Genomic DNA, 117,594 nt, shown 5'->3' on the forward strand with positions numbered 1-117,594 from the left:
CCAGGATCAGTGAGTCCCCCATTACCCCCTCACCCAACGGGAGAGCAGCTATCAGAGACCCAAGCCCTACAAAGAAGCTAGATCTCCCTCCCTCCCCCTCCCCACCCCAAGGGAACAAAGAACCCCCAAATCAGGCGGGAAGCTCCCATCAGGCGCTGGGAAGTCAGTTTAGCAGGGGAGCTAAAGGGAGCAGGGCGGAGCAGCCCCAAGGCCGCACAGGATCCTGAACTGGCCAAATCGGCCCTGCCCCCTTCCCAACAGGGGCCGGGGAACGGCCGGCAGTGCAAGCCCCACCCGAGGCACCTGGACCTCGCAGACTCTTACAACTAAAACCACAGGCGCTGGTGGGCAATACCAGCACAGCAGGGACACCTGGGCCTGATCACGCACCGCCCCCCTCGCAGCAGAGGCGCAGTCTGAGGGCGCTAACCCGCACCCGGACAGTTGATCCCACTGGGCCCCACACATACCGCCCCCCCAACAGACTCGTGGGAGGGCGCAAACACAACCAACAACCCGGGGCTCGCTCTGGTAGACATACCCCGCACAGGTGGATGGGGCCACAGCACCAGCGCCTGTTGTAGCAGGCGCACAGCACACAGGTGGGCGGGGCCCCAGCAACAGCGCCCCTATGGTAGGCGTACCCCGCACTGGTGGGCAGGGCCACAGTGGCAGCACCTGCACAGGAGGGAGGGCAGAGCTATAAACCAAACCTGAGAAGCCATCCACAGATCTCCAGATGCACAAATCACAAAGAAACAAAACACAGTTCATCAAAGAGCAAGCAAACTCACCAGCTCCAAAAAGCAGCACGACTTAAGAGGAGATGGAGAATAAAAAAGCAAATGAGGCCATGTTAACAGGAATGATGGAAAGCGTCAGAAATGAAATCAGAAAACAATTCCAGGAGAAGAAAGATGGCGCCGATAGAATAGAGAGGCACCCCGACTCGCTCCAACGGCATAGTGAGCTGGGAACCCCAACACCCAACACCCCATCAAGAACCCAGCAAAACCAGCAGCCAGAGGCAGTGGAGAAACGCAGGAAAACAAAAAGGACCAAAAAAGAAGAACCGAAAACCTACACGGAGCCGGAGATTCACCGGGGCACCCTCCCCCCACCAGCCGACCCTGGCCCAAACAGGGTCAGGCTGGGAAAGGGGAACCCGGCGATCGGCAGACAGGCTGCCAGGAGCGCAGAATTCATATAGGGGGAGACCCCACGGACACAAGGCAGGGTGCGGACCAAGACACACCGGCAGCGACGAGAAGTTCGGGTCCACACCGGGTTTGGACAAGGGAACCCAGCGCGGCAGAAATCGGGAACCAGGGAAGCCACCACGACACTTAGCCAACCCCTGGAGGGCCAACGGCTGTGCGGGACACACACACACAAAGCAGCAAAAGTGAGTGCCCTCCCTCCCCCTCCCCCACCCCTGAGGAAACAAAGAACCCACAAATCAGGCGGGGAAGCTCCCATCAGGCGCTGGGAAGTCAGTTTAGCAGGGGAAGGGCTCAGCAGCACCAACACCCCACAGGTTCCTGAACTGGCAGAACCGGCCCCGCCCCCTTCCCAACAGGGGCCGGGAGACAGCCGGTTGTGCAAACCCCACCTGAGGCGCCTGGAACTCGCAGACTCTTACAACTAAAACCACAGGCGCTGGTGGGCAATACCAGCCCAGCAGGGTCACTTGAGCCTGATCACGTCCCCCTCCTTGCAGCGGAGGCGAGGTCTGAAGGTGCCAAGCCACACCCGGACAGTCGATCCCACTGGGCCCCACACGTACCCCCCCCCAACAGACTCGTGGGAGGGCGCAAGCACAACCCAACAACCCAGGACTTGCTCTGGGAGGCATATCCCGCCGAAGTGCCTGTTGCACTGGACGCACAGCGCACAGGAGGGCGGGGCCCCCGGCGACAGCGCCCGCTCTGGTAGGCGTACCCTGCACTGGTGGGCGGGGACACAGCGACAGCACCTGCTGCCGTAGACACGCCTACACAGGAGGGAGGGAGGAGCTACAAACCAAACCTGAGAAGCCATCCAGATCTCCAGATGCGCAAATCACAAAGAAACATAACTCAGTTCATCAAAGGGCAAGCCAACTTGCCAGCTCCAAAAAGCAGCACGACTGAAGAGGAGATGGAGAATAAAAAAGCAAATGAGGCCATGTTAACAGGAATGATCGAAAGCGTCAGAAATGAAATCAGAAAACAATTCCAGGAATTTAGAGCGGAAATCTGGAAGGACACCCAGGAAGCCAAGAAAGAAATGGAAGCAAAACTGGATACAATGCAAACCTGCTTTAAAGAAATGGAAGCAAAAATGGATACAATGCAAGCTGCCTTTAAAGAAAATCTCCACATCCTAAGAATTGAAATGCATGAAAAAATAGATTTAAAATACAACTCTTTAAAGGAAGAAATCTCCACGATCAGAGCTGATATGACAACCATAAATAGCTCTCTGACATCCATAAACTCCGCAATTGAAACCATGACACAAAGAGTAGACCATATAGAATCCAGAATCTCTCGCCTGGACGATGAAGCAGCTGACAACAACCAGAAAATGACCACACTCCAAGAAAAGGTGAAGCTTCAGGGAAGACTAATCCAGGAACTAATGGACAAAGACAAGAGATATAATCTGCGCATAATTGGAATAGAAGAAGGAGCCGAATACCAGAGCAGAGGGCTTAATCATGTTCTCAATAAAGTTAAAGCAGAAAACTTCCCCAATCTCACAGGGGACCCCATCCAGGTAACCGAAGCCTATAGGACACCTGGCAGGACAGACCCCAGGAAAGCCACCCCAAGGCACATAATATTCAAGGCTACAGACCTCAAGATTAAAGAACAAATTCTGAAGTCAGCCAAAGCGAAGAAGGAAACTTTTTTCAATGGGAAGAGGATTCGAATAACATCCGACTTATCCACACAAACTTACCAAGCTCGAAGCGAGTGGAAGAACACCATCCAAGTACTCCAGAATAACAATTTACAACCTCGGATCAAATATCCAGCGAAATTGGAGTTCACATTCAAAGGGAGAACCAGATCTTTCCACACCAAAGAGGAGCTAAAGGAGTATGTGAATAAAAAACCAGCCCTACAGCGAATATTAAGAGGGGAACCCCAGCCAACAGAGATCGTAAAAGACACACAGACAGAATCAGAAAGAAACTTCAATAGCCAAAGTCCAGCAGAAACACAAGCTCACTAAAGACAAGAAGAAAAAAAAAAAGAAGAAGAAGAAAAAACAGCCCACCAAGAAAATGGAAGGAGAAAAAACACCCTTATCCTTGATCTCTTTAAATATAAATGGTTTAAACTCCCCGATAAAGAGGAGCAGACTGGCAGAATGGATTCGCAAACAAAAAGTTGACATCTGCTGTCTACAGGAGACCCACCTTACAGCAAGGGACAAAAACAGGCTTCGAGTGAAAGGATGGAGCAAGATCTACCAAGCAAATGCATCCACCAAAACGGCAGGTGTAGCCATCCTGATTTCAGACAAGCTTGACTTCTCTTTAAAGTCCACTCAAAAAGACAAAGAAGGACACTACATATTAATACAAGGAAAAATACAGAATCAAGAAATCACGGTGATAAATGTGTACTCACCAAACAAAAGAGGCCCGACATATGTCAAGCAAATTCTCAAAGAATTACAGAACAAGATAGACGCAAACACAATCATAGTGGGTGACTTTAATACTCCTCTCTCTCCAAGAGACAGATCCAACACCCAGAGGATTAGTAAGGGAGCTGAGGACCTAAATAACACCATTTCCCAAATGGATCTAACAGACCTATATAGAACCTTTCACCCCACAGAGACCCAATACACCTTCTTTTCAGCAGCCCATGGATCATATTCCAAAATAGACCACGTCATAGCCCACACAAAGAACCTCAGCAAATACAAAAGTATTGACGTCATCCCATGTATTATATCTGATCACAGTGGATTAAAGGTAACCCTCAACAACAAAGGATACCACAGAGCCTATACACACTCTTGGAGGCTAAACCCCACGCTGCTATCCAACACTTGGGCCACAGATCAAATTAAAGATGAAATCAACGAATTCATAAGCCACAATGACAAAGAAAACACATCACAAAGAAACCTATGGGACACAGCTAAGGCAGTACTGAGGGGCAAGATCATTGCACTCACCACCCACATTAAAAGAATGGAAGCAGAGCAGGTGAATACCCTCACGATGAAACTAAAACAACTGGAGAAACAAGAAATGACAGAATCTAAAACGACTAGGAGGGGAGAGATCACAAAGATTAAAGAAGAGATAAATCTGATTGAAAATAGAAAGACCATTCAACAAATAAATAAGACTAAAAGCTGGTTCTTTGAGAAAATAAACAAAATTGACAGACCCCTTGCAAGACTTACAAAAAAAAGAAGAGAAGAGACTCATATTCGTAAAATCAGGGACTCCACAGGAAAAATTACAACAAGTACACACGATATTCAAACAATCATAAGGAGCTATTTCCAAAACCTCTACTCAGCAAAAAACAATAATTCTACAGAAATGGATCGATTCTTAGAGAAGTACAAACTGCCCAAACTGAACCAAGAAGAAATAAATCAGCTAAATAAACCAATAACTTACGGTGAGATACAGGAGGTAATCAAGAACCTCCCTACTAAGAAAAGCCCAGGCCCAGATGGATTCACCAACGAATTCTACAAAACCTTTAGTGAGGAGCTAATTCCAATACTCCTCAAACTCTTCCGCGAAATAGAAATGGAGGGAGAAATCCCAAACTCATTCTACGATGCTAATATCATACTAATTCCCAAACCAGGCAAAGACCCAACAAAAAAAGAGAACTACAGACCAATATCACTAATGAACACAGATGCAAAGCTCCTCAATAAAATATTAGCTAATAGGATCCAGAAAGTGATCAAGAATATCATACATCATGACCAAGTAGGCTTCATCCCTCAGTCACAGGATGGTTCAACATCCGTAAATCAATCAACGTAATTCACCACATAAACAGAACTAAAATCAAGAATCACATTGTTATCTCAGTCGATGCCCAAAAAGCCTTTGACAAAATACAACATCCATACCTATTAAAAGCTTTGGAGAGAACAGGAATAGATGGAACATTCCTCAAAACAATAAAAGCCATATACAACAGACCAACTGCTAATATCATATTAAATGGAGAGAAACTTAAGTCATTCCCCCTAAAATCAGGAACAAGACAAGGATGCCCACTCTCCCCACTTCTGTTCAACATAGTGCTGGAATCCCTAGCCATAGCAATAAGGCAAGAGGAGGACATCAAAGGGATCCACATCGGCAAGGAAGAAATCAAGTTATCCCTATTCGCAGACGACATGATCTTGTATCTGAAGGACCCAAAAACCTCAGTACCCAAACTCCTACACCTAATAAACCAATTTGGCAAAGTAGCAGGATACAAAATCAACCTACAAATTCAGCAGCTTTTCTGTACACCAGCAATAGACAAACAGAAAAGGAAATTATGGAAACAATTCCATTTACACTAGCCAAAAAAAGAATAAAGTACCTAGGGATCAACTTAACCAAGGACGTGACGGACCTATTTAATGAAAACTACAAAAATCTAATAAGGGAAATCAAAGAAGACACAAGGAGATGGAAAGACCTCCCATGCTCATGGGTAGGCAGAATCAATATAGTGAAAATGGCCATATTGCCCAAATTGTTATACAAATTCAATGCAATACCTATCAAAATCCCAGCCACATTCTTCACTGAAATAGAGAAAACAATCTATAAATTCATATGGAACAGCAAAAAACCTAGAATAGCCAAAGCAATTCTAGGCAAAAAAAGCAATGCAGGAGGTATCACAATACCTGACTTCAAGATTTACTACAAGGCCATCATAACAAAAACAGCATGGTATTGGTATAAAAACAGATCGGAAGACCAATGGATTAGAACTGAAGACCCAGAAATAAAACCACACTCTTACAGCCAACTGATATTCGACAAAGGAGCTAAAGATATACAATGGAATACACATAGCCTCTTCAACTACTGGTGCTGGGAGAACTGGGCAGCCATATGAAGAAAACTCAAAGTAGACCCAAGCCTATCACCATGCACCAAGATCAACTCAAAATGGATCAAGGACCTCAACATCAGACCTGAATCCTTGAAACTACTGAAGGACAGAGTAGGAAAGACACTAGAACTTATAGGCACAGGAAGGAACTTCCTGAATAGAGTCCCAGGGGCACAACAAATAGGAGAAAGACTCGACAAATGGGACTACTACAAATTAAAAAGTTTCTGCACAGCTAAGGACATAGCCACCAAAATAGAAAGACAGCCAACCATATGGGAAAGGATATTTACCAGCACAGCAACAGACAAAGGCCTGATATCGGTCATCTACAGAGAACTCAAAAAACTAAGCCCCTCCAAGCCCAATAAACCTATTAGGAAATGGGCAAAAGAGCTAAAGAGAGACTTCACAAGAGAAGATATAAAAATGGCAAAGAAACATATGAGGAAATGCTCAACATCCCTGGTAGTAAAGGAAATGCAAATAAAAACAACCCTGAGATACCACCTCACCCCAGTTAGAATGGCCTATACTCTGAACTCAGGAAACAACAAATGCTGGAGGGGCTGTGGGGAAAGAGGAACCCTTCTCCATTGTTGGTGGGAGTGCAAATTAGTACAACCACTTTGGAGAACAGTATGGAGGTTTCTCAAAAAGCTCAATATAGACCTACCCTATGACCCAGCCATACCACTCCTAGGCATCTATCCTAAACAGCAAAATCCAAGATATCAAAAAGGCATTTGTACTACCATGTTTATCGCGGCACAATTCACAATAGCTAAAATATGGAAACAACCCAGATGCCCCTCCACAGACGAATGGATCCAAAAAATATGGTACCTATACACAATGGAATACTACATAGCGATTAGGAATGGTGAAATATTGTTATTTGCAGGGAAATGGTCGGAACTCGAACAAATAATGTTGAGTGAGACAAGCCTAGAACACAGAAAACAAAGGGGCATGATCTCCCTGATATATGACTGTTAACAAAGGGAGACGGAGAGACAGTAGAGACCAAGTCTGTGAATACTGTATATGTTCTTGATACATTGTATATTGCATATATGTCAACCTGACCTAGACAAGGGATAGAAAAACAGGTTGTAAGATATCATAAGAAATGTACACACTGCCCTACTATGTAACTGCACCCTCACCCTCTTTGCACATCACCTTGTAAAAAAATTTATGTCCAATTAATAAAAAATAAATAAATAAATAAATAAATAAATAAATAAATAAATAAAACAATTCCAGGAGTTTAGAGTGGAAATCTTGAAGGACACCCAGGAAGCCAAGAAAGAAATGGAAGCAAAAATGGATACAATGGGGGCTGGGGATATGGCCTAGTGGCAAGAGTGCTTGCCTCGGATACACGAGGCCCTAGGTTCGATTCCCCAGCACCACATATACAGAAAACGGCCAGAAGCGGTGCTGTGGCTCAAGCGGCAGAGTGCTAGCCTTGAGCGGGAAGAAGCCAGGGACAGTGCTCAGGCCCTGAGTCCAAGGCCCAGGAATGGCAAAAAAAAAAAAAAAAAAAAAAAAAGGATACAATGCAAGCCTCCTTTAAAGAAGACCTTAACATCCTGAGAATTGAAATGCATGAAAAAATAGATTTAAAATACAACTCTTTAAAGGAAGAAATTTCCACGATCAGAGCTGATCTGACAACCATAAATAGCTCCCTGACATCCATAAACTCCACAATTGAATCCACAGCACAAAGAATTGACCATATGGAATCCAGAATCTCTCGCCTGGATGATGAAGCAGCCGACAACAACCAGAAAATTACCACACTCCAAGAAACGGTGAAGCTTCAGGGCAGACTAATCCAGGAACTAATGGACAAAGACAAGAGATATAATCTGCACATAATTGGAATAGAAGAAGGAGCCGAATACCAGAGTAGAGGGCTTAAACATGTTCTTAATAAAGTTATTGCAGAAAACTTCCCCAATCTCACAAGGGACCCCATCCAGGTAACTGAAGCCTATAGGACACCTGGCAGGCCAGACCCCAGAAAAGCCACCTCAAGGCACATAATATTCAAGACTTCAGATCTCAAGATTAAAGAGCAAATTCTGAATTCAGCCAAAGCGAAGAAAGAAATTTTCTACAATGGGAAGAGGATTCAAATAACAGCAGACCTCTCCACCCAAACTTACCAAGCACGAAGTGAGTGGAAGAACAACATCCAAGTACTTCAGGCTAACAATATGCAACCTCGGATCAAATATCAAGCGAAATTGGAGTTCACATTCGAAGGGAAAACCAGATCTTTCCACACCAAAGAGGAGCTAAAGGAGTATGTGAATAAAAAACCAGCCCTACAGCGAATTCTAAGAGAGGAGCCCCACCCAACAGAGATCGTACAAGACACACAGACAGAAACAGAAAGAAACTACAATAGCCAAAGCTCAAAAGAAAGAGCAGCTCACTAAAGACAACAAAAAAAAAAAAAGAGGAAAAAACAGCCCAACAAGAAAATGGAAGGAGAAAAAACACCCTTATCCTTGATCTCTTTAAATATAAATGGTTTAAACTCCCCGATAAAGAGGAGCAGACTGGCAGAATGGATCCACAAACAAAAAGTTGACATCTGCTGTCTACAAGAGACCCACCTTACAGCAAGAGACAAAAACAGGCTCCGAATGAAAGGATGGAGCAAGATCTACCAAGCAAATGCACCTACCAAAATGGCAGGTGTAGCCATCCTGATCTCAGACAAGCTGGACTTTTCATTAAAATCAATTCAAAAAGACAAAGACGGACACTACATATTAATACAAGGAAAAATCCAGAATCAAGACATCACGGTGATAAATGTATACTCATCGAACAAAAGAGGCCCTACATATGTCAAGCAAATTCTCACAGAATCTTACAGAACAAGATAGACGCAAACACAATCATAGTGGGTGACTTTAATACCCCACTCTCTCCAAGAGACAGATCCAACACCCAGAGGATTAGCAAGGGAGCTGAGGCCCTAAGTAATACCATATCCCAAATGGATCTGACAGACCTATACAGAATCTTCCACCCTACAGAGACCCAATACACCTTCTTCTCAGCAGCCCATGGATCATATTCCAAAATAGACCATGTCATAGCCCACACAAAGAACCTCAGCAAATACAAAAGTATTGATGTCATCCCATGTATTATATCTGATCACAGTAGATTAAAGGTAACCCTCAATAACAACAGTTACCACAGAGGCTGTACACATTCTTGGAGGCTAAACCCCACACTACTATCCAACACTTGGGCCACAGACCAAATTAAAGATGAAATTAACGAATTCATAAGCCACAATGACAATGAAAACACATCACAAAGAAACCTATGGGACACAGCTAAGGCAGTACTGAGGGGCAAGATCATTGCCCTCAGCACTCCCATTAAAAGAATGGAAGTAGAGCAGGTGAATAACCTCATGATAAAACTAAAACAACTGGAGAAACAAGAATTGACAGAATCTAAAATGACTAGGAGGAGAGAGATCACAAAGATTGAAGAAGAGATAAATCTGATTGAAAATAGAAAGACCACTCAACAAATAAATAAGACTAAAAGCTGGTTCCTTGAGAAAATAAATAAAATTGACAGACCCCTCGCAAGACTTACAACAAAAAGAAGAGAAGAGACTCATATACGTAAAATCAAGGACTCCACTGGAAAAATTACAACAAGTACACACGATATTCAAACAATCATAAGGAGCTATTTCCAAAACCTCTACTCACTAAAAAACAATAATTTTACAGAAATGGATCAATTCTTAGAGAAGTACAAACTGCCCAAACTGAACCAAGAAGAAATAAATCGACTCAATAAACCAATAACTTACAGTGAGATACAGGAGGTAATCAAGAACCTCCCAACAAAGAAAAGCCCAGGCCCAGAGGGATTCACATTCTACAAAACCTTTAGTGAGGAGCTAATACCAATACTCCTCAAACTCTTCCGCGAAATAGAAACAGAGGGAGAAATCCCAAACTCATTCTGTGAAGCTAATATCATACTCATTCCCAAACCAGGCAAAGACCCAACAAAAAAAGAGAACTACAGACCAATATCACTAATGAACACAGACGCAAAGCTCCTTAATAAAATATTAGCTAACAGGATCCAGAAACTTTTCAAGAAATCATACATAATGACCAAGTAGGCTTCATCCCACAGTCACAAGGATGGTTCAACATCCGTAAATCAATCAACGTAATTCACCACATAAACAGATCTAAAATTAAGAATTACATTGTTATCTCAGTCGATGCCCAAAAAGCCTTTGACAAAATACAACATCCATACCTATTAAAAGCTTTGGAGAGAACAGGAATAGATGGAACATTCCTCAAAACAATAAAAGCCATATACAACAGACCAACTGCTGACATCATATTAAATGGAGAGAAACTTAAATCATTCCCCCTGAACTCAGGAACAAGACAAGGATGCCCACTCTCCCCACTTCTTTTCAACATAGTGCTGGAATCCCTAGCCATAGCAATAAGGCAAGAGGATTACATCAAAGGGATCCACATCAGCAAGGAAGAAATCAAGTTATCCCTATTCGCAGACGACATGATCTTATATATGAAGGACCCAAAAAACTCAGTACCCAAACTCCTACACCTAATAAACCAATTTGGCAAAGTAGCAGGATACAAAATCAATCCAAAAAAGTCAGAAGCTTTTCTGTACACCAGCAATATACAAACAGAAAAGGAAATTATGGAAACAATTCCATTTACAGTAGCCAAAAAAAGAATAAAGTACCTAGGGCTCAACTTAACCAAGGACGTGACGGACCTATTTAATGAAAACTATAAAAATCTAATAAGGGACATCAAAGAAGACACAAGGAGATGGAAAGACCTCCCATGCTCATGGGTAGGCAGAATCAATATAGTGAAAATGGCTATAGTGCCCAAATTGTTATACAAATTCAATGCAATCCCTATCAAAATCCCAGCCACATTCTTCACTGAAATAGAGAAACCAATCCATAAATTCATATGGAACAGCAAAAGACTTAGAATAGCCAAAGCAATTCTAGGCAAAAAAAGCAGTGCAAGCTCTACTACAAGCTCTACTACAGGACCATCATAACAAAAACAGCCTGGTATTGGTATAAAAACAGATCAGAAGACCAATGGATTAGAATTGAAGACCCAGAAATAAAACCGCACTCTTACAGCCAGCTGATATTTGACAAAGGAGCTAAAGACATACAATGGAATAAACATAGCCTCTTCAACTACTGGTTCTGGGAGAACTGGGCAGCCATATGAAGAAAACTCAAAGTAGACCCAAGCCTATCACCATGCACCAAGATCAATTCAAAATAGATCAAGGACCTCAATATCAGACCTGAATCCTTGAAACTACTGAAGGACAGAGTAGGAAAGACGCTAGAACTTATAGGCACGGGAAAGAACTTCCTGAATAGAGTCCCAGGGGCACAACAAATAGGGGAAAGACTCGACAAATGGGACTACTACAAATTAAAAAGTTTCTGCACAGCTAAGGACATAGCCACCAAAATAGAAAGACAGCCAACCATATGGGAAAGGATATTTACCAGCACAGCAACAGACAAAGGCCTGATATCTGTCATCTACAGAGAACTCAAAAAACTAAGCCCCTCCAAGCCCAATAAACCAATTAGGAAATGGGCAAAGGCGCTAAAGAGAGACTTCACAAGAGAAGATATAAAAATGGCAAAGAAACACATGAGGAAATGCTCAACATCCCTGGTAGTAAAGGAAATGCAAATAAAAACAACCCTGAGATACCACCTCACCCCAGTTAAAATGGCCTATACTCTGAACTCAGGAAACAACAAATGCTGGAGGGGTGCTGGGAAAGAGGAACCCTTCTCCATTGTTGGTGGGAGTGCAAATTAGTACAACCACTTTGGAGAACAGTATGGAGATTTCTCAAAAAGCTCAATATAGACCTACCCTATGACCCAGCCATACCACTCCTAGGCATCTATCCTAAACAGCAAACCCCAAGATATCAAAAAGACATTTGTACTTCCATGTTTATTGTGGCACAATTCACAATAGCCAAAATATGGAAACAACCCAGATGCCCCTCCACAGACGAATGGATCCAAAAAATATGGTACTTATACACAATGGAATACTACATATCGATTAGGAATGGTGAAATATTGTTATTCGCAGGGAAATGGTCAGAACTCGAAAAAATAATGTTGAGCGAGACAAGCCTAGAACACAGAAAACAAAGGGGCATGATCTCCCTGATATATGACTGTTAAGAAAGGGAGACAGAGAGACAGTAGAGACCAAGTCTGTGAAACCAAAAACTACTTGTCAAATAGTATTCCCCACAGGATTGGGGCAGTGACCCAACAGTATGTAACTAAAACCAAACAACTACTCAACATATAAAGGTCAAAAATTGATCTCTCAGGGGAATACAATAGCTCAAAAGCTATGTGTGTACGTTCATATAAGACTACTGCTGACATATTGTCTAATATCGACATTACATTTAAAGCCCTAGGCGAACTTTCTTGGGTGTGGCCACGTGGCTCCTGTATATGTTCTTGATACATTGTATATTGTATATATGTCTACCTGACCTAGAGAAGGGAAAGAAAAACAGGGCGTAAGATATCACAAGAAATGTACACACTGCCCTACTATGTAACTGTACCCTTTTTGCACAACACCTTGTCAAAACATTTGTGTTCAATTAATAAATTAATTAAATTTTTACAAAAAGAGACATTGGCACGAAAGGTATGGCAGTCGTGGGGGGGTGGAGGGGGGAGGGTTGTGAGGGGCAGGGCGGGGGGGGGCTGTAACAAAGCCTGCTGAAGTCTATTGAAGGGAGAAACAAGGGAGGAAGGGGGATAAACGGGTTTCCTCTGGTGCCCCTTAGCTGCCTCATTTCGGTGTTAGGCTAGGAGTGAGTAGTCGGGATCCAGGACCTACGGTAACTGGCCAGACCCAGAAAGGAAAGGTGACCAGATTTAGTAGAGAGAACAGGGTAACTAGCAATGGCATGCTTTCTAGGGGGTGGTAATGGCCTTGTGGGTGGCAGTGAGTTTAAGATAAGTCACAGATAAGTCACAGGCTCTTGGATAGCCTGCACCTTATTAGGCAAGACCCGATACCCCTGAGAGGCCAGAAAATTAAGAAGTGTCACCGCATGGGTGTGACCCAGTGGCTTGGTGGGACTGCCAAGGAAAATGTCATCCACATACTGGGTCCTACAAGTCCCATGCCAAAGCTTGGCCAAACGGACTATCCCTGAAGCTCCGAGGCAGGAGAGTCCACGTGAGCTGTGTTGAGGTTTGGGTATGGGGTCAGTCCACATAAAGGTGAAGAGATACTGAGAGAAAGGAGGCAAAGGGATAGTTTAAAATAAAAATTTTTTTTAAAGTATCTTTTAAATCCAGCACACAGAAGGTAACTGAGGTAGGAATTGTGGAGAGGAGAGCATATGGATTGGGTATAATGGGAAATAAAGGTAAAACAGCATTTATAAGACAAAGGTCCTGACCAAATGAAAGGAGCCATTGGGCTTAGTCACTACTAGAATGGGAGTGTTTTAAGGGGAATTAACAAGGCATAACAGCCCCTTTCTCAACAGATCCTTAACAACTGGATATGATCCCAGAAGGCTGAGGGAGGGAGGGGTACTGAGGTTGCGATGGAAAGCACCAGGGATCTCTTATGGAAATATGAATGGGAGCATGACATTTGGCAATAGCAGGGTTGTGGCTGATGCAAACCGCGGGATTAACTGCAGAGGGAGGGAAAGGAACACCTGTGGAGACACCAGGCTGACCCACCAAAGCTGTCAACAGAGAGACATGGGGGAGGCTGAACTATTGTCTTGTTACAACAGCTGGGAAAGGCACAGTTATGGAGGCTTCAAATCTCACCAGAGGATTGCTGCCCAATAGCAGGACAGGGCAATGGAGGCTGACCAAAAATGGAGTGCCAAAAGTTCACCATGGAAAAAACCAACAACGGAAGGGGTTTTTGTTGAGGCCAACTCTGGAGGCCTCGGCTAGGTAGGTCGGGCGCACCGTATATGTGGCACCTGTCTCCAGCAAGAATGAAGTAGGCCTGGCTGCACCCATGATTGTTATTACCCTGGGCTCCTGTGTGGTAGTGTGAGTGGCTGGGGTCGGAAGCCCAGGGCCGCCTCAGTCTTCAGCAGCCAGTTCCAGAAGGCACTGGGGCTCCTCCAGTGGATGGCTGCCGTCTTTGAGAGGACGATCAACAGTCCATGGCCCACTGCCTCCATGCATGGCCCCTGGGTCACAGCCCAGTTGGTTCTTGCAGCTGCGGGCAAGCTGCAGCTGTGTGGTCATGCTGGCCATACCCGTAGCAGGGCTTGGAGACCTGGGAGACCTTTCCTTGTGCTTTTAGAGGGCAAGACCCCCCTTCCGAGCCCTTCCTGACCTCACGCGTCACCCTCATGAATTTTGTCAACCCATTATTATTTAAACATGCAGTACTATTCTTTAAATAATTCAGTTGTTACTGACATAAGCATTCAGATAAGGGAAATAGCCTAGCATTCACAAGGTCCTGGGTTCAATCCCCAGCACTACAAAAAGGGGGGAGGGATCAAAAAGATGACTATAGAGTGAATTTGATCAAAGTACATTAAATGTGTGCATGTACGTACCACAATAAAACCCTTCCATGTGCTTTGTTTGTGCAAATGGAGAGAGAGAAAGAGAGAGAAAGAGAGAGAGAGAAAGAGAGAGAGAGGGAGGAAGGAGGGAGGCGAGGAGGGAGCAAGCAAATAAAGACTACATTACTACAATATATGAAAAACACAGTATCCTAGCCTAGATATGGTGATACATACCTGTAATCCCAGCTACTAGGGAGGCAGAGACAAGAGGAGTTCAAAGCTAGCCAGGGCAAAGGTAGAGAAAACCTATTTCATAAACAAAATGCAAACAAAAGACCTGGAGTCATGGCTCAAGTCACTAGTGACTAGCACACATGAAACCCTGGGTTCAATCCCAATTCAATGAAAGAAACTGATATTTGTACTTTATATTACAAACATGCAGTAATTATAAAGACAAATGTGACAAAGAAAAACCACAATCTCTAATAGATTCCCATTTCAGTGTTGACTTTGGCTGGCTGTCAAGGCGCTAACCTTCAGCAAGGTGTGGAAGGCTTAGTAATGTCGAAGTCTGACATATATATATATATATATATATATATATATATATATATATATATATATGACCGGGGCGGGGAATAGAAAAGGGACTCCATTTCTTACTTTGTGCTATTCAGTAGTATTTAGTAAGATCATCCCATCCCCTGGGAACACTGTTAGAAGAAGGCCCAGTCCCTGGGGGCTTCTCAGGAGCCAGCACCCTGAGAACCGACAATGCCACTGGGTCCTGAGTCCGAGGTTCTGAGTGTTGGAGGGATGTATGTATAAGATTCCCGGGCTAACACTGGGGAAATACCCGGTATGACCCTTGCATCGGTGGCAGAGGGGTTCAGTAAGCAGATCAGAGAGGCCCGACCAGTGCTGGTGGCTCACGCCTATAATCCTAACTACTCAGGAGGCTGAGATCTGAGGATCATGGTTCAAAGCCAGCCCAGGTAGGAAAGTCTGTGAGATTCTTATTTCCAATAAACTACTCAAAAAAATAAATAAATAAAAGCTGGAAGTAGTGCCGTGGCTCAAGTGGTAGAACTCTGGCCTTGAGTCTTGAGCAAAAGAAGCTCAGGGACAGCCCCCAGACCCAGAGTTCCCACTCCAGTACCAGAAAGAGAAATAGTGGCCCCACTGTGGTCAGGCTGTCCACAAGTTCCCTGTGGGAACAGCATCCTCTCTCCGCAGGCTTCGTCACTGGGCTTTGTGCAATGACTTGTTGACCCACTTTCACCACAGGGCTTTCTAAGAGGAGAAGATTTAGATAAGGATCAGGTGGAATTGTGCATGAACTTAGGTACTCAAAGAAAGATGAGAGCTACTGAACTTTTGACATATAATCACATTAAATCTACAAATCAGCACTCAGCCTCAAGTCTCCTGAGAACTGGGATTATAGGCATGCATGACCTTGCCCATCTGAAATATGTTTTCTAAAACAATGAGTTTAGGGCTGGGAATGTGGCTTAGTGGTAGAGTACTTGTCTCGTATACATGAAGCCCTGAGTTCAATTTCTCAGCACCACATATATAGAAGAAAAAAAAAGCCATTGAGTTTAAAACATTTCATAAAAGAGAATATCAAAATGGCCAATAAACTTCAAATGAATGCAAAATTTAATCAAAATAAATAATCACCACATATTTAGCAGAAGAGCTACAAATAAGAAGACTAGCATGATGCTATGTGTTGGTAAAAATGTAAAGTAGCTGGATCTCTCTTAAGAGTGAGGGCACATGAATTGGCAAAACTACTTTGTAGTAATGATGAACACTATATAATTAAGTTAAATGTATACATTTCTTATGATACAGCAGTTCCAATAGAAATGGCAGTCGTGGGGCTGGGGATATGGCCTAGTGGCAAGAGTGCTTGTCTCGTACACATGAGGCCCTGGGTTCGATTCCCCAGCACCACATATACAGAAAACGGCCAGAAGTGGCGCTGTGGCTCAAGTGGCAGAGTACTAGCCTTGAGCAAAAAGAAGCCAGGGACAGTGCTCAGGCCCTGAGTTCAAGCCTCAGGACTGGCCAAAAAAAAAAAAAAAAAGAAATGGCAGTCGTGTCCAGCCCAAAGCATACACAAGAATGTTGACCCCAGCTTCCACCTTAAGAAAACAGTGGTAATGTGTGTGTGTACATGCGTGTCCAGAACCATAAAAAGGCAAATTAACAATTCACACAATAACAAGGATGTATTCTCTGAGTGAATTCATAAGTTAAATGTGCATGTTTAATTATTAGAACATTGGAATGAGAAGCCAGGTGCTAGTGGCTCACACCTGTAATCCTAACTACTCAGGAGGCTGAGATCTGAGGATCCAGGAAGGAAAGTCCATGAAACTCTTATCTCCAATTAGCCATCACAAAAACAAAACAAAAAACACAGAAGTAGAGCTGTAGCTCAAGTGGTAGAGTGCTGGCCTTGAGGAAAAAAAAAAAAAAAAAAAGCACAGGGACAGTCCCTGAGTTCAAGCCCCAGAACCATACATACATGTATACAGTCCGTTCCAGAGAAGATTAGAAGGATGGAGCTGGGCTCTGATGGCTCACAACTGCAATCCTAGCTCTCAGGTGGCTGAGATCTGAGGATTGCAGTTCAAAGCCAGCCCAAGCAGAGAAGTTCCTGTGAGACCCTTATCTCTATTGAACCACCAGAAACCAAAGAGGCACTGTGGCTCAAAGTGGTAGAGCTCAAGGACAGCACCCAAGGCCCTGAGTGCAAGCCCCACAACTGACCAAAAAAAAAAAAAAAAAAAAGAATGACAAGAAAAAAAAACAAAACCTTAAAGCAAAGGTGACAAATGGAAAGTCCAAAATAAAATGTCAGAACAAACCCAAATATATCTGTAACTACAATAAGTGTAATGTTCTAAACCCTCAAAAGACAAAGCTGTCAGTGAGAAGTTTTTAAGTGCTCAACCATTCACGGATTACAACCAATATGTTTTTCTCTTTTTTTATGCTTTATTTCCATTTGTTTTGTTGTGTGTTTTAGGCAGGAGCTGTACCGCTGAACTGCTTCTCCAGCCTCACTTCCACTCATTATTTCTGAGATAGGGTTCCACTTCCTGCTCCGGTGTGTATTCCGGCCTCAGTCGGCCTGCTGGAGGCTTCTGGTCTTCCCATTACAACACCCAGCTTCTCTCTGTGGAAATGGAGTCTCATGGACTTTTCTACCCCTACTGGCCTGGACTCCCATCGTCCCCATGTCCCTGTGGAGCTTAGGGTGGCAAGCATGCACTACTCTACCTGGATACCAGTTGAGAAAGGGTCTCAAAAACTTTTTTCTGCCCTTGACCTGCCATCTTCCCATTCTTAGCCTCCCAAGTAGCTAGATTATAGGTGAGCTGCTAGTTCTTGCTCTTCGGGAACTGTTTCTTCATGTACATTTATAGAAAGATTAAAGTAATGGGGAAAAAGCTGGGTGTCAGTGGCTCATGCCTTTGTGGCTGCTTTCGGAAGCTGAACTGCAGTTCAAAGCCAGTTCAAACACACCCCCACCCCCACTCCCCCCAAAAGCCTGTGACACTCTGAGTAAGCAGCACAAAACAGAATTGCAGTATGGCTGGGAATATGGCCTAGTGGTAAGAGTGCTTGCCTCATATACATAAAGCCCTGAGTTCAATTCCTCAGCACCACATATATAGAAAAGGCCAGAAGAGGTGCTGTGGCTCAAGTGGCAGAGTGCTAGCCTTGAGCAAAAAGAAGCCAGGGACAGTGCTCAGGCCCTGAGTACAAGCACCAGGACTGGCAAAAAAAAAAAAAATAATAATAATTGCAGTATGGCAATGCTCAAATGGTAGCACATTAGCCTAGCAAGCACAGATCCTGAGTTCAAAACCCAGTGCCACCACCACTCTGCAAAATAAATAAATAACAGTATGAAAAATATCAAGCACAGTGACATGCACCTATAATCCCAGCTACCTGGGAGGATAAAGCAGGAGGATTGTGAATTCAAGATCATCTTGAGCTACATCTATGAGTTTGAGGACACAGAAATGAGTATATACGTGTGTGTGTGTGTGTGTGTGTGTGTGTGTGTGCTTATACACATGTATTTCCTTATTCTATTAACTGAAAAAGTCTAGATTCAAGATAAGTCAGTAACAAGCACATCTAGTACAAAGATCTTTCTTTCCTCCCTCCCTTCCTTCCTCCCTCCTTCTCTTCCTTCCTTTCTGTACTAGAGGTTGAACTTAGGGGCTTGTGCTTTCTATGTAGACATTTATCACTTAAGCCATGTTCCTAGCCCTTTTCCCTTCATTATTATTATTATTTGTGTCCCTGAACTTTTTGGCTCAAGGCTAGTGCTCTATCTACCACTTGAGCCACAGATCCACTTGCAGTTTTCTGGCAATTGATTGGATATAAAGAGGCTCACAGACTTTTCTATTCAGGCTAGCTTTGAACCATGATCCTCAGATCTCAGCCTCTTGAGTAGCTAGGATTATAGGCATGACCCACTGTTGCCCAGCTCATTTTTTAAATTAGGGTCTGTGTGCATGTCTGGACTACAACCTGAAGGAAAATTGAGACCTTAATATTGAATTATGTAGTTCATGAACTTGAAACCTGACTTAAGTGCAACTTATTAAAATACTCTTTAATTTCTCTCAGCATTTTGGGGTTTTTGAGGTTTGTTTTTTTTTCAAATTTATTCTCATACATCTTACTTTTTTTTTAAAACACTGTTACAAAATAAAATTATCTTCCAAGTGTTTCTTGCTAATAACTAGAATCCATCTGACTTGAATTTTGACCTTGCATCCTGTGGATTTGCTCGATTCATATATAATCCTTATTTCTTTTTGAATTGAGATTCTCAGTGCAAACAATCCTGTTATCTGTAAGTATCTATTTGTGCTTAATACTCATTCTTTCCTTGGCTTTCTCTTCCAGATTATACCATAGTTTAGCCACTAGTTCCCTGTTTTTAATCTGTAAACAACATTGTAATTTATTGTATTATTTTATACATCTTGATACAATATGTCTGCGCTATCAAATTATATACTAGGGCAAGAAATGTGCTTGTTACTATTTGGAATAGAACAAAGTTTTTGTTTGTTCAACTTCAAACAGTGAGTCCTGAAAACAATGGTGAAAAGCCGGAGTGGGGCTGTTCCTGACATACTGTCACTAGAAGTACCTGAGGACACCTTCTGGCTTGGCTGATTTTACACATGCAAGGTATTTGCAACAGTGTAGGTGTAAAAGTGAGGCGAGGGTGACTTAAGTAGCCACTGCTCTTTTTTTGCCATCCTAGGTCTTGGGTGCTGTTCCTGAGCCTCTTTGTGCTCAAGGCCAGTGCTCTACCACTTGAGCCACAGTGCTACTTCCAGCTTGCTTTTGTTTGGAGTAGTTTATTGGAAATAAGAGTCTCATAGGGACTTTTCTGCCCAGGCTGGCTTTGAACCGTGATCCTCAGATCTTAGCCTCCTGAGTAGGAATACAGGCATGAGCCACCAGCACTATCCATTGCTTGAGAAAAGCAATAAGTATAATTGACCAGGACCAAGGGTAGTTATTCCATAGCAATCCCATGGAGTCAGGGGAACTTTTGCCTAGTTCTTGAAGGTGAGACTTGGGAAGGAATGACAGGGAGACAGTCAGGACAACTCTCCTAACCTTGGACTCTCTAATCAAGATTGGTTTGGCCCCAATGTATCACACCCAGGCTTTCTACACTATACAGGATCCAGCAGGGCATAAACAAAGACAGCCCTCAAAGTACCTTTACCCAAAAGGGGCAAAGGCCTCTTAAACAGCCATCACTGATTACCAGTCATGAGTTCAAGGGGGATCCTCCTAGGCTGGGTGGTTAAAGTTAGGTGGCGGTTTCCTCTGTTCTAAACTGTGCTAAACATTCTGTCCAGAGCTTTTGCCCCTCAAGGTTCCTATTTCTTCTTCTGTGGAATGCAATGGAGACAGCACTCTCTGTTTTCCCTCAGATTCTTCTCCCTGGGGTCAAAATTAGAAGCAGAGAGCCATATTGGCTTTGGGTGCAGAAGTTTTAGAGCAGGTCAGTTTCCCGATACTATTTAACACAGTAGTGTGATATTTCAAAATTAATGAAAAAAAAACTTCATGACGAACAAAACGAGGTGAAATCTAAACTTACTGAATTATGATCTTGCACTTGGACAACCCCCGACTTCCAAGTACCAACCTGGATCCCAATGAAAAACAACAACAACAACAACAACAACAACAACAACAACGTGTTCATCTCCCCACACCCCTGGCCCATTTATTACCATGGTTTGCCAATACGACGTTTGTAAACAAGTCTTCATCCTGTGTGTTTTAAATGGTGCTAATATATGAATAATACAAATTTACCACTTGGGCCATTTTTCAGTGTACAACTCAGTGCCATTCATCACGTTCACATGGTGCAAACTTTATTTTTCCCCCATTCCTTGAAGTAGTTTAACATTACATTCACAATTATACTTTGTGACTGCTGAGGGTTTTTTTTGGGGGGTGACCCCTTAAATCTTATGCCTGAGGCAGTACCTGACGTCTTTCTCCCGGCTTCGGACGGTCCGGGACACACCTGGCAGACACGCCCTCCTCTTACCTGCCCCGGGGCCACCTGGCCGGCGGCTCAGTGCCTGGCACGCCCCCCTCGGGGGTCGACCTCCCTGCCGGCCAATGGGGAGGGGACTCTTCCGGCGTCGCGCGGAGCGGCCAATAGGAGCGCGGCATGCAAATGAGCAGGTGCGGTGGCGGCGGGCCCGCGGCGGCGGCCGGGGCTCCGGGGATGTTTAGAGGCGCGCTGGGCACGGCCGCCGCACTCACTCCGGGCTGCCCGCCGCGCGCTCCGGTGCCCCGCCATGGCCCCCGCTCCGGACCCCGCTCCGGCCCCCGCCGCCGCCTTCTCCCCCGACGAGGTCCAGCGGCGCCTGGCGGCCGGCGCCTGCTGGGTCCGCCGCGGCGCCCGCCTCTACGACCTCACCGACTTCGTGCGGCACCATCCCGGGGGCGAGCAGCTGCTGAGGGCGCGGGCTGGCCAGGACATCACCGCCGACCTGGAGGGACCGCCGCACCGGCACTCGGACAACGCGCGCCGCTGGCTCGAGCAGTACTACGTGGGCGAGATGCTCGCGGACCCGCAGGTACCGGCCCGGGGCCGGGGCCGGGGCCAGGGGGCCGGGGCGGACCCGCCACCCTCCCCGCCCTCCACCTCCCCTCGCCTCCCCAGGCTGCCGGCCGCCCGGCCCCCCTCCTCCAGCCCGGGACGGGACGGGCCTGCCCCGCGCCCGCTTCCCCGTCGCAGTTCCCTCACCTCCCGGCTACCCCGTCCTTCCACCTTGCCCCTCGGCGAGAACTTGGATTCCCCTTTGCGGCCGCAGCCACCGGCTTTCCTTCCCCTTCCCTCTCCCTCTCCGCAGCGGGTCACCAGGCCGCGCCTGGTCCTCCCCATCTCCCGCCCTCCCTCTCCTACCCCGCACCTGCCTCAAGGAGGCACCGATGGCGGGGCTCCGCTCAGCTATGTGGACTTCCTGGGGCCCGGGCTCTGGTTGCCAGGGTGAGTGACGGGATTGTGCGGCCTGGACGGTATTCTCCAGTCCTCTTTTTTTTTTTTTTTTTTTTTTTTTATGTCTTGTCCTGCGAGTGAACTGAAATGCGTTAAATTAAAAAGGAGAGAGGAGCCCTTTGAGCTCAGGTTGCAGAGCAAGCCACGCACTGGTGTGGGGTGCATCTAAACCTACACAGTGGGTCCTGCGACAGGTTTTGTTGTGCCCGCTTTAGGATGAACACACCGAGACTCAGAGAGGCTGTGTAAAATGCTTAAGGCCAAATAACTAGTGAAAAGCTTCGTGTATCTGCCTCTGGAATCATGGGTCCCAAGGATCTACAGGTAGGGGACAGGCTGTCTTCACAGGGTTCTAAGCAGGTTCAGACCAGAGGCAAGCTAGCTCCTTCCCCGGCATAACCACAGGCTGGTAAGCCAACCACTCTTCCCGGTACTTGCTCTTGCTTTCAAAGTGTTTTGAAATCTTTGGATGAAAGATCTTGCAGCTCGCCTAATTCTCCATTCCTTATTCAGAGGCTTATCTAGTTTTTTGATGAGCCAACTACACTGGGCTAGGCACCGGAAGACATATATCAATGCCCAAAACAAATATGGCTTCTGTCTTCTTGGAATGAATAGACTAATGGGAGGGGGAATTAATTATTACTAATTAATTATATAGTGCTAACCGTATAGATCTAGGGAGGCAGGAGGAGTTTGGGAAGAGTTTTCTTAAGAAAATAATACATTGAGAAATAATTCATGGCTTAGCTAAAGTGTTGGGAAGAACATTCCAGAAAAGAAGGAACAGCCTGGGTGAAGGATCTGAAGAGAAAGAGCTTGGCCCCGCAAGGACAGAAATAAAATCCAAATGACCAGAGGCTAGTGGGCAAGGAGAGGGGTGTGGGAGGAGGTCAGAGGTCAGCTGGGGCCACAACACATAAGGCCTCTTAGCCTGTGGTCAGGATCTGGGGCTCCACTCAAGGAATGATAGGCAGCCTGGAGACTAACGCTGGGGGGGTGGGAGGGGCATGATCAGATTTGCATCCTTGTAAGAATATTATGGCTAGAGTGCCAAGAAGGAATAGAGGGAGCTTACATGGATGTGAGGAGACCAGGTAGAGGCGACTGTATCACTTGACAGCATTACTGTGGTGCTTAGAAAAGAGATTTCATAGGTAAAAGGTCTATGCTCAGAGTCCAACTTCAACTTGGAAGTTGATATTTGGTGTCCAGGCAGGAAGTTTAGCTGTAGACACAAAAGGGCAACTGAGTGCAGAAAATACCAGAGTTTGGGATCAGAGGCCTAGAGACGACGGGCAGGTCTGCGGTGCTGTCACTGTGTTCCGTAGCCAGGAGCCATAGGGAGTGGCCTCTCCTTTCAGTACCATTCGGAGTATCATTCCTGGCTAGCTGCCCAGGGCCACCCCACCTCCCAGCTCTGCCAGTCACCCGGCACTAGGGTTTACCCTGGCAGGACTCAGGGGAGACACGGTCAACATTGGCTTCCTACCTCTGCATTTACCAGGAGTCCTGGTTTCTGGTCCAGGACTTGAGAACGGGGAGAAAAATGACAAACTAAAAAGTGCACCTACAAAGCCAGGGCTCAAACTTGACTAAGGGCCACAGCCATTCCACAGTCCAGTTACCTGCCGGTCAGCGTCTTTCAAGGCTGATCTAGAAACTAGATAGGTTCTCTTTAAGCTGGGGGAGAGAGGTAGTCAGAAGAAAAATCTAGAGCATGGAATAATTTCCACAAAAAGCCTGGGTGCGGGGAGACGCTTATGCTCTTCTCTCTAGATAAACTCTTTTAGAACCCCTATATTACCTTCTCTGCCTCCTTTCTCTCCCATAAGACTAGGAGTACCCACACCTGTGGGAATGAGGACCCTCCCCACCTCCCATAGAATGAGGACTTACAGGGGACATGCCATGAACTAGCTCTGTTGTTAGGGGGTCACTTCTGAGTGGTGCCCCCAGAGAGGTCCTTAGTCTTTACATGGGAGCATCCTGGATCTTCCTGAGAGAAGACCCACCATTTTTATTTCCCCTGTCCCCCACTTTGCCACACCCCCTCTGTGTACACACACACACACACACACACATTCACACTCACACGAAGGCACACACACAAAACGAGTCAAACTTGTTTGAGCTAGCATACTATGGGGCAGGTGGTATGGGACACTGTCTGCTGTGGCCATGGCTTTGAACTTGAAGAAAGTGGCTGAGCATTCTGAGCAAAGGAAAGCGCCATGGCTGAGCAGGGAAGCCTGGTCTCGTTCCATCATCCTATTTGGCCACAGGACTCCACTCCTTGCCAAAGCAGCTCTAGGCACGTTCTTCTACCTGTGGACACAAGGCTAGTCCTTGAATTGTAACAAGCATTCAAGAGAGAAAGAAAGAAAGAGAGAAGGGGGGGGAGGGAAGGAAGGAAGGAAGGAAGGAAGGAAGGAAGGAAGGAAGGAAGGAAGGAAGGAAGGAAGGAAGGAAGGAAGGGAGGGAGGGAGGGAGGGAGGAAAGAAGGAAGCAAAGGGAGGGAAGGAAGGGGAAGGAAGGAAGGGAAGAAGGGAGGGAAGGAAGGGAGGGGAGGGAAGGAAGGAAGGAAGGGAGGGAGGGAGGGAGGGAGGGAGGGAGGGAGGGAGGGAGGAAGGAAGGAAAGAGAGATAGAGGACTTTGGGCCTAGATTTCCTTCCAAGCCCATCAATACTGTTTCTCAGACTTTGGTCATCCATGAGTCATTGTCATAGTTCTTTCCAAATTGGCCCAGCACTTGAACAATTTTATATTTTAGTATTTATCTATATATTGACTCACTTTTTTATTTTACCATTTACTCACTGTAGAAGATAAGATGAGTAGAATCAAGGCTTTAGATGCACTTTAAAATAAATATAAAACTATTAAAATAAGACTTTGCCTCATAGTCTCTACCATCATCCTGGGCACCACCAATTAAGGATCTATCTCACACTGGTAGGTTACTGCTTCTGTGTGGGTTTTTGTTTAGGTTTTGGTATAGGGGGTTGAACCCAGTGCCTTGTGCTTGTTAGGCAAGCACTCTACCACTTGAGCTATACCCCCAGTTCATTTTGTTTTTAAGAGCTACCTGACTTGTGATCCTCCTACCTCTAACTCCTGACTAGCTGGGATGACAGGTGGTTATTACCAAGCTTAGAACAGGGCTTCCTAATTTCTGGTGTTCCGTGGGTAATTTTATTTATTTATTTTTATTTCTGTCTTTCTTCCTCTTTTTAAAAATAATTCTTCCTCTTTTAATTTATTTTTTAAATTTTATTTCTTGTATTTATTTTTTGTTGATGCAGTACTGAGGAACTGAACCCAGGGCCTCAATGCATGCTAGGCAAGCACTCTACAACTAAGCCACATTCCCAGTCCCTATTTTTTGTTTTGAAACTGCTTTTATTTTATTTTTTTATCAGTCATGGGGCTTGAACTCTGGGCCTGGGAGTTGTCCCTGAGCTGTTTTTTTTTTTTTTTTTTTTTTTTTTTTTGGCCAGTCCTGGGCCTTGGACTCAGGGCCTGAGCACTGTCCCTGGCTTCTTCCCGCTCAAGGCTAGCACTCGGCCACTTGAGCTACAGCGCCGCTTCTGGCCCTTTTCTTTATATGTGGTGCTGGGGAATCGAACCTAGGGCCTCGTGTATCCGAGGCAGGCACTCTTGCCACTAGGCTATATCCCCAGCCCCCCTGAGCTGTTTTGCTCTAGGCTAGCACTCTACCACTTTGAGCCACGGTACCACTTCTAGTTTTCTGGTGGTTCATTGGAGACAACAGTCTCACAGACTGGGCTGGCTTTGAACCCCAATCCTTGGATCTCAGCCTCCTGAGTAGGTAGGATTATAGGCATGAGACACTGGTGCCCACCTGTGGATAATTTAGGGGGGGAAGGACAAAAGAGATAAAATTGTATGTGAAGAATGTGTGAATGTACTCTTTTTTCTTCTGATAAGAGAATTACAGTTTTTATCATAGTCCTACCAAAGTTCTTCTTCCACCACAAGCCTGCCACCAAGAGGATAGTAACTGTTTCAGAGCGGCTCTTATTCTTACCTCATTGCATCCATAGACCTGGAGAAATCCTATGCTGGTCTCAGCTTGAGGTTCTTTGGAGAAAAGCAATCCTTACCTCCTCAGTCCCTGCCGTCGGGTAACCTAATGTCTGAATGGCCTACAGGGTGCACCTCCACTTCTGCCAGGCTTTGGGATTGTGGCCCCTCAGAGTATGGGGGCTTGAGGCATTGAATGGGAATGGTCCCTAGGGAGAAGATCTAAGTGCTGAAGATCTAGCCCAGGCAGTGGGAAATCTCCAGCACAATATCATTTGGAAGCCTGAACTGAGACCTCAGATAAAAGTGTAGGGAACTTGCCAAACTGCACCCTTCCCCCTACCCCACCCCCCACTGAACGGTGGTGAGAAATGGCTACGTGGAGGGCGTTCACTGAGATCTGTAAGAAGGGGGCTTTTTGGTAGAGCCTGTGGGTCAATCAGCAGTCGCCCTCCTTGGCTCCCTGCCAGGAACTGCCAAGCTCTTGGGCTGCCCCGGTGCCAGGTAAATGATACCTGGAGGATGACCCCAGGGCCAAGTGGCATCACATTCAGGAAGCAGGCCTCTGTGGTTCCCACCCTTGCTTGGGTACAGTTCTTCACCCATTGACACAACAGGTACCTCATTCCATCTGAAACACAGCACACCACTGAAACAGCCCTGGCCAGGGTCACCAGTACCTTCCTCACTTTCCTAGGTCTGGCGGTCAGTTCTCACCTTCGCCGTATCTTACCCAGAACAGGAGCAATGTGGAGGCTGGCCACCACCCCTTCCTCACTTAGGCTGGCACTGAAGTTTGAACTCATGGCCTCATGCTTGTTGTGCTGACGCTCTACCTCTTGGGCCATATCTCCCAGACTTGATTTTTTCTGGCTTTTAAAATAAGGTGTCCTGAACCCCATGGCTGGGTGTCGATGGCTGTAATCCTAGCTATTTAGAAGGTTGAGGTGGGCTGGGGATATGGCCTAGTGGCAAGAGTGCTTGCCTCATATACATGAGGCCCTGGGTTCAATTCCCCAGCACCACATATATAGAAAACGGCCAGAAGTGGCGCTGTGGCTCAAGTGGCAGAGTGCTAGCCTTGAGCAAAAAGAAGCCAGGGACAGTGCTCAGGCCCTGAGTCCAAGGCCCAGGACTGGCAAAAAAAAAAAAAAAAAAGAATTGCCCTAGAAGGTTGAGGCTCAGGGGTTCAAAGCCAACCTAGGCAGATAAATCAATAAGACAGTTATTTCCAGTAGACCAACAAAGAGCCAGAAGTGGAAGTATGGTTCAAGTAGTAGAGCACTAGCCTTGAGTGAAAAAACTAATTGACAGTGTCCAGGTCCTGAGTTCAAGCCCCAGTACTGGCACAAAACAAACAGAAAACAAAACATGCTAATAGAGCCCAGGGTGGCATACACCTATAGTCCCTGCCCTTGGGAGATAAGGCAGAAGTATCACAAGTTCAAGAACAGCCTGGCTTATATATACCAAGATCTTGGCTTTAAAAACCACTGCTACCAGGCTGGGGATATGGCCTAGTGGCAAGAGTGCTTGCCTCGTCTACATGAAGCCCTGGGTTCAATTCCCCAGCATCACGTATATAGGAAACAGCCAGAAGGGGTGCTGTGGCTCAAGTGGTAGAGTGCTAGCCTTGAGCAAAAAGAAGCCAGGGACAGTGCTCAGTCCCTGAGTCCAAGGCCTGGCCAAAAAAAACCAAAAAAAAAACAAAAAAAACGAAATCCAAAAACCACTCCTACCAACAGCAACAAACAACAAAAAAGTTGACAGACCACATTGTTTTTATGGCTGTGACCAATCCCCTTGTGCCTCAATGTCATGCATTTGCAGGACACCGATTGCCTGGGTTTTCAGACCTATTTAATTTTTCTGCTGTCTTTTTTTTTCTTTCTTTTCTTTTTTTTTCTGGTATTGGGGCTTGAACTCAGGGACTGGGTACTGTCACTTAGCTTTTCTCTCTCTCTCTCTCTCTTTTTCTCTCAAAGCTGGATACTCTGTCTGACACTTGAGCCGCAGCTCTACTTCTGGCTTTTTGGTAGTTAACTACAGATAAGAGTCTCACAGACTTTCCTGCATAGGCAGGTGTTGAACCATGATCCTCAAATCTCAGCCTCCCGATTCTTGTATTTTTTTCAGGCAAAATGTTTTCTAAAGCTTATGGTCTCAGAGCAGTAATTTTTCAGTGTCCCCTAAGATGGGTAGATGACCTCAACCACCACTCTCCTACCTGCTCCAGAAAAAGAGCTTAGTCATAATTTAAGAGAATAATCAGGAAACAACAAACTTGATGAACTATACCTGATAAATATGGATCATCTCAGAATTGGGATATTAAATTGTGAAGCATTTCCTCAGTGCTTAATTATTGAAATCCTTTAGTTTCCTGCCTTGATAATCTATTGTGAAATATTAAAATAGCAGTACCAGATAAGCAAATATGAGGGGATGTGGCTTAACAATTTTGAACTTCAGGGCATACAAGTTTGTCTGAAGGGAAATTCCATTGCATAGCATGAGCCATACAGTCTGCAAAAACTTGGTTGATGATTACCTTTGCGAATTAGCTCTACTTTCTCTTCTGGAAGGAGGAACGGAAAGAACTCTGTCTTTCTCTCTCTTTTCTTGTATGCAGTAGGACCTTAGCGCTGCAGGCCACTGAGGATTCCCAAGGGAAACAAAGTACGAGCTATTCCTAGGAGATTCGTGGCAATGACTTGTTTTAGTTTGTCAATTCCAAATGAAAAAAACATCATTTATTCATGAACATCAAACTTTTTTTCTTTTGTTAAGACAGTGCCTAGGGCTGGGAATATGGCCTAGTGGTAGAGTGCTCATCTCCTATACATGAAGCCCTGGGTTCGATTCCTCAGCACCATATATATAGAAAAAAGCCAGAAGTGGCGCTGTGGTTCAAGTGGTAGAGAGCTAGCCTTGAGCAAAAGGAAGCCAGGGACAGTGATCAGGCCCTGAGTTCAAGCCCAGGACTGGCAAAAAAACAAAAACAAAGAATGGTGAACAAGACAGTGCCTAGTGCAGGGGGAGCTTAGACTCATGACCCTCCTGCCTCATCTCACAGTGGTGCTGGGATTACAGTGTGTATCACCACACTGGGTTTAACACTTCAGTTCAGGATATACACTTTGAGACTCTGCCTGGAGGGAGTAGGAGCCTCTACCAGAGAGTGAACAAATGCAGTTTTTCTAATTCCGTATCACACCAGATTAGAGATAATGTCAGACCAGCCTGGCTTCTTGGATGTTCTCTCTGGTCCCTTGTAGTCTTTTGGAGCTCCAAGAATAGGACTTAAATTGGTTTGCACACAGACTCTTTTTTTTTTTTTTTTTAACCAGTCCTGGGCCTTGGACTCAGGGCCTGAGCACTGTCCCTGGCTTCTTTTTGCTCAAGGCTAGCACTCTACCACTTGAGCCACAGCGCCACTTCTGGCCATTTTCTATATATGTGGTGCTGAGGAATCAAACCCAGGGCTTCATGTATATGAGGCAAGCACTCTTGCCACTAGGCCATGTTCCCAGCCCTGGATTGATTCACTTTTATCAATTCACTTTTATCCTAGAAGTTGAGGTGTCTCTTTTGCTTAAGTTCAAGTAACAGCTGATTTGTTGGTTTTTTAAAAAATAAGAATGTGAGGGCTGGGAATATGGCCTAGTGGCAAGAGTGCCTGCCTCGTATACATGAAGCCCTGGGTTCAATTCCCCAGGACCACATATATAGAAAAGGCCAGAAGCAGCACTGTGGCTCAAGTGGCAGAATGCTAGCCTGGAACAAAAGGAAGCCAGGGACAGTGCTCAGGCCCCTAGTTCAAGGCCCAGGGCTGGCAAAAAAAAAAAAGTGAATCAATCTTAAGTAAACATCTCATAGACAATCTGACTATGATTGGGGGAAAGGAATTTTTTTAATTCACTCATTTATTCATTCATTTTGGCAGTACTGAGATTTAGACTCAGGACTTCACATTTGCTAAATAAGCTCTTACCACTTGAGCCATACCTCCTGCACAACTTTTTACTAGTTGTTTGTTTTTTTTTGCTAGTCCTGGACCTTGAACTCAGGGCCTGAGCACTGTTCCTGGCTTCTTTGTGCTCAAGGCTAGCACTCTGCCACTTGAGCCACAGCGCCACTTTGGCCATTTTCTATATGTGGTGTTGAGGAATCAAACCCAGGGCTTCATGTATACGAGGCAAGCACTCTTGCCACTAGGCCATATTCCCAGCCCCTTTACTAGTTATTTTTATGAGGAAAGTCTCAAGGACTTCTCCAAGTATTATAGAAGGAACACTATGGCCTATGACCTGGGCAAAGCTGGATAAGAAAGAATGTGAACAGGGACTGACATTTTACGTAATCAATGTACTGATGGACATTTGTATATTAAGAAAGTTTGTGCTGCCATTTGTAACTTGCATCTTTAGGGCCTTAGATAAAGAGACACAAGGATGACTATGATCTTTGAGGATATATGTATACACGTGTGTATGTGTGTGTGCACGCACACGTGCATGTGTGTATGTGTGTGTATGTGTGTATTTCCAGCTGGGCACCAGTGGCTCACACCTGTAATTCTTGCTACTCAGGAGGCTGAGATATGAGGACCATGGTTCAAAGCTAGCCCAGGCAGAAAAGTTTCCTCAAGACTCTTAACTCTAATTAACCACTCAAAAACTATATAAGTGGTGCTGTGACTCAAAGTGGTAGAGTACTATCCTTGAGCAAAAGAGCTCAGGTACAGTGCCTATGCCCTGAGTTCAAGCCCCCCCTCATTTCCCTTAGATTGCCATTTGAATTCTGAAAGTACCAGATCTAGGGGGGTGTTGTAGCTCCACAGAGAAATCCTGGAATGTGCATCTCCAGGTACTCAGAATTTCCTTACATCACCATTAGGGAAACATCTGAAGCCAGTGGGAGAATTTAATTGTTTTTTGGAGCTGGGAGGGTGAGGTGCAACTTAGGGTGTTCCTTCTCCTTCTATCTGGGCTGAAGCCAGACTTCTGACGACAGGGAAGGAGCCTCCAGATTTCAGGAACTATCTATCTCTGCCTCCTGAGATGATGTGTGAGACCTGTGGGCCATGGGAGGTGGGGGACATTCCAGGGAGGGTCACACTCCCCTTTTTCCTGCCACGTGACTCACTCTCCGGGCATGCTCAGTCACTGATTAACCAGCAGGTCCAACATCTGACCTCCTGGAGGTCAAAGTGTGAGGTGTGGCTCCTGGAGTCACACGTACGGAAAGGCTTCTTGTTGGGGACCTCCATGCCCTGGAGTCTGTAATTTTGACAATCTTAGATGAACCAGGCTGGTGAAAAAAAAAATCTATTTTTTTAATGGGCCTGAAATAACATTAACTTCTGTTGTTCCCCTTCCCAAATGTCCCCGAGTGTTCTGATGTTCTGCCAGTGAGTCTAATCTGCCTGGAGTTTAGTGGTGTCTTGTGAAGCTGAGGTAGGAGTCTTGATATGGGGGTGAGGGTAGGCGACTCTTCTATTAAATGTGCAAGGGGGGTCTGTTTAGGTGAGAGACGCAGCTTCTGAGCTAAGGTTCCTCTCTGAGTTGAGTTTGTCTCTGAAGTTTGTCCTTGCTGTGGTGTTGCAATGAATGTCTTCCCCAAGGGAGGGAACAGGGATACCTGGGAGTCGGCTCTTCCTCTCCTCACCCTTCATTCAAGGCTGCTCTGTGGTCACTGCCCGTGGTCCTGCCAGGCGTCAGGCCGGCAGATGGCGGCTCGGGGCAGCGCGGAGGCTGTGGTGACTTCTGGAATGCCAGGCTGGCAGAGGTGACCCTCCCAAGGGGAACGGAGGGAGCGCTCCATGTCCCCTCTGGGTTGCCCTTGTTTGTGTGCTTCGGGACAGATCACCGGAATACGCGCTGGAGCCACACGGGTGCACCCCGGGGGTGACATGCACAGCCTGTAGAGGAGGGAAGGCAGGCATGGCCCGTCCTGCCTCCTCCACTCCGTCTAAACCCACACCCAAAAGAGAACTCACCCTGCACCGCGGGTGGAGTCAGAGCTGACTCCAACCACTCCACCCAGAAGTTCATGTCCACGGTCAGACTAGAGGCCTCGGTATCAGACATTCCCCAAGGTGGCGGCTGCTGGGGGCTGGGCAGAGGTCATTTGTTAGGAATATCGCTCACGCCATACACACATAGGCATTTAGAGTGGACAGATTTAGTTCCCTCCTGAAAATCAGGGGTGTCTGACCACTGCTCCAACCTTTTAAAAATTGTTTCTTTGTACTAGGATTAAAGGATGGCCCAGGGTAGATGTCCGGGGCATGGATCTGGGTCACAGGTCACCCTTCCCGGCCAGGGGACAGGAGGAGATAGGGACAGGGCCTGTTGGGCAAAGGAGCGCAGAACCAGGCGACCCGTGCAGACAGCAGTTTTCAGCGAGCTGCCTAGCTTTGAGCCTAGCGTGAAGACAGAATGTTCCAGAAGTAATCTGTTGAAAGGATAGGGAAGGAAACTTGATCCTGGGCTGCCTTAAGGTGGTCATGTGCCAGATATTCTGGTGTTCATTGATATGAATTAATATCCCTCTCACCCTAAGCTCTCTATAAATACTCACCACCATTTCTTGTGCAGCTCACAGAAATTGTCTGTACCTCTACACACACACGCACTGTCTTCTCTCTTTAGTTCCCACATAAGGGACTATCTGATACACACTGATCAGCAACCAGATGCTTTAATGACACTTTTGTAATTTTATTTTTGTGCCAAGTTACACACACACACACACACAAACACACTTTTCCTATGAAATAGTTGAATCACACACACATTTTTTTTCTTATGAAATAGTTTATGTTTTACTGTTTCTGGATTTTTTATGATGTAAGGAACAAAATAAGGATTATTTTCAGTTTATTGTTTTCTTAAACCACTAAGTGGTTTTCCCAGTGGATTTATAGAAAAATATGTTCTAACTTTTTTTTTTAAAGAAGAGGTCTCTTTTATCACATAGCAATGATTTATATTTGGACTCCATTCTGTACCAGTGTAATCACAGAACTGGGTGGGAAAGAGCTTGCTTAGCTCATACAAGACCCCACAGAACAAAACATCCTACACTGATAGGCAGGCATGGTGGTACATGCCTATAATCACAGTATTCAGGAGGCTGAGATAGGAGGATTACGAGTTTGGGCCCAGCCTGGGCTACATAGCAAGACTTATCATACACACACATACACACTCACACACAGATAATGTTTCCCTACCTTACTGGAGACTAAACCCAGGACCTCTACCACTGGAGACCTGTGCCCATCTCCATTCCCTTTTTATTAGCTTTTTGTCATTCCATTCCCCTCCCCCGCTTCCTTTCTTCATTCTAACCAAGCAGGATAGGAGCTCAGAGTCATCTTGTACTTTGTCATTGACCTTGGGGACAAAGTTGAATCTGCCTTTCAGAGGCCTGCCCAGTTTGCCCTAGGCCCTGATGTCAGGGAGCTATGGCAAGGAGCAACCCACTTTGGGGAGACTCATGCGGATGGAGAACGCTAGTCACCAAGTCCATGGGGGTGGGGGGTGTCCCAGTTTATGGTCATGGGATGGCAGTACTTCCAGTTGGGGATGCAGCACTGAGGAGGGGTGTGGGAGGAGCAGATGGAAGCAGCCTGGCCCTTGAGCTCAGCATCTGGGTGTGTCCTTTCCTTCTTGGTGTTTACAGTCTATAGTGGGCGGAGGAACTTCAGGTCAAGTTCTAGTCTATGTGGACATCCTGAGGGTAGGAGAGCAGGAAGCAGCCATGGTCACTAGCAGGGAGCTTGGCATCTCTCTTGGGAAGCCTGTAGATCTCAAGCTTCCCGTCCTCTGTACAGGAGAACTGGAAACATCTTCAGGGTTTACCCTTTTCCCGTTTCCTCTGTTAGAATTGTGGGAGGGAGCTTATGAAGAGTAGATGTCTGGCTGAGCATCTGTGGCTCACACCTGTAATCCCAGCTACTCAGGAGGCTACGATCTGAGGATCACAGTTTGAAGCCAGCCCAGGCAGGGAAATCCATGAGGCTCTTATCTCCAATAAACACCCCACCCCACCCCACCCTCGCCTAAAAAAAAACCAAAAAGCTGGAAGCAGATCTGTGGCTCGAGTTGTAGCCTTGAACAAAAGAAGCTCAGGAACAGTGCCTGGGCCCTGAGTTCAAACCACAGGACCAGCACACACACACACACCCAGCAAAAAAAAAAAAAAAAAAGAAAGAAAGAAAAGTAGATTTGGGGGTAACTTGAGGGAATATGGTTGGGATTGATGGGAGAGGCTTGGTCCCAGTAAGTCACTTAGTGGATATTATGTAAGCAGATTACCCCCATTGCCCTCTGGGTCCCAAAGACAGCGAGATGGTCCCAGCCCTGCATCCCTCTGGCTCTGACCATCTGACTCTGTGAGGTCATCTCGCTCATTCCCTGCCTCCCCCACAGGACAGTATGAGCTGCTCTGAGGTCTGTGAGGGCTATCAACCAGGACATGTGTGCTGAGCTGAAACAATGCATTCTGAATCTGAATCCCAGCAGCTCCAGCTTCTGCTAGGTCGTGAGGGATGGATGGTTTCAAAGGCTGAGTTGTTATGTGCTTGGACCCTCCCAATCAAGATCACCCCCTGGAGGAATAGAGAATAGGGTCTTCTGGTTTCTCAGTTGCCCCATTTCTGTGGACAGGGCCTGTGGGGTCCACTGTGACCTGCTGGTCTCACCCTTTCTGTACCTGGACAGGTACAGCGCTGGACCTGAGACATCCCTCCTGGTCAGGGAGGAACAGACTCCAGAGAGCAGGCTGGCTAGGGCCCCCAGAAGTTCTCAGGCTGACTAGGGCCCCTGGAAGATCGTAGGGCTGTCTTTCCCCTCCATACTATTCCCTCTAGGCAATCACGAAGAGCATGGGTATCTCCTTTATGCCAGAAACTGTGCTTGCTGACAGGAACAGAAGGAAAATTGGGCTCTTCCCTTATGGGGAGGAGACAGACATAATGACAGGCTGTGGCAAGTGCTACAATAGACTATAAATATTCTGTCTGTGCATTATACCACAGAATAATACAACTGATCACTTACATCAGGAGACTGGAAAAGTGACGACCACTGCTTCAGGTAGAGGAGGTGGTTAGTGCACTAATGCACTGATATTTGATCAATAAAAGGGGGCTATCGGGCTGGGAATGTGGTTTAGTGGTAGAGGGTTTGCCTAGCATGCATGAAGCCCTGGGTTCAATTCCTCAGTACCACATAAACAGAAAGAGCTGGAAGTCGCGTTGTGGTTCAAGTGGTAGAGTGCTAGCCTTGAGCAGAAAAGCTCAAGGACAGTCCTCAGACCCTGAATTCAGACCCTAGGATCCCCAGGAAGTGGGGGGGGGGGGTTCCTCATAGATAAATAATTCCAGCCAGCAGAAACAAGTACAAAGACCCTGAGGTATGATCAAAAGGGAGTGCTGGTGTTGCTGCAATGAGAGGAATTGGGGGATGGGGTGAAGTGAGAGGCAACCATCCTCTCTTGGGGTTTGTGGGATTTAGTTTTTATTCTGAGAATAGTAGGCAGCCACTGGGAGGCTTTAAGCAGATGACTCAAGAAGCTAATCTATCTATACTTTTTCAGATAGTTCTAGCTGCTGTGGGGAGGTAAATGGTGGAATCAGGAAGAAAGAATGAATCCATTCCTTTTGTTTAAGTAACCCTGGAGTGGTGTCTTGGCCTGGGTAGCCATGAGGATACAGAGAACCAGGGACCGTCCAGTTGCATTTGCTGACTTATTCAATGTTGGCACTGAGGAAAAAGAGGAGCTGAGGATGATGCCAACATTTTGACTTGAGCAGCTGGATGGCTTGACTTACAGAAACCATTAATACTGGGTAAAGACCCAAACTTGGGATAGACCAATCAAGTGACATCAGAGTCACATTGGCTTGAAATACCAAGGGAACATCCCAGGTGAGAATGGAGATCGTAGTTGGATAGAAACCCTGTCCATTGTGGTGGTCACTTAGGCCAATTTCATTGAAATCAAATCTGGAAGCTCCCTTCTCAGTCATGCTGGCCACATTTCCAGAGTTCAGTGGACATGTGTGGCTTAGTGGCTGCTTCATTTGTCATCTCGGTAGCTTTCCTGAGTGCAGTTCTATTGAGAAGCTCTGGCCTTGAGCTCGGGTCCTCGCTGGAAGACTGGTATTCATGCATCTTTCACAAATGGTTCCTTCTAGCCCTCTCTGCTTGATACACTGGATTGTGTGTATGGTGGTATCCTAGACACCTGACCCACTCAGGACAGCTTGCCTTGGGGGTGTCATTCAAGGAAGCCATCCCCCTGAACCAAAGCGACCAGGATAAAATTCAGAGTAATGGCCGTGACCTCTTACCAGTTCCAACTGAGCTGCCTGTGCAGACTGGGCTCACTGCAGAACTCTGCAGTGGACCAAGAAGTTGTGGGATTAAATGAGAGAAAGAACATACACTTCAGTGCCACAGACCTGTATCTACAATTTACTGTGCCACCTGAGAAAGGTGAGCTAAGCTTTCCAAGCATATATGCTCTCCACCCAGAAGGGAAAATATTTCAGGGCTAGCCAGGGGGAGAATTGAATCAGGCAGAAGTAGTTAAGTGGGGGCAGGTGGTTTTGTGGTTGTTCCTGTTTGGAGAAAGAATTGATGGTTTGTGTGTTTTTCTTTTTAGCAAAACAGTTCAGTGACTACTATTGTTTCTTATGATCATTTGTCATTGTGTAGGCAATGATAAGAATAACATTTTTTTCTTAAATAGACTGTTAAAGACAAATTTGGAAAGATTGTTTCCAAGGATGATGTTATAGAAGGCTTTTTGCTGAACACTGAAAATCAGTGGTTTGCTTCTCCTTTTAAAAATAGCAATGTTCAGGGCTGGGAATATGGCCTAGTGGCAAAAGTGCTTGAAGTCCTGGGTTCCATTCCCCAGTACCACATATATAGAAAATGGCCAGAAGTGGCACTGAAGCTCAAGTGGCAGAGTGCTAGCCTTGGGCAAAAAGAAGCCAAGGACAGTGCTCAGGCCCTGAGTCCAAGCCCCAGGATTGGCAAAAAAAAAAAAGCAATGTTCAGCAAAAAGCCAGAAGTGGATGCAAGATTAAGTGGTAGAGAAAGCCTTGGCTAAAAAAGCCAAGCAAGGACACAGGCTCTTGAGTTCAAGCCCTGGTACCAGCACACAACCCCCCCACCACCACCACACACACACATACAAATATTTACAAACATTATCCTAGTTACTCAAGAGGTGAAGATCCAGAGATCATGGTTCAAGGCCATCTCCGGCATAAAAAGCATGTGAGATTCCATCTCATTCAATGGCTAGGGGAAGTAGTGCACACCTGTTGTCCCTAGCAACACGAGAAGCACAAGTGGGAGGGTTATAGTCCAGCCTGGTCCCTGCATAAAGCCAAATTTTACCTTGAAAATAACTAAAGCAAAAAGGGTCTTGGAGGCATGGCTCAAGTGGTAGAGTGCCCACCTAGCAAGTGCAAGGCACAGATCTCCAGGACCACGATAGATAGGTAGATAGATAGATAGATAGATAGATAGATAGATAGATAGATAGATAGATAGATAGAAAATCCTTGCAGCTTGGGTACTGAAGCTAGATCTGAAATCTGTTTTACTTTGGGTTGGCCAGAAAGGAGATGGTAGGGTTCAGATGGCTTTGGTGTTCTTTGCTTGCGGTGGGAGTGGCTAACATGCTCATAGTGTACCTGCAGTGCTTAGAAGTCAGATTCATAAGAGATTACAGTTTGGGTGTGGTTTCACCAAGTCTGCCAGGAATATGTTTTGAGGAATTCAAGCCTTGCATGGCACTGATACTGCTCATTGGAGTTGAAGCTCAGTTCTTTCTCATACTGCCACTGCCTGGAGGGGTAGAATTTTGCAAATAAGTATCCAGAAGGTGAGCTTCAAGCCTGGTTCACACTCATCAAGCCCAGGTTCCTCTCTACCCCACCATGTTCCAAGCAAGGGGAGTTCCCCCCACCAAGTCACTCCAAATGCCCAAATTAGGCATTTATTGGAAGTATCTACGTGTCCCCTTCAATCTGTGCATTCCTGGTAGTGCGGCCCTGATCCACAGCTGGAGGGTAGAGAAGAGGATCGGAGCAGGTGCAGGTGGTCCAGGACGGGATGTGTGTGGTACAAAGTTCACTCAATGGTGTGAAAACTTGGGGTTGGGATGTGGCTTCATGGCAGAGGACTTGCCTAGCATGCAGGAGGAGGCCCTGGGTTCGATGCCTCAGTACCACACAAAAAATAATAGTGAAGAAAAAAATTTAAATCTAAAAAGAAAAGTGTGAGAACTTGCCTGGGTACCCTGGAAAGTTTTAGTGATCGTCAACTATTTTCAAGCCACTGTCCTGTTCCAATGATCTGGTTCCTACTGGGGTTCCGGGTTCTGATGACCAGTTTGTGACTAATGGCACCAGAATGGAGGCTCATTTCCTCAGGAGCCGTGCCAGGTCTATGGTGAGCCTGGGGCTTGGGTGGCTGGGACTGTCTTCCGGTCCTTATGTCCCCATCTCCTGACCATGAGCCTTTGGGCAGACCTCAGGCTTTTCTCTCTGTAGGGGGCGGTGGTCTGCCGAGCTGTGATTGTGGTGAGGGTCATGGCTGAGCTTCCGTAGGGGATTCTGTGGCTTGTCACTTGCCCTGGGCCACAAAAGAGTGGCTAGAGCTCAGCCTTCACATCCTGGCTTCCGATTTGGACCCAGCAAGCCAGAGAAGAGCTTATTCAAAGCAAAAGCAAGAAGATCTGCAGCCTTCATGGCAGCTTCATTCTCTTTTCCCCCAATGACTAGCTCCAAGGAGACTGTTCTCAGAAAGCCAGGAGGTGTGAGGTTGGAGGTATCAGCATAGAAGGCATCCAGGCAAAGAGAGCTCTTGGCACAGTTATGGATCCAGGCTGCCCCGGCGCCATTCTCTTCCCCTCAGGCCCGTCCCTCCTCCCATCCACCTGGGCTGAGGACCCTCAGGTGTGGGGACACCTGGAGCCCCACCCCCTCTGTGTCTGCAGTGCGTAGGGGCAGCTGGACACAAGGCCCTGGGGCAACATCTCATTTCAGAGAAAGGGTTTTCAGGCACAACTCGAACTGCAGGATAAAAGGCCATCTGTCCATCCCTCGGTGCCCAGCCCCAGCCTCCTCGAACAACATTCCTTTATGTGGCTCCCCCGCCCCCTGCAGCCCCCGCCCGCTGCACACTGCCTCCTTTCAGGCCGCCTCTATGCCGGACTTGTTTGTTTGTGGGGCAGAGTGCAGGCTCTCCGTTGTTCTTCGCTGAGCTCTCCTCCCGGGCACCCTCCAAGCACGCCCTCTCTGGAGAGGACAGGGCCAGGGGACTGGAGGAGGGCTGGGGGCCGAGGCAGAGACCCTGGCCTGGGGCTTGGGGGATGTCCTAAGCCATCTTTGGAGAAGGGAGGCAGGGATGCATGAAGAATCTTCTTGGAAAGCACTAGAAGTAGGTTCCTGTTGCTCTCCCAAAGATTGATTGTTCTCGAGATTTATTTATGTTTTGTCAGTCATGGGGCTTGAACTCAGGGCCTGGACACTGTCTCTGAGCTCTTTTGCTCCAGGCGAGCGCTCTATCGCTTTGAACCACAGCTCCATTTCCTGTTTTTGAGTGGTTAATTGGAGATAAGAATCTCGAGGGGACGTTTCTGCCCAGGCTGGCTTTGAACCCCAATCCTCAGATCTCAGCCTCCTGAGTAGCTAGGATTACAGGTGTGAGCCACCAGCGCCTGGCTTGAGATTCTTTTTGTTGATTTTATGGTGAAAAACATATCTACTTAGGATTAGCCAGCTGGACTCAATTTAGATGATTCCAAATGTGTGGTCAGTGTCTGAAGTGTAGTCAGGAACCAGTGGCACAAATACTTCCTCCTCTTCCTCAAGTCTGACCAGGGGCTTGACCTTGGCCACAGCTGTCTCCTAGAGCTGCTTTGCAGCCTGTTGGATCTGGGACTTGTTGACCTTGACAGTGAACGCACCTGTGTTGTCTTCTGTCTTCTTCAGAGCCAACTCGGTGGTCAGGGGGAACTTGGTGGTGGCAGAGTGGCCCAGCTTGTTTCTGTTCAAGGCACTCTTCCAAGAATATTTGGGCTGACTCTTGGGGCCTCTGAGTCAGTGTGCGTGTCTACTTTTTATGGCTATGGATGCCTTTCATCACTGCCTTCTCGGCCTTCAAAGCCTCAGCTTCCACTTTAGGTGGGGCACCAGTGCCATCTCGGTTGTAAAGGCATTCTAGAGATCTTACACAAGTGACCTGATTCCCTCTGTGCTTAGGTTTCCTTATCCCAGATCAACAGTGGAAAGTACAGCATAAGCAAGGTTTCACACACACACACACACACACACACACACACACACACACACACCCTTCCTTACTCAGCACTGTCTGCCTCCCACATTCAGCAGTTGTGTGGGGGAAGCTACCTTGACTTCTCAGACCCTAAGGAAGGAGAACAGACCACCTCTGGGTTAGGAAGGGGTGTCCTTGAATGCTTTCCCCGAGGGCTGCCTGTGGAAGCAACCACTGTGGGCCAGGTGGGAAGGCTGTGCTATCCGGGAGACCCCGTCTTGGTCAGTTCCCATGAAAATGGGATGCAGACTCCCTAGTCCCTAAATGCCTGTCTGTCTCCAGATCCAATGCCCTCCCCTTCTGGATCTCAAGGGACACTGAGTCAAGGCTTGTATTCTTTTGTGTTTGTTTTGTGCCAGTCCTGGGGCTTGAACTCAGGACCTAGGCTCTCTCCCTGAGCTTCCCACCCCGCTCAGTGCTAGCATTCTACCACTTGAATCACACCTCATCTTCCAGCTTTTTGGTGAGTTACTGGAGATAAGAACTCATGGACTTTGCTGCGTGGGCTGGCTTTGATCCTCAGATCTCAGCCTCGGAGCAGTTCAGATTTACAGGTGTGAGCCATCAGCACCCCGCTGGCCTCAGAGTCTTCCCTAAGGCTCTTGTAATGAACTACAAGTGTTTTAAAGCATGGACTATGTCATCTCGGCCTTCTGGTGGCTCAGGTGTGGACACAGTGGGTTCCCTGAAAGGAGGGTTAGGAGGAGTCTGCTTCAGGTCTCTCCCCCTGGTTTCTGGTGTTTGCTGGCAGACTTTGGTTCTGGGCTTGCAGAGGCCGCAGCCCTGGCTGTGCCTAGGTCTTCATCGGTGCCCACCCCAGGTGTGTGACTGTCCACTTCCCCCTTTCTAAGGACGCCAGATAGGTTGGATTGGGGTGCGCCCCAATAGCCTCATCTTAAGTACATCTGCAATGTCGTATTTACAAATAAGGTGAAGTTCTGAGGTGCTTCGTTCGTGTTAGCGTTTGCGCACGTGAACTGGGGTGGGGTGTGCTACACAGGGAAGCCAGACCCTGGAGCTGCCCTGCTTGGCACTTGGCCTCCTTGTCCTCACAGACATGTCTGCCTCCCAGACACAAGGGAAAGGTGGCCGCCAAGCATCTGCTCTTCCACTTCTTCCTGAAGCTCCTCTTTGCCATCTAGACGTGAGTGGGGGAGGAGGCCCAGGTTTGCCCTGTGTTGGGCTTTGCTGGAGCTCTTAGGTTGCAGCCTCTCACTCAGCCCACCCAGGGCTTTACATTCCATTCCCTGTAAGCCTTCCCCCCACTTTAGGTGCAGCTCAGACTCATTGTTTCTGGCCCCGTGTTCTACATCCAGGGCACCCACGCAGAGCGGGAAGCCACAGATCCTCCCAAGGTTTACAATTGGTACATCAAGGACTTGTGATAGTCAGACACGCTGGCTCAGCCCACTGCATTTGCTTGTTTGAAATGCAAGGTCAAGAGCAGGAGGTTGTAGCTCAATACGGAGCATTTGTCTAGCATGAACAAGGCCCTGGGTTCCATCCCCAGCACAGCAAGAACAATCTCAAACAAAAACAAAAAAGCACCAAATGTGAAAAGCTAAAGATTTCAGGTAAAAATCTAGTTTTCTGCTGGGCAGTGGTGGCCCATACCTATAATCCTAGCTACTTAGAAGGCTGAGATCTGAGGATCATGGTTCAAAGCCAGACCAGGGAGGAGAAAAAGTCCTTGAGACTCTTATCTCCAAAAAAACTACCCCAGAAAGATCCAGAAGCAGCCGTATGGCACAAATGGTAGAGTGCTAGCCTTGAGAAAAAAAAATCTTAGAGGGCTGGGGATATGGTCTAGTGGCAAGAGTGCTTGCCTCGTATACATGAGGCCCTGGGTTCGATTCCCCAGCACCACATATACAGAAAATGGCCAGAAGTGGCGCTGTGGCTCAAGTGGCAGAGTGCTAGCCTTGAGCAAGAAGAAGCCAGGGGCAGTGCTCAGGCCCTGAGTCCAAGCCCCAGGACTGGCAAAAAAAAAAAAAAAGGAAAAAAAATCTTAGGGACAATACCCAGTTCAAGCCCCAAGACTAGCACAAACAAAAATAACATCTACTCTTCCATTTTCCATGACCTGGTGAGCCAGGGCTGTCCCCTCTCCACAGAGCATGGCCCTGCTCTTCCACTGTGGTCTGCTCCATTCCCTGCTTTTCCCCTGAGCTCAGGATCCGGGGGTAGTGGCCACTGATGTCGCATTCCTTTCTTCTTGATGCCAAAGCCTCTAGCAAAGCAGGCCCCACGGTTTGTCTTGAGCTTTACTTCCTAGTATCTCTCATGTTTCCAGTAGAATCTGAGTGACCATCTGTCTTATCTGGTGGACATGATTATTTTTACACATCTAATGAGGGAACAAAGCAAGTCTGTGTTATGAGCCACACCCTGACCACCCGCTCAGCTCCAAACAGGAAGCCACGATACCCTTGCCTGAGAGAAGTGACTTCTTATTACAGGACACAGACCTGGAGAGACTGGAGCTGCTGGCTCACGCCTGTAACCCTAGCTACTACTCCAGAGGCTGAGATCTGAGGATCGTGATTCAAAGCCAGCCTGGGCAGGAAAGTCTGTGGGACTCTTATCCCCAGAAACCCAGAAGTGGTAGAGCATTAGCCTTGAGCAGAAAAGCTAAAAGACCTAGAGAAGAGATACTGTGCCCCTTTACTGAGGACTAGATGACAACCTTGGCTTCGTCCCTGGCTGGGGAGTGTCAGGGAACCTTCATGGAATACTAGCTGGGTGATAAAGTCTTTGTGGAACACCTGGCACAGAACAGAACCCCAGGAAAAGTGCCAGCGGTCTGAGCAGATCAGTTGCCTAGGACAAGACTAAATAATACCGCAAAACCAGCCAGAAATCGGCATATGCTGCCCAGAGTAGTGATTGCTACTGCTTTGGGTAGTGTAGGCTTCTCTCCCAGGTGGCCTCAGACTAGTCTGGAAGGATCTAAAAAAGCCAGCATACCCTGCTCATGGCCCCTTCCCCATTACCCAGCAGGCCCAGCTGCTCTCAACTGGAAATAGGTGGTGCCTGTCTCCTGGCCAGGTCACAATGGTGGCTCCTCACATTGGGACATCTCTTCTCCTCCCATCCTGTCTCCCAAAGCCCACTTGAACGAGCCATGTCAACTGACTGCATTCATGAACCAGCCAATCAGTCTGAGTGGCAGCTCTATGCCAAGACTTCACAGCTAGCAAAACAAACCGGTTCTCTTCCTCATGACGCTGACCTTCCAGGGTGGGAGACAGAGGACAGATAAAGATGGAAGGAAAGCCAGCGGCCTTCAGGCCTGAGTACTGGACCATAAACACGCTTCTCACAGGGCAGAGGCTGGTGGAGGGGTGGGGGAAGACCAGGGTTGGGAGTGGGGTTTTGGAACCATTCTGGTTATCCCAGGGTAGAACCTGTGACTCTCACAGGACACATGTGGATTGCACACCCTCTGTAACCCCTACTCATCAGAACTGTGTTAATCATTCTTGTGAAAATAGAAATCTATCTAATCATAATAGTACTTACCTCCCACACAAACAATGAAGTTCATCTAACTCAATGCCATCTCCCGGAACACCACCATAACTAGACATATGCATGTGTTTTCTTAACTTTGTGATTCTTTTTGATCTATGAAGGTTGCTTTGTGATTAGGAGAGACTTACACAATAGATTGTAGAAATTTATTTTTTAAAAAGAAAAGAAAAAAAAAGGCCAGGCGCCAGTGACTCACACCTGTAATCCTAGCTACTCAGGAGGCTGAGATCTGAGGATTGCAGTTCAAAGCTAGCCTGGGAAGGAAAGTCTGTGAGACTCTTATCTCCAGTTAACCACCAGAAAACCCAAAGTGGTGCTGTGGCTCAAGTGGTAGAGTGCTAGCCTTGAGTTGAAGAGCTCAGGAGCAGCACTCAGATCCAGTGTTTAAGCCCCACACCGACAAAAGAAAAATGGAAAGGAAAGGGAGAGAGGGAGGGGAGGGGAGAGGAAGAGAGGAAGGAGGGAGGGAGGGAAGGAAGGAGGGAGGGAGGGAGGGAGGGAAGGAGGGAGGGAGGGAGGGAGGGAGGGAGGGAGGGAGGGAGGGAGGGAGGGAGGGAGGAAGGAAGGAAGGAAGGAAGGAAGGAAGGAAGGAAGGAAGGAAGGAAGGAAGGAAGGAAGGAAGGAAGGAAGGAAATGCCAGATAAAGTTGCCAAGGGATTCTGTGGTCTAGATTACTGAGTGTTGGTCCTTGGGTGTGGGCACTGTTCCAGCCAGCTCAGAGATGGATGCATGTTACAGGTGCACGTTCAATGTTGTATTCCACTCTCTCAGGAAGAATGCCATGGTTCCCCCTCCATGGTTTAAACCATGATCATAATCCTTGCTTATTCAAGGTTGGAAGGCAGGAGCCTGCAGGCTTTGTCTGCTTTGCAAGAACCCAGCATTGAAACGGGTGGATAAAGCATCTAGTATTTTCCAGCCCACTGGGCACTGGAAAACTAGGAAACTGCAATGTACTGGAATCTAGAACAGTATTGGACAATGGTGATAATTTCCCAAACATTGGAAAACACTAGAGGCAAGGAATTATAAATACCAAACCTGCCCATGAGTGTTTACATTCATATATGGAAGATCTGATTTTTTTTTTTTCTGAGTCAGAAAGTGAAGAGATTCTCTCTAGCTTGGCTAGTTTAGGGAAGGAAGCATGATGGGAAAGAGAATATTCTGGAGTCCCATTGTTTGCTCTGGCCCTCACTGTGAGACTGCTCCATGCTTAGGATTCCTCATATGTCATGCAAATAGGAGCCGTACTGCTCCTCCTTTATGCAATATGGTTAGGAAGATCAAAAAATCCAAGATATAGTAAGCAGTCATGCAACAATAACCTCTGTCCTCATCCTGGACAGAGTAAGATTTGTGAAGGATTATGTAAGATATGTTTGGAACGTGGAAGCCATCCTTTGGGCTAGAGGAGAGAAATTGGCTCATGCAAAGACATACCCAGAGTGCCATTAGGAAGTACAAGAGAGAGATGTTTTAATATTAGCTGACTGCAGGGGTTGGTATGTTCACTTTTAGTATTGTTGTGGTTGGAGTTTACAGCAGGCCTTCCAGGTCAGACTGGAAGGACAGCAAGGCCAGGGTCAGATAAAAAAGGGACTTTAAGTGTCTTCTAAAGATCTGAGGACACAATTTGAAGCCAGCCTGGGTAGAAAAGTTTGTGAAAGTCCTTCTCCAATGAACTGGCAAAAAAGCTGGACTGGAGGTGTGGCTCAAGTAGTAGAGTGCCAGCTGTGAGCAGAAAAAGCCCAAGTGAGAGCATGAGGCTCTGAATTCAAGCACTAGGACCTGCATATATATAACAAAGTCTTCTGGCGTGTCAGAGATGCTCAGGTGTGTGTCAGGAATGAGTGCACGAGAGCAGTGTTGTGGATGAGATCTTGGTATGGGGGAAGAAGTGGGGAAGGAGGAAGGTACCATTGCAATCCTTCACTGAGACTACCAGCCTCCAAGAGGGAATCGAGAGCCAGCCAAGACTCCCCACCCCAGCAAACTCTCCCACAACCTCATTCCTCCGCTCCCACTTATTACTACGTCCGTGCCATGTGTCTTTTGTGTTGCTCCAATAAACAGGTCTGTGGGTCCAAATGCACCCCCATAGACCTCATGTGACACACCGGCCCCATATCAGTAATCCAATTAAAAAAGGCTTCGGGGCCTAAAAGCTGGGGTGGAGCAAGCTGATAAGGGGGTGACCAAAAGTCCTGCGAGTTTTACCCTGGGCTAGTGACACATGGATCAAATGGTGTGCTTAAGAGAGTTGTTGCCTCAGTGGAGAAGATGGCAGGGGTGGGAGTCCTGGCTGTTCTGGAATGCTTATAGGTCCTTCGGGTGAAGATCAAGGGAGCTGTCCAGCCCTAACAGAGAAGAACCGAGTCAGTCCCAGAAACTGGAGGTGGCCAGCTGAGCATAAGGGAGACTGCAAGGGCTGGAGTCAGGAGGAGAGGACAGAGGTGTGCAGCGTGCTAAGAGGCATGGGATGGATAGATGCCCTCCCTCTGCTTCGAGGCTACCGGGTGGGTAGGTGGGGCCAAATCAGATCAGTGTCTACTACCGTGGGGTGTCTAAAGAGCACAACCAGACACTGGTGGCTCACACCTTTCGTCCTAGCTGCTCAGGAGGCTGAGCTCTGAAGATCATAGTTCAAAGCTAGCCCAGGCAGAAAAGTTCATGAGACTCGAATCTCCAATTAGCCACCAAAAAGTGGTACAGCATCAACCTTGTATTAAAAAGCTCAGGGACCATGCCCAGGCCCCACCCCCAGCCACACACATACATTTATGTCCTAGCACCTTCCTGCCTAAGACCATCCTTTCATCTTGTTGTGATAGGAAGATAGAGTTGCAGTGAATGGAGTTGGGGTGCAGAGAAGGAGCAGATCACCCCAAGAAAAGGATTTGGGATAGCCAGGAGAAAAGAACTGTGTAGGAGGGAGGATCAATAGCTTAGTGGCTAGAGGCTAAAACAGAATTAGAAAAGAGAAGATCATTGAGCTACTGATGGGGGGGCGGGATATTTACAGAGTTTCTGTGTAATGTAAAATCTTCTTCCTGCCCCTCAGGAGAGCATAAGATGATTTGTTTTTATTTTTTTAAAGCTTTTTGGCAGTAGTACAGTTTGAAATCAGAGCCTCGCCCTTGCTAGGCAGGTGCTCTAGCTATGCCTCCAGTCTATTTTTGTACTAGTTATTTTTAGAAAAGGGGTTTATCTGGACTGTGACCCGCCTAGTTCAAGTTTTCTGATATAAATGATAAGCAGGTATCATCAGGCCTCGTTTCTTCCACCAAGATGGAATCTTAAAGACTTTGCTACCTGTGTTGGTAGAAGTGTGATTCAAGTGGTAAAGTGCCATCCTTGAGCGAACAAAGCTAAGAGACAGAGCCCAGGCCCTGAGTTCAAGTCCCAGTACCAGCATGGTCACATACAGACACACAAAAGCATTTCGACAGTAGAAATCCCATCTGGCTGCTCAGACCTCCTCAGCCTCTTGCTAAGGGCCAGCAGCTCTGTGGCTTCCTGTGGTCACCTCACAGAGAAGCCTAGGGAAGGGCCTGGTGGCCCCTGCACTCCCAGCCCTTCCTCCATGAGCTTACGTGCCAGTCAGTTTCCTCTGTCCTCCCCTGCATGACTGCAGAGCTAGCTTGGGTTGTGTGATTTTCCCAGTGCATTCCATTTCCTTCTGGCTTTACCTCTTTGCTCATTCCATTTAACCTTGAATCCTTTGAGTACACCTTGGCTAATTCCACCCACATGTGGGTGCCAACCTGCCCTGAGCAGCCGGAGGGCCAGTCTTCCCCTTGCCCTCCTGCCTTACTGTCTTGTGGGCACCTGGACCTAGAAATCCCCACCTGCGACCCACAGGATCCACTGAATAACCAGGGACTGGGGAACAGAGAGTCATCGGGTGTGGCATAATGAACCTCACCCTTTGGGCCTGTGACTCACCTGCCTGCCACCTGCCAGGATTAGCAGGAACCCCTTTCCTGGAACCCTTTTCCTACTAAACTCCCTTCCTCAGAATCTCTCAGCTTGCTTTCTCTCCCAGGTCCTTCTGACTTATTTATTTATTTATTATTGCCAGTCCTGGGGCTTGAACTCAGGGCCTGGGCACTGTCTCTGAGCTACTTTTGCTCAAGGCCAGCACTCTACCTCTTGAGCCACAGCGCCACTTCTGGCCTTTTCTGTTTATGTGGTACTGAGCAATCAAACCCAGGGCTTCATGCATGCTAGGCAAGCACTCTACCACTAAGCCACATCCCCAGCCCCTTTTGATTTTGATTTACTTATGGGGGTTGAACTCAGGGCCTTGAGAACTGTCCCTGAGTTCTTTTTCTCAAGGCTAGCACTCTATCACTTTGAGTCACAGCTCTACTTCCAATTTTTAGGTGATTAGTTGAAGATAAGAGTCTCATAGCCTTTCCTGCCCAGGATATCTTTGAACAGCAATCCTCAGATCTCAACCTCCTGAGAAGCTAGGATAACAGGTGTGAGCCACCAGTGCCCAATGAATTTTTCATTTTTTTACAAATTAAAAACCAAACAAAATTTTTAAGGAAGAAGAAAAGTACAAAGAACAATCACAGGCACATGAGTATGTCTCTGTTTTTAGAAGTCCTCACTCTCTTTGATTTTTGCCTACCCAGAGCCCTTTCCCCACTCCTGGCTCCCTTGCGATGGGGCATCCCTGGGCTCTGTTCTCATTCTGCATCTGCTGAAAGTAACCCCACCCCCCCCCCCATCACCACTTCGTGTCTTCTCTTCTCAGGCTTCCACGGAGAATGGAGCTGTGGCTGCTGCGGGAACTCAGAAGACAGACCCTGGCATTGAGCCTAGGTTCACAGTGGTGGATTGGGACAAGGTAGCCGGCACCAGATGGATCGGGGTGATGATCAGGGTTTGGGTGAGGGAGGCAAAGAGGAGGAACCTGATGGCTGTGGTATTCATGATGTGTGCGCCTAGGAGTGAAGTGGAAGTAGCACAGGTACCCACAACTCAAGTGTGTGACTTAGGGTGGTAAACTGAGGTGTAGGTGTGAGGGTGCCTCATTAGTGGGATGCTGGGATGAACAGCACGTGACGTCACTGCCTGGAGCCAGCCCCAAACAGCCCCTAGAGAAGGCACTCTCCTATTGGGACCTCCAGAGCTGGGAAGGAGACTATGACAGAGGGAGCAGACCCAAGTTTGTCCAGGGACCCGGGACCTCTTAGAGGAGTCCCTGGTAGTTTGAGGCCTGGGAGCCTACAGAGGCAAAGCAGGAAACAGCTGGAGAGACAGCTTTGATGTGTGCATGAAGCCAAAGATGTCTGTGGAGCCTATAACAAACATCTCTTGGAATGTTAAAAAAAAAAAAAAGCAGACTCCCATTTATGAGGAGGTGAGCTCTAGAGTTGCTGTAGAGCACTCCTATGCAAAAATGGGGGTGCTCGATGGAAAATGGAAAGCAGTCTTGACTGGGGGGTGGGAGGTTGTTCTGCAGAAAAGCAAGTTTAGGGCACATTCCCCTTAAGGTGAAAGGGAGGGACGCTTCCTTTGCAATAGACACCAGTGTCCACGTTCCAAAGTGTACAGCCTGGGGAGCTTCTGCCTGCCCAGAGACAGCAGCCACTGAGAGGAGATCCTGAACGCAGAGAACACGGGCAGCCAGAGGAGATGGGTTGCGAGCTGGAAAGGAGGTCCGCCCAGCTGACTGTGAGTGCCCGTGAGGAGGCAGACTTGCCCAAGCCCCAGAGTGGCAGCCCGCTGGTTCGCCTGAACTTTCTTTCCAGTCCTCCAGCCCTGAGCATGGCTGGCAGCAGGGCCACAACTTTGCATGGCCTTGATGGTGCCCAGGTCAGACAACAAGGCAGGCAGAGCCTTGATTTAAATTCAGCAGGCTTTGCAGTCAATTGCGGGAGATTTGGGCTTGCTCTGTATGGTCAGAATAAGAGAACCAGCTAGCTTGAGTGGATCAAGTCCCACCACTCCCACCCACCCACAACAACAACAACAGCAAAAAAGAAAACCCACAAAAACGGGTGGACTTAGGGCCTTGCCTTGGAAAAGGAGGAGATGAGGAGCTGGGGAGTGAGCACAAAACCAGGAGATGAGACGCAGTGTGTCCCAGCTCCGGGCTGGAAGGTACTAGAAGGAGCTGCTGCAGAGGCTACCCCGGAGCTAGCACCTATGGACATGGCTCAGGACTTGAATATTAGAAAAGCAATATTAAGAGAGCTGAACAGGACTGATCCGTGGGGCAGCCATGGGAATGGGGTGGCCGGAAATAAACAACATTGGAGGGGAAGGTGGGCCATGGGTCAAACCTGGCCAGGGACAGCAACCCTCCCCCCCACCCCAATCACTAGCCTGTTCTAGTGAGATTCTTTCCCTGTCCCCTCAAGCTATGGTTTAACACTGATTTCCCCCCCGCCCCCATCCCTGGATCAGACAAGGGGAACACCCAGTCCGGGGGGGGGGGGGGGGGAGGGAGGGCGGCTCTCCCATGGCCCTTGTGCACTGAGAAGAGATCACCAGAGCCATGCCCCTCCCCCAGGCCCCAGACAATGACTCCTGACTCACCTTCCAGCCTCTCTCACTCTATTTGACACACACACTCCCCCAGCCCTATCCCCCTCGCCCTCCTCCTTGCTCCTGGGCAGAGAAGGAGGGGACAGGAGACAGGGTACAGACCTGGCAGGGGTTCCCTACCCCCAGCCCCCTGAGGAAGGTCAGCACACAGCCAAGCTTCCAAGATAGGGTGAATGATACTTTCACTGATTCTTTTTAACTCAGTCTCTGTTTCTGTCTATCCACAGCCCCTTGGGTGGGAACAGAGGTGGGGCGGGGGGATTGGGAAGTCCTGCCTGTTTCCCACCGGGGAGTGTGGGCTGATCTGTGAGGTTCAGACCTTGAAGAGCTGTGGAAATAGGGCAAGAAAGCAGCAGCTTTCTTGTCAATGGTCCCAGCTCTGAGTGGGATTGCACACAGTTCCTGAGGCAGAGGGGGCTGCCCGTTAACCCCTTGTGTTCTGCATTCATGGTGGACCTCTGGGTGCTGTTACAGGAACTTCCCAAGTCCTATAAGATAAGGGGACAGAGGAGACCATGCTGGAGAGAATGGGGGAAATTTTGGGGTGAGGTGCTGGGCTGAGTTAAGGGCAGAGGGTGCAGAAAGGAGCAGAAGCAATTCTGGTGCCCCACCCTGCTTCGAGGCCACTACCAGATCCATCTGACTATCTGGCTGTGCATGAAATTTTACCTAAAGGATTCCTACAGCATCCTTTCCATCAGCCCAGTCAGCGGGACCCTTGCTTCCCAAAGAGGCAAGAACCCAGGTGGCCACTCCTTGCCTTGCACCAATCTCCTGGAGAACCTAGTTAGCCTGGTGCTGGCTCTGGTCCAGTGGAAACTGGTTTGTGTTCCAACCTTGGGTCTTGAACTCAAGGCCTTGATACTGTCCCTGAGCTTTTTAGCTCAAGGCTAGCGCTCTACCACTTTGAGCCACAGTGCCACTTCCCCTGCTGCATCTTTAGGTCACTTTTTTTTTAGGGTTCTTTTCAGAGCATCCCTTAGGAGCCTCCACCCTTCCCACTTTGGGCTCCAGTCTCCCTGTTCAGATGGCCCTGGCTAGCACAGGTAACACCAAATTAACCTTGCTATCATTGAGTCCTTTGCCTGAGACAGGCATTGCAAGTATGTTCTCTGTTAACTGATTTTGTGCTTGTTAACAATGCCAAGAGACAAAGATTATGATTACCCTGACCTAACTGGTGAGGTGGAACGGAAGTCTCCTGGGACTTCAGCAGCCTGCTGGGTCCTCCCCTCCTGTCCCCTTCTCCCCTCCATTTCTCCAGCAGTCCTTCCAACCTACAACTGCAGTGTCCCTTAGACAGAAGGAAGAGAAGGGGCCCAGCAGTTCCAGGCTAAGCCAGATTCCAGCATAACCTGCTTCCTTTCACCTCGGAGTCTATCAGTGAGAGTAGGTCACCTGTTTCCTTTTTTTTTTTTTTTTTAAACTCAGGGCATGTGCACTGTTCCTGGATCTTTCTCAAGGATAGCATTCTACCACTTGAGCCACAGTACTACTTCTAGCTTTTTCTGTGTATGTGGTGCTGAGGAATCGAACCCAGGGCTTCATGCATGCTAGGCATGCACTCTACGACTAAGCCACATTCCCAGCCCAGTCTGTTTCCTTCAAGAGACAGGTAGAAGCTGGGTCCTGCTTGTAATCCTAGCTACTCAAGAAGCTGAAATCAGCCAGGCACCAATCAATGGCTCACACCTGTAATCCTAGTGACTCAGGAAGCTGAGATCTGATGATCACGGTTCAAAGCCAGTGTGGACAGAAAAGTTTATGAAACTCTTGTTTTTGTTTTGTTTTGTTTGCCAGTCCTGGGGCTTCAACTCTGGGCCTGAGCACTGTCTCTGGCTTCTTTTTGCTCAAGGCTAGCACTCTACCACTTGAGCTACAGTGCCACTTCTGGCCATTTTCTATATATGTGGTACTGGGGAATTGAACCCAGGACTTCATGTATATGAGGCAAGCACTCTACCACTAGACCATATTCCCAGCCCCTATAAAACTCTTATCTACAATTAACTACCAGAAAACCTGAAGTGGCACTGTGGCTCAAAGTGGTAAAGCAAAAGAGTTCAGGGACTGGGCGCTGTCCCTGAATTCAAACCCCATGACCAACCAAAAAAAAGAAGAAGAAGAAGCTGAAATCTGGAGGATGACACCTGATTTGAGGCCAGTCCAAGTAGAAAAGTTCTCTAGATTCCATCTCCAAATTAACCATCAGAAAGTAAGGCTAGGGGCTGGGAATGTGGCTTCGTGGTAGAGTGCTTGCTTAGCATGCATGAAGTCCTGGGTTCAATTCCTCAGTACCACATAAACAGAAAAAGCCAGAAGTGGTGCTGTGGCTCAAGTGGTAGAGTGCTAGCCTTGAGCAAAAGAAGCTCAGGGACAGTGCCCAGGCCCTGAGTTCAAGCCCCAGGACTGGCAAAAAAAAAAAGCAAGTCTGGAGTCATGGCTCAAGTGGTAGAGTACTAGCCTACCAAGCTCTCAGTTTAAACCTTAAAAGAAGAGACAGAGATAAACAGAGACAGAGAGAATCATCCAATTGGTTGTATCATCAAACAAAAATGCAGTGGTCTGCTCCCAACCCCGCACACACAACCCTTGATATCAAGGAGAGCTCCATGGGCCCCCAGAGCCTGGCTAGGGTGCTGATGTTTGCTAGCTAAATCACTGAGAGTCTGGAAAGTAATGCTTGGTTCACGACAGGGACCTTGTGGCAAACTTGGTTTTGGGGAAGGACAAAGGGCAAGGCTGAGGGGTGCTGGCTTGTTCATCTCCTGGCTCTCTGTCACCTCCCAAGCACAGTGTCCCCTCAGTAAGTCCCCTTACCTGGCTACATTTTCTAGGACACTGGAGGAAAAGTTAGGTGGCCCAGAGCTGCCTCTGTAGACTTGAACTTGTCCTAGTTAGACTGTACAACACAGGCACACAGTAACCCCTGCCCCTCACTGGCTCCTGTAACCCAGGGTTTCCCACAGCCGCCATGAGGAGGAGTTTACAACCTGACTATACCAGCTGGATCTAAGCTGGATGCTCAGGTTCAGATCCCGCTAGAACATCTGACCCTTGGTGTCTTCCTTTGTAAAATGAGTTTGTCAAAGTCCCCATTTCTCAAAATCAAGGTACACAGGAACAGTGGACAGGAGGCCCCAACTAGAAAATGTAGCCAGGATTCCGGGCAGCTTCTTGTCCTGGCTCCTGTCCCCATCCTCCTCCTCCTCCACCTCCTCCTCCTCCTCTTCCAACCTCCGACTCTCTAGTTCAGAAAGATGCCCTGTAGCCATGCTCTGGCTTGAGTCACACATTTCTTTTAAACAATTGCCTTAGCTCACAGCCAATGTGGTGGGAGGAGCTGCTGGCACCAGCAGTCGCTCCCTCTCCCTGTCCTCAGTCCCCCCCCCCCCCCACAGGAGAGCCACATTGTGAACGTTCGCTCCTGGGCTGGGGATGCCTCACAGAACATGTCCTCCCTCACTGGTTCCTGTGCTACTCAGGAGGAAGGGGACCTGGGGGGTGGGAGAACAGAGGTGGCCCCCTCACCCTGGGAGCAGGCCCTCCACCCACCTTGTAGGGAGCAGGCTGCCCTTTCTCTCTGCAGGACACTGCTGCCAGCCACATTCCTGGCATAGCTCAGAGATGCCACCCCCTTCCCTATGGGCTGGAGCAGAGCTGAGCAGGGGAGAGACACGGGGTGTGCAAGGGCCTTGGACCAAATATACCCTAACTCAATATGCTGCCTGGGGCCTGTTGTTCAGGTGTATGAATTGCCAAAGGAATCCCCTAACCCCCAAAAGCTACCCCTTCCAGAGCAGCTTCTGGGTATAGCATTACAGCCTTATCATTATGCACCAAGAAGGATGAAAATTACCCTTAGAGCTACACTTAAAGGGAATTCCAAGAGATACAGCTAAAAAAAAAAAGAGAGTAGATAATGTAGAATATTTCTAAATGCAAACAAGGCAAGAAAGGAAGAACAAGAGACAGAAAACAAGGAAGTGAATTGATTCCAACATTACATGTAAATAGAATAAATATTCCAATTAAAAGGCAGGGATTGATAGATAGAAAAGCAAGACCAAGCCAGGCACAATTGTGGTTTGAAGCGAGCCTGGGCAGAAAAGTCTGTGAGACTCTTATCTCCAATCACTGCCAGAAAACCAGAAGTGGTGCTATGGCAGAAAAGTGGTAGAGGGCTAGCCTTGAGCAAAAGAGCTGAGGGACAGCACCCAGACCCCAAGTTCAAGCCTCATGACCAACAAAAGTAGAAAAAGCAAGAACAATTCTACACTGTCTGCAAGAGATTTATTTAAATGCAAAGAGATACACAGGTAAAAGTAAGAGTGAAGAAGACCATGCAAACCCCACACTTGAAGGAAATCACATGGTTCAACTAATATCAAAGCTGAGGGCTGGGAATGTGACTTAGTGGTAGAGTGCTTGCCTAGCATTCATGAAGCCCTGAGTTCGATTCCTCAGTACCACATAAACAGAAAACGCCAAAAGTGGCTCTGTGGCTCAATTGGTAGGGTGCTAGCTTTGAGCAAAGGAAGCTCAGGGTCAGTAGTGTCCAGGCCCTGAGTTCAAGCCCCACAATGGAGGTGGGGGAGCTAACTTTAGGACAAGGCATGTTACAGGGACCCAGATGGCTATTTCTCCTTTACTACCTCATTTAAAAAAAAAAAACGGATAGCTTTGGAAAGTTCCTCACCTCACTTTATGCATTCACAACTCGTCATAATAACTGTCCCTGTCCAGTTGGGGAAGGACAGGAAGTGAGTTCTTTCTTGTGCTGGAGTTGAGCACCTGCCATGTGCTGCACTTCACCCTCCTTCCAACTGTAGTTGGGGCTACCAGCTTCACAGGCAAGAGACTGTGGGAGCTCTGGAGCTATGTCTCAGGATTGCACAGTTGGTAAATGGTAGAGCCAGGCTTTGGAGGTTTTACCTCACTCCAAGTTCATTGTTCTTTTATGTTCAGGGCTCAGATTAATCTCCTTCAATTCCTTAAAGTCATCAGAAACCTTCAAAAGCCCCACCCCCATTGCCTATACGTATGGCCTCCAAAGGTTTTTTTGATCTGCATTCTTATGAGTAAAAGTTTTGAGCACATTTGAATAATGTACAAATGATTCAACATATGCTAATGTTCCTTCTATACATTAGAGCACCTTCAATTGTAGTTTAAAAATAAGATAACCATCACAAATGTTTGATAACTATCACAGCCTGGGCAGACAAACCCATGAAACTCTTATCTCCAGTTATCATGTCAAAAGCTGGAAGTGGAGGTGGGTAGAGCACCAGCCATGAGTGAAAAGGCCTATTGAGACAGTGAAGTGTTAAGTCCAAGCTTCAGTACTGGCACGCGCATGAGATGGGGCTGATGAATGGGATGCTGTAACCAGGAGAATGGGGATGAATGTAACAGGAAGGTATGACTGTCTAGGAATGAGTCTAACCAAGATACATTGAAATTTACCAGGATACATTTTCATGTATGCGGAAATATAACAATGAAACCCTGTGTGCAACTAATACATGCCAATGCATTTTTTAAATGGTCCTTGTGTTTTGTAGGACCTGGTAGACTGGCAGAAGCCTCTCCTTTGGCAAGTGGGCAGCTTGGGAGAGAAGTACGATGAATGGGTTCACCAGCCAGTGACCAGGCCCATCCGTCTCTTCCAATCAGACCTCATCGAGGCCTTGTCCAAGACTGTCTGGTGAGCTCGAAGTGGAACCTGCAGTAGGCTCTCCATTTCTCCTAATCATGCCAGTTAGAGACAAAAGATGTGGGCCCTCCCTAGTATACCTGGTGTGCAAAACTGGGACACACCGCAGGCATAATCTATTCCTGTGTATGATTTTGTTCACTGTGCGACATATGGCCAGGAACCTCTTTGAATGCTGTCCCTGGTCTATTCTAGACTCCAATGTGAGGCTAAAAGCCTCTAAATACCCAGGGAAGAATTTTGCCTGCAATTAGCTCATTTGCCACAAGAGGTCAATGTTTACCCAGCTGCACAGTCGGTACCCAGTTCTTTTCTGCCAATGACATCTCAGCAATTCACAGCTTCCCACCTTTTCCCCCCAACTCCAGGGTCCTTTCTGCATATGATTTGGTGTCACTTAGTCCCCTCCCTGTTTGAAATGTGTGCCTCTAGGGAAGCTACACCTTGTCAACAGCCCCATTTACAGTGCATGTATCTCACCCTGATGGCCTTCTGCAGGTACAGTGTCCCCATCGTCTGGCTGCCTCTGATGCTGTATCTCAGCTGGTTCTACTACCGAACCCTTGCCCAGGGCAATGTCCGACTCTTCACATCGTTCACAACAGGTAAAAACGCATTTCTTCCTAACTTGTTCCCATGAACCCTAGAGGCAGGAGACCTGTGTTCTCCTTGGCCCTGAACCTCAAACCCTGTCAACAAATGCTTCTTAATGACATCTGTCAACTGATGGGGTGGAGGATGAGCCCAGCCCAGCCCAGAGGGTTACCGTGTGTGCCCCAGGAGCCAAGGTTGCCCTTTTCTGCCCACACCGAATAGCTCGGGCACAGCACAGAGCTTGTTGCTCAGAGGCCTGCTAGCTGAATCGCCCACTGTCCACCCCGCTCTCCCCTAACAATCGGCAACAGTGGCAGTGCCGCCAGGGACGGTGGCTGGTGGGGGGAAGGGAGCACTGAAGCTTTGGCCTGAATCCCTCTGCCGGATTCCTCCAGAGATGCCACTCAGTACCAGCTCCAGCCGGATGGGCAGACAGGGTGACTGACGCTGGGGTGAGGAGGCGGGCAATGGCTTGACCTATAGGAGGAAACTGCTGTACATGCAGCAACACTGATTTGAGGGCTGCCCGGACCCACAGGCGTCTGCAGACAGTGAAAATGGGCCTGTGTAATAAAGACCCAGTGCGGAGGGCTAGGAAGCCTGTGGCCGGGGCCACCACCCATGGTGGTAGGCAACTTATGTTGCCACGTGCCTCTGTCAGCCCCAGCAGACCACGCAAGGCACAAGCCACAGGCAGGGGGGAAAAAAAAAGCTCACAGTGCAAGACAAGGGCACACTCAGTGCAGTCTCAGTGCAGCTGCTAGACAGAGGATACCCAGCATAAGTGCAGAAGAATCGAGCGCCAAGAAGCAGTGCAAACTGAAGAGAGACACCAGTTCAAGGCTGAAATGCCTACATGCATGTATGGGGTACTCTGAAAAGCCAGCAGAGTTGTGCAAATTCAGGGTGCCTTCCTGACAGCATGGAAGGGGGAGGGCAAGCCAGAACCATTGCCGAGCAGTGGCTTAGGTATGGACATTACATCTAAATAAGACAGCCACGCTGAAGGAGATCCAGCAAAGGCCAAGGCCAGTCTGTGGCTAGAAATGCTTCTGGGTCTCCAGAGTTCTGTGGCAATAAAGGGTGCATGGGACTCTGGACAAGGCTGAGGCAGGGGGAAACTCCTCAAGATTCATAGGGGCCCTGGAGAGCCCTGCAGGGAAGGAGGATTAAAAAACAAAAAAAAAAAAAAAAAAAAAACAGGACTGCGTAAGCCAGGCACTGGTGGCTGCCGCCTGTAATCCTAACTACTCATGAGGCTGAGAGCTGATGACTGCAGTTCAAAGCCAGACAGAGCAGGAAATCCCATGAGACTCTTCTCTCCAGTTAACTACTACAGTGCCAGAAATGGGGACTTGGAATGTGGCTTAGTGGTAGAGTGCTTGCCTAGCATACATGAAGCCCTGGGTTCGATTCCTCAGCACCACATAAACTGAAAAGGCCGGAAATGGCACTATGGCTCAAGAGATAGGGTGCTAGCCTTGAGCAAAAAGAAGCCAGGCACAATTCACAATAGCCAAAATATGGAAACAACCCAGATGCCCCTCCACAGATGAATGGATCCAAAAAATATGGTACCTATACACAATGGAATACTACATAGCAATTAGAAATGGTGAAATATTGGTATTCGCAGGGAAATGGTCAGAACTTGAACAAATAATGTTGAGCGAGACAAGCCTAGAACACAGAAAACAAAGGGGCATGATCTCCTTGATATATGACTGTTAAGGTGGGGGGAGGGGGAGACAGTAGAGACCAGGTCTGCGAAACCATAAACTTCTTGTCAAATGGTATTTCCCACAGGTTTGGGTCAGTGACCCTATATTATGTAACTAAAACCAAACAACTACTCAACATATAAAGGTCAAAAATAGACCTCTCAGTGGATCACAATAGCCCAAAAGCTATGTATGTATGTTCATATAAGACAAGGATAAGCAAACTCTATTGTTTTTTGTTTTTTTGCCAGTCCTGGGCCGTGGACTCAGGGCCTGAGCACTGTCCCTGGCTTCTTTTTGCTCAAGGCTAGCACTCTGCCACTTGAGCCACAGCGCCGCTTCTGGCCGTTTTCTGTATATGTGGTGCTGGGGAATCGAACCTAGGGCCTCGTGTATCCGAGGCAGGCACTCTTGCCACTAGGCTATATCCCCAGCCCGCAAACTCTATTGTTGACGTTACATTTTAAAGTACTAAGTGAATTTTCTTTGGCTTAGGCCACGTAGATACTGTATATGTTTTTGGTACACTGTGTATTGTATATATGTCTACCTGATCTAGGGAAGGGAAAGAAAAATAGGGTGTAAGATATCACAGGAAATGTACACACTGCCCTATTATGTAACTGTACTCCTTTTGCACAACACCGTGTCAAAAAAAAATTTTAATTAGGGGCTGGGGATATGGCCTAATGGCAAGAGTGCTTGCCTCGTATACACGAAGCCCTGGGTTCAATTCCCCAGCACCACATATACAGAAAATGGCCAGAAATGGCGCTGTGGCTCAAGTGGCAGAGTGCTAGCCTTGAGAAAAAGGAAGCCAGGGACAGTGCTCAGGCCCTGAGTCCAAGCCCCAGGACTGGCAAAAAATATATATAATAATAATAATAATAATAATAATAAAATAATAATAAAGTACCAGAAATGGCATTGTGGCTCAAAATGGTAGAGCACTGGCCCTGAGCACAAAAAGCTCAGGGTTAGCACCCAGACCCTGAGTTCAAGACTTCCACAAAAAGAAAAAAGGAAGGAAAAAGAAAAAAAAATAGAACTGCTGAGGTACTACTATTTAATTAGAGATTATTCCTGTTATATAATCTAGTGGGTACATTTACCATGTCATCAGCTAATATATTAGCTCTACCTTTCAAGATACAGTAGATATGTCCCTGTCAAGAAAACCATACCATGAGATAGCTTAGAGGGTCAAAGCTTCAACAGGGACAGAAGCCGCATCCATGATGAACCTAGGAAGGAGTATCAGTTTCTATCGTCTACTGTACAGACTCCAAATACATGAAAAAACACTGAGTTGCCTAGTACAAGAACTGTATTTTGAAAGAAGCCAGGGACAGTACTCAGGCCCTGAGTCCAAGCCCAGGACTGGCAAAAAAAAAAAAAAAAGTGTATTTTGATAAAGCTATTGTTGGTTTCTGTGTTGGGGGGGGGCTGTTCTGGTACTAGGGTTTGAACTCAGAGCCTAGGCTCTGTACCTTATCTTTTTGCTCAAGGATGGTGTTTTATCACTTGAGCCACAGCTCCATTTCTAGCTCTTTTTTTTTCTGATTAATCAGAGATATAAATCTCATGAATTTTCCTGCCTAGGCTCTCTTTGAACCCCAATTTTCAGATCCTAGCCTCCTGGCTAGCTAAAACTGCAGGTATGAGCCACCAACACCCAGATAAAGCTGTTGTTTTGTTTTTGTTGTTTGGGTTGTGGGGCTTGAACTCAGGGCCTAGGAACAGTCTTTGAGCTTTTTTGCTCAAGACTAGAGCGCTGCCACTTTGAGCCAGAGCTCCACTTCTGGTTTTCTTGTAGTTAATCGGAGATAAGAGTCTCACAGAAGCTGGGCACTGGTGCTCACGCCTGTAATCCTAGTTACTCAGCAGGCTGAGATCTGAGGATCGTAGTTTGAAGACAGCCCAGGCAGAAAAGTCCTCATGAGATTATCTCCAATTAACTTCTCAAAAACCGGAAGTGGAGCTGTGGCTCGAAGTGGTAGAGTACTAGCCTTAAGTGAAAAAGCTCGGGGACAGCGCCTAGACCTTGACTTCAAGCCCCATGACCAACCAAAATAAAAAAAGTCCCACAGACTCTCCTGCCTGGGCTGGCTTCAAACCACAATCCTCAGATCTCAGGGTCCTGAGGAGCTAGGATTACCGTCATGAGCCTCCAAGGCACAGCTTAAGGCTATTGTTTTTTCAAATGTACAAGGAAGTATAGCCAAGCAATGGCTGATGAGAAGAGGAATCAGCCCAGGGGCAAGGGAGAGATGTGGAGCTGAAGGCTGGACGGCTGAGTCTCCCTGAGGTCACAGGGAGAAGGAAGTGGAGAAAAACAGTGAGCACAGGGTTACACTCAAGGGGACTCATGACTGTCCAGCCTTTTGGACTCCACCGTTAGTTTGCTCATCATCTTCTGATGCTGAGATTTCTGTCCCTGGCTTTTCTGCAGAGTACTCAGTCACAGTCCCTAAGTCCGTGTTCCCTGGCCTCTTCATGCTGGGAGTATTACTCTGGAGCCTCGTTGAGTACCTCATCCACCGCTTTCTGTTCCACATGAAGCCCCCCAGCCACAGCTATTACCTCATCATGCTACACTTCGTCATGCACGGCCAGCACCACAAGGTGAGTGACGGGGTCCTGGCCCACCACAGGGCCTTGTAAGGCCCAGGAGCAGCGGGGGTTCCCAGATGTCTGGTCCTGGGCAGGGAACAATGGGAAGCCAAGAGTGTTTGGTAGTGCCCAGAGAGGTGACTAAGACTAGACATCCGAATCTGAACCAGGCTGGGACACAGTGTGTGTATTTGTGTGTACACATGTGCACACGTGTGTGCACTATCATGAACATTCTGCATCATCTTTAATCCTCCCAGAAACGTATGCATTCATTCATTTCTCTGACACATGCTCACCTTGTGTGAGGCAACCTACCAGGCATCAGATAAAAACACCTGTAATCCTAGCTACTCAATAGGCTGAGATCTGAAGATTCTGGTTCGAAGCCAGCCCAAGCAGGCTTTATTTTTTTAATGTTTTTTTATTTTATCATTTATTATTTGTTTTTTATTTATGTGGTGCTGGAGAAGCAAACCCAGGACCTCATGCATGCTAGGCAAGCACTGTACCACTAAGCCACATTTCCAGCCGCAAACTGATTTTCTGTTTTTTCTTTTTTTTTCTTTTTTGGTATTGGGGATCAAACCCAGGATGTTGTGCTTGCTAGGCAAGTGCTTTGCCACTGAGCCATATCCCAGCCCGGTGAGACTCTTATCTCCAATAAACTACTCAGAAAAAGCCAGAAGAGACATTGTAGGTCAAGTGGTAGAGCACTAGCCTTGAATAAAAAGAAGCTCAATGACAACCCCCAGACCTTGAGTTCAAGTCCCAGGACTGGCACACACAAAAAGAAAAGACCCTAGTCCTCGTGAAGTCTCCTTCTGAAGGTAATGCTGTAGTCCACTCAGGAAACTGAGGCTTGGGAAAATCAAGCAACTAAGCAACCTGTCCAAGGTCACAGCTGACACAGCCAAGAATACGGTGCGATGTGCAGGGGCGCTGGGCAGCCATGCCGCCAGCCGTGTGCCTCCCTAGGGCTCTGCAAGGACTACGTGACATTTCTGGAAGCTGAGATGGAAGCCCCATCACCACCACCCCAGTGGCTTCTCTGTCCCTGTGCTGTCCTTGGCCTGTCCTAGGGTGACCCTCTGTGAACCCCCATGCTCCAGACTTTCCCCAAACATTCTCATGCCCTCAAAAGTAAATCCTTTCAAAATAATGTCTTTCCCAACCCGCCTCCCGCCCCCCCCCCCCCCCCGCCGCATTCTGTTTCTTAATGGGTATAAATCAGAAAATGTGGGAGCTATGGTACTTTTTTAGTGATAATGGCGTTGAACTTAGGACTTCATGCTTGCTTAGGCACATAAATGCTTTAATCGTGTGTGTGTGCACACGCGTGCATGTGTGTGTGTGCGCGCATGCACACATGCTTGTACATGTTGGTCATGGAGCTTGAACTTAGGGCCTGGGCGCTGTACCTAAGCTCTTTTGCTCAGGGCTAGCACCCTACCACTTTGAGCCACAACATTTTAAAATATTAAAAAGAGTTTAAATATGTCTTTTTTAAATTTAGAATGGCCTTTTTCTGGTATTCAAATATATACCCACCACCACCACCACAGTCCTAGGGCTTGAACTCAGGGCCTAGGCACTGTCCCTGAGCTTCTTTTGCTCAAGGCAAGAATTCTGCCTCTTGAGCTACAGTGCCACGTCCAGGTTTTTCTGCTTATGTGTTACTGAGCAATCGAACCCAGGCCTTCATGCATGCTAGGCAAGTACTCTACCACTAAGCCACATTCCCAGCCCTTACATGTGTTATTTTTAAGATATGAGTTCAGATGTGGAGAGAATAAAAACCACAACAATCTGTGGTCCTGGGAATGAACTGACTAATGATCTCAGCCAAACTGGAGATTTCACTAACTAGGAGAGTTCTCAAGATGGTGGGCATGGTGTCCTCTCTGCTGTCCCCAGAGTAAGTCAGCCTTCCAGCAGCCCACCTTGCCTTCAAACCACAATTCTCAGATCTCAGCTTCCTGAATAGCCAGGAGTATAGGTGTGATAACCAGTTTCCTTCTTGATCTGCGAGCTTATTTTCCTGACTTACTGGTCCTGTTGCTTTTAGCATGGGCAACACACGAGATATTGCTTGCTTTTCCCTCCTGTTCTACTTTTTCTTCTTCTTCTTCTTCTTCCTCCTCCTCCTCCTCCTCCTCCTCCTCCTCCTCCTCCTCCTCCTCCTCCTCCTCCTCGTCCTCCTTCTCCTCCTCCTCCTCCTCCTCCTCCTCCTCCTCCTCCTCCTCTCCCACTCTTCCTCTCCCTCCTCCTCCAGAGGTCCTTCTCTTCTCAGCATGTTCACCAATGAATCTCTAAACTCAACTTCTGTCTAGACTCTCAGCCTTGGAAGTTCAAGATCCAACGGCTTGGCCCTTTCTTTGATTCACTGCAACAACACCTCCTTTAAATCAAGAAGCCTCAGTTGGGAAATTGGGGTGAGGAAAGCAGAAACTGCATTAACCCTGTGTGTTCCCCTCCCAGACCACCTTAGCTCTCAGTGTGGACAAAGGCCCTCTGGCTAGGGGCTGCCACTTAGAGGCAGGGCTCCTGTCTAGAACTGAACACATTCCCCAACTCAAGAAAGCTCTGGGCAGGTCCCATCCCAGTTTGGAAATGGGGAACAGGACACCCAAAGCCACAAAAGGTCCGCTACCTTCCTTCGTGGAGGTGTCTGGCTTCTCTCCTCTAGCTTCCATGGGGGGCACCTCCTGCTTGGTGTGCTGTGAGCAGAGGCCAGGGCTGCCTCTGACACCCAGGCTTCTCCATTCGCAGGCACCCTTTGATGGCTCCCGCCTGGTGTTTCCCCCTGTGCCAGCCTCTCTGGTGATCGCCTTCTTCTACGTACTCCTGCGGCTCATCCTGCCCGAGGCAGTGGGGGGCACCTTGTTTGCGGGGGGTCTCCTAGGGTATGTCATCTACGACATGATCCATTACTACCTACACTTCGGCTCACCACACAAGGGCTCCTACCTGTACAGCATGAAGGCCCACCACGTCAAGCACCATTTCGAACACCAGAAGTCAGGTAAGGCTGGGTCAGCACCTCCCAGCATCCTTAAGTTTATACGTTGAATAATTTGACAACTGCAATGAGCCCCTCTCTCCATTCAGGATACTGGGCCTACACCAGGGGTGCTTCCCTGCTGGTGCAGCCTGGCCACACAGGGACAGACAAGGAAGTCAATAAATGGCAAGGACAGGGCTGGGAATATGGCCTAGTGGTAGAGTGCTCGCCTCATATACATGAGGCCCTGGGTTCAATTCCTCAGCACCACATATATAGAAAAAGCCAGAAGTGGCGCTGTGGCTCAAGTGGTAGAGTGCTAGCCTTGAGCACAAAGAAGTCAGGGACAGTGCTCAAGCCCTGAGTCCCAAGCCCCAAAACTGGCAAAATAAATAAATAAATAATAAAAATAAAATAAAATAAAATGGCAAGGACAATTCAGGCCGTGAAAATCTCCATAAAGAAAAAAAAAAAAAAAAGCAAGGCTGGGCACTGGTGGCTCCCACCTGTAATCCTAACAACTCAGGAGACTGAGATCTGAGAATTACAGTTCAAATCCAGCCCAGGCTAGGAAGTCTGTGAGCCTCTTCTCTCCAATTAACTACTTAAGTGCCAGAAATGGGGACTTGGAATGTGGCTTAGTGGTAGAGTGTTTGCCTAGCATGCATGAAGCCCTGGGTTCGATTCCTCAGCACCATATATATAGAAAATGGCCAGAAGTGAAGCTGTGACTCAAAGTGGTAGAATACTAGCCTTGAGCACAAAAGCTCAGGGACATTTCCTAAGCCCAGAGGTCAAGCCTCACAACTAACACACAAAAAAAGTGAGATGGTATTTGAAGACCACATAAATGAAAGGAGGTTCCAGTGCTGTCCAACAAAAATTTATGTGGACCATATATGTGCTTTGAAACTTTCTAGTGGACATATTAAAAATAGGAATAAATAGATGAGTAGGATCTTACAAGGCAAGCACTTTACCACTAGGCCATATTCTCAGCCCTGAGTGGAATCTTACTAAATAGATAAATAGAATATTTATTTAACTAAATTATTATCATTTCAACACATGATCAACATTTAAAAAAAATCATTTGTGATTGGTGGCTTATGCCTATAATGCTAGCTACTCAGGAAACTGAGATCTGAGATCATGGTTCAAAGCCAGCCTGGAAACAAAAGTCCATGAGACTTTTATCTGCAGTTAACCAGCAAAATGCCAAAAGTGGAGCTGTGGCTGTAGTAGTAAGGGTGCCACCCTTGAGGACAAGAAAAAGTCAAGCAAGAACAGGAAGCCCTGTTCTGGGCTGGGAATGTGGCCTAGTAGAGTGCTTGCCTAGCATGCATGAAGCCCTGGGTTCTATTCCTCAGTACCAGATAAACAGAATAAGCCAGAAATGGTGCTGTGGCTCAAGTGGTAGAGGGCTAGCCTTGAGCAAAAGAAGCCAGGGACAGTGCTCAGACCCTGAGTTCAAGCCCCAGGACTGGAAAAAAAAAACAACCACAGAAAAAGAACAGGAGGCCCTGAATTCAAGCCCTAGTATATTATCAACATTTAACAACAAAACAAATCTGAATTAAATGAAATCAATTCATATCCTCTGTGGTTCCAACTATATTCCCAGTACTCAGTAGCCACATGTGGCCAGACAGCAAATATCTAAATAAAAATGGTCTTCGAGGGATTGATAGAGCGCCTGCCTATGAGCAAAGCATCAGGTACCAAGTTCAAGTCCCAGTCTGCCAAAAAAGAAAAAAAGTCTAGGAAGGGGTCACTGATGATGCCATTGTCACTGAAACACAAAGAAGAGGAAGCCCAATGTTTGGTGTGTGGAGGAAGAGCTTCAGCCCGAGGCAAGAACAACGTTGGAGGTGAGAAGAGGAAGAGGCAGTCAGGACCAGGCTGTCCCAGAAACTCAGAGAAGGAAATTGAGGTTATTCTGACTCTATTCTGGGGACACGAGGTACACAGGCGACCCTGGCCTTGTCTTCTGCCAAGATGTCCCTAGACTTGAAAGGCCAACAGATATAGAAGGCTCCCCTGCCTGCTAGTCCTAGCCTGGGTGATTTCCTGAGGAAAATTTCCCTCTGCTCCTTCCTCATACCTCACCTTCTCCCCCATTTGTCTCTTTCCCTAGGATTTGGCATTAGTACTAAGTTGTGGGATTACTGTTTCCACACCCTCATTCCAGAGGAACGCCATCTGAAGACGCAATGACAACTCCCAGCCTTTCTACCCTGCCTTCAGTCCAGCCCTGGCTCCTTCATTCTGTGCTCTGCCATCCCTACAACCCTCCATCCAGGCCTTGCTAAGAAGGCTGACCTGCGCAAGAAAGCTGGGCTTTGTCCAGTCCTGGGACTTGGAGGCGGGGACTAAGGAGGCCCTGTGGCAGGATGGCCAGGTCCAGCCCACTGTGGGAAGATCAAATTACCTTATGGCTGGGTGACTCTTCGGGACTGGCTTATTCCCAGAGCATCCTGGCCTGGCCACTGGCATCCCTGCCCAAGCCTTCGTCTACGTCTACAGGACTGCTTCAGGGCCCCGCTAATGACCCCTAGGGGCATGAAGGAAACCGACCCCACCTGTGCCTTAGCTCCCTGGAGCCGCCCCAAGTGGTGGAGGGACCAGTGGTCACAGGAGGAGAAGGATGTGCAGAGCCTGCTGCCCATCTTTCCCTCCTGTCCTTCCCAGAGAGGGACTGGTGGCTTGAGGTGAATGAAGAGCTCTCACAGATAAGACAGCATGATACCTCGCACAAGCCCCCAACACCAGGTCCACGCCGGCACCTCTGGTCCCTGCCAGCCATAGATGCCAGCTGTACTGCCAGCTGTACTCAGCAGCAGTACTCGCACTCTCCCATAGCCAGCCCTCACCTGCTCGGGACAGACAGCCGGAGTGTGGCTGGAGCAGTCCACAAGGCCAGTGGGAGACGCTGGCTCTTGTCTTTGGGAATCACCAGCTGCTCTACCCATCTCTTCTCTGCCCCAGAGTCACAAAATTCTCCCCCAAGGGAAGCTGAAAAGGCTTCTCCATTGGTGGGAGCCCCAGCCCAGCTCCCCATCACGCCTGACCTCTAAGGGGGAGTCTGCCCACTCTCAGGACCCTCCCAGCCAGTGCCTCCTGAAGCTAAGAAGGGCCCTTCACGAAGTGCCTTCACGCCCTCCACCCTCACTGCTGCTGGGAGGGTCTCATTTCTAAATGGCATAAACGTCCTTAGTCTGACTACAGATCAAATAGCTGCTCCAACGGCCCTTCCTTCCTAATCCTATGTGTTTAGTCTATGGAAAGGGGGGAGGGAAAGTCATCTGCTTTGGTTTTGTCCCTTTCTTACCCACAAACCATTACTACTTGAAACTTGACAAAAGCTCAATGAGTGTAAAGGCTTAACGCGTGACGGATCCTGTGATTTGTACTGTTTACTGCGAGGCTATTTAAAGATTTTTGAATAATTATACAAAACTACAATTGTGAAATAAGGATGTAAATAAATTGTATATTTTGAAAAATAGAATATATTAAAAACAACAACAACATCAACAACAAAGACCCCTAGTTGTTTGTGGATGGTAACTCCGTCAGATGGCATCATAATTGAGAAGGAGGAGTAGGGAAGAGGAGGGGTTGGTCTAACCTGGAAGATTTTTGTTGTTGTTGTTCTGGTCCTGGGGCTTGAACTCAGGGCCTGGGTTCTGTCCCTGAGCTTTTGTGCGCAAAGCTCAAGGCTAGCCTTCTACCACTTGAGCCATAGGCTCCACTTCTAGCTTTATTAGTGGTTAACTGGCAATAAGACCCTTATGGGCTTTTCTGCTGGGCTGGCTTTGAACCTTGATCCTCAGACCTCAGCCTCCTGAGTAGCCAGGATTACAGATGTGAGCCACCAACATCTAGCCCCACTAGGAGGATTTTTATCACACTAAGTTAGGTAAAATTGTGGAAAGACTTAGTTTTATTACTAGTTTTTAAATTCTCTGTAGATGACATCTGCTCTTGCTACCTGTATCTGGAGAGTTGCTCTCCACAGCCACCTTAATACACTACTGGGATGAGACCTTTTCTGGAATTGATCTGTTCCCCAGCTGAGATTCATTGATAAAGTTTAGGTCCAAGTTTCCCACCATCAAGAGTGGGTACAGGCCTGATGGTAAAGCACTAGCCTTGAGCCAGAAAGCTAAGGGACAGCACCCAAGCCCTGAGTTCAAGCCCTAGAACCACTCCCCCACAAAAAAAAAGTAAGTGCAGGACAGGTCATTGGAGGTACACCATGGCACACTGGACAAAAAGAAACTTCAGGTGCCAGGAGAGCCAAATGAAGGAGTAATCATTGGCTTTTCATACGTGGTCTCCAGTAACTGCTCAAGGAAGCAAGCTGTCAAAGCCACATCCCAAACCAGTCAAACTAGTGCAAGTCAAAATCTTCAGGAAAGTGTCTACCTCCAAACCCAGAACCCCAGACAAAGTACACTCAGAAGAAGGTGATATTATCTGCATTGCTGCCCTGACCTGTACTGGTTGGTAGAAAGGGACCTGCCAAGGAGGGACTGGGCTAATTTCAAGCAACTGTGCTACTACGCAGGCAAATCCAGCACCACCAATCCATTGCATGAAGCTGCTGAAGAGGCAGCCTGTGCTACTTGACAGTGTTTGGAAAACGGAGTGAGTAGTGACGGCTTAGAGAAAGCTGGAAGCCCTGCTTTGCACTGGATTTCTCCGGGGTGGGGTGGGGAGGAGGTTCACAAATTTAGGGGAAGTACTATTATTTACTCAGCCAAATATTGACCTGAACCAACAGAACAAGTTGGGAGAGAAAGCTTTGCACGAGGCTGCCTTCCGGAAAGAAGAGCTGGCCCTGGATATGGCCACTGATGCTGTCTGCACACTTCTCTTGAGAAAGAGAACAGAGAGCTAGGAATGTAGCTTAGCGGTAGAGTGCTTGCCTTGTATACATGAAACCTTGGGTTTGATTCCTCAGCACCACATAAACAGAAAAGGCCAGAGGTGGCGCTGTGGCTCAAGTGGCAGAGTGCTAGCCTTGAGCAAAAAGAAGCCGGGACAGTGCTCAGGCCCTGAGTTCAAGCTCCAGGACTGGCAAAAAAAAGAAAAAACAGGATCAAACCAGATGCAGTTCAAACATTAAGCAATCCTAAACACTATCTTCATCAACATTACGTCCTGGAGCTTTTGCCTTTGCCATTCCAAAACTTCGGGGGATTTTGCCAGAAGAGTATTAGTAACTGTAAAAAAAAAAAAAAAAAGTGTGAGGGCTGGGAATGTGGTTTAGCAGCAGAGTGCTTGCCTAGCATGCATGAAGCCCTGGGTTTGATTTTTCAGTATCACATAAACAGAAAAAAATGGAAGTGGAAAAAATAAAAATAAAAAATGGAAGTGGCGCTGTAGCTCAAGTAGTAGAGTGCTAGCCTTGAGCAAAAGAAACTCAGGAACAGTGTCCAGGCTCTAAGTTCAAGCTCCAGTACTGGCAAAAAAAAAAAAAGTGTGTATACATATATATGAATATATTTATAGATACATATATGTGAAATATATATGTATATATGAGAGAACATATTGCACTGTGGGCTGAGTGGAGAGTATAAAGAACAGTTCTCACTTTGAGTTTGCCAATAAGTAACTGGATTCTTTACTGTATGAAATATTTATATTTACTAGTGTAGAACAAGGACAGATTATGTCTATTCATCAAGCTAAAGGAATTTTAAGAATTTTTTTTTTTTTTTTGCCAGTCCAGTGCCTTGGACTCAGGGTCTGAGCACTGTCCTTGGCTTCTTTTCGCTCAAGGCTAGCACTCTGCCACTTGAGCCACAGCGCCACTTCTGGCCATTTTCTATATATTTGGTGCTGGGGAATTGAAACTAGGGCTTCATGTATAGGAGGCAAGCACTCTTGCCACTAGGCCATATTCCCAGCCCTGAATTTAAAGAATTTTTTAAACAAAAAAAAAGTTTTTTTAAAAGTTCTTTTTCTTCTAGCATTACTGAAATTCTTAAGCTTTTATTTGCTAGGTAAATACTCCTACCACCGATCCAAACCTCCAGCTCTGATTTTTGCTGGTTATTTTTTAAGAGTCTTGCTATCACACTGAGCACATTCCTGGATGCAACCTTCCTATGTTAGGCTTCCTATGTAGCTAGGGTGACAGTCACGTGACAGCATGCCAGCCCTTCATTGAGAATGGGGATTGTACCAACTTTTTCTGCCCAAGCTGACCTCAATCCACCAACCTCCCAATCTCAGCCTCCCAAGTAGCTAGAATTGCAGGCATTAACCTATCAGCATCCAGATTTCAAGTTCTTTACTTCAAGGATTGGGATATTTTGAATGGATTTTTCCATCCCAAAGAGAGGGGAAGGTTTATTGTAATAGACCAGGATGTTGTCAGCTATTCTAATAAAAATAATCATTTTAGCTTAGAGATTTTATTCCTTTTTGTTTTATAGCATTACTCATTGCTGGTAATAAGGCAAGCTTTTTATGTCCAGGTAAAAACTGTGTTTTTTAACTTTTTGAGTTATAATTTATTAACACAGAAGACCATGATAGCCATGTTTCTGTCCAACTTTCTGTGTGTGTGTGTGTGTGTGTGTGTGTGTGTGTGTGTGTGTGTGTGTGTGTGTACACCTGTGCCTGTCCTAGGGTTTGAATTCAGGGCCTCATGTGCTCTTGCTCAGCTTTTTCAGCTCACAACTGGTGCTCTATCACTTCAGCCACACCTCCACTTCCAGCTTTTTGCTGATTAATTGGAGATAAGAGTCACAAGGATTTTTCTGCCTGGACGGGCTCTGCACCTATCGTCACAGTTAAATGTTTTTCTCTGAGTCAGGATGCTCAGATCTCAGCCTCCTGAGTAGGTAGGATTATAGGTGTGAGACATCAGCACCTAGCCCTCTGTCTGCTTGGATTGGTCAAGACAATAATCATTAAGTAGGTTCATATCTAATGAAGTGTATAATTTGCATAATTTTTAACTGTATTTTTTTGTCTTTTCTTTTTTTTGGTACTGGGGATCGAACCCAGGACTTTGCACTTGTTAGGCAAGCGCTTTGCCACTGAGCTACATCCCAGCCCCCAATTTGCATAATTTTTTAAAGAGAAAGTTTAATATTAGCTCAGGAGAATAACTTTGGAAATTCTGATCAATATAAAGTAAATCTGCAAATTGACACTTCATGATCCTGGTGATTTGCCTTGCGTGGTTGTGGTTCTCCATCAGATACCCAGCCTTCCTGGCTAAGAATGCACCCAGGGCCTTGCATTTCCATCTGGAGCAAAGCTTGAACTCCCAGACCTGCTGTCTTTGGGCAGGCCAGAAAAACTGCTCTCTCCATTCTGCTTCATGCCAGTCCTCCCTTGACACTGGCTTCTGATCTCTACCTTTGAACTTTGTAAGATTTCCAGCACAATGACCAACTTGTAACAGGGCCCAATAAATGTCAAGTCTTGTTTCCTTCCTATCCCTGGCCAATAACATTACTTACTCCCTCCCTCCCTCCCTCCTTCCCTCTCTTTTTCTTTCTCCCTTCTCATCTCTTCCCTGGCCGCTCCTGCCCTCTGGTGGTGGCATGCAACCCTGCCCCGTTGTGACTGCCCTCATAAGTCAATTTTCTTGAAAAGGGTGTCTGTGATTTCAAGACTCCCGCGCCTAAGCCAGAGCTGGTGGCTCCCGCCTGTAATCCTAGCTACCCTGGAGACTGAGATCTGAGGATCAAGGTTCAAAGCCAGCTTGAGCAGGAAAGTCCATGATACTTATCTCCAATTAACCAGTACAAAGCTGGAAGTAGAGCTGTGGCTCAAGTGGTAGAGCACCAGCCTTGATTTAAAAGGCCAAGGGATAGCACCCAGGCCCTGTGTTCAAGCCCAGTACCAGCATTAAAAATATATATATATATTTTTTTTTGCTTCTTGACTTTCTTGTCTCATCTGTCATGTTTTGAGAAGAAAATGGAATTATTTATATAAACTTCACAGTTCTAACTTTCTAAAAATTACACTATATGAGAAATTTCATATGGCATTTTCTTCACAGGTGATTTTTCTGATGAATGAATTTTATCCACAAAGGAAGATACAGGATGAATGTGAAACTTAGAAAATGCTCGGCTTCCCATCTTCTTCACTCCATCTCAGACATCTATAGCCAAGGAAAAGAAGAAATTAGAAGAAAATTTCTTGTTTGGGCTAAAGCATAAAATTGAGATCCTTGCTTCAGTTGGGTTCTTGGAAATGTAAAGCCTAAAACAAGAACATAGATGCAAGTAGTATATTTGAAAGATGATTGCAGAGATAAAGAGAATGGGTTGAGGAGGTTCAAGAAGGGAATGATCATGACAGCTGTGCTTGAATGTGTATGAGTTTCTCATAAAAATTCTGCATAGCAGGCACTGTTAGCTTATGCCAGTAATCTTAGCTACTCAGGAGGCAGAAATCCGAGGACTGTGGTTCAAAGGCAGCCAGGGTAGGAAAGTTGGTGAGACTCTTATCTCCAATTAGTCACCAGAAAACCACAAGTGGTGCTGTGGCTCAAAGTGGTAGAGTGCTAGCCTTGAGCAAAAGAGCTCAGGAACAGCACTCAGATCCCGAGTTCAAGCCTCATGACAGACAAAATATATAAAAATCAAAAACAAATTCTGCATGGGCATCAACAATACCTGACAGAATTGTCTACCTAAGGAATAAAAAGGGGAACATTTACCTGCCAATTCTACCCACATTGGTTGAAAATTGTCTTAGGAGCATCAAACCCCCCACATACACACAGTTAAGATCTACATCCATCATACAAACTGTCATAGTTCATCTCGTGTTGGTATAGCAAAATGCCTGAGAGTGGATATTTTATAAAGAAAAGATTATTTAGCTTGCATTTGGGAAAGCTAAGAGCCCCATCTGTTTGGCCTCTGGTTGTGTCCTATTATGGTAGATGGTATCATGGCAAAGCATGTGGGGGAGAAAGGTTCAAGGGGTAGCTCCAGGTTTGCGTAGAACTACCCCAAGACAGCATTACTCCATCTTGATTTCTCCTACATGGAGGAATTAAACTTCGATGTGAGTTTTGGTAGGGACCAATCACATTCAAACCATAGCACAAGCCAAGCAGATTTCCTTGGCCTTGACAAACAAAAGCAGGAAGATGGAGGTGTGTGATTGAAGTGGAGGGCTATCAGTATAAGTGGGGTGTTGATTTTGGGAGCTCCCCACTGAACTGTGGCTGCAACTGGAGTTGAGACAAAATGCCATAGAACATTCTGCCACAACTGAGACCCAAGATAGAGAGGGAAGGAGACCACATGGATCTACTATGGACCCAGAAGAATTACATCAAGGCAAGAGTGCTCCAAAGAGAATATTACCTCTCTAGGTGCTACAGGTAAAATTGCCTGTACCGAGTGGATAGAGAGCTTTTTGAAAGCCAAGCACTGGTGGCTCACATAATATCGCTTATCACTTAAATTCTATGATCCATTTGTTATTTGTATAGTGTATGATGTTTAGGTCATTTTTTATGTGTACTGGTCCTGAGGCTTGAACTCAGGGCCTAGATATTGTACCTCAGGTTTTGTGCTCTCTCACTTTGAGCCACAGCTCCAATTCTGGCTTTTTGGTAGTTAACTGGAGATGAGTGTTATGGACTTTCCTGCCTGGGCTGGTTTTGAACTGTGATCCTCAGAGCTCAGCCTCCTGAGTAGCTAGGATTACAGGTGTGAGCTATCACCTGGCCCACATTCTTTTTTTATTTGTCAAATTATTTCCATCCTTTGTATTGGACATTATCTGACAAAGAATTTATATATAGAAAATATAAACTCTGTTGGGCACTGGTGGCTCACACCTGTAATGGTAATGACTCAGGAGGCGGAGATTGCAGGATCTAGGTTTGAAGCCAGAGCTGTTGGAGAAATCTGAGACTCTTATCTCCTTTACTATCGGTTTCCCCAATATTATGTGGTACAGTCAGACATGGTAGTTCAGAACTTTAATACCAGTACTTGAGGAAGACTTGAGTTTGAGGCCAACCTAGAATACATAGCCAAACTCTGTCACCAACCAAATCAAACCAAACCAAACCAACAACATTCAATTCAGCTCAAAAAAAGCAGAATCTCCTCTCAGTTCCTGGGGCAGAGGTTGGGGACCTGGCTCAGAACTGTCTGAGCTTCCCTGGACTGGAGAGGACTCCAACCAGCCGTGATTTCAGGTCTCAAGAATGAAAATGGTTTTCATTGTCTGGAGCCCATTTCTGACCCTGAGGTGGGCATCGGGGGTGGAGGGAACCTGATGTACTCAAATGAGGATTATTATATTTTATTTTGTGGGAGAGGATGATGAGTAGGTTCATATTTTAAGATTTGTCATTTCTGGAGGGGGTTGAGGGATAGTTTGAACTCAATGCCAGGCAAGGCTCTCTGAGCCACTCAGCTCTTTTCCTTTAGAAATGAGCAATTCCTCATTGTTTTACTACAAGCAGCATCAGGATATATTCTTAAGGTCATTTCATTTTACATTTACACCCCTCCACAAGCATACAGACTTCCCTACAGTGTAAGTTCCTGGAAATTCATATGTGGTCACAGCTAGACCACTTCTAGCTTCAGCTCTGTTATGCTGAAACAGATGTGATGGGCAGAACAGATGTGGTGGGCAACCAGTCATTTCTACCTTACCTGAAAGGTGCAAGAGACGTTCTTTTAGCACAGTAATCAATGTGCAGGAGATTCTGGGGCTTTAACCTATTTCATCTTTTTCTCCCAGATATGGATAAACTGGGACAGCTCACTTCCTTGGGCCACCTGGTCTGCAAACAGTGTGAAAAGATGGAATACTGTGAGAACCAGATGAATGTCTGGGAGAGCGTGTGGAGGGCCTGCTACAGGCTCTGCATAGGCCTCAGGGCCAAGGAGAAAGGAACCTGTCGAAACACATAATCACTACCCTAATTTTGAGGAGGCACTGCTGGAAGCTAAAGCTATCCTGCCAAAGGCTCAGGGAATTAGATAAACTGAGGGTTTTTCCAAGCTGAGGGGGACGAATCAATTGTGAGCATCTTAGTGCCATTTAGGTCTACTGTTCCTTTGGAAGCGGGAAGGATGAAGTTTGAACAGTTGTGTATATTTGTGGTTCAGAAATCCTAACATCTGGGCTGGGAATGTGGCTTAGTGGTAATAGTACTTGCCTAGAAAGTATGAAGCCCTGGGTTTGATTCCCCAGTACCAAATACATAGAAAAAGCCAGAAGTGGCACTGTGGCTCAAGTGGTAGAGTGCTAGCCTTGAGCAAAAAGAAGCCAAGGACAGTGCTCAGGCCCTGAGTTCAAGCCCCAGGACTGACAAAACCAAAACTCAAGTCTCCATCTCAATAAAAAAAAGTGGTGGGTGGACATGGTGGGCCATACCTGTCATCCTATCTACATCCAGTTGACTCAATCTCCAAAATAACCAGTAAAACGCCAGGATAAAGGTGTATCTCAAGTGGCAGAACATCAGCCAAGCAAGTATAGATCTTAATTCAAACCCCAATACTTGGGGGAAAATGAAATTTAAAAAAAAAAGCCACCAGGCATTGATGACTCAAATCTGTAATCGTAGCTACTAAGGAGGCTGAGTTCTAAGGATTGTGGTTCAAAGCCAGCTGGGGCTGGAAAGCCCATGAGATTCATATCTCCAATTAGCCAACAAAAAGCCAGATGTGGCACTGTGGCTCAAGAGGTAGAGCACTAGCCTGGAGCAAAAAGAGCTCAGAGGCAGCGCTCAGGCCCCAAGTTTAAGCAGCAGGACCCACACAAAAAAGAAAATCAAATTCTATGCTGAGTGTGGTATATTCAGAAGTGTACTAAATGTACAATGTGTATTCCAGTGGATGTGCCAGACCGGACATTGGAACAGAGGCAGGAATGAGGAGGGGCCTCTCAGTCATAGAGGCTGCTGTGACAACTGTCTCCCAGCCTGGTGTTCAACACCTGGTCTGGCCCCTGGGTGCCAAGAGTCCTCATACTTATCCTGCTGATGCCGCCGTGGTGTAGGCCCACATGGTGCCCAGCTGCTCCTAGAGGGACCAAGGTTAGAGTGGACTGCACACCAATGCCACAACATGTACTTCAATAAATGGACTCACTGGGGGTTGGGGAGGACTGGGGCAGCCTTCAAATCCCTAAAAATAATCTGAGTAACCATTATGTCATCTTTTTTTTCCCCCCTTGCTGGTACTGGCAGGTAGAGCCAGTGGACATCACAACCCTTCTGGCTCAGCAGCAACCATTTCTGTTGCAACCCTGTATATAGTGTTGCATGTAGTTTGGCAGCAGACAATGCCTGCCAGTATTACAGGTGTAATATTTACCTGTCTGTCTGTCTATCTATCTATCTATCTATCTGTCTATCACTGTTGTTTCATCCTGGGGCTTGAACTCTGGGCCTGGGCGCTGGGCCTGAGCTCTTGAGCTCCAAGCTAGCGCTACTCTACCACTTGAGCCACAGCGCCACTTCCGGTCTTCTCTTGGTTCACTGGAGATAAAGAGTCTCAAGGACTTTCCTACCCAGGCTGGTTTTGAACCGCGATCATCACATCTCGCCTCTTGAGTAGCCAGGATGACAGGCGCCAGCCACCTGCGACCCGGCTTTCTCGGTGAAGAGCTTTGTTGTTCACAGAAGGTAACAGGGCTTCAGTCTGGGTCTCGGTATGCAAATGAAGCATAGGGGGCTGTGGGCTTCAGGTGGGGTCTCGGTATGCAAATGAGGCACCGAAAAGCGGGCCAATCAGAGAAGAGTTGCTGAGTCATTGTGAGTCTGCAAATTTTGAGTTTAGTCTCAGACACCCCTCCCCCCACCTCCCCAAGGAAGAGAAGCTGGGGGCGGGGAGGGCGCGGAGGGAGGACGTTCTGTTCCCTGCTAGGCTCTGCGGCTGGGATTGTTGTTTTTTTTTTTTAAACAATCTTGCAGTTTCTTTCTTTTCTTTTTGGTGTGTGTTGGTGCGCCCTCGCCCGTGTGTACCCTTACTGGGACTTGAACTCAGGGCCTGGGCACTGTCCCTTAGCTTTGGTCAAGGCTGCTGCTCTCCACTTGTGGGTTGTTTGTTTTTGATGGTTAATGGTTGATAGCCTAATGGGCTTTCCTCCCCCAGGCTGACTTCTGACCTTCTTCCTTAGATCTCAGCCTCCCGAGCAGCTGGAATTACAGGTGTGAGCTCAAGATACATTTGAATTGCTGTGTGTGCGGGAATCATGGAGGCCGCCACTTGACACTCCACCAAGGGGGAATCTGAGTCCAGTTCCCACTAAATCCTTCCTTGCCATCTAAGGCTGGCAAAGCTGAGGATTTGGGGGTTCTCAAGAAGCCGCTTGTCCTGCTCCCTCACTCTTATCTCCAGGCTAGTCTTATCTAAGGATGATAAGCATACATATATATATATTTTTTCCCTCCATAATATAAGTTTGGTTTCTAAAAGAAAACTCCATTTTCCTCCCATTAGCTGTTTCTTTGGACAGAAAGATAAAGTATATGTTGATGGCCTTGATGCGAGAAGATTGCAGTCAATATTTGGGTTATCTATGAATTTCAATTCTGTTCTCCTCTGCTACCCATATCATTGACTATGAAAACTCGGTGAATAAAATTCTGGCAATGTGCGATCTGCCTGAAGTTTGTTTAACAATTTTATCCTGAAATGGACCCAGAGCTGGGCAGTAGTGGCTCATACCTGTAATCCTAGCTACTCAGGAGGCTGAGATCTGAGGATGACGGCTCAAAGCCAGCCCGGGCAGGAAACTCCGTGATACTCTTTATCTCTAATTAATCACAAAAAGTCAAAAGTGGAGGCCTGGCTCAAGTGATGGAGAGCCAGCCTTGGGGGGGTGGGGGAAAGCTCAAGGACAGTGTCGAGGCCCTATGTTCAAGCCCCAGAACCAACATACACACAGGAGAAAAAAAATGGACCGCGGGATCTTTTTCCCTCCATAAAGTTCGACTATTTTTTAAAAAAACAATTAAAAAAACACCCTTTGCGCGTCTGTTCCGGGGGTTGGGCGCGAGTGACAGACAGACAATTCTACCAATTGCCTGAGAGTACTTAGCATGTGTTCCCGCCCTTTAAGAAGAACTAGCCAATGAGAGCTCCGTTTTTATCTAGCGACGACCAGTAGAAGAAGGAGACAGATGATTGGTCGCTGGCTGGGGAGGCTGTCCAATAGGAGGTTACCGGGCCGCGTCGCGGGCAGGAAGCTTGAGCTGTTTGAGGGGAAGTTCCGGTCGGCGCCGCAGTCTGCCGAGGTAACCGTAAATGTCGGGAGCTCATGTGACGGGCTGCCACGGCTTTTCGGCCTCGGCAAAGCCGGCCGCTTGTTTCCGTCCAAACTTCGGGCCTCTAGTTTGGGCCTAACTTCACTAGACCACGGTCCCCGGTTGTGGAGCCTGGAGTCGCCGCATGAGGTGGGCCACTGGCGGGTTTGGAACTTGGCGGCCTGAGGAGATTCGAGCCTCTGGGCGGCCCGCGGGTCCAGGTTGAGGGGGTCTTGGACTCTCGCCTGGCCTCCGCGGTCGGGCCGGAGTGGGGCGAGATGGGGCGGGAGTGGGGAGCGAGGTAGGGCTGGGGGGTGGGGCGGGAGTGGGGAGTATGGTGGGGGTGGGGTGGGGTGGAGTGGGAGGGTAGTGGGAGTGAGGCGGGGGTAATGGGAGTGGAGTGGGGGGTAGGGATGGGGGATAATGGGGGTGAGGCGGGGGTAATGGGAGGGAGTGGAGGGGATGGAGGATAATGGGAGTGAGGTGGGAGTAATGGGGTGGAGGAGGGGATAGCGGGCGAGTTTGCGGCTTTTGGCGGCGTGGGGGGGCGGGGCTCGGCGTTCTCCCTGCCCCTCCCCCCCTCCGCCGGCTCCTAGTCTACTATAATTCCACGTTCAATGGAATAGAACTTTATTTTCTCTGGTACGCAGTGACGGAAGTGTCTTTATATTCCTCTTTTACGGGCAGACAAGTTAGGCTGTGCTCAGTCAAGCCACTTGAGGTCTTCTAGGTAGTAAATGACCGGAGCTGGGATCGGAGGGAATCCCAGCGGGTCTTGGGCACCAGGGGGGCGTGGTCTTCCTCGTTGGAGCAGCTGCACGCTTCCCGTGGCCTTTGTGGGCTTGCAACACTGTTGTACTCCCCTCCCTCACGCCCAAGCCAGTTGGAAAACTTCACTCCAGAATCGTGCTGTCACAGGACTATGGCGATTAAAACATTCAGTTTTTCTGTCATGCATTACGGCAGCCCTGTTGTTTTGTTCTTTTGGTGTATTATAAATGGGACGTTGCAGCCCAGAGAGCTTGAGTTTTGTGGCAGTTTTGTTACTATCTGAATTTGAACTCCGGGCCTCAGGCTTGCAATGGCTTGTTTGCTCACTGCTGGCAATCTACTACTTAAGTCGTGTCTCCAACCTTGCCTGTCTGTCTTTCTCTCCCCCCCCCCCCTTTTTTTCTTTGGGCCTGGGCATTGTGGCTGACCTTTTGTGCTCAAGAATTCGAGATAGTCCCACTTGCTTTCCTGCCCTTGCTGTCTTTGAATCACGGTCCTCAGCACCACATAAACAGAAAAGGCCAGAAGTGGCACTGTGGCTCAAGTGGTAGCGCGCTAGCCTTGAGCAAAAGAAGCCAGGGCCAGTGCTCAGACTCTGAGTCCCAGGGCTAGCTTTAAAAAAAAAAAAAAAAGCTTGTCCCAGGTAGCGAGACCTTTGTAATCCTAGCTATTCAGGAGGCTGAAACCTGAGTATGGTCCTTCAAAGCCAGCCCAGGCAGGAAATCCTGTGAGATTTATCTTGTTGTCCTCGTTTCCCCCCCCCCCCCCCAAAGAAAAAAAAACGCTGAAAGTAAGAGTTGTGGCTCAAGTGGTAGAGAGCTAACCTTTTTTTTTTTTTTTTTGCCAGTGCTGGGGCTTGAACTCAGGGCCTGAGCACTGTCCCTGGCTTCTTTTTTTTTTTGGCCAGTCCTGGGCCTTGGATTCAGGGCCTGAGCACTGTCCCTGGCTTCTTCCCGCTCAAGGCTAGCACTCTACCACTTGAGCCACAGCGCCGCTTCTGGCCGTTTTCTGTATATGTGGTCCTGGGGAATCGAACCTACAGCCTCGTGTATCCGAGGCAGGCACTCTTGCCACTAGGCTATATCCCCAGCCCCATGTCCCTGGCTTCTTTTTGCTCAAGGCTAGCACTCTGCCACTTGAGCCACAGCACCACTTCTGGCTGTTTTCTGAATATGTGGTGCTGGGGAATTGAACCAAGGGCTTCATGTATGAGAGCTAACTTTGAAGCAAACAAAGCTAAGGGTCAGCACTCAGACCAGGAGTTCAGGCTCCAGTACTAGCACAAAAACCCCACAAATCTTGAGAAGGGTGGAGGGGTTTATATTACTGAATAAAAAGTTACAAGTTTATTATGATTCCATTCTTAGCCAGTACCTGGCTTTTACTAATACTCTTTTTTTATAACTACAGTTCCCTCAGTAATGGCTCATGAAGCAATGGACTACGATCTACAGGACCAGTTAGGTGATCCTACCCAACCACCTGCTCCTGCTGTAGTGGTCAACAGTCAAGAGGGAGCAATGCTCCAGCCTACTCCACCAGCGTTTGTTGACTTGACTGCAGAAGCAGAGGGTGTGGAAAATAGCAATCCAGGAACTTCAGAGGAGCACAGGAACATTTCTGATGCTAACCACAGAACCCGAGCATCTTCATTGGCTTCAATGACCAACTTCATCACTGGGCTGCAGAGACTTCATGGCATGCTGGAATCCCTGAGACCTCTACCTTTAAATATAAACCACAGTGGAGGGCCAGTGAGAATAAGGAGGAGGAGAGAGTCTGCTTCACATAGAGCAAGAGGTGGAGCCTCTCAGAGAACAGGCAATGCTAGGTAAATGTTTTGTATAAGAATTCAATTGATGTCATTCTAGAAATAATGAGCCTTCGGCTCTGGTCCATACCCCCAGGGCTTCCAAGACTGGAATCATAGTAATAGGTGACTGAGTTAGAAATGATGGGCCTTGTTTCATTAAATATTTGAGGGGATAAGTTGCACTGATAGGTTTGAAAATTGGAAGCTTGTTTGTTAGAAGCAGCCTATAGATTTTGGTTCTTTTTAATATGCTAAGCATCTGACCTTGTACATGGTAAGCATATGCTATACCACTGAGCTATACCCAAGCCAAAATAATTTTCTTCTGTAGTGTGTGTCAATCAGTTCCAGTGCTAGGGCTTGAACTCAGGGCCTGGGTGCCCGTCCCTGCTCTTTTTTGCACCACTTAATGCCTTTTGTTGGGCTGATTGGGGTTTAAGAGTTTCACAGACTTTGCTGCCTGAGCTGGCTTAGAACTTACATCCTTAGATCTCAGCCTACTGAGTAGGTAGGATTACGAGTGTGAGCCACTGATGGACTGCCATAGTTTTTGTTTTGGATTTACTTCTTTAAGGGCTTAAGTGAATAACAAGTCTTGACAGTTATATGAAAAATATAATTACCTTGCCCTTTTTGTGTGTGTGAGGGCTTGGACTCAGGGCATTGAGCTCTTTCCTGCTCATGACTGTTACTGTACACTTCAGCTACATATCCACTTCCGGCTTTTTCTAGTTAATTAAGAGTCTCTTGTACTTGTCTATCAGGCTGGTTTCAAGCCTCAATCCTTAGATCTCGTCCTTCTATATGTAGGGCTATAGGCATGAGCCAGCAGTGTCCCAGCTGTGCCCTGTTTTTTAGGTAGAAAAACTTCCCTTACATTTGGCCTTTTAAATGTCATGATGTTGAGATAATTTGTTTATGAAGGAAATTTTGGCCCTCAAAGAATACATTGTGCAGAGACTTGTAGCTGGAGGGGTTCACTGGTAATTAACCTTGGATCTGAGTTGTGTCTACACAGGCAGACGGAGGAATCTTTAGTCATAACCATTTTTTTTTTTTTTTTGGCCAGTCCTGGGCCTTGGACTCAGGGCCTAAGCACTGTCCCTGGCTTCTTCCTGCTCAAGGCTAGCACTCTGCCACTTGAGCCACAGCGCCGCTTCTGGCCGTTTTCTGTATATGTGGTGCTGGGGAATCAAACCTAGGGCCTCAGGTATACCGAGGCAGGCACCCTTGCCACTAGGCTATATCCCCAGCCCTAGTCATAACCATTTTTTGAACAACACAATGAAAATATTGAGATGGTAATAAATGGTGTCCAGGTTATCTGTTAACCTATTGTATTACAAATGAAACTAGTAATTTGGGATTTATTTGCAATAATTGGAATTAGACTGCTTGAGTCTGGATTTTGCTGGTTGGTGTCTTAGCCTGCTGTTACTATGACTACAGGCTTGAGTTGCCAGTGTGCTTTAATTTTATTTTAAAGTGTCATTCCTTAGACTATGAAGGTGAAATAAGATGTCATGCAAGCTGTGCACAATAGTTTATACCTATTCTGGCTACCCATCAAGTAGTTGTTTTTTTAATTATTTGATACAGGATCTTGCTGCTTAACCTAAGCTGAGCTGAAACGTGTGGTGAGGTTGTGGGATGCACGAGCGTGCCTCTCTACTACCTTTTTTTTTTTTTTATGGTCATGGGGCTTCTCAGGGCCTGGGTGCTGTCCCTGAACATCTTTTTGCCCAAGAGTAGCACTGTACCATTGAGCCAAAGAGCATATCCAGTGTTTTCTGAATAGTTTATTGGAGGTAAGAGTCTCATGGACTTTCCTGTCTAGGCTAGCTTTGAGCCATGGTCCTCAGATCTCAGCTTCCTGCATCGCTAGGATTACAAGCGTGAGCCACCAGTGTTGAGCCACAGGGTGCAGCCACAGTGCTGCACCCAGCAGTAAAAGGAAAATACAAAATACAAGGTAAAACTGATGACTGAAGCCATATTTTGTATTCTTCAAAAGATCTTTGTTGGGGCGGGGAATATGGCCTAGTGGCAAGAGTGCTTGCCTCGTATACATGAGGCCCTGGGTTGGATTCCTCAGCACCACATATACAGAAAATGGCCAGAAGTGGCTCTGTGGCTCAAGTGGCAGAGTGCTAGCCTTGAGCAAAAAAGAAGCCAGGGACAGTGCTCAGGCCCTGAGTTCATGGCCTAGGACTGGCCAAAAAAAAAAAACCAAAAGATCTTTGTTTTGGGTAGCTGCAGTGGCAGAATCCTGTATGCCCACATCTGGGCAGTGACAACCCTTTCCAGCTTGCGAATATCATCAAGCAGAGAAGTTGTTGAATTATGTCCTTTAAAGATACAGATGTCCACAGACCAGTAGAATTCACTCTAAGCGGGGAGTAGCTATGTTTGAATAGAAAAGAATATCCAGGCTCACTGTGTTTGTTTGCCCAAGTCTTTCGATTCTCAAAGGCTGCATTTAATGGCTCGCCTTGGATTGAAATTATTAAACTTTCACTGTACTGTAATTTTGTTGCTGTCTTTTTGGCTGCATAGGTCAAGAGCACCACTGGATGCTTACTTTCAAGTCAGCAGGACCCAGCCTCAATTGCCAGCCACCCCTCCTGATTCAGAAACTAGAAATCCCGGATCTGAAGACACACATGTATCAGGTGGTTCTCATTCTGACAGTGAGAGCTCTGTAGAGAATGAAGAGGTGGCTGTTCAGGCAGAAGAACCTGGAGCTGTTATTCCAGAAGGTCAGTCAGTATTTTATGCAGGTTTGCATTCATATGACTAACATCTCTTAAGTTTTTAGAAGGCTGAAAACTGCATTTGTTTTGTTTTTTGCCAGTCCTGGGGCTTGAACTCAGGGCCTGAGCTCCGTCCTGGTTTCTTTTTGCTCAAGGCTAGCACTCCACCACATGAGTCACAGTGCCACCTCTGGCGTTTTTTATATATGTGCTGCTGAGGAATCGAACCCAAGGCTTCATGTATATAAGGCAAGCACTTTACCACTAGGCCATATTCCCAGCTCCTGAAAACTGCATTTGTACTGTGGTATTTTCCCTTTTTCTCCCAAATGCCATCACTTCCTGTGTTAGAATTCAGCTTTTTCACTGGTTGTCATGGTTCTGAGAAAATTTGATGAGTTATGTAGTTGTGTCCCAGTGAAGCACTTCCTATGTGATGCTATTTTACATTCTCTTTCCCTTTTTTTTAGAACATCTATAAAAGTAGAAGATTGTTCATCTAAAAGGTTTTGCAGCTGGGCATAGTGACAAATTTGTAATCCCAGCACTGGGAAAGTTAACCAGGAAGGTCGTGGGCTCAAGATCAGCTTGAGGGCTGGGAATATAGCCTAGTGGTAAAGTGCTCGACTCGTATACTTGAAGCCCTGGGTTTGATTCCTCAGCACCACATATATAGAAAAAGCCGGAAGTGGCACTGTGGCCCAAGTGGCAGAGTGCTAGCCTTGAGCAAAAGGAAGCCAGGGACAGTGCTCAGGCCCTGAGTTCAAGCCCCAGGACTGGCAACAAAAATAAAACCAAACAAAAAAAAGATCAGTTTGACATGTATAGTGGAAACCTGTTATCTCATAAAGAAAAAAGATATAAATCCAATACTTTAAGTTGTCACTTTTTTTTTTTTTTAAATGCCAGTCCTGGGGTTTGAACTCGGCCTATGTGCTGTCTGTCCATGAGATTCTTCTGCCCAAGACCAGCACTCTACCACTTGAGCCCCAGTTATGCTTTTGGCTTTTTTGGTAATTTTATGAAGATAAGATTCTCACAAGTTTATTATTTATTTACTTTTGCCAGTCCTGGGGCTTGGGACTGGCCTGAGCACTGTCCCTGGTTTCTTTTTGCTCAAAGCTAGAACTCTACCTCTATCCACAGCACCACGTCTGGCTTTTTCTGTATATTGGTGTTGAGGAATTGAACCCTAGGCCTTCATGCATGCTAGACAAGCACTGTACCACTAAGTGGCCACATTCCCAGCCCTTTCATGATTTTTCTCCCCTGACTGGCTTAAAACTAAGTAGCTAGGATAATAGGTATGAGCCACCTGCTTAAGATGTCACTTTCTAATCTTAGTATAATTTATGTAGATGGAACTTAGCAGTAGGTGGGCACAGACTCCTATAGTAGATGTCTTGATTTCATTAAAAACTTATTGATAAGCCTAATAAGCCAGCACTGGTGACTCAGGCCTATAATCCTAGCTACTCAGGAGGCTGAGATCTGAGGATCAAGGTTTAAAGCCAGCCTGGGCAGGAAAGTCCAAGAGACTCTTGAACTCAAATTAACCACCAGAAAAACAGAAGTGGCTCTGTGGCTAACGTGGTAAAGCACTAGCCTTGAGCTAAAGAGTTCAGGGACAGGGCCCAGGCCCAGAGTTCAAGCCCCACAACTGACCACCACCCCCACCACCCCAAAAATAAGCACTACTGATAACCAGATTATGGTCTTTCAGTATATAGAATTAGTTGAAGAGTCTTGTGGATTTGTCTCACTCTGGGTCCAAACAGTGATCCTCTGATTTCCTGAGTAGATAGGATTGTCAGCTTAAGCCATTGACCTGACAAATTCATTTTTTTTAATTGGGTGATAGGTACTTACATTATTATAACATTTTATCAATTTTAATATATGTTTGAGAATGTCCAAAAACAAGATAATAAATCACTGATATTATTTGGGGAAGTCTTCACTTTTATAGGTAAACTACCAGTTAGAAATGGAAACTATTGTGAGTTTGGTTCTCATCCTAACTTCTCATAGCTAACTCATCTTTTTCTGTGTATTACCTGCTTCACTCATTTCTGGCTACAACTTGTAAGAGCAAGGAAGAGTTACCTCAGCACAGGAAGAAGTGACATTAACCAGTGAAGGAGAGGCCCTCTCCAAACAGGTAATATGAACATGTTCACTCCACTTCGACCCCTTTGGGCACTACTGTAGTTTGAGCTCAGGCCCTTCTGTTTGTTAGGCACATGTTCTTTGCTTGAACATGCTTTTAGGTAGGGTCTCAAGCTATTGCCTGAGACTACCTTGGACCATAATCTTCTTACTTTTGCTTCCCATGACTTGTCTGTTGATATAGAGGGCTCCCTCACTTTTTGCCCAGACTAGTCTTGAGCCAGCATCCTTCTTCCCATCTTTGCCTTACCTCTACCCCAAGACGGCATTATAGATGTGAGCTTCTAAGTCTAGTTTGAACATTCATAAGTTATTTTTGTGCTAGTACTGGGGCTTAAACTCAGGCCTTGCATTCTCTCAGATTTTTGGCTGGTGTTCTACTACTTGACCACAGCTGTACTTCCAGCTCTTTGCTGCTGGCTCTTTGGAGATAAGAGTCTCAAAATCTTTTGTGCCTGGATTGGTTTCAAATGGCAGTATCAAATCTCAACCTCCTGAGTGGTTAGTACTCCAGATGTGAGCCACCCACTCCTGGCTTAAACTTTTTTTTTTTGGTGTGGGATGTGTGTGCTGGTCTTAGGTCTTATTAAACTTGGGGCCTGTGTGCTGTGCCTGAACTTTTGTCCTCAAGGCTAGTGCTCTTAATACTTGAGCCACGACTCTGCTTCTGGTTTTTTGCTGGTTTATTGGAGATAAAAGGTCTCATGGGCTTTCCTGGCTGAGCTGGCTTTGAACCATATCTTCAGATCTTAGCCTCTGAGTGGATTATAGGTATGAGCCACCAGTCCCTAGCTTTAACTTTTTTTTTTTTGGCCAGTCCTGGGCCATGAACTCAGTGCCTGAGCACTGTCCCTGGCTTCTTTTTTGCTCAAGGCTAGCACTCTGCCACTTGAGCCACAGCGCCACTTCTGGCCATTTTCTGTATATGTGGTGCTGAGGAATCGAACCCAGGGCCTCATGTATACGAGGCAAGCACTCTTGCCACTAGACCATATTCCCAGCCCTAGCTTTAACATTTTTAAGTAAAAGGTTTAGATTGTTTTTTAAGAGGCTGTAATTTAAAGTGCGAAAACTGGGCTTTGTAGAAAAGTAGTTCAGGGGTATCTGTTAATCATTTGTGACTACTTATTTTAGTGTGGTTTTGTTTTTTGTATATTTTTCCTATGGTTCCATGCAACCTAAATATTTCATTACTGAGATATAATGAACTTAATTTTCAATGGATGACCTGTTATTCCCTGCTGATTACTAGTGGCTGGGAATTTTAGATAGCTACTTTTTGGGGCTGGGAATATGGCCTAGTGGCAAGAGCGCTTGTCTCATATACATGAAGCCCTGGGTTCGATTCCCCAGCACCACATATATAGAAAATGGCCAGAAGTGGCACTGTGGCTCAAGTGGCAGAGTGCTAGCCTTGAGCAAAAAGAAGCCAGGGACAGTGCTCAGGCCCTGAGTCCAAGGTCCAGGACTGGCAAAAAAGAAAATAGCTACTTTTCTTTATTTGAATGAGGTGGGGGGAAATCCAAGAATCTTCTGCAATCAAAAATAGGTCAGAGGTCTGGGAATGTAGCTTAGCAGTAGATTGCTTGCCTGGCATGCACAAAGCCCTGGGTTCAATTCCTTAGCAGCACATAAACAGAAAAGGCCAGAAGTGGCATTGTGGCTCAAGAGGTAGAGTGCTAGCCTTGAGCAAAAAGAAGCCAGGGACAGTGCTCAGGCCATGAGTCCAAGCCCCAGGACTAGCAAAAAAAAAAAAAAGAAAAAAAGAAAGTAGGCCAGAAACTAGAAACTGGGCACCTATGGCTCACTCTATAATCCTAGCTAGGAGGCTGAGATTTGAGGATCTTGGTTCAAAGCCAGTCTGGGCAGGAAAGTCTTACCTCAAATAAACCACCTGAAAATGAGAAGCAGCACTGTGGCTCAAAGTAGTAGAACAGTAGCAAAAGCGCTCAAGGACAGCGCTCAAGTTCCATGACCACCACCAACAACAAAGTAGGCCAGACAAGGTGACTTAAGTCATTGGTAAGCTGTAGTGTTGCTGGGGTGTATGTAGCTCAGTGGTAGAAGGGACTCTTAGCTGATACATACCTCTAAGCTCAATCTCCTATATAAAAAACCAAGAGGGACAACCAGTTTCCAGTCCCACTTCCCAAACTCCTGAGTGGTCTTACTTTTGCTTTGTTAATTGATTATTTCGTGGCTTATATTTTTCCACACTTCAATTTCTGCAGCATTTCAATTTCACTCATATCATTTTTGTATACTGTTGTTAATTTATCTGTGTGGTACACCTCTGGCTTTGCATTTTCTCACTTTAGTGTATTTACATTTCCAACCAGCAGTCTCCTCAGAAGTCTGTGCCTCTGGGTGAGGAGGAGGAGGAAGATGAAGGGGACACTTGCACAATATGTTTGGAACAGTGGACCAATGCTGGGGACCACAGGCTCTCAGCATTACGTTGTGGGCACCTTTTTGGATATAGATGCATTTCTAAGTGGCTGAAAGGACAGACACGAAAATGCCCTCAGGTAAGAACTATAAGTAAGGACATATTGTAGAGTTAGAATTCGTAAAACCACATTAACTGTGTCACTTTGGACTCTAGTGCAACAAGAAAGCCAAGCACAGTGACATCGTTGTCCTTTATGCCCGAACCTTGAAAGCTCTGGATAACAGTGAAGAGGAGCGTATAAGGAGGTAGGTAGTAAGAATTCTTAGAGTTTCCTTTTGGTTCTTTGTTTGTTTTTGGGGTTTTTTTTGGCCAGTCCTGGGCCTTGGACTCAGGGCCTGAGCACTGTCCCTGGCTTCCTTTTGCTCAAGGCTAGCACACTGCCACTTGAGCCACAGCGCCACTTCTGGCCGTTTTCTGTATATGTGGTGCTGGGGAATCGAACCCAGGGCCTCATGTATACGAGGCAAGCTCTCTTGCCACTAGGCCATATCCCCAGCCCCCTCCTTTTGGTTCTTTGTAGACCCATCTGGAAAAGGAAGTGAGTTAATTTTCAGTGAAGCTTTACTTATCTGTGACTTGGGATCTCTGGGAATCATTACAGACAGCCTTGCATTCTAACATCTTTTTTTGTTTTGTTTAGTTTTTTGCCAGTCCTGGGGCTTGAACTCAGGGCCTGCGCACTGTCCCTAGCTGCTTTTTGCTCAAAGCTAGCACTCTGCCACTTGAGTCACAGTGCGACTTCTGGCTTTTTTTTTTCTATATATGTAGTGCTGAGGAATCGAACCCAGGGCTTCATGTATACGAGGCGAGCACTTTACCACTAGGGCATATTCCCAGCCCCAGTGAATCATCTTTTTTTTTTTGGCCAGTCCTGGGCCTTGGACTCAGGGCCTGAGCACTGTCCCTGGCTTCTTCCCGCTCAAGGCTAGCACTCTGCCACCTGAGCCACAGCGCCGCTTCTGGCCATTTTCTGTATATGTGGTGCTGGGGAATCGAACCTAGGGCCTCGTGTATCCGAGGCAGGCACTCTTGCCACTAGGCTATATCCCCAGCCCGTGAATCATCTTTTGAAAGGAGTCTGCATGGATTGCTGTTCATATAGCATTAAAAATGAAGATCTGGAGATGTATCTCAGCCCCTTATTGGGGGTACGTAGCAAGTGTGCAGTTCCTTCTCCAGTACTGAAAATTCTTTCTAAAGTAAGGATCAGTAGTGAACCTGAGGCAAGAGGATGGCAGTTTGAGACCGGCCTGGTTCATGTTATGGAGGCCCTATCTTTAAAAAAAAAAGAAGAAGAAAGAAAGAAACCCAGGGGGCTGGGGATATGGCCTAGGGGCAAGAGTGCTTGCCTCCTATACATGAGGCCATGGGTTCAATTCCCCAGCACCACATATACAGAAAACGGCCAGAAGTGGCGCTGTGGCTCAAGTGGCAGAGTGCTATCCTTGAGCAAAAAGAAGCCAGGGACAGTGCTCAGGCCCTGAGTCCAAGCCCCAGGACTGGCCAAAAAAAAAAAAGAAAGAAACCCAGGGACTAGGAATGTGGCTTAGTGGTAGAGTGCTTGCCTAGTATACATGAAGCCCTGGGTTTGATTGCTTGGTAACCACATAAACAGAAAGGGCTAGAAGTGGTGCTGTGGTTCACGTGGTAGAGTGCTAGCTTTGAGCAAAAGAAGCTCAAAGGACAGTGCTCAATCAAGCCCTGAGTTCAAGTCCCAGGACTGGCAGAAAAAAAACAGTGAAGGTTCACGGTTTATATCTGTATGATCCTACTCTGAAAGCTGATATCTAGAAGATTGTGGTTTGAATACAGTCTGGGCAAAAAAAGCCCACAAGACTCTTAACCTCCAAAATAACTTGCAAAAAGCAGGTTTGCAGATATGGCTCAAGTGTAAAGATTGCTAGCCAAGCAATCATGACAAGCAAGTATGAGGCCCTGAATTCTAGCAAAAAATAAAAAATCTAGCATATTAATGATTATCCTGTCCCTTACCCCACCCCCACATACATACAACAGTTATCTTCACAGATTTATAAGTAAAGAATAGATTTGCAGTGCGAAATACAAAATTAAAGCCCTGAATTGTTGCTAGTAAGTACTTAATAGGCTATAAGAACAGTAAAGATGGTAGTGCATTCCCATAATTCCAGTCCTTGGAGGCACAGACAAGATGATCAAAAGTTTGAAGGCAGCCTGGGCTGCAAAGTGAAGCCCTTTTTCCAAAACCAAATTGTGCCTTTACAGGCAAAATCAAGTTGGGGGTGTGGTTTAGTAGTAGCTTATTTGCCTGGTATGGTCAAGACCCTGAGTTTGTTTCACAGCTTTTCCAAAAGAATAAAAGAAAATCTATGCTTATGAATGGATAATTAAATTTAAAACCCATCCGGGCTGGGGATATGGCCTAGTGGCAAGAGTGCCTGCCTCGGATACACGAGGCCCTAGGTTCGATTCCCCAGCACCACATATACAGAAAACTGCCAGAAGCGGTGCTGTGGCTCAAGCGGCAGAGTGCTAGCCTTGAGCGAGAAGAAGCCAGGGACAGTGCTCAGGCCCTGAGTCCAAGGCCCAGAACTGGCAAAAAAATTAAAACCCATTCATCGATCGACACACTAATCTCCTTAGGAAATGTGAAAAGTTTCAAAATGGTAATAGAAACTAAAAATCTTTGCCTAACATTGCGCCATATTGCCTTAAGCTTATTTTAAAATCTAAAATCAATGGGGGTAAGGAGATGTGTATAGTCCCAGCTAACTGGAAAGGGGAGAGGAAGAAAGGAAATCATAGATAGATAGAAACTTTATTTCATCTTTCTCCATAAATAACCTCTTTTATAAATCAGTGTTCATTACTTCCAAAAGAATATATTTTAGAAAGCTTTTGTATTTTGCTCACTTGTGAAGGAACTGTTTTGTTACTTTCTTTTTCTGACTACTATTCCAATATCCCAGCTTAAAATTTGCTATAACTTTTTTTTGGTCTTTTTTGGTACTGGGGATGGAACCTAGGACGTTGTACTTGCTAGGCAAGTGCTTTGCCACTGAGCTACATCCCAGCCCGCTATAACATTTTTTTGGCCAATCCTAGGCCTTGAATTCAGGGCCTGAGCACTGTCCCTGGCTGCTTTTTGCTTAAGGCTAGCACTCTGCCACTTGAGCCACAGCTCCACTTCTGGCCGTTTTCTATATATGTGGTGCTGAGGAATTGAACCCAGGGCTTCATGTATACGAAGCAAGCACTCTTGCCACCAGGCTATATTCCCAGCCCCTGCTATAACTTTTTAAGAAGAAAATTTGAGATGGAGGGTCTCATGTTGTCCAGGCCAGTCTTAAGTTTCTGTGCTCAGACTCCTCCCCTTCCTTAGTATCCTGAGTTGCTAGGATTCTAGGCATGTACCACCGTAGGCATCACATTTACTTTTTTGGTGTTGTATTCATCGATCTTGAACTATTTAGTAGCAATTGGTTCTTTTGAATTTTCCGTGAAAATAAGGACAGCTTTATTTCTTTCCAATTTTCATGTCATTTTTCTCTCCAATTTCATTTGTTTTAAACTTTGCTCTTGTTGGTGCATTTCATAATTTTGAGGCTATTTTTAGGCATATGAAAATCAGTGCTTATTCTGCTGAATAGGTCTTTTTTTATTATACTTATACATTGTTCCCCCTCAGGCTTGCCCATGCTTCTCTTTCTTTAAGTGGAACAGGAGTTTGAACTCAATTGTTAGGCAGGCGCCCGGCCTCTAGAGCATCACCCTTAATCCTCTAGTTAAAACCTAACCTTTGCTTAGTACCTTTTTTTTTTTTTGCCAGACCTGGAAAAAATAAGGTACTGGGCTGGGAATATGGCCTAGTGGCAAGAGTGCTTGCCTCATATACATGAAGCCCTGGGTTCGATTCCCCAGCACCACATATACAGAAAATGGCCAGAAGCGGCGCTGTGGCTCAGGTGGCAGAGTGCTAGCCTTGAGCGGGAAGAAGCCAGGGACAGTGCTCAGGCCCTGAGTCCAAGGCCCAGGACTGGCCAAAAAAAAAAAATGAGAATTTCCTGAACAACCAACGTACCCTACTCCACTGTATAATCTCTTGTGTGCTAGTAGAAACTAGAGTTTGTCCTCAGAATCGCATGCCTGGCTTTTTAGCTCCCAGCTCTACCACTTGAGCCACACCTCCAGTCTGGCTCTTTGCTACTTAATTGAGGATAAGAATTTCACAGATTTGTCTACATGGGCTGGCTTTAAACCTCAATCCTCAGATCTTAGTGGTCCTTAATTACTAAGATTTACAGGGGTGCGCTCCTGCCATTTGGCTTCCATTCATTTATTTTTGGGCTGATATCAGGATCTTAACTTAGGGCCTCCAACTCCTGCTTGACTTTTCTTGCCCATGACTGGCACTCTTATCACTTGAGCCATATTTCTAGTCTAGCCTTTTTTGCTGGTTAATCAGAGACTTGGAGACTTTTGTGCTTGGGTATCCAGGAGGTCTCAGTCTCTAGCTCATCTTGGACTTTTATCATGTAAACTTAATCCTTTATAATTTGCCTTAGCCGAAGGAGTGAGTTGGCTCTGTTCTATTATTTTGCCTATGTAGAAGTCATATTCCTGGCCATCCCTATTGGCTTTAACACCAAAATCCAAGTAGACTGAGTTTAGTGCTACTTGATATCTCTCCTGTACTTCTAGGTTAGTTTTTTTCTCTTTACATTTTAGCCGCTTGTATGGCATTTACAGTAATATATGTGTGTTATAGTATGGAATTACTATGCTATCTTGATGCAGTCTGTTATAGGCTTCCTAATCTGCACCTGTTGCTGACTTTTTTCCCTTCTAGTGACTTACTGAAGGAACAAACACTCAGAAAGAAGGCAGAGTTAGAATCTGCACAGTGTCGCCTGCAACTTCAGGTCCTCACTGATGAATGCACTAAACTTCATGATCGTGTCCAGGTGAGTTTGTTTTTAAAGATAAAGGAAATTAAGAGAAACTTAAATTGATTACTTAAGCTCATCACACAATACAAGAAAAGCTTATCAAGCTTTTTTTTTGTCTTAATGTTTAACAATGACCTGTGAATTTTTTTAAATAAACATAATGGGGCTGGGAATATGGCCTAGTGGCAAGAGTGCTTGCCTCCTACACATGAAGCTCTCGGTTTGATTCCCCAGCACCACATATATGGAAAACGGCCAGAAGGGGCACTGTGGCTCAGGTGGCAGAGTGCTAGCCTTGAGCGGGAAGAAGCCAGGGACAGTGCTCAGGCCCTGAGTCCAAGGCCCAGGACTGGCCAAAAAAAAAAAAAGTAAACATAATTGCTTGTGCAGTGTGTCTCATTATCACAACTACTTTGGGTGCAGATATTAGGAGAACAGAGGTTCTAGATAGCTTGGGTAAAAAGTTGGCAAGAGGGGCTGGGAATATGGCCTACTGGCAAGAGCGCTTGCCTTGTATACATGAAGCCCTGGGTTCGATTCCCCAGCACCACATATATAGAAAATGGCCAGAAGTGGTGCTGTGGCTCAAGTAGCAGAGTGCTAGCCTTGAGCAAAAAGAAGTCAGGGACAGTGCTCAGGCCCTGAATCCAAGGCCCAGAACTGGCAAAAAAAAAAAAAAAAAAAAAAGTACTAGAAGAGTTTGATTGCTACAAAAGCAAAAAGAGAAAGAATAAATAAAAACTTAAGATACCATCTTACTACTGAACGTGGTAACATGGTTTGTCATTCTGGCTACAGGAGAAGGCTAAATAAGATTGCAGATAAGGTTTGCCTATACAAAAAGGGTGAGACTTTATCCCAAGTCAAAAAGGACTGAGGGTATGGCTCAAGTGGCAAGAGCACCTGTCCATCTAGCAAGCATAAGTTTCCAAATTCAAACCCTAGTACCACAGTAAATATGATCAACATTTTCTTTTTCCCTTTTTTTTTTTTTTTTGGTAGGTTCTGGGGCTTGAACTCAGGGCCTGAGTGCTGTCCCTGAGCTTTTTTTTTCGCTCAAGGCTAACACTCTACCACTTTGAGCCACAGTGCCACCTCTGGCTTACTATTCTGCCTGAGCTAGTTTTAAACCAAAGTTCTTAGATCTCAGCCTCCTGATTAGCCAGGATTATAGGCATAAGCCACCATTGTCAGGCAAGATCAACATTTTTCTTGATGATTAAGGTATTTGTGTGAAACATACTTTGTTTTGTGCTGATACTGGGACTCCCAACTCTAGACTTAGCTTTTTTGCTCAAGGCAGGTACTCATCACTTAGGCTTAACTCCAATTCTAACTTTTTGATGGTTAGAGAAGAGTTTCATGGACTTTCTGCCCAGGATGGCTTTGAACCATGATCTTCAGATCTTAGCCTCATGAATAGTTAGGATTACAGCATGAGCCACTAATGCCTGTCCTTGAAATACACTTTATAAATAGCTTTCTGCAAAAACTTCTTGAATGATTTACCTTCCTGAAATATACCAGTAAAATTAGGACATTCAGTCTTGATATTTGATATGTGTTCTCCCTCTGTTACTTATTAAAAGTACTGTAAATTCAGTTCGCTAGTGGTCATAGTATCATTTGCATATATAGTGGACTAGAAATGGTTTATCAGAGCAAGAAATTATACTTGAAAAAACTTTGCATTCACAAAATCTTTCATTTTCAGGACTTGCAAAAACTTATTGTATGGCACCGGGACCAGATTTTACGGCACCCTGGGTGCTCCCAAGCTGCTCTCCAGACCTGCCCGGTTTTCAACCAGAAACAGCATAAATACCACTTTCAAAAGAGCTTTACAGTGTCTCAGACAGGAAATTGCCGAATCATGGCATACTCTGATGCTATGAGCTGCTTGGTGATCTCACAGCCTTCTCCTCAGGCTGCCTTCCTTCCAGGTAAACAATCCAAACCTTAACTTCACATCCATCACTGGATTCTGTTTCTTTTCTCTCTCTCTTTTTTTTTTTTTTTTGCCAGTCCTGGGCCTTGGACTCAGAGCCTAAGCATTGTCCCTGGCTTCCTTTTTCTCAAGGCTAGCACTCTGCCACTTGAGCCACAGCGCCACTTCTGGCCATTTTCTATATATGTGGTGCTGAGGAATCGAACCCAGGGCTTCATGTATACGAGGCAAGTACTCTTACCACTAGGCCATATCCCCAGCCCTCTCTTGTTTAATAACCTAGGATTCAATAGTTGATGAAGTTGGGCACTGATGGCTCAGGCCTGTTATCCTAGCTACTCAGGAGACTGAAATCTAAGGATTATGGTTTGAAGCCACCCTGGGTAGAAAAGTCCCTAAGACCCTTATCTTCAGTTAACTAGTAGCCAAAAGCCAGATCATGTGTGGCTCAAGTGGGAGAATGCCACTTCTGTGCAGAAAAAAGGCAAGTGGGAATGTGAGGCCCTGAGTTCAAATACCAGTATTGGCACCTACTTAAGAGGCTAAGATCTGAGGATCAAAGCCAACCCAGGCAGAAAAGTTTATGAGACTCTTATCTCCAAAAAACTACTCAGGAAAAGCCGGAAGTAGCACTGTGGCTCAAGTGGTAGAGCACTCTCCTGGAGCACAAAGAGGCTCAAGGGACAGTGCCCAGCCCCTGTCTTCATTCTTTATTGTTTTTATGTCCTTGCTTCATTTATGTGTGTACACAGACTGTTACTAAAGTTTGAACTCGGGGCCTCCTGCTCTTTTTTTGTTTGTTTGTTTTTGTTTTTGTTTTATTAATTGAACACTTTTTTTTTTTTTTTTTTTTTTTGGCCAGTCATGGGCCTTGGACTCAGAGCCTGAGCACTGTCCCTGGCTTCTTCCCGCTCAAGGCTAGCACTCTGCCACTTGAGCCACAGCGCCGCTTCTGGCAGTTTTCTGTATATGTGGTGCTGGGGAATCGAACCTAGGGCCTCATGTATATGAGGCAGGCACTCTTGCCACTAGGCTATATCCCCAGCCCGTGAACACAAATTTTTTTACAAGGTGTTGTGCCATAAGGGTACAGTTACATAGTAGGGCAGTGTATACATTTCTTGTGATATCTTATGTCCTGTTTTTCTATCCCTTCTCTAGGTCAGGTAGACATACAATATACAATGTATCAAGAACATATACAGTATTCACAGACTTGGTCTCTACTGTCTCTCCCGTCTCCCTTTGTTAACAGTCATATATCAGGGAGATCATGCCCCTTTGTTTTCTGTGTTCTAGGCTTGTCTCGCTCAACATTATTTTTTCGAGTTCTGACCATTTCCCTGCGAATAACAATATTTCACCATTCCTAATCGCTATGTAGTATTCCATTGTGTATAAGTACCATATTTTTTGGATCCATTCGTCTGTGGAGGGGCATCTGGGTTGTTTCCATATTTTGGCTATTGTGAATTGTGCCGTGATAAACATGGAAGTACAGATGTCTTTTTGATAATCTTGGGTTTCGCTGTTTGGGATAGATGCCTAGGAGTGGTATGGCTGGGTCATAGGGTAGGTCTATATTGAGCTTTTTGAGAAACCTCCATACTGATCTCCAAGGTGGTTGTACTAATTTGCATTCCCACCAACAATGGAGATGGGTTCCTCTTTCCCCACAGCCCCTCCAGCATTTGTTGTTTCCTGAGTTCAGAGTATAGGCCATTCTAACTGGGGTGAGGTGGTATCTCAGGGTTGTTTTTATTTGCATTTCCTTTACTACCAGGGATGTTGAGCATTTCCTCATGTGTTTCTTTGCCATTTTTATATCTTCTCTTGTGAAGTCTCTCTTTAGTTCTTTTGCCCATTTCCTAATAGGTTTATTGGGCTTGGAGGGGCTTAGTTTTTTGAGTTCTCTGTAGATGACAGATATCAGGCCTTTGTCTGTTGCTGTGCTGGTAAATATCCTTTCCCGTATGGTTGGCTGTCTTTCTATTTTGGTGGCTATGTCCTTAGCTGTGCAGAAACTTTTTAATTTGTAGTAGTCCCATTTGTTGAGTCTTTCCCCTATTTGTTGTGCCCCTGGGACTTTATTCAGGAAGTTCCTTCCTGCGCCTATAAGTTCTAGCGTCTTTCCTACTCTGTCCTTCAGTAGTTTCAAGGATTCAGATCTGATATTGAGGTCCTTGATCCATTTTGAGTTGATCTTGGTGCATGGTGATAGGCTTGGGTCTACTTTGAGTTTTCTTCATATGGCTGCCCAGTTCTCCCAGCACCAGTAGTTGATTTTTTTTTTCTTTTTGGCCAGTCCTGGGCCTTGAACTCAGGGCCTGAGCACTGTCCCTGGCTTCCTTTTGCTCAAGTCTAGCACTCTGCCACTTGAGCTACAGCGCCACTTCTGGCCGTTTTCTGTATATGTGGTGCTGGGGAATTGAACCCAGGGCCTCATGTATACGAGGCAAGCTCTCTTGCCACTAGGCCATATCCCCAGCCCTCTTGATATTTTTATTCAGTTAATGTTAAACTTGTTTTTGTTTGAAGGGGGTTGATTTTGTTTGGGGGGCTGTAACTTATAACACTAGGGGATTCTTTCAAGATGTGTTGTGCTCAAACTGGAATATTGAATTGAAATCTCATTGTATAACAATTTAAAGATACAGAATACACTTTCTAAGTAATTTGCTTTTGCATGCAATTGAAAGTTACTGTAACTTTTCTTTGGTAGGCTTTGGTATAAAGATGTTGAGTACTGCCAATATGAAAAGCAGTCAGTACATTCCGATGCATAGCAAACAGATCCGTGGACTGGCCTTCAACAAGCAGTCTAGAGGTTTACTGCTTTCTGCTTCACTAGATAACACTATTAAACTTACCAGGTAAGTGAGGGAAGAGAAAATGGGGCCTCAACCCCACTTTTTATTGAACTAGTATCCATATTGAAGGTGCTATTAGCTTCCTCTAATTGATCTGAGGCATCTTACATTTCTTTTAAAAGCGGACATAACAGGTTACTAAGAATAGATAGTATTCTTTTTTAAATCATATTTTTACAAAATGTGTGTTAAACTGTTCATATGAGAGTAATATTTGAGAGATTTTTTTAGAATGACAATATGGAGGAATCCTTGGTACCTTGAATCAGAGTTACTATAATAGCTTAGGACTGCATATTCCTGGTCTATTACCTGGATAATTCTGCCTAACAAAGATGGTTATTGGGCATTGTTCTCCTTTGTTGACATGATGGCATTTTTATATTTTATATGCTTTTAGTACTGTGAATCATATCTGGACTGTGCCTTTGTTAGAAAGTAGTTTTAAGGGTGCTGGTGGCTCATACCATCAATCTTAGCTTACTATGGAGGCTGAGATCCAATCCTGTGATGTGAATCCAGCCTGGGTTGGCCCAGGAATCTCTTTTTAAAATCTCCAACTAACTACCAAAAAATCCAGAAGTGGAGCAGTGGCTCAAGTGGTAGAGCACTATTGAGCACAAAGCTCAGGGACAGCACCCCAGCCTAAAGTTCAAGCCCCCAAACTAGCACCCAAAAAAAAAAGAGAGAGAGAGAGAAGAAAAAAGCCGGGTGCTGGTGGCTCATGCTAATAAACTCTACCTACTCAAGAGGCTGAGATCAAGGTTTGAAGCAAGTTCCAGGACTGGTACAGAGAGGAAGAAGATAGCAATTCTTGTCTGATCATTGCCTTCCTATTTTATCTGCTAATTATGAGGGACGGTAATATCAGGCCCAATGAGCCCTTTTGGCATTTTTTGTGCTAGTACTGGGACTTTTAACTCAGGGCCTCACATTCTTGTTCAGCTTTTTTGCTTGCAACAGACACTTTTTTTCTAGAACCACACCTCCAGTCTGGTTTTGCTTGTTTCAACGTACTTTGCTGCCTGAGCTGGCTTCAAACCAAGATCCTGAGGTGAGATCTTGAGCCTCCTGAGTTGCTAGGATTATACCCATTAGCCACTGACCAGCATTGGTGGGGGAGCTCAGAGCTTGGCTTATTAAACATATTTTATTGAGTCACCAGCCATTATTTGCTTTAGCTGTTTTTCATGTAGATCCCCAGTTTTAATTGGGATCTGTCCTTGACTACAATCCTTCCACCTATAACCTGACATCACAAACTTACAATACCATATCCATCTCACTAATTTGTTGTCATGCTAGGCTCAAGATGTGGTCTTCTCAATCTTTATCTCCCTTGTAGTTAGGATTACAGGTATGTACCACCACTTCTAGTCCTTTTGACTTCTTTTTTTTGCCAGTCCTGGGTCTTGGACTCAGGGCCTGAGCACTGTCCCTGGCTTCTTTTTGCTCAAGGCTAGCACTCTGCCACTTGAGCCACAGCACCACTTATGGCCATTTTTTATATCTCTGGTGCTGGGCATTCGAACCCAGGGCTTCGTGTATAGGAGGCAAGCACTCTTGCCACTAGGCCATATTCCCAGCCCCCTTTTGACTTTCTTTTTTATTTATTTACTTAAGCATTGGTGATTCACATCTGTAACCATAACTACAAGGGAGACTGAGATGTGAGAAATATGGTTTGAAGCCAGTTAAGGTAAAAAAAAAAAAGCTGTAAGACTATATATACTTAACCAGCAAAAAGCCAGGCATGGAGATAGGGCTCGTAGTAGAGCACAAACCTCAAGTAAAAGCACCAAGTTAACATGCAAGACCTTGTTAAAGCCCCAGTACCAGCACCAAAAGAAAGAAAACTTAAAGTTAAATTTGGACAAAACTTCAGTATAGCTTTGTGTGTCATGTGTTTATAGAATGTTGGTGGTTGTGTCTGTATTTTAAGAGTTTAAAAATAGGGACAGTATTAAATATATTAGTGACTTCTCGGGATGATTGGATTATAACTTTGTTGTTGGTTATGGGGCTTGGGCACTGTCCCTAAGCTCTTCAGCTCAAGTCTAGTGCTCTACCACTTTGAGCCACAGTGCCACTTCTGTTTTTTTGGTGGTTAATTGGAGAGAAGAATCTCAAAAACATTCCTGCTCAGGCTGGCTTGGAACCATGATCCTCAGCTCTAAACCTCCTAAGGAGTTCGGAATATAGGCTGAGCCACCACCACCCAACTGTAACTTAATATTTATGTATGTATGTATGTATGTATTTATTTATTTATTTATTTATTTATTTATTTATTTATTTATTTGCCAGTCCTGGGCTTGGACTCAGGGCCTGAGCACTGTCCCTGGCTTCTTTTTGCTCAAGGCTAGCACTCTACCACTTGAGCCACAGCGCCACTTCTGGCCATTTTCTATGTATGTGGTGCTGAGGAAACGAACCCAGGGCTTCATGTATACGAGGCAAGCACTCTTGCCACTAGGCCATATTCCCAGCTATAACTTAATTTTTTTCTTCTGTGTTTTTCCTAACTTTTTGATTGCTTACTGACTTAACTGTGTCATCATTTAGTATGGAGAAGGTAATAGTAATAGAATTGTGTAATGTTCTGGTTATTATTTTAACTTAGCCTTTTACCTCCTTCATTATAGTTCAAGAAGAAAGCTTGTGGGCACCAAAACACAAAAATTCCAGAATTCAAAGGGCTATCTGGGCAGTATTCTGAGTAAATTAGGGATCCAGATAGTTTGGGGTTGTGGGTATTTTTCAATAATGCTTTTTGATATTTGAAATGATAATCTTTGCCTCCTTTGTATTAAAAGTTATTTGTAACTCTACAGCCTGGAGACAAATACTGTAGTTCAGACTTACAATACTGGACGTCCTGTATGGAGTTGTTGCTGGTGTCTTGATGAAAACAATTACATCTATGCTGGACTGGCCAATGGCTCAATTCTGGTATATGATCTTCGAAACACAGGCTTTCATATGCAAGAATTAGTCCCTCAGAAAGCCAGGTAGGGAGCCACTTTTTCTATGGGAAACTGCCTTCTCTTGCATTATTGATGTTTGTAATGGTTCTTTCAGTGTCCATATCTGGTCAGCAATCTTCACAGAGAGCAATTCTCTTAAGATCTGATTCTTCCCCACCTCAAAGTCAGTACAATTTGTGTAATTTTTCACATTGTGGGAAGCTCTGGTATCAAGTGTAGCCAATTTCATAGAATAAATAGTAATCAAACGTGGAAAAATAAAGAGTGTCATCTGTGCCTAGAGTCCAGCTCCACTATTTATGAGCTGTGTCACTGGTGGTGGTTCTTGACCTATTAAAATGATTAACATAGCCTACAGTAGCCATAGAACTCCTTTGCTATATTATTTATTTACATTTATAATTCAGTTATGAGTTTAGGACATAGGCTGAATCCATCTGAGTACTGAGGGTGGTTAAGCACCACGTGGATTGTTCTGGAGATCATTAAAGCTGTCAGGAGATGAATAAAGGGCTGGGTAGAGTACTAGTGGTAGAGTGCTCGTCTCGTATACATGAAGTCCTGGGTTCAATTCTTCAGCACCACATATATAGAAAAAGCTGGAAGTGGTGCTATGGCTCAAGTGGCAGAGTGCTAGCCTTGAGCAAAAAAAAGCCAGGGACAGTGCTCAGGCTCTGAGTTCAAGCCCTGGACTGGCCAAAAGAAAAACAAGGTTTATGAATAAGGTCTGTGAACCTAGCCAAAATTAAAAGTAGCTTTTTTTCCCTCCCTCTATATATGCAGTAGTGCATATAAGAGTGTAGGGTCTCATATATGCTAGGAAAATACTTAATACCACTGACATTCATTTCCAGAACTAAATGAAAAGTATCTTGTTTATTTTATTATTTAAATAAATATTTTGTGTGTGTGCCCATCCTAGTACATGAACGCAGGGCCTGTGTGCAGTCCCTGATCATTTGCTCAAGGGTAGCTAGCATTCTACCACATGAATCACTACACTTGAATCACAGTTTTAGTTGTTTTCTGTTTTTTATTGGAGGTAAGAGTCTTTTTTTTTTTTTTTTTTTTTTTTTTTTTGCCAGTCCTGGGCCCTGGCTTGTTTGCTCAAGGCCACTTGAGCCACTGTGCCACTTCTGGCCGTTTTCTATATATGTGGTGCTGGGGAATCGAACCCAGGGCTTCATGTATACGAGGCAAGCTCTCTTGCCACTAGGCCATATTCCCAGCCCTGGAGGTAAGAGTCCTACAAACCATCCTACCTGGGCTGGCTTCTAACCACATTCCTTAGGTCTCCGCCTCCTGAGTAGCTAGGATTACAAGTGTGAAGAGCCACTGATGCTGGCTCAGTTTAATATATATTAAAAGGAGTGAGTCAGTATAGAACAAAATATGCTTATATGTACTATACAGTTTTTTTAACCAGTCCTAGAGCTTGGCTGTATGCTTGTTAACTTGATAAGCATTCTACCACTTAAGTAATGCCACTTCCTCCTTTCACCCCACTCCTGTTTTAGTGGTTTTTCAGGCAGTGTCTTTTTTTATTACCTGGTTTAGCCTAAAGCCATAATCCTCCTGCCTTTGCCTCTCACCCCACTCCTGTTAGTACTTTTTCAGATAAAGTCCTTTTTTCCCCCTGGTTTGTCCTGAAACCACAATCCTTCCCTTGCCTCTTCAATAATGCATATTTTGCTCAAGACTGGGACTCTGCCACTTGAGCCACAGCTCCACTTTGGCTTTTTGGTGGTTAATTGGAAATCAAAGTAAAAAAGCTTTGTTGCCCAGCCTGGCTTTGCACTGCTATCTATACTCAAGTGTCTGCCACCTGAGTAGTTAGAATGACAGATATCAGTGCTCTCTCCCCCCTTTTTTTTGGGGGGGGGGAACCTACAAAGGGAATTCAGTTTTTATGAGATGTCAGGATATTGACCCACCCGTGTCTCACCTCATCTATTGGCATAGGAATGTGGTCCACTGCTCATGGTACTGAAATGTGGACCACTATAAGAATTGGATTTGGAATGTAACACACAATTCCCTTTCTTTCTCTTCAGATGCCCACTGGTATCCCTGTCATACATGACCAGAGCTGCTTCAGCTGCATTTCCTTATGGTGGGGTGCTTGCTGGAACTTTGGAGAGTGCTTCTTTCTGGGAACAGAAATCAGATTTTTCTCATTGGCCTCATGTGCTACAAATGGAGCCAGGGGGCTATGTGGACTTTCAGGTGGAGAACAAAACCCGGCACTGTCTTGTAAGCTACAGACCTGGTAAGTACTGAAGTCCTTGGGGGCCTCCTGATTTGCTTGAGAGCAGACTGGTGGTAGAGGGAAAAGTACTTAGCCTTGTCTTTGGCTTGCTACAATAAGCTCCTCGTAGGCTAAAAGGCCTGTGACTGATGCTAAATAAGGATGATGGCTCCAAGTTCCTGTGCAAAGCCTGTATTTTTGCTCTTAATTGTGAGAACTGGAACAAATTGTTGGATACTTACCGATGTAAACTAGCTTCTCTGGGATTCCCTATGTCTTAAAGTAGTAATGGAAATGAGGAGGCCTACTCTTGAGGACATTGAGTCACTTTCCAATCAGTTTCTTTTCTTTTTTGCCAGTCCTGGGCCTTGAACTCAGGGCTTGAGCACTGTCCCTGTCTTCTTTTTGCTCAAGGCTAGCACTCTACCCCTTGAGCCACAGCACCACTTCTGGCTTTTTCTATCTATGTGGTGCTAAGGAATCGAACCCAGAGTATACGAGGCAAGCACTTTACCACTAGGCCATATTCCCAGCTTTTTTTTTTTTTTTTTTTTTTGCTGGAGCTTGAACTCGGGGCCTGAGCACTGTCGCTGGCTTATTTTTGCTCCAGGCTAGCACTCTACTTGAGCCACAGTGCCACCTCTGGCCATTTTCTATGTATGTGGTGCTGAGGAATCAAACCCAGGGCTTCATGTATGTGAGGCAAGCACTCTTGCTACTAGGCCAAATTTCCAGCCCTCCGATCAATTTCTTTTTCTGCTGTGGGGCCTGGGGCTTGACCTGGGCACTAACTATCCTTGAGCTTTTGTGTTCAAAGCTAGCTAGCACTCTCCCACTTGTTTATTTACTTAGTGATATGAGGCAGATGCTCTACCTCTTGAACCACAGTCCTAACCCTATTTCTTTATCCTATCCTCCTGCTAAGTGACCAAGTGTCCCTCTTTACCTTGTAGAATAATTTGATCAACTCTGATCTGGAAAAGCAGGGCTGGAAATATGGTTCAAGTGGTAGTAGAACACTAGCCTAGCAGTGTCAGACCCTGAGTTAAAACCCTGGTACCAAAAAAAAAAAAAAAAAGAGTTCACTTATAATTGCTATTGACTGTTGGGTTTTATTATGATCAACAGTTAGAGAACATGTTGAGTTTTGAGTCAGTGGGACCAGGAACAAGTAGCTACACAAATCGAGAACTTCTCAAGGAAAGACAGTTTTAAATAGAACAAAGGAGTCAGTGTACAACTTTGAAACTTAGGTTGAGGGCTAGGAATATGGCCTAGTGGTAAAGTGCTTGCCTCGCATACATGAAGACCTGGGTTCAATTCCCCGGCACCACATATACAGAATAAGCCAGAAGTGGCGCTGTGGCTCAAGTAGTAGAGAGCCTTGAGTAGAAAACAAAGCCAAGGACAGTGCTCAGGCCCTGAGTTCAAGCCCCAGGACTGGCTGGGGGAAAAAAACTTAGGCTTGGTCTGAAAGTGATACTGATGGAATACCTCCAGCCAAATCTCGGGTCAGAGTCAGTCATTAAAATGTCCATATTTCAACATTTGAAATCTTACTTGATCTGGGAAACTGTCTCAGGTTGACCCTTTGGACACTTGGCTCTTAGCAAATCATGCTATGACTTGTACAGAAAGCTTGGAGGTCCAGTTTTGTTTTGTTTTTTTCTCTAGCTTGTGCTTGCCTCCCTGAGGATCACTCCTATACTCACTTCTACAATTGCAGGCTTTTATCTTATAAAATATCTCTAGGAACTAATGAACTCCTTATTGGGCCTAAATGAAGTTTTTAGCCAGAACTCTGGAGTGGTAAATTCCCCAGTAGAGGTCTTGATTCAGTGATTTTATTAAACACATTACTATAGTCTTAGAAATTTGCTCTTAAGCTGAGTGCTAGTAACTAATTTCTTTTGTACCCTTTGCATGAGGTAGCACTGATTTCTCTGTTCCATAGATAAAATCCACAAGACCGTGCGAAGTGTACTGATGGAACTATCCTACAAAGTGGGTGATACTGGAGAGACACTGTGCTCCTGCCAGCCTGTGCAGACATTTGTTGGGGGACCCACTTGCAAACTATTGACCAAAAATGCCATTTTCCAAAGTCCAGTGAATGATGGCAGCATCTTGGTGTGTACTGGAGATGAAACAACAAATTCTGCCCAGGTGAACCTATTTTACTCTGTATAAAAATACATTTTGGGACTGGGAATATGGCCTAGTGGTAAAGGGCTTACCTCGTGTACATGAAGCCCGGGGGTTCAATTCCTCAGCACCACATATATTGAAAAAGCCGAAAGTGGCACTGTGGCTCAAGTGGTAGAGTGCTACATTTAGCAAAAAAGCTCAGGAACAGCACCCAGGCCCTGAGTTCAAGCCCCACCATCGGCAAAAAAAAAAAAAATTTTTTTTTGAAAAGATTGAAAAAATACATTTTGGGGGCTAGGGTATGTGGCTCAATGATGGCACATTTGTCTTATGTGCATGAGACCCTAGGGTTCATTCCTCAGCACTACCCCCAAATTTTCTTGTTTGGAAAATGTTGATAGAGAAAATCTTGAGCATTTTTGTTCAGAGGTATGTAAAATAAAAAGCCAAAAGCTTGGCTCCCTAATTGTGTGTGCGTACACGTGTGTGCATGCGCACTAAGCTTTTTGGTTTGGGTTTTTGTGTGTGTGTGTGCACGCACGCACTGGGCTTTTTGGTTTGGGGTGTTGTTTTTTTGTTTGTTTTTTGGGTTTTTTTTTTCCCCTCAGTATTGGGGGACTGAGCCAAGCACCTTGTACCTGCTAAGTTAAGTGTTAAACCACTGAAATATATGCCCAACTCCATGAATTTTTTTTTTTTTTTACAATTTAACTCGTCTTTAATTTTCTTAAAGCAGAGACAATACTGTACATTGGATTAACATGCAACTTAAAGAGAAAGGTATATACATATCAAACATGGAAATTCACTAAAATTTCATCATTTCCTCCCTCAAATTACTTTGATATTACGCCTCCATTTTGTAATCAAAAAGGTCCTATTAGTAATAATTTGGCCAATGCCTTGAATTTCTGGAACTTGAAAGTCAATTATGGAAACAAGAACATAATGCCAAGGGGTTCATCTGCAAAATAGCTGCTATACCCATGAATTTTTAAATACTAAAAGCTGGCTGCTGCTGGTGCTCAACAACTGTAATACTAAACTACTCAAGAGGCTGAGATCTGAGGATTGATCACATTTTGAAGCCAGCCTGGGCACTATCGCACTATCCATGGGTTTTTTCCACTTATGGGCTAGTGCTCTACCACTTTGAGCCACAGAACCACTTTTGGTTTTCTAGTGGTTATTTGGAGACAGGAGTTGCATGGACTTTCCTGCCCGGCATGGCTTCAAACTGCAATCCTTAGATCTTAGCCTCCTGAGTAGCTAGGATTATAGGTATGAACCACCCACATCTGACTAAAAATACAGGATGCAGCATCTCTGCAAAAACAAAACAAAAAAACTCTTGTATTCTTTTGGATTACTGTTAACTTCCCTGCTCCCCATTGTTTTTGGTTTTTGGTTTTGGCAGAGCTGAGAACCAAACTTAGAGCCTTGAACTTGTCAGACAACGTGAGACTTTATTTCTACTAAACTACCAAAAAAAAAAAAATTGGAACCTTAGGGATAGAGCCCAAGGTCTGAGTTAAGCCCAAGGACCAGTACTACAAAAATAAAAACCAAACTGAAACCTCTAAAATAATTAAGACATTCGGTTCATTAGTTTCGTATGAAACCAGTGGATAAAGGAGAAATTTATAGTGGAGGGATACTCTCATGCCACCTGAACATATTGGCCAATCGGAGCATCACTGTGGATGAGTGAGCCGGAAGTAATACAGCTATTTAACATAAGATAATATGAAGTACATGGTAGTGTGAAATATTATTGATCTTGTATAAACAAGTCTGATTAATACTGTCCAATACATGGTGTAAGTGAACTGAACACCTCTGGGGGAAAGGGTAAGGAGGGAGGGGGAGGGGGGTATGAGGGACAAGGTAACAAACTACAAGAAATGTATCCAATGCCTAATGTATGAAACTGTAACCTCTCTGTACATCAGTTTGATAATAAAAATTTGAAAAAAAAATACTGTCCAATACAGTCATACTACCCCCATGAGCACCTGAAATGTATGTTGTAAGTGAAAATGAAGAACTCTTTATTAGATCAGTTACTCCTCAGATAAACTGATTGCTGACCTTTTTTATTTGCTTTATTTCTTTAGCTCTGGAGTGCTTGCAGTGGCTCAGTACTACAGACCCTGAAATGTGATCAACCTGTCTTGGACATCTGCCCATTTGGTGTGAATAATAACAGCTACTTGGCTACCTTAACTGAGAAGACTGTCCATATCTATAAATGGGAGTGATCATGGTCATGAGACTTTACAGACTTGCTGCTGGTTAATGTTAAATGTTGTTTATATCATCTAGCAGCCCAAAAATCTTGGCTTGTAACCTACAAACTAGAACTTGTAGGGTCATATTTCATTTAGATTATTGTGAATTTAGAACTTAAGGCCACTAAGACACTACAGTTGTGTTTCTTGTGTATGCAGCTGCACACCTGTTTTGTCCATTTAAAGAGTGAGTGGTGTTCCATCTAGCTTCATTTCTCAGGTTAAAATCTTCATGTATCTTAGCTAGGAAATAATTCCTAAGACCTGATGAACCTTAGTCTTCTCAACACTAAGATGAGTGTATACCAAGCATTTCCTGGTGTATGTGACCTGAGCTCTGTTGGCTTGGGAGAGCTACATCCTAGAAAGGGATTTGCTTACATGCAGAAGTCTGTCTTCCATTGAACTGTAGAACTCTAGGTTTGATTTATTTCTGAGTTTACAGGCTCATAACCTCTTGGTAACTTGGTCTTATCCTCCACAGAAGTAGTATGTTGTATGTTGGTGTGCTTTGTAGCAACAAAGTCATGTTATAGGCACCCAGTGCTAGGATGTTGGCAAGTTCAGTGATGAATGAAAGTGACCAGTTAGCTATGTGGAGCCTTAATGACCACTTTGTTAAATTATGACTCTTAAGGAGGACCAGTTTGAGCAATAGGGAGACATTTTTTTTCTAGCTACCTTAAGGTCTCAGGGTTGGTTTTATCTAAAGCCAGTGAGTGCTTTAATGACTATTTCCTTCTTGCTAGGAAAAAACAAGAGGTATAACAAACCTTTTACTTGAATCTTCCCTAATACTAAAGATCAGGAACAAGGGGGGACTAAGTACGTTTTTCAGACTGTTGTAGATAATGGGGAGAGGGGGCTTGTCTCATTTTGATAAAGTGCCTATTTTAACAGGACCAGTCTTTTCAAAGTTAGGAGCTGTTGTTTTTAAGCATTTTTAATTCCCAAGACGTCCCTATGTGAACCTGATGTTTGATTCCAAATACTAACCTTCTCTGGAAGCGTTGGTGAAATTGTTCTCAGGAAGATGATCTATCAGTAGCAGGAAGGTACCTACCAACTTTTATTCCAGTCCTGGATTATCCAATTTTGGAAGCCCAGTAGAGACTCAGGTCTACTTATCCACTCTGACTCCAGTTGTTCTCCCCAAACCACTATCTACTGGAACTTGACTCAAGGTGTGATCAAGTCAGTGTTCTTTCTTGGGAGCAACAACATGGCAATTAGTGTGACTTTCTTAAGTAACTTAGGAGTTAACACATTTTTATAAAACAGTTCCAACTATAATTCTTGAGCTATTTCTGGGATATTTCTTACCACCAAGGGATTGTTACAATAGATTTCCCCAGAGTTCCAAATTCTAGCTATGTCTTTTAGTAAAACACATGTGAGGATATTTTATTTTTGAGGATGTTTTATTTTTAAGGATATCTTTTTCAAAGCCAGTTTTTGTAGTCTGGGGAAAGCCCACTTTTCTAAGGGAAGTAGTTAATTTATTTGATATATTGAAGCCTGGAGCTTCAGTGGCAGAATAGTATTTGATTTGAGAAAGCAAAATGCAAGCACTATCACAGTGGCATGTGTAGTGATGTGGCGCACTTCTATGATCCTGGGGGTCTGAGGCCAGGAAGGTCTCAATTCAAGGTCAGTTGGCTCCAGAGTGAGTTTGGCCAGTATGACCTACCTAGCAAGACTCCCCTTCGAACTAGAAGATTTTTACCAAGGAAGTTGAATGCATGTCATATAGTGCCAACCCTTTAATTCCTGTAATTTATATGTTTGGAATTCTGAGCATTGATCTCTACATTGGAAATAAAAGAAAAAGTAAGCATCAGGCCAGGCATGGAGCACATACTTGCAATCCCAAGAACTCTCTGGAAGCAGGGGAAGGAAGATTTCAAGTTTCAGGCCAGCCTGGGCTACTGAGCAAAACCCTATCTTAACCAAAAAGGAAAGTCTTACTCCATCTCCTACTTCCACCCCTACTTGTAGGAGACTTCATCTAAGAACCTAGGGTCTAGTCTCCTGAGTACCACCAGAGTCCCTGCCCCATCTTTACCCATCTCAAAAGTTTCTTTACCCATCTCAAAAGTTGTTCTTCCATTTTAGGGTTTCAAATTCAGCAAATTCAAAATATCTTGTCATTATATCCAGTATATATCCATTATCCAATATCCTTGTACCTGACCTGAAAACAAGAGAATGGAATTTCTGTGTTTTAATGTAAATATGAAAATAAAGCATTTTCCATGTGTTAGAACTGTTACTTTTTTTTCCTCTGCCTAGAGGCAGGAATGTGTTTGTTGCCTGGTAGATTCTCCATTTTATGCAATAGTGGGTATGAAGTATATAGGATGGTCCCTGGTACTGAAGTAGACATTTAATTTAAACTGATGAGGAAGTTGGAGCTTTAGCTGGTAATTGTTTCTTGCTGTTTCTCTCTTAACAGTCCATATGATTGTTTAACTCTGTTTTTCTACACTTGCTGCCTCTGGCTTCCTATTTCTTTGAATTCAAGAGATCTAATATGAGGGGTAAAAAAAGAGGACTGGGCTGGGAATATGGCCTAGTGGCAAGAGTGCTTGCCTTGTATACATGAAGCCCTGGGTTCAATTCCCCAGCACCACATATACAGAAAATGGCCAGAAGTGGCTCTGTGGCTCAAGTGGCAAAAAGCCAGGGACAGTGCTCAAGGCTCTGATTATTTAAGGCCCAGGACTGGCCATTGGCAGCCCTTCTTAAGACAATGTCAGCGGCAGTGGATGATAGGCAGTCAGGTTCTTGCTCAGCACAGTTTTGGCCACTCAGTTGTTTCTTCTGTTTGAAGTCAACAATTTACCATAAACATGGGATTTTACAGTTAAGCTTAAAAGGCTGAATGTGTCTTCCAGGTGAAAGCAATAATACTGGATTCCAAGGAAACTCTCTAGATGGAACTTTCCTTAAGGAATCCTGGGCTGGGCTAGGAATGTGACTCAGTGGTAGTTGCTTGCCTAGCATGCATGAAGCCTTGGGTTCGATTCCTCAGTACCACATAAATAGAAAAAGCTGGAAGTGGCACTGTAGCTCCAGTGATAGCCTTGAGCAAAAGCTCAGGGACAGTGCCCAGGCCCTGACTTCAAGCCCCAGGATTAGCAAAAGAAAAAAGGAGTCCTGTGCTTCAAAGAAAAATCAGAGGTAGAAACTAAATAGAAATGTGTTCCCATTGTTCTGAAAGTATGTTTTATGTCAATTTGCATTTGAATCTCAACTTGTCTATAATTAATGGTCATTTATAAAGTGCTTTCCTAGTGTTAACTAATTCTATGACATGCTTTTTGCTCATTTTATAAGGGAAGAATTAAGATCTGATTCTTTTTTTTTTTTCCTTTTTCTCGGTTGTGGGGCTTGAACTCGGAGCCTAGGTGCTGTTCCTGAGCTTCACTCAAGGCTAGTGCTCTACCACTTTGAGCCACAGCTCCACTTGGTTTTTTTTCTGGTGGTTAATTGGAGATAAATCTCACAAACTTTGAACCGTGATCCTCAGATCCCAGCTTCCTGAGTAGGATTACCAGCATGAGCCACCAGCACCCAGCTTTCAAATTAAGATTTTAATAAGTGGAAATCACATTCAGATGAGATTTAAGCTTTATGTGTCCTTATCATTCCCTTCTGTACTTTTCATTCCTGGCCCACTAAACAGGAGTTGAAAAACTCAGTGAAAGTCCACTCACTTCATGTCTGTATCTAGAACAATGTAAACCAATTACTATTCTCCCATGTTTAAAATGAAATAGTCACGTACATTATTGTAGCAGTTATGCTCTTTTGGATACTTACACCCCTAGGTACAGAGGCTGGGACCACCACTGTCCAATGGAAGAGGAAAATGCTTTACATTTTCATTGGAGGGGACGGGGCACCAGGAATGTGGCTTAGTGGTAGAGTGCTTCCTAGCATGCATGAAGACCTGGGTTCATTTCCTCAGTATCACATAAAGCCAAAAGTGGCACTGTGGTTCAGGTTGAGCAAAAGGAGCTCAAACAGTGCCCAGGCCCTGAGTTCCATCCCCAGGACTGCAACAAAGTCATTGGTATATGATCTAGATGTAGTTCAGGGCTCTGTTCATTGTGAAGAGGGAAAAAGGTATAGTAGTGAAGTGCAGGGCTGGTTGAATAAGCAGCCCGTTGCTGAGATAGATAAGGGAAGCATTCCAGGAGTCTCCACCAGCTTCTGAGCAACTAGATTTATCCATATTACAAGCAGAAGGGCTCCTCTTTTTTTTTTTTTTTTTTTTTTTTTTTGCCAGTCCTGGTGCTTGAACTCAAGGCCTGAGCACTGTCCCTGGTTTATTTTTGCTCAAGGCTAGCACTCTTAACACTTGAGCCACATTGCCACTTCTGGATTTTTCTGTATATGTGGTGCTGAGAATTGAACCCAGGACTTCATGCAAGCTAGGCAAGTACTCTACCACTAGACCACATTCCCAGCCCAGAAGGGTTCCTCTTAAGGATGGTCATGGCCCCCAACTTAATATCTGGATTTGGATAAAGGAACCTGTTGAATATTGAAGAAAATAAGAAGTCTATGTCTTTCTATGTCTTGGAGCTTTTGTTAACTCAGCAAAGCTCTGTGAGCTGCCAACATTTAGATGAGGTGCTAGTTAATGCAAGTTGCAAATGGAAGGCTAGCAGATGAGTTATTCCTGCTAAAAAGGAGTTAGTCTGCCTTGGATAAATGATCATACTATGCTTTCAAACTAATTCCCATAGACCCTACTATTTAAACACCGCCAATATTAAAACAGTACTTGGAGAAGAGTACTGATAAATTCCTAGGCTTGTACTCCAGTGGATGGGGGTGGAAGGCTACAGAAAATTGATCAGGAACAGATGGGAAGGGAGTTGGTTGTGGGGAAGAGGAAAAGTATCTACAGCTTCATAAGTCTTAACCTCAAACACCCAAGCCTAGTGAAGTTCTGAGACCTGAAGTAGCTTTATAGTTGGCCATGACTATTTCCTCTCATGAGGATGATGTCTGACTATTGTGGTAGAGTAACAGTATTTCATTGTTCTTACAAATGACCCAGTTGGTTTTGTGGGGAGTTTTGTTGTTGTTTTTTTGGTGTTTTTTGTTTTTTTTTCCCCAGTCCTGGGCCTTGGACTCAGGGCCTGAGCACTGTCCCTGGCTTCTCTGCTCAAGGCTAGCACTCTGCCACTTGAGCACAGCGCCACTTCTGGCCATTTTCTATATATGTGGTGCTGGGGAATCGAACCCAGGGCTTCATGAATATGAGGCACTCTTGCCACTAGGCTATATTCCCAGCCCTTATGGGGAGTTTTTTGTTTTTATGCTAGTCTAGGGACTTGGACTCAGAGCCTGGATACTGTCCTTGAGCTTTCTTGGCTCAAGACTTGAGCCACACCTCCACTTCTGGCTTTTTGCTGGTTAATTGGATAAGAGTCTCATGGGGTTTCCTGCCCAGGCTGGCTTTGAATTGTGACTTAAAGCTCAACTAGGATTAGTTGTGAGCCACCAGCACCCAGCTAACGAAGGCTTCTGTGGTGTGCTACCTGAGAAGAACAAATCCAGAAAGGAAGAAGATATTAATACCAGTTTCAGCTCTGAGACTAACTGCAGTGCTAATGATATTATTTCACAACCCTTCCTTGAGTTTTTTTTTCTCAGAAAGTGACACCCAAAGAAATTTTGGAGATGAGTCTCATGGATTTGTGTACTCAGGGTAGCTCAGATCTCAGATCTCAGCTTCCTGAGTAGCTAGAATTATAGCCCTGAGCTGCCGGCATCTAGCTTCATACTCTTTGATCTGAGGGTTGAATCTATGGTCTTACCACACATGCTAAGGACACATTTTTATGTACCACTGAGCTACATCCCCATCCCTGAGGTAGTGTATTTTATACTGAAAAGTCAACGAGGCAAGGAGACCCGAGTTAAGTCAATCATTTCACTGGTTTGGCAGTTTGTGCCTTCTGTAAGATCTAGATTTGCCCGACACAGCCTGAGCTGGCAAAGTTCCCAGATTTCTGTTTCTCGCTCTTGGTCACTGTGATTTCAAGAAAGCCTTATCCGCCTCCCTATCTCCAGAGGCATTCTGTGGCTGGTGTAGTATTTCCTGAGTGCATGATGAAAGATAGACAACTGCTAGCTTCTCAGTGCAGATTGTCAATTTCTAGCCTTAAATTGGCTTAAAATAGTCTCCCACTTGTTATCTGAGCACATACAGACCCAGTATTGAAAATTGAGGGCCCTTAGTGACTTCCCAAGCACTTCTGGTAATGGCTGTGACTTACCTGCCTTAGACAGCCCTAGATGGGCCAGATAAATATTAGCAGACACAGACAGCCATGCAGGGCTACCTTAGGGAGTGTTCAAGGCTGGCAGCCTCAAGATCATTTTTGTGACCGTAGCATCAGTCACTTTTTCTTTCTTTCTTTTTTTTTTTCCTGGTCCTGAGGCTTGAACTCAGGGCCTGGGAACTATCACTGAGCCTCTTTGTGTTCAAGGCTAGCACTCTACCACTTGAGCCACAGTGCCACTTACGGCTTTTTCTCAGTAGTTTATTGGAGATAAGAATCTCACAGACTTTTCTGCCTGGGCTGGCTTCAAACCACAATCCTTAGATCTATCTCAACCTCCTGAGTTGCTAGGATTACAGGTGTGAGCCACTGTTTCCTGCAATCATTTGCTTTCATTCTTAAAGACAGACGCTTGGCATCATCCACAGTGGACAATTTAAACTCATAGAATACTCAGTCTCAGGGATTTCTTTTGTAGTTCCTTAAGCTTATTGCAACTTTTAGTGTTCTAGTTACATTTGGTCTACATTTGACTACATACTTGTGGTTCAGAACAATAGAAGCTATGTCTTCTGAACATGATGAAGAGCAGGAATTACATGTTGCAAACCATTCTCATTCCCCAATGTGTTGCATTGCCAGAGTGCGATAAAAATGTATGAGGTGAGGAGGCTGAGGATCAAGGTTTGAAGCCACCCTGGGCAGGAAAGTCTGTAAGACTTAACTTTTTGTCAGTCCTGGGGCTTGAACTCAGGGCCTGAGCACTGTCCCTGGCTTCTTTTTGCTCAAGGCTAGCACTCTACCACTTGAGTCACAGCACCATGTCTGGCTTTTTCTTTCTTTTTTCATTTTTTTTTTTTTTTGCCAGTCCTGGGGCTTCAACTCAGATCCTGAGCACTGTCCTTGGATTCTTTTGCTCAAGGCTAGCATTCTGCCACTTGAGCCACAGCACCACTTTTGGCTTTTGCTGTTTATGTGGTGCTAAGGAATCGAACCCAGGGCTTCATGCATGCTAGGCAAGCACTGTACCACTAAGCCACATTCCTAACCCCATGTCTGGCTTTTTCTATATATGTGGTGCTGAGGAATCGAAACCAGGGCTTCATGTACATAAGGCAAGCACTCTACCACTAGGCCATATTCCCAGCCCCTGTGAGACTTATCTATGAGACTTATGGAACTGTGGTTTAAGTTGGTAGAGTGGCTAGCCATGAGCACAAAAGTGCTGGGACAGCCCTCAGGCCCAGAGTTCAAGCTCCAAGACCAAAAAAAAAAAAAAAAAAAGTGCACCAGGGTGGTGAGCAGACTCAGGGATTCTGGTTGGAGGCTGTCTATAGGCTAGCAGTGTTCAACCTGATTGCTCATTTAATCCCTGGGTGCAGAACTGTTGACATCCTTGCATTATTCCACAGCTCTCAGAACCTGACCCAGGCCTGATGCTAGCTCAAATGACAATGAATGTGAGAAGCTTTGGGAAGGAGGAGGGGTCACTAGTGTAGGGTTCAAGCTAGCAGTGCTGAAGATATTGCATGCAGGTCAGCAAAAACAGTTGCCGACACTGACAAGTCTGTCCTCAAAGGATGTTTTGTTATTTCCTTTTCATCCTTGAAATATGAGTCAAAGTTCTGGTGTGGAATCAACATTCCCAGGTAAAGGGCTTCACACCTGATTAGTAATATTGGCTATCAAGTTTGGAGTTTCATAGTGTGGGCTAGGCATTGCCTTTGTGTTTTATCCTTAACCTCCACAATTTTTGTTTACATTGAGTTAAAGTTTGCCAAAGAGCAAGGATTATGGCCTATGTACTATTCAGTGCTGCTTGGCTCCCTGGATAAGAAAGTTTTTTGTTTTTGTTTTGTGCCCGTCCTAGCTCTTAAACTGTGCCTGGGAACTGTGCCTGAGAGCTTCTTTTGCCAGCATTCTACCACTTGAGCCACAACTCCACTTCTTGCTCTTTCTGAGCAGCTTAGTGGAGGAAAGAGTGTCCCAGACTTTTCTGTCAGGGCTGGTTTTGAACCATAATCTTCAGTTCTCAGCCTCTTCAGTAGCTAGGACTATAGGTGTGAACCAACCAGTTCCCCGGATTTTTAAGATTGGTTGGAGAACCTGGGATCAGAAGGCTCATACCGGGGCTGGGGGTATGGCCTAGTGGCAAGAGTGTTTGTCTCATATACATGAGGCCCTGGGTTCAATTCCCAAGCACCACATATACAGAAAATGGCCAGAAGGGGCGCTGTGGCTCAAGTGGCAGAGTGCTAGACTTGAGCAAAAAGAAGCCAGGGACAGTGCTCAGGCACTGAGTCCAAGCCCCAGGACTGGCCAAAAAAAAAAAAAAAAAAAAAAAAAAAAAAAGAAGGCTCATACCTATAATCCTAGTTTTTCAGAAGGCTAGATCTGAAGATAGTGGTTCAAAGTCAACCCAGGCAGAAAAGTACATTGAGACTCTTTTCTCTAACCAGCAAATCTCGAAGTGGAGCTGTGGCTCAAGTAGTAAAGCTCTAGCCTTAAGCGAAAAAGTAGAGAGAGAGCAAGAGGTTGAGTTCAAGCCTCAGTGCTAGGACATTAAATAAATAAATGAATAAAATAAAGAATGTACATCTATCTATTTTTTTTTTTTTTGCCAGTCCTGGGGCTTGGACTCAGTGCCTGAGCACTGTCCCTGGCTTCTTTTTGCTCAAGGCTAGCACTCTACCACTTGAGCCACAGTATCACTTCTGGTTTTCTGTTTATATGGTGCTGAGGAATCAAACCCAGGGATTCATACATGCTAGGCAAGCACTCTACCACTAAGCTACGTTCTCAGCCTCCTATCTATTTATAGACAGATAGATGTATGAGTGGGAGGAGGAACAGAAGCAAAAGAAGTTTGCATCTCTTATCTATGAGATAAGCTCTCCTGAATTTGCTGTGGCTGGTTTTGAACTGTGATCCTCAGATATCAGCCTCCTGAGCAACTACGATTATTAGGCGTGAGCTACTAATACCCCACTCTTTTATTGTTTTTGCCTCACATACTCTACTACTGAGCCATGTCCCTAGCCCTTTTATTTATTTATTTTTTGTTGTGGGGCTTGAACTCAGGGCCTGATCCCTTTTGCTTGAG

The 117,594-nt window shown here is 45.7% G+C and overlaps 2 protein-coding genes across 4 annotated transcripts; both read left to right on the top strand.

Annotated features, from left to right (window-relative positions):
* Window positions 1–21,523: 21,523 nt before the first annotated feature.
* Window positions 21,524–68,060, top strand: Fa2h (fatty acid 2-hydroxylase). Its single transcript, XM_048355124.1, has 7 exons — window positions 21,524–21,934; window positions 49,081–49,173; window positions 56,447–56,589; window positions 57,097–57,203; window positions 61,366–61,538; window positions 64,299–64,551; window positions 66,668–68,060. The coding sequence occupies exons 1-7, from the start codon at window positions 21,653–21,655 to the stop codon at window positions 66,745–66,747; spliced, it is 1,131 nt and encodes a 376-aa protein (XP_048211081.1). The 5' UTR covers window positions 21,524–21,652; the 3' UTR covers window positions 66,748–68,060.
* A 10,716-nt stretch (window positions 68,061–78,776) lies between these two features.
* On the top strand, window positions 78,777–108,553 carry Rfwd3 (ring finger and WD repeat domain 3). 3 transcript variants are annotated; one of them, XM_048355126.1, is made up of 13 exons: window positions 78,777–78,958; window positions 80,990–81,410; window positions 83,949–84,151; window positions 86,236–86,306; window positions 88,654–88,842; window positions 88,920–89,011; window positions 93,595–93,709; window positions 95,409–95,637; window positions 98,365–98,515; window positions 101,347–101,523; window positions 103,554–103,768; window positions 105,702–105,913; window positions 108,013–108,553. In XM_048355126.1, the coding sequence occupies exons 2-13, from the start codon at window positions 81,001–81,003 to the stop codon at window positions 108,154–108,156; spliced, it is 2,208 nt and encodes a 735-aa protein (XP_048211083.1). In that variant the 5' UTR covers window positions 78,777–78,958; window positions 80,990–81,000; the 3' UTR covers window positions 108,157–108,553. The 3 variants fall into 3 exon arrangements, with proteins under 3 accessions (XP_048211083.1, XP_048211082.1, XP_048211084.1); XM_048355125.1 differs by having other exon boundaries at window positions 80,999–81,410; XM_048355127.1 differs by having other exon boundaries at window positions 80,999–81,410; window positions 88,657–88,842.
* The last annotated feature ends 9,041 nt before the right edge of the window (window positions 108,554–117,594 follow it).

The sequence above is a fragment of the Perognathus longimembris genome, chromosome 10, assembly GCF_023159225.1.
Source record: "Perognathus longimembris pacificus isolate PPM17 chromosome 10, ASM2315922v1, whole genome shotgun sequence".
In the NCBI taxonomy this organism is placed as follows: domain Eukaryota; kingdom Metazoa; phylum Chordata; class Mammalia; order Rodentia; family Heteromyidae; genus Perognathus; species Perognathus longimembris.

Excerpts from the sequence above, each read along its gene's own strand:
- Fa2h (XM_048355124.1), top strand. The coding sequence starts at position 21,653 with ATGGCCCCCGCTCCGGACCCCGCTCCGGCCCCCGCCGCCGCCTTCTCC. Across the intron at positions 56,590-57,096 it reads GCCTTGTCCAAGACTGTCTG|GTACAGTGTCCCCATCGTCT; the intron begins GTGAGCTCGAAG and ends GGCCTTCTGCAG. Across the intron at positions 57,204-61,365 it reads CTTCACATCGTTCACAACAG|AGTACTCAGTCACAGTCCCT; the intron begins GTAAAAACGCAT and ends GCTTTTCTGCAG.
- Rfwd3 (XM_048355126.1), top strand. The coding sequence starts at position 81,001 with ATGGCTCATGAAGCAATGGACTACGATCTACAGGACCAGTTAGGTGAT. Across the intron at positions 81,411-83,948 it reads CAGAGAACAGGCAATGCTAG|GTCAAGAGCACCACTGGATG; the intron begins GTAAATGTTTTG and ends TTGGCTGCATAG. Across the intron at positions 101,524-103,553 it reads TTAGTCCCTCAGAAAGCCAG|ATGCCCACTGGTATCCCTGT; the intron begins GTAGGGAGCCAC and ends CTTTCTCTTCAG.